Below are 143,137 nucleotides of genomic sequence, written 5' to 3'. Positions count from 1 at the left end.
TAATTAGTAATGATTCGCATCTTGAACTGTCATAACTTCTTGTGTTGCAGCTGTCTTTGCCTTTACTTGCCAGTAATGCTCGCAGTAACTCCCATGATCAAAAAGTATTTGAAAACACATTTCATTGCTTTTAAATAAACAACAACGGTTTTGGTGACTTGCTTCCTGAAATACGTCGACTTCTTGAGCTCTGGGCAGCACAGTTTGAATCTTGCCAGAGTGTCTCCTTACAAATATTATACAGAGGCAAAGAAATATGTGGAAAATCATAGCAGAACATGAACATAGAAAGCTAATGGAAACTATTACAAAAGGAAGGACAGCTACCAGCAAAAAGTGTGGCATTTTAAATCAGAATGTCAGGGTGGCTGGTTGGGCTTGTTGGTGATAAATGATTTTAGGTTTACTTTGCAGAAGTTCAGCATCAGTTGGTAGCTTCGTCATTGGTAGTCTGCGCTTGTACCTGCCTTTTGTCCTCGTCCACATGCAACTCTTGCGCTGTGAAACGAACATCACAAAATCACCTGTTGTCAACACATCTGAGCACAGTTAATTCCAGTGAGACACTGTTTTGAGAAAATCACTATTCTGGAAGTGTCGAGTGAAAATTGGCTCTAATGAGCTTTTGTGTCTTTTCTGGCTACCAAGGGAGGTTAAAGATTTGAAGCATAAACTGAAACTTAGCATATAATATACTCCGTAAATGGTTTTATTTGGGTTGTTCTGTATTTGGGCAACGCAAAAAAAACTTTAGTTAACTGGAAGCAAACCTTTTGCAACTTTCTCTAAACAGAACTTCAGAAGCAAGCTCTAAGGGATTTTTTCCAAAAGGGGGACTACCTGAAGTGTACATGCTCTTGCGACACCTATCATTTTATCCAGAGAGCCACATTTAATAAACAATGGCAACATGCGTAACTTTGCATTATTCAGCCACCAATTGGAGCACTAAGACCTACTAGGTTTATTCTCTAATACATTACTAACACCTCTTTGAAATTACTAACCTCCTTGAAAGTGGAACTGGCAAAGCCTACTTCCTACATAAGCATCTAGAACAAATATTGTCCTAGAGTGTTTGACATGTTGTCTAATCATGGTGCTTTGACGTTTAGAGGGTATTGAGTTGGCCTCGAGGTTGACTTCCTTTTTTTAGGCCGCAGTCGCATGCAAGATCGTACAGATATAAACACCTAGCAGGTTGCAGTCATGAGTTGTTAGTCTTTTTTTTTTTATTTGATTGGGTATAGTGTCCGAGTGCCCCACAAAGACAACCCTAACTCCTTGCAGCTCAGACCGAAGGGGATGCCTCAGAAAAAGTTTTTGAAACGACCAGAGAAGCGGAGGCATTGCCGTTTGATGAACCTCAAAGGACAGCAACCTCCACAAGCCTGGCCACCTTGCCAAACCTGCTCTCGCCAAGCTTCGAACACACTGGCGAAATTGTGGGACTTGGAGAGGTGACCGATCCCTTCCACAGGTGAACCTTCTCGGCACATTTCATGGAATGTGCTTTTCCTTTGCTTCCTCTTCAACGATGTTGCGTAGTTTGTGCACAGTGGAGGTCAATGTAATTTAATAACGTAGCACATACACAAATAAAAAAAATTGCAAGAATGACCTCTCTCGCAGAAGGGCAATTAGGAGAATAGCTTGGGAAAAAGTTCTTTTCTTATTGCTTGATTATGAAACTTGTTGAGTTTATGTGTACAGTTGAACCCTTTTATAAGAGACACGCACCGGGGAGCAGCTGTTGTCCCTTTATGGGAGAAGTCTCTCATAAGCATTTTCTGACCAAGCTCTATTTCTACGTAGGCACACAGGCGTCTCTTATACCCAACTCTCTCTTATATCAGTGCCTCTTATAAAGGGGTTCAACTGTATTTGTGGCCTGATTTCAAATATGCAATAATTTTTATAATATATTATGTATGTGGTTTTAAAATATAATGTATCTCATACACCTTTTGCGGAGCAAGATTTTTCATAAACTGCGAGATTTACAAGTAAATCGCGATATCACAATAATCTGTAATCATAACTGCATGTTGTAAAACAAAGATGGATATTCTAAACCCATTTGAGCAAAAGTTATGGTCTGTTGAACATTTGTGAGCGAAATCCCAGCTTGACGTTGACTCACTCATGATATACACAAATGTAGGTGTATCAACTCGCGAAGTTTCATCAAAATGATAAGTAATTTTTTTAAAATTAATAGTGGTGTCCCCTCAACTGTGCAAGCCTAAAGCATTTGACTACCTCTAAAAATCTATTAATAATGAGGGTCACTGAAGAGGAACCCTGAGTCAGACTTTGAGATTCGTTGTAGTTGGTTCAGTTAAGCGTTTAATTCATTTGATCGCTCCAAACTCTGTGTATATCTTAGGAAAATGGGCATCCCCAAACACCTCACAGTTCTACTAGAAAATCTTTACACGGGACAAGAAGTGCTTATTAAAACAATTGTTGGAAGCACAGATTGGTTTAAGGTCTAAAAAGATGTCACTCAAGGTTGTATTCTTTTTCCATTTTAATTTAAGTTATCCAAAGATTACGTACTAAGAAACTGTGATCCTGAAAAAAAGGGATATATATGGGTGAAGATTTGAGGAACAAGATTAACAACTTACATTATGCAGGCAACACTATAGTAGCAGGGAGGATAAATGACTTAAAAAACCCTAATTCTGAAGGTAAGAAGGCTGGTCTTTTTCTAAACATAAAAAAGAGTAAGGTTATGACAACTGGCATAGAATGGTTTATTCACATAAACAAGAAAGCAATAGGTACTGTGGAACATTTTGTTTTTCTGGGTTCTATAATTGACAGAAGTGGCACTGAACATGAGAATTTCCTGGTCAGAACAGTTAAACATTCTTGGAGAAAAAGCTTAGATGACCACCCCCCTTTTTTTCAGTCCACGTGTAACAATTAACATTGACAGCAATGACATTTTCGTGGCACTTGAATATTGTATAAGTGATTTCGATTGTAAATGCTGTTTCACAAAAGCATTGTCAAAATAGCCAAGTCACGTTGGGTTCTTCTCTGTAACAGGCTTCTCATGGTTGGCGGAGTGAAGGGCATGATGGACCACTTTCGGGACATGTCGGTGCGCCCAGACTCCAAGACCATCACAATGCTCCTGGACTGCATTCCCAATAACTTTGATGCTGAGGCAGAACTGATTGCTGAAGCTGACAAGATCGGTGCCAAGCTGGATGTCGATTTCTTCAACATGCTCATCAAGCGCCGGGCTTTCCGCCGGGAAAAGGAAACTGCCAAGGTCAGTCTCTGCTCTCACCATCACCACGTTCATTATGCATAACAAATTCACTTGCACGTTCACCGTGTAAATGTACGGAACTTCATTTCTGTTGTGACCTAAAACAATTCCGATGACGGTGCACAAACCGATCGAAGCCGATAGCCCAAGCTCGTCCAATAACGGACCAATATACAAGCGCCCCGTGTAATGTGTGTACTAATTTAATTCAAGGTTTTAAATGTGTACATCACTACAGATAGCAGTGGCACTGCCACATTGAGTTTTCGGCCAATACTGCATTTGGGACGCAGCATGGCTTTTCGACATTGCTTGTGAGAACAATCTGATGGGCTTCTTAACATTTTGTCCGAGGAGAAAATGTGAGGGGCCATGTTTGTGGCAGCAGCTGGTGGCACAGAGACCAACCGGAGGAACGTAGAGTGCGGTCCGTGCCCCAACGACTTGGCCAAGAGGTTGAAGAGGAGCAGCTTGGGTGGAGGTTGACCACTAATCATCTGTCACTTTCTCGATACAAGGTGCTTCGCTTAAATTATGGTGTGAATGAGTCGCTTTATTCTTTCAGAGCTGTAAAATATTTTTCGCTCTGTCTGTCATTGCCATTACTTGTTTGTCCTCAGATTCAGCATAGGGAAACAAGGCTTTGCTTGACACTCCCCCTGGGGCCACTCGTGCCCCTGTGGCTCAGATTGATGGATGCTTTAAGGGTGAATGCAGCAACGTCATCGGGCCCCGTTCACGTGGTCTGTGGCAGAAAGCGCACGAGCACGCTCACTTACTGCGTCCCCCTCGATTCAGCTTGAACCACCAAGATGTATGCTCATTGCTCGTGACCCTTATTTTTACATATGCACAGTTTTTTTGTGCCATTGATGCTACAGACAATCTTATATTCGTTTCATGGGTGCCACCATCTTTGTATGTTGTGACATCAAGTTAGCAAGGTCATAACACCCCAAATACATCCGAATAGATGTTTTCATTCATACGAGTCCATATATACTGTAGCATCGTTCATCTGATTGTTACAGATACGATACATCTGATTGTTACAGCACAGAAATTTTTAACAGCCCAAGATGGTGGAACTTGCACGCTTCCTTAAAGTAGTTTATATTAAGTGCATGATGACGAATGGCTGCTTGTTCTGGCCTCCAAAATATACATTGTCTGTAGGGTTTATGTTTGAGGCTCTAATCAGCATTATTGGCACATGTGCCTCCTTTTTGCAACCACTGCTGTCTTCACCTTTGTTCTTACGACCATCTCGGTGAGGAATTGCACGCATACACATCACCTTCTAGTCAAGAACATCATGCTATGCACAAAATGTAATTCTGATCCCTTAGTATCAGTTGTTCTGGCCTTCAAAATGCATGCTGGGATGCCTCTTCTCTCAGAGCCTGTGTGAAGCACAAAGATTTGCTCCAAGAGCAAAGCACAGCTATTGCGCGATAGCTCAGTGTTTAGCGTGCTCGTCTCCCAAACACATAATTATGTACTTCACTGGGGACAAGTGCAAGACCCAGCTTGCTGCTGTAGGGGAGATTTCTTTAAAACGAAAGTGTTTTATGCCGGGGTCCACCAAGACTCTCATGGCGTATTTCCGTCACGGAAGTACGTCAGCAAAATGAATGCCATCAGACGGCAAAGAAAAAAAAACTATAAGAAAAGTTCCATTGACGGGAGTCAAACCCATGACCTCTCGGTCTGCGGCGATGGCTGGCGGACGATTAGCCCACTGAGCTACTGCCAAAAACGTTACGGAGGCTACATGAATGCGCATTTTATCTTTCACACTTTCCTTTTACAGTGCTCTTGGATTGATGGATGGATGCTATGAGCGTCCCCTTTATAACGGGGCGGTGACATGTGTGCCACCAGGCTTGGAAAAAAAAAAAACGGGTCTTTGCTACGACCGTCCTATTCGGCGCGTTTCTGATACAAGTTTAATTTCGTCAACGCTTTAACACACCGTGAGGTGGCAGCTTTAGCCAGAGCAGCACTCGTAGCATCCATCCATATCGAAAAATAGCTCTTTGACGCTCGCCTGGTTGTCGCACCGCGTTCCCCGCTTGCCCTGTGAGAAGTAACGGCCAGGCTAGAGGGATACACGGTGCGCCTAGCGTTTCGCTTCGCATTTCACGACGCTTTGAAGGAGTGCATATCGAGTATCAGTGTTTACCGTAAAAACCCGCGTATAGCCCGGGGTTTTTTTCTAGATTTTAGGGTGCGAAATTTCGGCCCCGTACTATATGCGGGTCCCAAGAATTTTCGGCCCAAATTCAGTTTCGGTTTCGGCATAGCGCGGTGCTATCATCATCATCAGCTGTCTGCGCGCTTCTGCGCTAGGTAGTGTTAGCGGCGTTAGTCTTAACTGGTCAGTTGGTCAGTGGCCTTTGCTTCAACTTGGTGCCCATAACGACGGCCTCGATTTTGCTCCTGTGATTTTACGCCATGTCAGGACCGCGCAGGCAGTACTCTGCTGCTTTTAAAAGAAAAGTTATCGCTGCTGCCGAAACCATCGGCAACTGTGCCGCGGAGCGGCAGTTCGGAGTCAACGAGCGGAGCATTCGCGGTTGGCGGAAGCAGAAGGAAGCCCTCTTTGCATGCAGCGGCCAGCGAAAAAGTTTCCGCGGACCAAAAAATGGAGCATTTCCTGACGTGGAACGAGAACTCACAGACTTTGTGCGGGAGCAGCGAGCTGCACATCTCGCTGTCAACATCGAGCTGCTACAAGCGAAGGCAAGGGAGATCGCTCGAGACAAAGGCATTCAGCCGGAGGATTTCAAAGCGAGCAAGCATTGGGTGTCTCGCTTCATGCGCCGCGCTGGGTTCTCCCTACGTCGGCGTACGTCGATCTCCCAGAAGCTACCAGAGAGCTACGAAGAGCACCTCGTGGCTTTTCAAAGGTACATAATTGCGTTGCGAAAGGCAGTCCCCTTTCAGCTGGGCCAGATCGGCAACGCGGATCAGACGCCGGTCTACCTGGATATGCCCTCGGCGCTGACGGTGCATCAAAAAGGCTCCAGGCAAGTTATCGTGCGGTCGACTGGAAACGAAAAAACGCGGGTGACTGTAATGTTATCCTGCACGGCTGACGGTCGCAAGCTGCCACCCTACGTGGTGTTCAAACGAAAGACGCTGCCGAAGGGGGAGAAGTTCCCGAAAAATGTCGTCGTCCGCTGCCAGGACAAGGGGTGGATGGACGAATCGTTAGTCCTTGACTGGATAAAGTCCGTGTGGTGTCGACGGCCCGGAGCACTGCTGGGGCTCCCTTCGATGCTTGTGCTCGACGCGTTTCGGTGTCACCTGGCCGACTCCGTAAAGCGACTGCTGCGCGACTCCCGCACCGAGCTCGTCGTCATCCCGGGAGGGATGACATCACAGCTGCAGCCGCTTGATGTGTGCCTTAATAAGCCATTTAAGGACCATGTCAAGCGCCTGTACGTGGAGTGGATGAGGTCCGGAGAACCAGAAGTGACCCCTGCCGGACGGCTGAAACGGGCCTCGCCAGCGATGCTCTGCTCGTGGATAGTCGAGGCTTGGGCCTGCATTCCAGAGGCGCTCGTTTGCCGCGCCTTCAAAAAGTGCTCCATCTCCAACGCGCTTGATGGCACTGAGGATGATGTGCTGTGGGAGAACATTTCCGACAAGGGAGCTTCGGAAGAGAGTGCGTCCGACGACGACGATGAATGAAATGTCAATAAATGCATTTTTTTCCATTTTCCTCGGACTATATTCGGGTGAAAACTTTTTTTCTCACGTTTGCTATCCCCGAATTACACCCCGGACTATATGCGGGTCCGAGCTATATGCGGGTTTTTACGGTATTATGTGCTTGTTGATGCCATCTTTGCGCGGGATTCACCATATGCAGTGTCCACGTATATGTTAAGAACTTCCCCTACCGTAAGGGTTAAATCATGATCATGGGCGCTAGTCGTCGGTACGGATATGTGCCACTAGGCGTTAACGTGAGTGAGATGCGTCCACATCAAGCGGTGCTATATCTGCCAAACAACAGTAGACATTGTACAAGCTCTCATATACCAATGCACTATAAACAATCCACTGCTTCTGTGACGACACGTTTCACTTTCGTGTTATACCATTTCCTATGACGGAGGGATCAGCCATCTTTTCTTTTCCTCATGCTATGGCAACAGCGAAGTTTGACATAACGGTACCCCCATGATGACAGAAATTATTGTTTTGTGTTGTCAGTGATGACTATGGTTGTCATCATCATGACAGACTGAACAGACAAGGTGAACCCAATTTTGAGCTCATAATAGCTGTCGCAGTAAAAAAAAAAAAAAAAAAAAAAAAAAAACAGACAATCAAACATGTTATTTCACCATGGTGGAGAGGTACGTCCCTAGTCAAGAAACACGTGCTTGCTACTTAAAAGTTGAGACCATAAAAAGAAATGAGAACAAAAGATTGAAATGCTGAAAGCAATGCAATCTCATGGGATTGAAGCACAATTTGGGAACATTAACCCATCTGCAAATATCATAGGCCTGTACATTTTCTCTTTTCAACTTGCTATGAGCAAACAGTGAATGTGGCCAACTATCTTTGGCACAAGATTTGGTGGAGTGTGCAGAAAGGTGCAGCATCCTTTCATGGCCCTCCTTTTTTTTTCTTTTGTAGGACACCCTGTCAATGATGACGGCACGTGGTCTGCACCCTGACGTGGTCACTTTTGGGGTCCTTGCACTGACTGTGCACACCAAGAAGGAGGGAAGCGAGTTCCTCAAGACAATGCAGGCAAGTCCCGACTGCGTAAAGGTGTTCTATTATGAATGCCTTTGTTCAGTCACCCTTGCCGATTTGAGAACTCACCTCTATGGTGCTGTCCAAAACCTGGTCATCCTTTGTGACATCCAACACTGTTTCAGAGCACGATAGCCTTGATGCAGAGTTCTTGAATCAAACTAGGTCCATTCATGCAAGTGCACATTTCCAATTGTTTGACTTAAAAAATCCCCACAAGAGTGTTCTACACACTGCAAGTAATACAGCCTAGGAAAAAGGAATAGTAAAACATGTTGTTGGACTAGTTGGTTCACGTTGATCAAAAGGTAAGGACGCAACCCAAGGTAAAGAAAAAACAGAAGGACAGGAAAGACGCTGTTTCCTGTTTTTTTCTTCACCTTGGGTTGCGTCCTTACCTTTTGAAAAAGGAGAGACATTAAATAATAAATTCCGAGGTCGAATTGCATTGGGTTTTAAGGGGTTGCAGATGCAGTCTGTTATACCAGTAATTTGGTGTATAGAGAGTGCAGCTTTGGAAAAGGCATAACAGAGTGAAAAGCGTGCCAACTTCCAAGTATAGGTGCTCCTTTCACTCTCCCGTCTTACAATATGTAGACTCTGGACACTCCATGCCACCATCATGTACTGCAACCAATTCACACTGGAGGAAGCTTCCACACATACAATATGTTAATGCATCTGTATACTGTTACACTTGTTTCTGATGACGGTGTGTGCTGCAAAGTTCTGGACAGTGTTCCTCACTACAGAATAATGGGTGATGCTGTTTATGTTGTTATTCAAGCTACTGTACAGGCAACCGTGAAATAGGGTGCTAAATAAACATTCAAAGGAAGGATAGAAAGGACATAATGTGCACTTTGCCAGTACGGAGGCTTGGGCTAGTTGGTTAAGAAAATGACGTTGACAACAGAAAGAGAGTGCTATGATTCAAAGTTGCTTCCACTTCACTACGAACCAAAGAAGCAACATTTGCACATGCCTTGTTCCAATCTTTAAAAATTTGTGCAGGTTAGTTGGGTCATGACAAACATGCTCATTTTTCTTTATAATATGTGATACATACTGTTCGATTAGAAAGTATTTGACCAAATCACCATTCGCTTCGAATTTGCTTTGAACCTAAAATTTACTGTTCACACATGCCTAGTATATATGCTTTCATTTACTAATATTTGTATTTCATTATAGTGTGTTTTGTTGATTGCATTGTTTTGTTTGCTAATGCTGCTTGCTGTCAATGTAATTTTTTATGCTGTGTACGATGTGTACAGAGTTGTCCCAATTCAGTTTTTACTGCAAAGAGCATTTTGCGCTTTTACTATGGGACAGTTTATTGTATACCTCAAACTTTTAAGATTTATTTGCAATGATTCATTGACTGGTTGGGATGGACACAGGAAGCTGGCCTGACGGTGAATGAAGAGACCTGGGGCACGCTGGTGTGCAATGCCTGCTTCAAGGGTAATTTCTGGTTCCTGTTGGACCTGATGGGCTACGCCAAGCGAGAGAACATCCTGGTCAGTGCTGCTGCCCTCCGGGCCATCGACAAGGCCATCGACAGAACCAGGAGGGCACTGCTCAGAAAGGTTTGTCCATAGTATATTTATTTACTACATACTTTTAATGAGATACTGATACGAAAATGTCCGTTTCTTTTTTTTTTCCTCAAATGAAAGGCCAAACCCTAAGGAGCATAGAAAATGTACTGATGAACGTGAGTGCCCCCTGAAAAATAATTACAATAAGTTTTTAAAAGCTAGTTTTGGTTCCTACTGTACCCTGACATCTCGTATGAGCTTCTCGTCAAGTGCTCGCACAAGGTAGTATGTGGCTTAATAGCGTTTGCTGTCGGGCTAGTTGGTGCATAGCTGAACTTCAATTGATGGCGCAAATGTTAAGACAGGAACGTAGAAGACACGTAAGACACGGACAAGCGCACTTGTCCGTGTCTTACGTGTCTTCTACGTTCCTGTCTTAACATTTGTGCCATCAATTGAAGTTCAGCTAGTATGTGGCTCCATTGGTGACGTACAAGCAGTCGTTTTGAATGTTTTGGCGTCACCACAACTAGCCATACTGGTGCATGAAGTCACGAGAGTATACTGTAGCCTGACATCATGGTAGTGTCGATGTCACTAGGTGCGCCATGCAAAAATCAACTTTAAATGTCAAAGCAAAATATCTTATGAGCAATTACTGAGCTTCAGATTTGCTCAGAGCCGTATCTCTACTCACACATCTGTATGGCGGAGTAAGGTCAGCTTCGAGAATTGGTGTGTGACTGCCTTCAAGAATTCCAATCTGACATATGGTAAACAGTTGCTGGAGCAATGAATACACAAAACATTTAAAATCCAGTAAAAAGCAGCACAGATGAGTGTATCAGGTCTTCCATGAAAACTGGCTACTACTAGTACCTCATTAGTAAAACAGGTCACCAATTAACGTCCGAAACTAAAAATTGGCATTTTTTAGACCTTTCATGAAGGTCAAAGAAGAAATTGATGGAAACATTCGGAAATGTTAACTTTCGCTGTTGTTTTATCTCACATTCGTTGGTGATGCATTCTTTTGCCTAACCAGATGGCATTCCATGTAACTCTTTATTACTGCCATGATGGTGTTACCCTCTAATAGCCTGGATAGTTTTTCTAAAAAAAAAACATCTGAATCGCAGTTAGAAATATTTGTGTGGGAGCTAAGAGCATCCAGAATTGCTCTCCCACCATTTCATTGCTGCAGGTGAGATTTGTAGACTAAGTTAAAAAAAAATAATAACTCAAATGGATTCATTCTAAAAAGACAGGGCGTGCAAACATGGACACAAGAAAGAAGTCAGGACACCACAAACGCCATAATTACCAACTAGCTCAGCTCTCTGTTATTCTAAACTCAAACGGAGCTTCTAGCAAAAAAAAAACTCATACTACTTGGCTGGCCATCTGGCCTGTCATTATGGTACTCTCGAAACATTCAATATTGCAGAGGTGATGATTTCAGTGTTCACCCTAATGGATCCAGTCACACAAGTTGTTTTAAGCATTTACTCTTCTTTGAGGCACCATGGGCAATACGTACACTTTCCTTTAAGTCAGAAGTGGCAACACACTGATGACCTATTGCCAGACAGCCAAACGTGACATCCAAATTAAAATCTCTCTCCTAAGCATCACGTTTAGATTCACGAGTTCAGACTCGGTATGTCGCGAAATCTTTACAACGGGCTAGAAGAAGTTGCAGTAATCGTTCTGCCCCTCATTTTCCTTCAGGAGAGGGGAAAGGAGGTAAACTTCTTGAGTTCGGCCATGGAGAGTGGCTTCCGGCAGTTCTGTCTCGTCTACGAAGACTGGCTCAAGGAGGTGCGAGTGGACACGCCTCGACATCCGTGGGAACAGTACGAGCCAGAAAACCTGAAGAAATCGGCCGCCGAGCTGAAAGCTGCAGCAGTCGCCCTCACAACAGAGCAGACATGACGTTTCTGGTGCAACATTTAGGCTCCCAGCACACCGTGGGTACGATATTGTAAAACTATTCCGTTCTGTTTTTATTCCATATCCACCAATAGAACTACGTGATTGGTGTATTTTCTGGGCCACACCCATTACTCTTGTTTGTCACGGGATGTAATTAAACATTGTAAAAATGCCGCATTAGATTAAAGCGGCCCTACGGTGTTTTTTCGACTGCCTTCTGTAGCGCTGGAATGTGTGCCTGTCGCGGTGGTCTTGTGGTTATGATGCTCGACTGCTGACCCGAAGGTCGTGGGATCGAATCCCGGCCGCATTTTCGATTGCGGCGATAATGTTAGAGGCCCACGTGCTTAGATTTAGGTGCACATTAAAGAACCCCAGGTGGTTGAAATTTCTGAAGCCCTGCACTACGGCATCTCTCATAGTCATATCATATAATTTTAAAGGTGTAAAACCCCAACAATTATTATTATTAACACTGGAGTGTGTGTAGCATTGAATACTAAGATGAATGCAAGAAGAATTATAAAAATTGGTGCACGAAAACTAAGGTTATCAATCTTCAAAGTTCTAAACTGGAGCAGATGATGCGAAGTAACACTCCCTCTTGCATTTCACTCTGTCAGCAGCATCACTGGCTACTTCCAGTGACCGCGTGCCTCTTATAGAGATATACGAAATGTTTCACCTCAAAGTAGCCGTTGCCTAGTGCACCTATACTCCATCTCAGCACCACCGTTCAGCACTAGCAAGGCTACAGGGTGTAAGCAAGCCACACGCTTGCACGGCAATACATCGTTCCAGATACAATTACCTTACAATTGGCAGGGTTGAGACATTTGCACTTGTTTGGCACGTGTTACGTCACATTGATGCGTGACATGTTTATTCTTCTTCGCATTTATGTCGTGTGCCTTTAATTGCTGTATCGGTAACTGCTGGTAACTGTGGTTACAAATCAAGATGGCAGCGCCCATGCAGGCGTGACCGTCCACTTCGATCCGAACTTGCACTTGCTATTCGCCCACTTCACTGGCAGCAACAAATAAATGGTGAAATGAGCCATCGATTTGTGCCATCTGACTCTGAAAACCAAACATCAGGTACATTTTGTCGTTATTTGTGAAATCAGCTGTTTCTTTAGCCACGCTTGCTAAGCCTAACGTGCCGAGAATTTGATAATGGTTCTTTGAATTAGTGCAATATAGTCATGGTTACATTGCTGTTGAAGCGTCAGCACATTAATCAAAAGCAAATGCATGCGTCAGTTTGTAACTTATGGGTCACACAGCACACGATGACGAGTTGACAAACTCGAAGCGAAGGGCACCAGCTGTGATGGGTGCAGCCAGTTCTTTATTTTCAGCGATACAGTTTGTTCGCTTTACTCGCCCTACGCGTGCAGGCAGATGCCAGGGAGACACTGAGCAGATGACGCGACGTGGATGAATACATGTGGAGGGGCCAATCACCCTTTCTATTGGCTGAGGGGCGCTGTAGCCTTCACAGTGCTGAAGGGAACTTCTGAGGTGGAGTATAGTGTGTGTTGCAATTGCTTTCAAAATATCAACTTTCAAAACGGACATCCTTTTGTATTTGGCAAAGTATAAAAAACATTTTGGATTTCTTAGCACACAGTAGTGTGGCCAAGCTGGGACCACACAATTGTTACGTGCAACTTGGCTTGTACAGCCGATTGGAACGCACAGTTACTGAATGCACTGTCACATTACCAAATGTCACTTGCAATGTAAAAATTGCCATTGCGTGTCACTGTAGTTCGAGCAGGAGATAGTTTCTCCGTTAAATCAAAATTATGACTGCTTTCTTTTCAGTGTTCCTGCTTGCACAATGATATTGCCACATTCCACAACACCAGAAGAAGCTATGAAAATGACATGTTTAATTTGTGTCGCAGGGCCCCTTTAGCATGCTGAACAAAACTGTTTCAGAATAACTGGAGAGTGCCCTGTTTTGAATGGAATATTCCTGCCTGTTCATTGATCTGGTTCTTGGTACTCGTAGTTGGTGGCAAGAGTGAACTTATATGCACATAATTATATTTTGGATGGTTGTATAATGGTTGTGGAGCTGTTTTTTTTTTTCTTCCAGTATGCGATTTGCCACAATTTTTTATTCTGTTTTGGAACAGGGGCACTCGCAGGCTATTCTGCACATTTTTCGAGTTTGTTGAGCATGATCTAGCACAACCTGTGCATGCTCATAATTTCGACACCCAAGGTTTTTGCAGTTTCTGGTTGTCACTTGATTAACTGGCAAAAAGGACCAGTTTTTTACGAATTCGACCAATTGGGGAGTGCTAATGGCGTATTTGGAATAAAAACAAAGCGGACTAGAGTTACAATACTCACGGATTGAAACGTGAAAATTTAGAGCCAAGTAATGCTCGTAGTTTCGTTTCTAGCATCTACAGTTCGTGTCATATCGGTGTAATTTTGACTCTGAACACCTACATCAGAGCCAGTGTTAAAGGGGTACTGACACAAAAATTTTGGCCTCGCATTTTTTTGCTGCGGTGTGTTGCTGGGGGCCTGTTAGTCTTAACATGGCACATCGTTTGCTGCAGTGCGTGACAGATAATTAATTACAGGCTCCTCATTACCGACCAGTGTCAGTTTCGGTTCCGAAAATGATAAGCCTCCGGGTGCAATTACAGTCAAACCCCGCTACAACGAAATTGACGGTGCTCGGAAAAATGTTCGTTGAAGCGAACATTTCGTTGTAGTGAAATCGAAAAAAATATGGCTGACCTGAGCTAGTAGAACAGAGAAACCTTTATTTCCAAAATTCAAAAAGTGTCTGCTGCTTCCTTTGCGTCCCCAGCAGCGTCACGACGCGATTCTCGTATATGCATAGCGACGCCACGTTGAAAAGCACGCAGAAACAACGTTCGCGGCTTCCGCGAACGAACCAAACAGGCACGGGCGCGCAACAGAAACTGCACAGTTGCACTAATACGCTAACACAAGCTATTCGCCGACAACGGCGAGATGCAGGCGTGCTATCGCGGAGCGATGACGTACGCCTTATTCTATGCTATTCTTATCCACCACTCGTGGCTGGCTGACCCGTTGATAACGTGGACGAATTGTTGCTCCGACCACCGGTCGCACTGGCCAAGCGCGAAAAGCACGAAAAACATAGGCATTGGAAAAGGCATCGTTCCGCGACTGCACCCCAGGGCTGCTCGCATTGATAACGCGTACGTACCGTCGCTTTGACCACTAGCGAAGCGCGAAAAGCATGAAAAGCATTGGAAAAGCATCGGGAAAAGCATCGGGATAGGAATCGTTCCGATTGCACTGAGCTTTGGCTTCGGATTGTCTGCGACTAAGAAGCAACTCAAACCAGTTGCGAAAGCAGGGCAGTCCGATCGCCGTCGCCATCAAGGAATGGCGGCCCCCATACTCAATCAACAGCGGCGGTTTCTGGAGGTGCCAACACGCGATTTAGACTTTGAATTCGTATTTTTATGTTCTAAAATGCATCAAAATGTCCGAGATTGTGTTTTTTGCACAGTAAATTAAATTTTTGAGCCCAGAATGGCATGGTAAATTTCGTTGAAGCGGAACGGCAGCAGAAAAAATGTTCGTTGTGGCGAGCATATTTATGCATTGACTCCTATGGACTGTTGACGGGGAACCGAGAATTTTTCGTTGTACCGGAAATTTCGTTGAAGCGGAGTTCGTTGTAGCGGAGTTCGACTGTATCACCACCTAGCGGGTGCAGAGCTCGATCACATCGGCACACAGAACTGTGACGCACTTCCGCACGGCTCGCGAGCAGCCACCGACAAATAGACAGGGTGCCTAGAATAATAGGCTGCTGGAGCAAACGCGGCAAAAAACATGGCGGCTATGACGTCATCATAACTTGTTGCAGCGTGGTCAAGTGACGGATGCAGGGGGTCCCCAGGTAGGGTGGCTAGAATGGGGAGGTGTGCTGAGCGCAGCGTGTTTCCCTTGCCAGAGAGGGTCCCTCTGCGCGCCGATGCCGCCAGGGGCGCTGCTGCAAGGGGCGCTGCATGGTACGGCCGGTACGGCCGCCGCCGTTGCAGATTACCGGAGGAAAGCCTAGCACTCGGCAACGCGGCGTCGTATTTTTCATCGTTCGAGTGGTGCTTATTGCTCAAGGGTCATGGATTTTTGAGGTGTGAGGATATAAACTGAAGAATAAAACTGCACGTTGTTGCTTCGTTCCTGGCTGCAACTCTGGGTACTGTCGTCGACAGAAAAGGCATGTTTGTTCCGAGTACTGGCGTGGAAAGAGTTATTTTAGAAGTAAGGTCGTGCGATACCGAGAGCTGAGAGGCAGCTGACAAGGAACGCAGCACAATGCGAGAAGCATTTCTACGCAAGGCACGTAGAGGGGAACGACGTTGGGCTAGTTGGTATTGCGTAGTCTGAAGTGAACGACAGCGTGTACAACGTGATATGTTGTACACTTTTATTCCTTAACTCTGGTGCATTTATTTTTAAAGGGGGTTAACCATAAGGAGGAAGAAGAAAAAGCCAAGTGGGCTAAGACCTGTGTTCTGTAGATAGCTCTTTATTGCAGAGTTCAAATAAACTTGCTTCGTGTACGAATGTGTTTCCTTTGAAGTAATAAATCTTTCAACCTGCCGACAAAACGAACACATGACGTTTTGACCAGCAGCTAGTGCATAGTAATGGGTACAAGCGCGAGAGCAGGCAATTTTTTAGGTATGTTTATGGCTAGGCAATATGGCTAGGCAATACAAAAGCGCAACATTAGTACACAAAATAATGAATAAAAATGTGCCCCTTCACTCATCAGTCTTAATAAAACCTAGAGGTCACACTCGACAGGCGGAACAACTAAATCTTAACCTGCCGATAGTCCACAATGTTTACGGCCGTCGAACAGTATCCTTTATTGGTGCAAAAATCTGGAACAGTATCCCTACCCTAATTAAATGCCTGCCAAATATGACGCAATCACTCAGAAAACTCTTCCTATCGGGGAGTTACCAGTCACCATATTGATACCGAACTAATAACTCTGTGTACATACACATTGACTCTGTTCTTTTTTTATTTTTTTTCTGCATGATCGTATTGTAAAATGTGATTGTGATTGAATCTTATATATCAACATTGTACTCGCTAAATAAACCACAATATGCAATGTCTTTAACGGATCCTTAACTAGCCATATCGGCTACGGATCCGGATGTTCTCGCAGCAATTTTTGTAAATCATTTCAATGAAAATAAAAACATTCTTCTTCTTCACCTTTTTAGAAATCTTAGGTTTTGACCCAAAATTAATTGTTTTGTGTTTGCCTTTGGGCGAACAGTTTAAAAGGGCTCTGCAAGTGCGTTCAGTAAAATAACGGAAGGTAATTATAATGTAATTACCAATATTACGCATAACACGGCCATCACGGCAATTCATAACTATACCAATCCAACCATACAAAAAAAATGGCTTCACAGCATTATAGCTGTGTACCAGGGGCGTAGCCAAGGGGGCGGGGGTTGGGGGGTTCAACCACCCTCCCCCCCCCCCCAAATTGTTCAATTTTGCATATGTATATATACACGCACACATACAAACGCACGCACGAACATGGTTGAACACCCCCCCCCCCCATAAAAAAAATTCTTGCTACGCCCCTGCTGTGTATGTACGCTGTGCGATGAGCTAGAATCCTTGCGCTATCATTATTATTAGGTATATTACAGCCTAAAACCACCATAAGTCGTGTTGTTTCAGAAGGTTGCATTTCAATTGAAGTATTATAACATTAAAAGTCATTCATCGTTTCAATGATTCTAGTTCATTGCACAGGCGCAAGTAAATGTCTGAGCAAGAAGCATGGAAAGTTTCATGGGAAAATATTGATCTGTTTAATAGCTATGAGCTTTTTTCGCAACAAAAACCTACTGAAAATCAAGTTTCGAGAAAAACAATAATTAAATTTTCCGAACATGTCATTTTCAATTTGAGTGTACTCACAAAAAAAGGACCATAACTTTCGAACAGAACCAAATAGAAGCGTAATTTTTTGTGAACCGCAATTCTGTATGTTCGTACATTTTCAGAACATCAAAAGTAAAGAAAATCCCTTTTTAAAAAAAAAAAAAAAAGACGTACCTTAACCATGTGAATAAGCACTGAAAATGACTTGAATAAGTTGCAGTGATACATAATAGCAAGTGGTAAAACGGCAGGGCACAAGCGCAAAAAGAACAAAAAAAAAACTTGCTGCTCAAAAGTGGCGTGCGCGAAATGCCGCTAGCAATATTACTCTGGCACGCGCAGTGCTACTGGGCGTGCAATACGAACCCTGCTTTTCAAATGGGGGGAGGAAGTCTACGCTTTATTAGCGCAATCGCTGAGGTAAAAAGAAAACGATTAACGCTGCAAAGTGTAGCACGCAAAAAATAGCGCGAGCCATAATCGTCCGACGCTAGCAAGGCTGCGCTGTACGTCGTCTGCTCAACGCCACGCGCCCCTGCGTACAGCGCCCCTTGCGGCATCGGCGCACATTGGGGACCGGTTTCCGCGGCCGCTTTTCACACCTCCCCATTCTAGCCACCCTACCCCAGGGTCCCCTTTGAGAGTGTCAATAGAGAGAGGATGTTGATCGCTCGCGCAAACTTCAAAATTCATTTGAAATACCTTCCAAGCTATATTCGCTGTTGATATTTTGCAGATGATATACGCATGTTCACAGGAATCGATCCCGCAGGCTATCTCGGCCGCGAAATTTTGTGTCAATGCCCCTTTAACTTTAGCGGCCAGATTTGCAGCGACATGACTTGCTACAGTTGAAGACTGGGCGTGTTGGTATAGCATAACTGTATTGTGTATAACGCAACGAATCGACGAGACACACAAAGAATTCACACACCACAGAGCACTAACGAAGCCAATCTGTGTCGGCGCTGCTGCGATAGGACCGCATTCTTTGGAATACGATTCTATCCAGAGTGCTCTTTGATCTGCGGTTTTATTGTGTTATTTTTCGAGGTGCCTTCTTGATGTGTCACAGCAAATGAACAATAGTGTGTATATAATTCAGTAGGCGTTTTTTACAATAAACAGTTGTCAGTAACGCCTGTCTTTGTGTGCCTCGCCTTTGTGTCCACCTTTATTAGCGCTAATTTCACTTTGCTAAAATGCAGGACAAACTAGCCCAACAGTCTGTCCTATTGAGGCACAACTAGTATTGTCAGATGTCATGGACGGTGCATTGATCTAGGAGGCCATGTGCTGCATTCTATAGGTATCACGGCCACCACATGTCAGCACTGTGTGTGTGTCTGAAGCAGAAGCAGTGGTCAAGACGGTCCAAGAAAAAAAAATAGAGAAACAATCTTCAAGGCTGTGACACACCAGCATAATATTTCCGTGATGCTGAATTCACCACCTTGGGATTGGGCGCGAGAACATACCGTGGCACCACCATGCGGAGGCACCCCTGTGACCTCCTGCAAGGTTGGATTGCTCCGCCAAGCCTCTCCCGTACCGCTGTCAGCCGTCCCTTATTATTGTTCTCGTTGCACTTCCCTTGGATGGAATCAGTAAAATACTGCGGCAGCTTCGTCACTGACCATATGAAGTGCTACATACCTTCTCTGAAAAAATGTTACGCTCCTCATAATTCCTTAGACAACACCTTGCTGACATCGTCTGCTATGGCCGCCTACATGGAAGTCACAGGGGCTGAGCACGCTGCTTTTATAGAAGGTTACGAACCATCTTGTGTCGAATTGAAGCATCAGATGGGCTTTAGCGCGTGCTTGCGTCTAATACACATATTTTTGCTCCAAGAAATGCGTGCAACCGTGCAACTTCATTCGTTGTATGTTAGCATCTGAAAATGGGCCACGGCTGACACGACAAGCATGCGCACATTTACATTACTGTTTAGCACACATACCTCTATGAAGCACGACGCAAGCGGATTCTCCATTTTGTGGAAAGCAACCAAGCATGCTTAGAGCTGCATGCAGCCGCAACCTTTCTGATATGATTGGAGGCAAACGCAAGAGAGCCATACGCACGCGCGTGCCCCATTTGGAGTTGTAGCTAGATAGCATTTCACATGAGCACAAGTTTCTCTGCGGCGAGATCTTAATACTTACCTGCTGCTCCTTATTGTGCAAATTTTCTGTGTCACGGTGCACTTTCGATCGCCATCGAGCCACATAGGCATGCAAATTTTCAATGATTGACTCAGTTCTCCAGCTTCTACAAAGGGGCCCAATTGCAATCGAAAAATATGGTCCCGATAGGGCTCGACTGCGATAGAAAATGCACCATGTGCCAGCTGGCCGTATTACTTTGCGCACTTGGAATGAGCACGCTGCAAGGTGTGGCGCACCGTGGTCTAAATGGCAGTGTTATGTTTCAGTAAAAATACCAGCGTCTAGCGCCTCTACAGCTTCACTGATAAGCAGTATGATACTGCGCTGCTGCTGTTAGAAGGTCAATCAATGTCACATGAGGACAATTAAAATGGACACCCAAGGGGGGGGGGATGCAGACTGGGGTGGAAGTTTCGTCGGCAAGACAGGTAATTTTCAGCGAAGATTCAAGCAGCACATGTATGATGTAAGAAAGACGGTTTCATCGAACAGCAATGGTAGAGCACGCAGAAGCAACTAGCCACAAAATAAACTGAATAGGGCAAGAATAACGGAGAGAGAAAATAACTGGACTTCTCGGCATCTCTGACAATCCTTACAATGGAGCACGGGCTAAACGTAATGACGGCAACTTCCCACACGTGTACGCATGTTGCTACGTCATATTTTAAAACACATAACCGGACTGTTTGCACATTCATTTATCGTTGTGAACAAGGCTCCCGTGCGTGAGCAGAAACGCCTTGCTTTTATGTGAACGTTCGTTATCGCTGTCCGTTTTAACCCCTTTTACCTCGTAGGCAACACAGAACAGAGCAGGAATAGATAATAATATACATACTCAAACTTTGAGGACCAATTATGGCACGCACGACAGCATCAGACTGTGTACAGCAAAGTGACCGACTTCACAACCCTGCTTCAAGGCTCTTCCGTGAGGCTGCACGACATACCAGTTTTTGTTACTATTAAGCAGGAATTAAAAATATAAATCCTTCTCACAATGTGAAAAGGATGCTGGAATCTGTCACTATATTTCATGGTCTTTTCATTTCTACCAGGATCTAACCACACGTTCTGTCCAGTTGTCGATCCCTTTAAGCGTCCCCCAATTTTTCTGCACTTTTCCAGATTGCGTAGCCTCTAGGTTTCTGTAGACATAAAGTGAGAGCAAAACAATGCTGTTCAAAAGGAAAAAAGCCGCGAAATCGCGGTTAAAAGCAATGCATTCAACCGTCCGCTTCTCTTCGCCAGAGCAAGGTGAGATCATGTCATCCAACCCTGCACGTCACAGCGATTGCAGCACCTGCGTCTCCAGTGGTGGGCCTCGCGCCCAATACCCTTACACCTCCTAGCATGCTTGTCAAAATGGAGATAGTGCACACTTCATGCAATAACTCTGCTTCTACTCGGATTAGAAAAACTTTTTCTCGCAAACCAAGAGAGTTCAACAGAAAGGTCGTTATTTGACCACTTAGAAATGTGTGGCAGGTATTCTTTAAAAATAGACTGACAGAAAAATATGTTCATCCCGAGTTTGCATGATACAGCTCTTTAAGAATTTTTGGCAAGTGTTCTGCTAGAAGGTAATGTATTTAATTCCCGTCTATTGCAGTTAGGCTTCTCTGGAACAGATGCAAGGGCATTTGCGTGCCAACATTTTACTGCATCTCGATGAGCCACAGGTGGAAAAAATTGTGGAACTCAGTAACTTGTTTGTTGCATAGTGACGTTATGCTTCATTAGTTTTATGTCATTGGTTCACATTATTAACAGGCAGTAGCCATTTCGTCGACACGCAAGAACAGCACAAGAAGCCATTAGAAAAGACCTACAGTTTATTACTAGACCTCCTCCTTTTCCTTTTGGGTGTTGTCTTAGACTGTGGTTTGTCAACAGCCTGCTCCTTCGGAGAGGACTCAACGGTGGGAGACACCTGTTTGGCAGCCTTCTTTTTCCGTTTTCGTGACCGCCGATTAGACTTCTCAGCCTCATTCAAGCTACCGTCGTCATCTTTCTCAGCTCCACCTCCAGCTGCGTCGACTTCGTATTGGCTGATTTCTATCTCTTCAGAAAAAGAAACATGTTTAGCCTCTGCAGCATCACTGCTTGCATCCAAGCGCTGCTCAACGTCTTCGCTGTTTTCGACCAGCTCGTCATTGCAACTTTCAGCTCTATTTCCCTCGACATTCTTTCTTTTCTTCTTTCGTTTCGCCTTTCGCGGCCCACCGTCCTCCTCGTGGACGGAATGTACTGCCATGCACGTGATCCTGCACCCGCACCGCGCCTCGCATAACAGGCTCGGACTGGCGTCCAAGTTCTCCGAGTCGACGTTCCACACCCTGATCGATCCGTCGCTGCCGGCTGTCACCAAGAACGTTCCGTCGTCGGCCGATGGCACTTTGACGACTTGCATAGCCTTGACTCGGCTAGTGTGCGCCGCGAACATCTGGTAGACGCACTTGCGCCTGACGTTGTGCACCTCCACGTTGCCGCCTTCGCCCGCGAGCATGACGACGTCGTCCGAGAGGAATGCGGCGGCGCCCACGCGCTTGCCGAAGTCGATCGAGTGCACCTTGCCGGCTTTCTCCGTGCTGTAAACGTCGAGCCTGTTTCCGACACCGATGACGAAATAGACGCCGTCCGGCGACCACTGGACGAATTCGGCTACAGCTTTGATGTTCGTGATGTACGCGTTACGTCCCTTTACTAGGTTCCACGTCCGCAGTGTCTTGTCCTTGGAGACGGAGAGCAGCAGCTTGCCACTCGGGTGTACGGCGAGCGACAGCACCTCGGCCTTGTGACCGCGTAAGGTCTTCAAGCACTGCCAACTGCCCGTGCTCCAGACGCACACGGTGCTGTCATCGCTGGCACTGAACAAGTGGCTCGACTTGTACATCTGCAGGCTGTTTATGGTACCTTCGTGCTGCATGAGCGAGCCCATTTCGCTGCGACTTCGCATGTTGAACAATCGGATCGTCTCGTCGACGCTGCCCGACGCGACGAACTTGCCGCCGGCAGCCACACAACGCACGGATCCGAGGTGCGAGTGGTTTGTGAAGAACTGCTGTAGTCTGAGCTGTCCATCTTTGCCTTTCTGAAGAGCGTATCCGAGGAGAAACTCTTCGTACGTCCCGAGAATCACGTCAAACACGTTTTCGGCTTCTTCGGGCGCCGCCATTGATGTAAATGAGAGCACAACAAACTACGGATTGGCTTGACTGAGTGCAAATAAAAAAAATATATATGCGGTGACGGTAAATTTACGATGACTTTCGTTAATACATGTATAAGCGCTTTAAAAGCAACATAAAAGCAATACATTTGTATTCGCAAAAAGTACTACTTTATTTTTGTTGCTTAATAACTACGATACCTGTCACTAGCGCACTCTATGGCCTTGTCACTACGGTCGTAAAAGCGGGCGCCGGACGAGTTCTTTTTCTAGCCGCCATTCGCTACCACACGTGGCTGTGGCACATCGGTAAGCGTTTTGTACCAATTTTAGCTCTTTTTAGGCCTTTCGAAAAGCCTGTACTCGTTCTTTAACGATTCATAAGCATGAAAGTAAAGTTTCCGTTGCTTTTCTGGTGCTTAAAACTTTTCTCCGCATTCTTGTAGCGTTCACGCTACTTTGGTTGCCTAAGCCTCACTTCTCGCTTGATCCCGGCTTCTTTGACATGCTCTGTTAAAAAAGTAGCTACTACTACTACGCTGCGTACACTTGATATAACTTGCCGCCCGCTACAGTCTGTTTCCTAAATCATGTAATCACATAGGCACGAGTGATGTTATGAAATAGTTGCTCTATTTATGGATGAAAACCACGACTTTGTAAAGCGCCGCAGCCAGAGTGTGCGGACACGTTTACCCTGCGATACCGCATTCGATGTTGCACGCACATTTATTGAGCGATCATTAGTAAACGTAGCTTGGCATTGTGCAGACAAGTGTGCTAGTACACTTTATTTTACTTATTCGTCAGTGGCACTGTTAAAGAAGGTTAGCGTGTAACATCGGGTTCCCAGTCCAGCGCCTAATCAAGTGAAAGGCTCCCCAAAGTTCAGCGTATGTGTTTAGTGAACAGCTTGTGTAGCCGCTCAGTTGCTAGCTGTCCGGGCATGTCCCTGTCGGGACATTTTCTACGTGTTTACGGGCCCTCAAGCCCTGCATGTTTTGTACTTGACTCGCTGGCAGATTTTCTGGTCGGGGGGAGGGGGGCCCTAAGGTAAGGCCGTCTTCCATGCGCGACAGCTTCTCGCGCGTAGGCATTAGCGAACGTGAAGTGGTTGCGGGTAATCGAGATATAGCGTGCCCTGTCACGCGGTTTTCATTGTGCACATGTGATCCTACCTTTCACGCAGGCTAAGCCATGGGTCGCATCCCAACGGTGCACAGTAAAACGTACGTGACGCCCCGGCGTCCGTTTGAGAAGGAGCGTCTGGACCAGGAGCTGAAGCTCATCGGCGAGTACGGTCTGCGGAACAAGCGCGAGGTGTGGCGAGTCAAGTACACGCTTGCCAAAATCCGTAAGGCGGCCCGAGAGCTGCTCACGCTCGACGACAAAGACCCCAAGCGGCTCTTCGAAGGTGCGTGTCGTCTGCGAAACGACTTTCTCGTAACTCCGATGGCAGAATGCAGCAGCATTTTGGGGCTGAATAGGCGTTTTGTGAAGTATTGAGTCACAACATTGGCAATGACTAATTTATGCAAGCTCGCAAGTGATCCGGCGATGGTGCCGTTAGCGTCCCATATACGCCATTGTTCTGGTTTTTGGGTGTGTGTGACGCCGGGAATATAGTGAGAGCACTTGAAAGCATCAAATCCACGTTACTGGTCCCCCAGTGACACGAGCTGAAACACTTGCATCAAAAACTGCCAAGCCAAGATGCTGATTAGTTCTATCTGTAGTGAACCATCATGCTAACAGCACTGCCACTGATCTGCAGTATTCAGGCTTCTAGTCTATTGTTTGGATCTTCATTCCTTGCAACTGGCTGTGTTGCACTTATTTGTGCATTTTTTGCATTGTCGCATGTAGCCGAGTAAGTGGTGTTGAGTGATGTCTACTTGCCCAAAATACAAGTATAACATTGCCTTCACGTGCAGTGTCTGTCGCAACGAATAGCTGTATTGTGGAACTGACATCGAGACCAGTCAGTGTCCTGTGCCGGATGTTGTAGTTTGCAGCTGCACGAGGACATTGCACCAGTTGGCTACTGTTGTCAGAGCTTTTACGCATAACGCAGGCAATGCACTACTCCGCCGGCTGGTGCGTGTGGGTGTGCTGGAGGAGAGCAAGATGAAGCTCGATTACGTGCTGGGTCTGCGTATTGAGGACTTTCTGGAGCGTCGCCTGCAGACGCAGGTCTTCAAGCACGGCCTTGCCAAGAGCATCCACCATGCCCGTGTGCTCATCCGACAGAGGCACATACGGTGGGTGATCCTTCACTCTGAATAAGCCTTCATAAACTGCTCCGGAAGGGTGTCTTGCTGGGCGAGTTGGTGCGATAACATCATTAAATGCAGCGCAAAAAACACGTGGACACTGGAGTTTGATCTGCATTGCTGATCTGATCTTGCAAGTACAGTAAAACCAGACTATTTTAAACTCAGATAAATTGAATTATCTTTCTTATCAAACTATTTTGATGATGTTAACATCAATACATAGGAAAATTTGTGACTACATTGAACAGAATTTTGAGAAAACCTTTCAATTGTGTGGGCACGGCTGTAAGTCCCCGAAAGACAGCCCCCAACACCACTGCAAAAAAAAAGAATGAAGGACAGTGGTCCTAACATTTTTTGTGTGCGCTTCTGAAGTCACTTTCGCTGCAGTACTCTAGTGTCCTGCGGAAAAGTGTGCTAAGATTAGCAAGGGGCTACTAGCTGTCGTGGGTCACAGCACGTTGGGTCCCTTAAATTGCACACACACGTGCACCATATATTTACGAGTGCCAGTATGATGGCTGATGTCTGAAAACTTCCGTGTCTATGATGTTCCTGCGGCTCTGTGAAACAGAAAATGAAAACATGCACTTGCACTCTTTTCTCTTACTATTTTTTCATGTGTGCTGGTGATAACGAATATTTTTTGTGACCGAGGTTATACTGCAGTGCTGTATTTGATGCGAGTGTGCGGTATATGCTGCAGGGTCCGCAAGCAAGTGGTGAATGTGCCCTCGTTCGTGGTGCGGCTCGACTCCGAGAAGCACATCGACTTCTCGCTCAAGTCTCCCTTCGGTGGTGGCCGCCCCGGACGTGTCAAGAGGAAGAACATGCGCAAGGCCCAAGGAGGCACTGCACAGGAGGAAGAGGACGATGACTAGGCTGTGTCGCTCCACTAAAATAAACAAGAGCCCTTTCTTGATTGTGTCCTCCTTTTTGGTACACTACTATTGCATAATGCTGGCACTCAGCAGCTACAACAAACAAACGCATTGCAGCTCATGAGTGATAGTGCACAGTGGTAGTCCAGCTGCGCCATTTTTCTAGAATTCTACTTGTATGATTCCAATCAGGCGGAGCTTGCGCTGTGCCAAATTTAACTATTTCATCTGCCTGCACAACTGTGGAGTGGTTTTGGCCCAAAATTTTTTTGGTCTGGCACCGAACACACCAACAGCTTTTCCACGGTTAGTGCAGAAGCCCTCCTCTCTCCCTGTTTGCACCAATGCGCGTAACCAAAGCCTCAGTGCCGTCAAGTGTGCGTGTGACCTCAGTTATAAAAGTTATGACATGTTAGTCTATAAACTCGCTCTTGAGGAGAAACTTTTTTATCTTTAAAGCCACTATGTGCACTGTAATGTAGCGCTCGCTGGCTGTACAGCTGCCACTTCAAGCAATGTGCGGCGCAGATTGCATCTTCATGCAGACGAATTTAAATGTTCAACACTTCATTTGATAACCCACATGCTTCATGTCACTCCCACTGCATAATGTTATTTGATCTGCGGTAGTTGCACAAAATGAAAAGATATGCCTGCAATCTTTTGTCCCTTACCATTTTTAGATTTCTGGTGATGTGAATATTTTTCGTGGCCCCGCAAAATTCGTACCACCAGTGTGCTGTATTTGCTGCAGGGTCCACTAGGCTACTTGGGCATAAATGCCCGTGTTACCTGCATCCAGCATAAAGTCGTGCTGGTGCCACTCGTGCACACTGAAGCTGTGATCATTCCTTTTGCAGCATGCATCAAAACTTGCCATTAGCAGAAAACGAGATATGTAGACATAGACACGCCGTGAGCCACAAATAACGCATGACTTTGGCACGTGTTATCTAAACACCATCTAAACTGCCGCTATCATCGTCAGTGAGCAAAAAAAATCACAGCATATCCACGGAGTGAATGATGATGAGTGGGCGAAGCTGCGGAGGTTCATCGGTAAACCGTGAATCTTCCGTGAATTCTGCCCAGTACATCATCACCGACGTGAGATCGGGCGCGTTTATACTAAAGGTTCGATGAGTTATGACGACTTGCAGCTCACTTTAATTTTACATGTACACTGTGAATTTTCATTGTTTAGAAAACCATTGCTTTAGAAAACATCTGGCGTCTTTCGTTAAGCAGCTGGCGTCTTTTCGTTTTGCTTTAGAAACATCTGGCGTTCTTTCGTTTTGCTTTTACAAAACATCTGGCGTCTTTCGTTGGTTTATTTCATCAATCAACGGTGTTTTGAACAAAATTTTTATTGTTTAATCACGCACAGGAGAAATCTCGCCAGGCACTACCTTGGAGGTAAACAATGGCTGCTAATGGGAATGAGAGAAGAAGTCTGCTTTTAGCTAACACTTACACTTCTACTAACGTTTCCTACTGGAACATGCCAATGGCTGCTAATGGGGAATGAGAGACAGAAGAATTCGGCTTTTAGTTAACGCGCACGCTGCGAATTTTTTATTGTTCAACAACGCACAGGAAAAATCTCCCACCGGCACCACCTTGGAGGTCAAAGCGTAAGACTGGTTACGCACTACGACTACGAGGGACGAACGGGTGCCACCTTAAGGAGCTTCGCCCCAAAAAGGACACCATAGAAGTCATTCTCAACATGCTGCAGTGTACTTTGCAGACGGTGGCAGCTCTCGAGTGTGCTGCCATTGATACATGGCCGCCATCAAAGCATAATTTTGGTCTGTCTGAAATATGCTTTACAGTAATAAATTCTAATAGCTGCTGTGATGTTACAATACATGGTCTTCTGTCAGTGTTCTCCTCATACACTTGATGCATGTGCACGCCTGAATGTTCACAATTATTGAGCATAATGGGGCATCGGCCATATTGTGCGGATGATGGACTGTGTTCTGCAAACTGAATCTCAAATAGAGAGTTCTCATTCGCAACAACCTTTTTGTCCTTCCTTTCGATGGGTATGTTGCTGGTTTTATGGTTAGGTTGATTTTCCTGTTTCGAATTATGTTTCAACACCTGTCGCTTGCAGACGCCGTATGTGCCATGCTCGTCTTGTCGATATTGCTGCACCACAATGCACATTGCAGTGAAGCCAGCATGTGACATTCTTCCTTTTGAAGAGCCCAGTTGATCCCTGCTATGTGATTACTGGTCTTGCGTCCTTGTTTACACTATAGCAGCTTTTTCTGTTTCCACACTAATATGTACCAAAACACTTCAGGCATAATGTTGTACCGCTCCAAGTATTCCCAAACTATTTTGTATGCTCCAAAGGATTAATTTTCCTGCTCCAAAAATTGCTCAGAATCCTAAATTGGCTGGACCACTGCTGAGTGCAGTAAAAGCTCATTAATTCAACTACTTCATGCACATTCTCTGGTCCTCACAAGCGTCCGCATAATTTAATGGCATCACTAACATGCTCCGAACTGAAAAAATAGTGACTCACAGAACATCTGTGGCTTAGTCCTCACGCATCAAACTGATTACCGTATTTACTCGAATCTAAGCCGACGTTTTTTTTGGAAAAAAAACGATGTGCAAAAGTGGAAAGGGGGTCGGCTTAGATTTGAGTACCATGATTAAGTTGTTTTTTTCTGGCCTTGCGAATTTCAGGGGTCGGCTTAGAATTGGGGCCGGCCTAGATTCGAGTAAATACGGTAATAGCCAGGGAATTACTTGATGCCACTTGTCTTACTTTCTTGAATTAGGTCGTATTCCTTGTCGGATCGAACTGCTTATGAAATGCCCCGCTGTGATCACACGAACTGGTAAGACTCCTGGCAGGTTTGCTCGTAGCTTGCATTTACCACAAGCGTTGGTAGGTGCCATGAGTGGCCGCCCAGCTAGTTGTCTTTTTTGTAAGCTTGGAGCATTTGCGGCTAATACATCCTCAAACAGACCCGATGCAACTTAGCTCGAGGAGCTGCCGAACAGTAACAGTCAAGTGTGAAATGCAGGACATTGTGAAGATTTCCGTATCTCTTGCGGGACCATCCATCCATTCACTTTAGTTCACTTTAGGACGAAGGCCTATCCTGTGCGAGCAGATCTCATTTTATCCCTGTAAACTTCTTAATTCCGTCACTCCATCTAACTCTCCACCTTCCTCGACTGCGTTTCTCATCCCTTGGTAGCCATAGTACTGTCCGCCGGTTGTCTGTTCTAGGCATCACGTGGCCAGCCCAGGTCCATTTCTTCCGATCTCTGTTACTCCTATCATTTTTATTTCCATTGCCCGCTGCGTGGTCCTCGACTTTTTCTCTAGTTGCTTTATCCTCGATGTTTCGGCCCCATGTGTTAGTGATTGTATACCTTTCACTTTAATGACGGGCGCAGATTCCCTGGCAATACTTGGTTGTGCCTCAGCCCATTTATTCCTCGGTGAATCTCTTTGTCGCACTCAGGCTCTCCTATTAGTAGTAGCCCTAGGCATACATATTCTTGTATACACCGCAATGTATGGTTTTTAGAGGTATGCGAATATTCGAGTTTATTCGATTTGACTTTCAAATAGCTAGTATTAGAAGTTTCAAATAATTCGACAGGACAAATATTTAAAATGCGACAAAGGCCAATGGTGCAACTTGGTTAAGGTGGGGTGGATAAAACTAACACTAACGTTGTTACAGTAGGCATTTTGTTAAAACTTTCAACGACATCCTTTCACGCTAGGCTTGTGCGAATAGCAAATTTTAGGTTCGAAGCGAATAGTGATTTTGGTAGAATAATTTCGAATCGAATTCAAATAGTATACGTCGCATATTATAAAGAAAAATGGCCGTATTTGTCATGACCCAACCAACCGGCACAATGTTTTAAAATTGTAACAAGGCATGTTCAAATGTCATTTTTTTTTTCTCAAAGGAAGTGGAAGCAACCTTGAATAGTAGCAGGATTTGGCTTTCGGTAGAATGCAGGTGATAACCTGTAAAATATGTGACGTTTTAAAATTTACTATACTTGGAGCATATAAGCTGGTACAACAAGCCTTTAAACTTAAAAAATGATGAATCGATGTGAGGGTAATCTGTTCATTTAACCTTGAAAGAGGGCTTCGCGGCAGTGCGGATTCTTTCTGGAAAGGTGCATTCACGGCATAGCACTCCTCCACTGCAGTGAAACCACCTTTACAGGGGGGTTACATGCGGATTAATATACACCTATTCGTTCATTTCGAATACTTCGAAATTTCCAATAATTTAAATTCGAATCGAAGCGAATTCGAATACTGTAATATTCGTTCGAATATTCGAAGAGCTCGAATATTCGCACAAGCCTATTTCACGCACATCATGGCTCCAGCAAAAAAGGCCAGGGAACAGTCTAGGAAACTATTGAACTGCTAGTGCCAAAAAATTACTGGCACGCTGAGCTCAGGCCTCAGACAATCAAGAGGTTAAAAAATACTTCATTGAGCCACTGATCCCAAGAAAGGATGATCTTTTGAAATACTGGAAAGAGTATGGAGCTGCACTTTATCCAGGTACCGCCAAAATGGCTTTACAGTACCTTCCCATCCCTGCTACAGAGGTGCCCAGTGAGTGCATGTTTTGAACTGCAGGAAACACCATTGCATCACGGCAAAAGAGCCTCAAGCCAGGTCTCGTGGAACAGCTCGTGTTGCTGCATGACAATCTGTAGCCTTTCGGTAGCAGTAACTCGCCACGTTACGGGCTTGAGGACATGAGCAGATTTCATTACTTTGTTCTTTCTGTCAATTTTCAGCAAGATCTTTTGTATTCTATATTATCACGAAAGTGTTTTATGCCGGGGCCCACCACGGCTACACTGACGCATTTCCGTCACGGATATGACGTTCTAAAATATAAAGACTAACATATGGCAAAGAAAAAAACTAGGAAGAAAAAGTTCCGTCACCAAACTTACGACCCCTCGATCCCCAGCGCGCAGCGCGAAACGACTCCGCCACAGACGGCACGTTCTTCGACATACTAACGGCGTGCTATTTATATACACCATTTGCCGGTGGCTGTACTCAGAGATCGCGATACATCAGCGTGTTTTCGTTATCACTAGCGAGATGGCGCGAAGGGCTCGAACGGCGTGAACGGCGCGCATCGCCAGCATCGCCTCACACGTTGAGATGAGCGGGCGCCTCTACAGGGCGTGGTTGCTCCTGCGCGTGCGCTTATCTTGTACGTCTAGCGTTGTCACCGCAAGTTTGCGCTAAAGTTACAGAGCACGAAGGTCGCTTCGCTCACTGCAGCGGCCGCTTTTGCGAAAGGAGCGCGCTGCTCACTAACAAACACGGTGTGCTAACAAATAAGTTACAACCGTGACAGTTCGCGCTCATCCTGTGTATACTTGGGCGTTCGTTTCGTGCGTCCTCCTTTGTATTTGACCAGCGCGCTTTAACTGTCGAGCTGTGGCAGTTGTTAGTTCGCGCTCATCCTGTGTATGTTCGTTCCGCGCGTCCTTTCTGCTTGAGCAGCGCGTTGCAAGTTTCGAGCTGCTTGCCGTTCTTCACGTGACATTACAACTTGTTGCTATAGCATTCATTCCTTCGCCTTCGGGGCGAAACAATCCACAACAAACGCTCAACTACGTCTGTGAAGACACGTTTTACTTTCGTGTTATACCGATTCCTATGACAGAGGGATCAACCATGTTTCTTTTTGGCCACTATTTGGCACTATTCGATATGAGATAGAATTTCAATATTCGCACACCCCTAATGGTTTCCAGTCGTGAACTCTTTTTCTTTCGCCAGGCTATTCAGCATTATGTCTTCATCATATTCATTTCTAGGCCTACGAATAGTCCTTAAATGCAGAACTGTCCCACGAGTCCCAGGACAAGTGGTTGCCCTATGCTCTCTATACTGTGCTGCCACATCAGTCCTTATAAACTCGCCTCTGCATGATTGGTGATCGATACCTTATTTATACATTTCATTTGGACTATTTCCCCTACGCTTTCTCTAGCTTGTCATTCAAAAGCATGTTGAGGAAATGTTCATGACTGACGAGTGGTGTTGCATACCGTACAAGAGTGACTGGCTGTGACGTTTTCTATGTGCTCCCTTTTTACACCCTTTCAAACCCTTTGCCATCCCTTTGTCCAGTGTAGGGTAGCACATGAGTTATTGTGAACAGCTTAACGTCCCGGCCATTTCCTTCATTGCAAGTAAATCACACCAAACACCTCAGACTAGATCTTTCCTTTATTTTTGCAGTTCTTTCATAAAACATGTTTGCAGTCAAACAAAACATCACCATATGAGCTTGAAAAAGGGAGCCAGCGGTGGTAGTCTTGCCTAAGGACGACACGAACACCATTTCTCCCAGTGAATAGTTCTGCAGGCATACTTTGCATGTGGTTGTGAGAGCTACATGCTAATAAGAAGTGGTGCACAGGATAAAGTGTCCCAGATGAGTCTGCCTAGAGTGGATGTTACATCCATAGCTTAGGCTGTGACTGTGAGTAAGCAAGCACAGCTTGTAGGCAAGGATTGGTCACAGTGCAACATGGCAAGGCTCTTCTTGAGTAACATACAGTCCATTATGCAGTCCCTTAACACCACAAGCACTGTGAATGGTGGAAGAGGCGTCTATTATGCCAAATATTCTGGAAGGTTGCCACCCTAATGGCTCTGAAAGAGCACAGCTAGCCTGCTGCAGGTATTGCTGGTACAGCTTTCTGATTAGCAAGCATTATCCTGCCATCAGCGTTGATATACATTCTATTGAAACACCTTTGGATGCAGCAAACAGGACTGTTCTTCTTTTTTTTAGATCATGGTGACTTTCCCGGTGACTTTCGTATTGCTGCATACCCCTCCTGAATTCGTGAACATTGCTAAATATATGCTGTTTAGCTTCAACAAGGAGACTTCAAAAACATGGTCAGTTAATGAGACTGATTACTTTGCTTGCTCACCAAAATTTTAGAATAGCTGCAATGTGGACACAAACCATATGACCATCTTTACATTGTTCAAATTGTTCACATGTTTCAACAATATTAGATGGAGATGAAGTCATTCTCCACAGGAAATTGTAGATTTAAAATTATTTTTCATTTAAGGTTCTTGGCCAATGAGAATGCAGGTTTGTTTTCCTCTCGTCAAGAACGAGAATAGAAGTGAATGCACCTTGAAACAGCAAACGTTGGGGTGTGCCTGTGAACATTAAGCAATGATTACACTGTTTCTCCAAATACGTCCAAAGTGCTAAGACTGTCTGAAAATCTAAGGGCATGTGTTCTAACCCTAATCCATAAAATCAAGACGGACTGAAACAGGAGGATGAAGGGTCATTAGCTCTGTAAAATCTCACAGGATGTGAAAAGCCTGGAAAGCTATTAAGAGTGTGTCTATGTACAATATGTACATAATGGCCGCACTTTGTATTTTGTAGACCGGGTGGCAAAATTCCAGCAGCTTGCTTGGAATCGGAGGCGGGACAGCAACCCATTCACTGGCTTAGTTGAACTATAGAATACTGTACTTAAAAAAGAGAAGGTCTGAGCAAAGCCACTTATCACTGCCTCACAATGTCAGCAACAGATTGAACATTCAGTATCCATCCAACAAATCACGCCAAAAATCAGCAAAACTGGTCAGTGCCCCCTATTAAGTGAAGTGGCACACAGTTAACTTGTGTAAATGAATTACAGAAAAAAAAAATCATCCAAAGATGTGCATAAGTGGGCATCACCCACACTGCACTTACCACAACAGTAATAGCTGTGCTATTCACTCACTCACTTACAAAGGGTTTAAAAAATAAGACAGTCCTTAATAAGAAAAACAGAAATATAGAAATGAAAGACTTGTGTTTGAACCCTCATCAAGAACTTATAAGCACCGAGACAAGAGAACGGCCTCATCTGGTATGCAGCAACACGCTGGAGCATATTCAATGCACCCACATCAGCACTTGGTGTGGACCTCCAAGCAGCTGCATACAAATGCTCTCAGCTGCTGTCTCAGTAGCTGAAACTAGTGTCAAGGAACTTTACTGAGAGGAGTGCGGCACCGAAGTTTAGAGTTCTCGCAAAACCTCGTCGCTCCAGGTCTTGCCAGTCATGAAGCTTGGCTATCCCTCTCGTGTAGCAACAGACTGTTCCGTTAAACCAATCACTGGTTGGCATATTTACAAAGCTGTGTTCTAGTACCTTGCAAGCGTCATTAAAACACTGAAACGCTCTTTCATTCTCCGTTACACCATGCTTATTTAGTCTTGCATGAACAAGACAGAGTGATTCATATTTTTATTCTGACAGCCATTAAACTAGATTTAATGCTCACTGGTGGTTTATTCTCACCCACATTTTGCAGCAAAAACTAATGAAGTAGTTCAGTAAAGCACTCGGCATATTTGTTTGCCTGGTTTGTCAAGCCACGGTGGAACTACAGTGAACACTAAAAGAGTATTGTGCTAAAAAAAAGACTACGAACACAGAAAAGGGAAACAGACAACGGACAGGCACTTCTCTTTTCTGTGTTTGTCTTTTTTTGTGTTATACCCTTTAAGTGCTTGCTCATGGATAGCGAACTGGCTCAGCAGTCTGTGCTGCTGGACTAGAGTGGACACGTCACAAGCCCACGAATACCAATAATGCATCAAATATTAGCCAATAAAAGTACAGCGGACGAGTCAGGTGCAAGGTTTGCACAGTGCTCTTATACTATGTGCTTAAATGTTGCTGCCAAACTTTCGTTAGTCAAAGATTCCTAACAAACCACTATTGCTATTCAGACCCACGAGCCCAAGAATATAATGAGAAGCGGGGGGGCATCCAGCAGCACCCCTTATTCCTTTCAGATGTCAACGATAAAGGTAAAGCTAACCAGTACACACAAACATCACTCATTTAACCGTGTGCGGTGAAATCGCCCAGTCTAGTCGTTTCAAACGAAATAGCTGGGCTGACAGTGCCACGACCTGTCTACAATGGCCGGTCAGAACTAACCCTGAAATTCAGGCCGTTTAATTGCACGTATCACGTCTTCCCTCTCGTCCAGCCACGGCTAGGCAAAAAGATTAGCCACAATCGTGTGCCACAGACTTTCTGCCCGAGAGCCACAAAACATCCCGGCAAGCCAACTAGACAATGGCACGGGCTAAATGTTCTTTTAAGGTTATTCAGATAACACCACTGTAGCTTTTGTTATGCACTTCTATCCAGATGTGCAACAGAAGTGGCGACCTAAAGAACGCAGTTCCAAAAGACACGACAGGAAGGCAATGAAAGAGTGTAATAACATTTCAGAGAGCATAATAAACATTTTGGAGAAGGAATTCGGTTCTGCGGCGTAGTCGGAGAGCACCTAGCAACGAGTACTGAAAAGACAGCTGTTCTGTAGGCAGTTTTCACGGCAACCAAGCACATTTATAGCCCACGGCAACAGATGCCAACTCCAAAAATGTACAGGACAATTCACGAACACTCCAGATAACTTTCAATATGCTGCATGCTAGTGCTATTTCACGGTTAAGATGTGTCCCAGACTGCAGTTGCATTCCAGATACAGCACATCCACTAGCCATAGTCTCTTGCTTTGTTTTGACAACAGCTTTCAAGCAACTGAAAGTCAGTGCTCTTACCATACACATGTACATCCACCACACCACTCAGCTTAGCAGAGCTCCACATTAGCCGAGAGAGAAGTTCCATGACTGGCAACACTGGAGCCATACCTACGTGGGTATCATCATCACAACAGGCTATTATACTGAACAAGAGAAAGAGCCGGCCCTTTGGCAACCCTGGTTGTTGGTTGGTGACATTCAGCATCGGCTGCACGCGCGCGGGGAAAAAACCGCGTCAGCAGTTTGTGAAGAGTGTTTGGGAAGCCCTCGGGGATCTGGCATCAGGGAGACATGCCATTCATTTTGCCGAAGATGCTGCTGATGTAGAACGCAACATCCACTGTGTCCCTCTCGGCACGCCTGATGAAATCGTGATCCTGAAACGGGGTTTCACAGCGTTGTTGAGGCAGTGGAGATCCTGCACCACAGATACTTTTCATAACTGCAAAATTATCTTTCCTGCACGACATTTTGCCAAGGTAAGAGGCAAATTTAATACAGTAAAACCTGGTTGCAAGAGACACTCAAGGGACCCAGGAAACATGTCTCTGTAACCAAGGTGTCTTGCAACCAAAAATTCTAAGAACAGCGAAGAGTCGGACCAGATCACCTTGTTATAAATCAGCATCAAAGTCCCGACGTGGCAAGGATTCACGGCAAGGTAACCACAACACGTGCACGCGTGTAATTAAGGGATGAAATGTGTTGTCTCCCGAGACAGCCAGTAGCCCCTTCCCAATCTTAGGATGCTTTTCTGCATGACAGCTGCCTACCGAGGCGAAAGTCACTAAGCATTCGACACACGACTGACGGAGGCCAGACCACCTCGAAGTCTTTTCTCTTTTCCTTTTTCTCGTCCTAAGCAAGTATGTGATTGCTGGAGCGCGCTGTTTGGCTAGTTTGGCGGTTTTGTAGGCAGACAATAAGCTTTATTTGCGACTGTTAGTTACACAAAACACGAATGTTCAGTTAGAGAGAGAGAGATGAAAACATTTATTGCAAAAAAAAAAAGAGAGAGAGTTTGGGGGCTAAAGCATGACCCCGTTACATGGCCGGCGTCCCTAGTCCGGGACACCGCATGACGAGGCCGCGTCCACCTCACCAGAGTTCGCTGAGACTACAGTGAGGAACAGTTGAGGAGGGCAGTCTCCCTTGCCTCTCAAGAAGGGGTAGCAGAGGGGGGCAGACTGCCCACCCGAGTTTGGATTGAAATGTTTTATCATTGCAGGACAGAGTAGGGTGCCTGTCTGCAGGCGCCTTACTCAGCCGCTTTGCAGAGCCGGGAAAAGGCAGCAAGCGTCGCGATAATAGGAAAGAATTTCTCTGAACCGCAGCAGCGGTTTATTGGCCTCCGAGTCATGAGAGTTGGGGTGAGGAGCCCGGTGGGTAAGCGCTTGGGTGGCCGAGTCAGCGGCCTCGTTACCTCGTAAGCCCTTTAAAATACATTGAAAACATAGCAGGCCAACCAATACTTTAAGATTTTTTGAATTACTGAGTCTACTGTACACAGGACGCTACTCGAATAAAGTGCTTAAAAGGAACGTATGTCATCAAGAGCATAATTAATTAAACACGCTTTGCTATACCTTCCTTGTTATCGTTTCTGTTTTGCAGCATGTGTATGTGGTGCTCAAATGCTGTACACATAAACTTTTGCAATCATGGTTAGATGACTTTGGCTGTGACTTTGTTTTAGCATTCCACGAATACACAACCAACCAACCATGAGCATGGTGTTTCAGCAATTCACCTAATTGACATTCGACTGTACATAAGAACGGAGCAATTGTTCGCCTAAACTACTGCACCAAATTTTTCATTATGTTTCTGCATTAAAAGAAAAGGTTAAAAAGAGGGACTACAGAGAAAGTCAATTTTGCAAAGCTTCAAGCCTTTAGACAGAATTCTACTTCATAATTTTTTACGAGGAGACACTGCTCTTTAAAATTTTTAAATTCTTGATCAATCTTGATGAAACTTGCCGAGTGCGTATATTTGTGTGCTTATTTCAACTCTGCAATTATTTTTCTAGCACATTATGTAGTTTTTAGAATATCAAACATTTTATGTGCTTTCGGGAGTAAGGTTTTCTTATGAACTGAGAAAGTTACAAAGTAAATTAGCACATCAGAATAATCTGGAATGAGAACTGTGTGCAAGAAAATAAGAATGGATGTTGTAAATGCATTTGAACAAACGTTGTGATAACTCTAACATTAACGAGTGAGTGATATCGAGCTGGGACTTCACTCATGAAGGTTGAACATATTACTTTTGTTTGAATGGGTTTAGGACGTCCATTCTTATCTTCTGGCATATAGTAGTTCTCATTCCAGATTATTCCAGATTCATTCCGACATGCTAATTTACTTTGTAACTTTCTCAGTTCATAAGAAAATCTTACTCCCAAAAAGCCCATAAAATGCTTGATATTCTAAAAACTACACATTGCACTAGAAAAGTAATTGTGTATGAAAATTATTACACAAATAAACGTGCCAGCAAGTTTAATCAAAATTAATCAAGAATTTTAAAAAAGCTTTAATGTGCAGTGTTCCCTGTACTGAAATTGGCCCAGCATATTTATCAGGAAACGCCTTTCACATTTTGAAAGTATAGGCTGCATCGTAGTTGGCCCCTAGGCACCTGATCAGTAAGCCTCCCTTGGAACCTCGTGGGTTAAGCGAAGGTGTCGGTGGGAGCGAACACTCACCAGAAGCTGCTTGTACTTGGGACGTGTGTGAGCAGTCTTGGTGAGACTGAAATGAGAACAAAGGAAATCACACTCTTGACAACCAAGCAAGCAACAATCGTCTCAGATTTGCAGACATTGTTTTTAGGAGCTGGCTCGCTAAGTTCTTAAGCTGGGACGAAGTACGCGTAACCTTAGTTCCAGAGGCGACCGCTACAGCTGCAGCTTGTGCAAAAGAGAAGCCTTCTTCCTCTTGTTCTTCGAGCGCCTTGATGATGATATTAACGCAGGCAAAATTACATATAGCATAGCCAACTGTAGCATGCGGCGCTCGCTCCACGCCGGCGCGTGCTCTAGTTTGACAGGACACCGCTAGAGGGCCACAACTGCGCGCTTCCCTCTCTTTCGACAGTTGTCAGTCAGTGCGCTTCGATACTAATAACATGAACGAAGACAAGGCGGCAGAGCGGAGGGCTCGCAAGGCGGAATTAATAATGTTATTGCAACAGATGCATCCCATGAATGATAAAAAGAGCAGGTGTGGGTATCTTCTCCCTATCATTATCCTGGTCATATTTTTTACGCCTTCCAGATTATACTCCTATATTTGAAACGGAGTTAACGGCAGTTATTTTAGCCCTTCAAAAACTTCCAGCAAATCATTCGACAGCTGTTATAGTGACTGATTCATTATCTGTGTGTTCATCCCTCACTTCAACTTCGGAGTCAGTTATTCTAAACACATTCAGATCATTAATCCCCATAAACATTCGCCTAGTGAGGTTGATATGGGTTTCAGGTCATCGTGGTATATTTGTAAACGAGATGGCTGACTCACTCGCGAGAGTATCCCTTGAAGGCCCAGTTTTGTCAGTTATGCCTTTTACAGCTTATATTACAGCGGCGAGGTTCAGAAAATTTTCTCTTTTTGAAGATTCAGAAAAGAATAAAATACCGAACTCAGAATATTCGCACTTGCATTTTGCATGGGATAATAAATGGTGTCCCACGCGTAAATTGGAAGTATCCATCACTAAATTAAGATGTCGTATTCCACCGCTTAATTTCTACTTAAACAGGTCTGGTCTGGTCCCATCCCCTTTGTGTCCCAACTGTAACGAACCCGAAAATATCGACCATTATTTACTAAGATGCCACCGTTTTAAATATCAAAGGAAAAAATGTTTTGAAATTTTATTCAATAAATTAGGAATACCACTAAGTACTCTAAATATCCTCTCCTTTGGGGCTGCTTCATTGGAATTCAGTAAAAGGAACGTCTGCGGGGCCCTCTGCGAATTCCTGGTTGACACAATGAGATAACCTTGCTAATCCATTGTTTATCAATTTCTTGTTTCTCATCCCCCCCTCCCCCGAGAAAAAAATCTCATTTATTTCTTTATTTCCTTTTCTCGTATCACGAGAATCGCCTTATTCTACTTGAAAAAAGCCACTTTTCCCTATCCCTATCCCTGTTTTTTTTAAATTATTTTTTGTTTAACCCAAAGTTCCAAGTGACTGTAACCGCCGGCTTCTTGGCCAATTCCCCGTTGTGGGTGTGAGCCAAATGCAAGGAGCAAGCAAGCAAGCAGCAGTGCGGGCTCGCCGCGAACACCCTGCGGCGAAATCTCGCGAGGCCGCAGAGAGACGTCGGCGTCGTGCGGACGCCAAGACACAAGCCCGCAAAGCCGAAGCAGCGCGGAAGCGGCGGCAAGAGAACCTCGAAGAGGTACGGGCGCGGGACGCTGCGGCCAAGCGCCGAAAGCGGTCGCTACCCGAAGTCGGTGGCGCCAACGGGCGCTTCAAGCGCGATTTCCTCGACCACACGTTCGGCCACAGCTGCAAGGTCTGCGACCGCTTGTTGTTCGACAACAACAGGACCACAATTGCTACCGTAACAACGTGTCACGTCTTTATACGACAGTAGCGGAATTGTGCGCAGCATTTGCTGTTTACACGATTATCTCCGAGCCAGCTCCTCAATCATCATTCACTTCGTGGATGTGGCGTGATTTTTTCTGAAATCATTTGCACACAACAAACCAGTTCATCATCGGTCCAATCAAAGCAGAGTGGCACTCAAGCGGAGGCATTAATGCTGACCCTGAGCTAGTTTCTTTTTAAATGAAATAATTTCTTACTACATTACCGTGACTTTCACTCGATTAATAAGACGTTGCAGCACTCAAGTTCCACAAACTCCTACGAGGGTATGTGAGAGGAAAAGGCCCCTTTACCAGGTGTTGACGAAGTCGACGAACTCGGCGGTGAAGCAGTTTCCGTTCTCGTTAGGGCTAAGCTGCGGCGGGTCCCCCTGCACAACTTGGGTCAGCTGCTCGAAGACGCTGTTCCACTTTGGGTACGGGAACCGCCCCGTGGCCACCTCAATCTGCAAGCAGGTTGCAAATGGGACAGGCATGACAGTGCTTATAGCCCCGAGAAACAACAGCCTGGCAAAAAATATCGGGCAACAAAGTGCAAATAGCTGTTGCTCACAAGGTTTTACTGGCCTCCGCTTTAAATTGAGTGATGCTAGGTGGTGACAGCACACAGGCATTTGAATAAATCTCGTTGGCACATTTGCCCTCATTATATGGCCACTTTTGTTTCGGTAGCTCCGCGGCTCATAGCTGTCGGGCGTAACACACCGGGCACGTTCTTCTGCCAAAGTTTCCGTCTGCTACAGATCGCCTACAATAAAATGACACACCCAGCACTCACTTGAAGCTGATATCTGTTGATGTTTTCCATTTTGATGTGACACTGGGTTCTCCCAATTTTCATTTATTCCTGGTTAATATACCGATATTCTCTACGTAATGGGCATTGATGTGATTGTATTCGGCGTACGCAAGACAGTAACCTGAATCTCGCACTATGTGCTCGACTCTTGCATTTAGTATGTGCTATTGCTGCATGTTAGTTGCCAATGCTGTTTTTTTTGTATAATGTTGTAAGATGACAGTGTTTCATTTCCTTTTATCCTGCACATAATCTGTTTGCTGCTGCATAATCTATGAACACAGCAGGAACTGCTGTAAGGCCCTTGGTGCCTTTTGCTCTCGCCACAATTTCTGTAATGTTACAGAAGAAATAAAGATCTTTCTTCTTTGCAATCAACAGTGTGCCCCTTCAAGAAAAGAGGAAATTCCTCACTTCGCTACTTAAAACGCCACTGGCGCAAGCAGCCACAACCACCCAGACAGCAGCCCAACGACGGAGCGAAGGACAATAAACCCGTCATGCACCAGTCTAGATGGTGGTGTGCGCACTTGTAAACATGTGCCTGTGACAACGACAGTAGTCACAGAACGGGCGAAACGTTACAGGGAGCCACTGCAGCCAATCCATACAGGCACTTGTGGTTTAATATCACATTAAAAAATGTTTGAGGCTACAGTTGCCACTATCATGTGGTCGAGTTACTTATGCATGCAGGTGAATGCAACAACACTACCATTTCAAATTTGAAATTTTGGTGTCGGTGATCCTTTAAGAAACAACTACAATGAAAAGACATGAGTGCCTTGTCTGTGCAGCTTCCCCACTCCAAGTATGAAATTGGGTACAGGCCGCTTTGCTGGGAGCCAGCTATAAAGGTTGCGGCTTGCCACCAAGTTGATGTGGCAGCAACACTGTTCAGCAACAAGTCAACAGAGGAGCATGGCTTTTCTGGTGCAGTTGAATACCACCACCACGGCCCATGTGAGCGAGTAGTAGCTACTGAGATCAGCTTGGTCACAATGCTGTTCTTTCAATTTTAATCTTTCTTTTTTTTTTGTCCATCACAAGTGCGAAAGGAAGAAGGCCAAACACACTCCTGAACTGATGTAAATGAATCACATAGCATAACACTAGGAATAATCGTAATACTGTATCTGAACTCTGTCATAATAAATGACACACGAAATGGAGACTCACCAAGGTTATTCCTAGGCTCCATACATCAGACCGGACGTCGTATCCAATGGCACTGGAAGGATCTATGCGCTCAGGCTGCAAATGGGAGTTAATTGTACCAGAAATTAATTTATAGCATTCTTGTTTTTGAGATATGTGCACTCACACTAACACCGACTAGGAAAGAAAAAGTAACACAAAGTGCAAAATGGCTGGTTATCAGACGAAACAACATATTTACTGAGCACAACGATGCTCCGCAACTTTTGGACAATCAAATCAGCAGATCCTCTTAGACAGCATCCTCCCATTTTTGTTTGTTGTATTTTTATTAGTTCCGTCTGCATATATATAGATCACACGCGTATGTAGCGCGTCTCCTCATGGTTCTTTAGTGCCCGTGTATGCATGCCTTACTTTCTTTCACAATCAACTAGCCCAAGTTTCTGTCATTCTAATATATTTGCTCTAACAGCTCTGTCAGTCCTCATTCTTGTGCTTGTAGTAAAAGCTGAATATAGCAATAGAATTATCATGCCATTCAAACACTGTTATAAGTGAAAGTGACTATAGCACAATGAACCAACTGCTGCTATTCAATGCACGGTTAAAGAGAAGTGCTCATATCACACTTTCAAAGCTCATCGCGTCAAGCACGCAGTGACACAGGGGCTGAAAATAGTCCTGTGCTTAAATATTGCTGCAAAATTTCTAAACATCAAAATATGGACAATTTATGGAAATATGATATGAAAGGCCATGATAGTGCATCCTCCAAACATGATTAAACTTCAAGCTCATTCAATATGAAACTTGCCATCAGTTCACTGAAGCAACAAAGACAGGAATTATTAGAGCATGGAGCCATTCTTGGCAAAGAGGGGCCCCAACAACCTTCAAAACTTCAATCACAACCCCAACCACCCCTGCCCCGACTCACCCCTCTTTTATTAAAGAGGTACCGACACAAAATTTTGCGGCTGAGATAGCCTGCAGGACTGATTCTCGTGAACATTTGTACTATATCATCTACCAAATCTGAACAGTGAATGTGGCTTCGAAGGTAATTTATGTGAATTTTGAAGTTCGCGCGTGCCCAATCCAGTGCTATACATCGCACCTCGCGACAGTGACATAATACAAAGCGACCTGAAGGGGACCCCAAACCATGCCCCAAACTTCCACGACATCACCACTGCGGCCGAGCTCCAAGATGCCCAGCTAAATCGTGACATCATAGTCGCCATTACGCTTTTGCCGCGCTTGCACCAGCAGGCTACCAGTATTCGACGGCTGCTCACAAGTCCGTGCCCACGGCGAACGCGTGGGAGCCGAAAGTCTTTGCCATCACGTGACGATGATAACGATGATGGCAACGAAATCGCGCTGCACATGCCACATGCAAAAGACCATGCAGGTGGTAGCGTGGAAGTGCGTCACAGTTCTGTGTGCCGTTTCACACGTTAGATGGCATTAGTTGCACATGGCAGCTTGTCGTTCTAAGAGCTCTACCATACTGAAACTGAATGACTTATAAGCCGCCCACAACATATTGCAGCAAAAAGAAAAAAAAAAAGCCACACTAAAATTTTATGTCAGTACCCCTTAAGGTACAAAACATTTGCCGTTTGCAGTTCTATTTTTCTTTATCCTTTTAAAGAAATTTTTCGTGGATGGGCAATGCCCAGTCCCTCAGCAATGCTGCTGCAGATATCATCCAAGTCCCCGTGGAGCCATTACTGGCGAAGAAGTGGCTCAACAACCTTCAAAACTTCCAACACTGGGCATGTTGTAACACAGGCAGACAACGTTCGCTGTCCGCCGGAGGTTCAGCGATGTAGACTGAACACATCCAATCAGATTAGTCGCCGGTGCTATCTATAATGAAACTATTCTACGTAGAATGGAAGCTGGAAATTCAAGACTCGTTCAGCTGAGCCGCTGTGATTTATAGCGAGTCGCATCTTTAAAGTCTTCCAACAAATTATACACTTGACACAGAGAGCTAAATTGTTCTGCAAATGATCCTCAGGACTTGCTTTACCGGCTCAATGCGTTTGTACAAAATCGTCAAAACCGTTTTAGGGTGCCGTTAAGTAAGCTACAAAACATTTGCCATTTGCAGTGCTATCTTCCTTTACATTCTTTTATTAAAGAAATTTTCCCAGAATGTGCCACGCCCAATCCTTCGGCAATGTTGCTGCAGATACGTATGCCACCACCCACCGCCATGTACGGCCGACAGCCAGCATCTCGTGTTTTGGCAATGGAGTCCACCAGCTGGCCGCTGATGCCAAAGTCACAGAGCTTGATGTTGCCTCGCCGGTCCAGCAAAATGTTACTTGGCTTTACATCTGTGTAAACATGTAGACAGCAGATTAGCTTGGACAAAAAAAGAAACAAAAAAAAGGCACGACAAAACACGTGCACAACATATGAAGGGCCTCTAAACAACTTAAAAAAACTTGCAATACAGCCGCACCTGGTTACAGCAGTTGAATAAACAGCAAAATAACTTTCTGGCATTCATTACAAGCATACGTGCAGAGACTGGTAAGGAAAGAAAAAAAAAACGCCCGGCCTGCGTGGAACACACAGCACAGTCACAGTGGAAGCTCGAGCCCATTGCAAACTCTCTCGAAGTAAGCAGAGAATTTTTCTCGCCTATGTAGCAAATATGTGCTTATAGCAAATGTTGAACGTAACGAAAGCATTTTTGCGTCACAATAATTCGACTGCAGGTTCGACTGTTAGATGGTAAAAACTGTCACTTACCTCTGTGGATGATGTTCAGCTTATCCTTGAGGTAATTCAGGGCTTTCACAGTCTGCATTATATAAAAGTGATTATTTAGTTGGAGAGGCTGTCAGCTTAAACACACGGCACATAACCAAACAGAAACATGCCACCAGTGGGCAGCAGGAGTTCCAGAAACAAAATTGGCCACGTTTTTTTAGCTTCCTATTAGCAGAATAAAAACCAGCGAAAGAAGTTGTGCCAAGCACGGGTCACGACACCTACAGCAACTGTGATCTTTCCCAGAATGGCTTCGGGTATGCGCTGGTGCTGTTTTTCGTAGACAAACTTGTAGAACTTATCCAGTGACGTGTCCATTATCTCCATGCAGATCCAGCAATCACCCTGCAATGGATCAAGACTTTCATGGTAGATCTGACAAAAAAAAAGAAGGTGGAAGCGGCTAGCACGATACGATGTGAACTACAAAGAAGAGTTTAGCAGACTTTTGCTTAACTTCCAACGCACTCAGATCTTAGGTAGAGAATGGCATTTGAGAAAGTTATTGCTGCCACGATCAGTTCTCCTTTCCAGTCTCTCCTTGCTAGTGCAGGACCCACATGTGCTGACCGTATGTATATACAGGCTGTTTCACGCTTAGGGGAAAACTCGGAGTGCATTGCGATATGCTTAGAGTTTTCCCCAAGTGTGAAACAGCCTGTACATACATACGTAAGTACATACAGGCAGTGGCGTAAATCCAGAAAAATCACAAGGGGGGACACACCTCGTCATGGTGGCCATCTTTTTTTAATCAAGATAGGTGTTATTTTTACTTATATAAAAATTAGATAATTTTTTGAAATGAAATGAAATAGCGAGCATGGGTGCCCAGCTCATGTAATTGCATTGTTTAATTGACTCTTCTCTGAAACTGGTCTCACACAGCCGAGGGGTATTGAACACAGGACCTGCACACTACAAAATAAACAGGCATTACAGAAAGTTAAATGCACTATACTTAACTGCCAAGCAATTCAAACATATGATGTTCTAAAAATAAATCTCAATTGGGGGGACATTTGCAAACGGTGTCCCTCCCAGGCTGAACACAGGGGGAGCTCAGGACCCCCCTGACCCCCCGGGATTTATGCCAGTGCATACAGGGTGTTTCAGCTAACTTGCACCAAGTGTATTCTTTGAATTACGTGAACCCTAAAGGAAGGCTGAAAAAAAAAATTAAGCAGAGCAGTTGTCTCAGCATATATGCAATAATCCGAAGTTGCTGAATAAGCGTTAGGACATTCCTGTTGAATATTTTTCATTACGGTTGCTATTTTAACCCCTTGAGGGTTTTCGCCGTACATGTACGGCAGAAGCTCCCTGGTACCAAAGGGTTTTTGTCGTACATGTACAGCATAGCTTTTATTTTTAAAACGCGCGCCTTTTTCGATCATTTCTTTTGCTTGGCCTGTGCTGTGACACTTCGGGAATACGTAGAATTTTTTTCATACGCCGATGTCTCTCCGTTGTACTTTTTTTTTTCTTCGCAAAATAGCGTGCAGGCTATCGCTTGCACAACCGAGCACGCCCGCGGAGTGGTTGGTTTCAAACGCGCGCCTTCTTCAATCATTTTTCTTCCTTGGAATGTGCTGCCACGCTTCGGGAATACGTGGAATTTTTTTTAATGCGCCGATGCACCTCCGTGCGCCGATGTCTCTCAGTCTTTTATTTTTTTTTTAATGCGAATGCATTTCTTAGTCGGGGGTTGTCCTGCGTCCCTGGCCGGCGCGTGCACAGGTGTTACCTCTCCGCGCGTGCTCCTCCTCGCCCCTAGCAACAGCTTCGCCGCGCCTAGCAACCGGAGCAGGTGGTGAGCGGCGGAGGGTAAGGGAGAGGAGGAGTGTACCCGGTGAGGGCGCTCGCATCGCGGAGCTCGCTCGGAGAGAGAGCTCGGGCGCTCCTCCTCTCCGCGCTTGGACCTATATATATCATGCAGGGAGCGCGCGCTTTGGTGTCTTGATAGCGATGGAAGTCGGTGAAGTCGAGTCTCTCGCGGCAACGATACCACTAGGACGAAGTGTAACACAATGCAACTCGAGCATTACGCCTCTACGTGCACACTCTAGTCTCTCTTCATTAATTAATCGCACACTCATCGGGTGCACCCAAACGCATTCGCATTTCCTCACGATCCCCTTCGGGGAGGTGCGGCTTTTTTTTGCTTTCCAAAGCGGCGCGGCGGCTTTCAATTGCGCATCAGAATGCACGCACGCGGTCCGGCAGGTTTCGATTTCATCCATCGGGTGGCTTTTGCTTCTTGCGCCCGCAAAGCTGATGGCTGTTTGGTTTCTAATCTCTCAAAGGGTGACCGCTTGTTACTCTCTCGTTTATTGCTCACTGGGGTGCGATTACAACAGTTTCCGTGCGGCGCTAAATTACACAAACGACGCCGCCGTGATTGCGTTTCCTGTTCTGGAGTCTCGGAAAAACTAACTACCGTATTTTCCGGTGTATAAATCGCACCTTTGTATAAGACGCACCTTCTACTTTTTACGACTTTCGAAAGATAAAATGATATATAAGACGCATCTATTTTTAACTCAGTCGACATGATAAAACATGACCCACGCAGAGTAATAATAATATCTGGGGTTTAACGTCCCAAAACCACGATATGATTATGAGAGACGCCGTAGTGGAGGGCTCCGGAAATTTCGACCACCTGGGGTTCTTTAACGTGCACCTAAATCTAAGCACACGAGCCTCAAACATTTTCGCCTCCATCGAAAATGCAGCCGCCGCGGCCGGGATTCGATCCCGCGACCTTCGGGTCAGCAGTCGAGCGCCATAACCACTAGACCACCGTGGCGGGGCAACCCACGCAGAGTACATTGATTGCGAAATGCGTAGTCACGCACGGCACTGAATATCTGTAAGCAGCAGTTTTATTAAGGCGCAGAAAACCACTATTTATTCTACTGGATTTGAAGCCACATCCTCCGGCCGCACTGTCAAAAGTTCCGCCTCGGTTGGCAGCATCGCTGGGTTGCCGTCGTCAGCCTCTGAGTAACTTTTACGCAGCATTGTAAGCACCTTGAAGCACATCGTTGGAACTGCCTGTACTATGGTGGCTACCATACCTTTAGGGCATTACCAGACTTGGCGAGAACACATAAACAACGAACGCGCCGCACGGTTATCACACGATCGTCGGATACCACCCACACAACGCATACAAAACGTAAATGGCGACCGGAAGCCGGAAGCTGCGACTACTGCTGGACTGCAGCGGCGTCTCACACGGAAACTGATGATGATGATAATGAAGTGGTACTTTCGCTTTTGTAATATTGTGATATTGTGGGCGCTACAACGTTACAATGGACCGTTGTGGTGCTCTTTTTTATTTATTGCCTCAGTTCTGTGGGCTTAATTCTTCGTTTAAGAACAAACAATTCAAACAGTACAATGGGGCACGCGACAGTGGTGGCTTTTATTGCGGCCGCAATCTCCGTGGGCGCCGCGCTGCTTGAACAGCAAGTAGCTGACATCTAAGATCGCAGCCGCTTCATTGTTACAACAAAATTAGATATATTTTTACGAATGCTCTCGAGCTCAGTTTATCGTACTCATAAATTAAATATAAACAAATTGGTCTCGCAGAATGACTTTTTGCGTATATAAGACGCACCGTTGTATAAGACGCACCAGCGAAAATCTAGGAAAAAAGGTGCGTCTTATACACCGGAAAATACGGTACGTCTTGTTGGCGATAAGACGAAGGATTACTGTAGCTTTTTTACTCGCTCTGCTTTCGGGATGGGCGTACAACCATAGAGTTTTCTTCCCTGCGCTCACTGACGCAGTTCGCTTACGCTATGGAAGTGCGCGCCGGTTACTCTGCTGCCGGTGAGTCGAGCAGCGATTCTTCCAATGCGGACTATTCCCCAAGTGCCGAATCAGAATCTGATTCATTGGATTTCAGTTTGTCAGACGACGTTTTTTTGACGAGTTTAGACTCCGATGAGGATCAAGGAGCGACATCTGAAAAGCGTGCGCGGCGAGCCATGCTTCAAAGACTATCACACGGTGAAAAGCTTTTAGTGTTAGAGCACGACCATTTTTAACCTGAAAAGTACTCTGGTGCGCTTATTTTTGTATGTCTGGGAGCCAGGCCCATAGCCAGGAATTTTTTTCGTGGGGTGGCCCACTTGCTGAAACCCTCGACTATTTGAGAAAAACGCCTATTTTCACTACCTTTTTTCGGTTAAACACCATGTATCATAAAAATTGCCAGAGAGGGGGGGAGGGCGGGCCCCCCTTCCCTGGCTACGGGCCTGCTGGGAGATGTGTTTAATACAATGCATAATTTTTATTTATAAAAAACTGTTAAAGTTGTTTTTTTAGGATTTTTGCTTGGTTTTACTACGAATAAACCATGTGTATGTAACAACAAAAATGATTTTTTTGTCACTTTACGGTCACGAAAAAAAAAATTTAGACAAAATTTTTCTTAAATAAAATCGCCTGAAGAATTTATTTCAGCAATAAAAAAATTACACATTTTTGGACTGGATTTCATGAAAAAATTCGACCCTCAAAGGGTTAAAGGTTAATTAAGCAATCTTTGTTAATTACCCAGCTTGGCAGATTTGCAGTAATCATAGAATAGATAAAATATTCCGATGTTTTATCAACAAGTGCTACAACATTTGCATTGAAAATTTCTTGCAAGAGTTACTAATTTAGAAGCTACTTAAGCAAATGTTGGTAATTAGCCAGCTTAGTGCATTGGACGTGCTGCATATGGCTCAGAACAATACCGGGCTAATTCGATACATGTAATGCATATGTTTTCTTTTTAATACTAAGCGCAAGTTAGCTGAAACAGCTTATATGTATGTGATGAAAGATCCTTGGGACATGGGGTGATGCTGGAGCCAACGTTTCGACAAGCGGACTTGTCTTCTTCGAGGCTGCAACACTTGTACCCTTGAAGAAAAGTTCACTTGTCGAAACGTTTTCTCCAGCGACACACCCCGTGTCCCAAGGATACATTTTCCCCCAAACCTGTATGTAAGTATGAGAGAGAGAGAGGGGTGGGTATGTGTACGGAATGTATACCTGAATAAAAAAGACGAAGACGCCGACCACAAGAGAATAAAAATGTAATGACGGTATGTATACCTCTATGCATGGCTCAAATTGTGGCTGAGGGGACAAGCACCCCCAAGCCCCCTCTTGACTTTCATTGCAGTTTCATTGCAGCTGATGACATTATAGCATTATTGCAAAGAAGGCAGTGGTGCCAATCTCGTGGCAGCAAACAATGCCACTGTGATGGCAGTATGGCCTCTGAGAGTGATGTGACATACTAACCTTCCCAGGCACACAATCACATAAAAGACTCCCCACTCAAGCAAATTGCATCCTTTCAGGTGCATTTTAAATATGCCAGGGGTGTACTTGATTCCATCAGACCCTAATAGGGCACATTAAAATGAACAACGAGCGACAGTAAACCAGGCTGCCTTACCTCCTTGAAGATGGCCCCATAGAACTGGACAATGTAGGGGCAGTCATTGCTTTTCATCACAACCTCGAGATCCATCAGCAGCTGCTTCTGCTCCTTCTCATCAACCGTGGAACGAATGCGCTGAAACAAACACGTCCACCGACTCAGCCTCCAATGAACCGCAATTACACGAGAACAGAAATGCACCTTGGCCTGCAACGTAATGCGTAGGACACACGAGCCGTGGTCAGTTAGAGCAACGGAATGGTTAACACAAGATGGGAAATGCAGCTGAGGATGGCAGCAAGTTAGATGTGACAAAATTAGGAAGTCTGCAGGGACAAGATGAAACCAGGTCGCACAAGGTAGGGTAAAAATAATGGAGATCACTGGGAGAGGCCTTTGTCTTGCAGTGGACAGAAATTAGGCAGATAATGACGACTGCTAGAGGTAGACAGCATTTTCCAAGTCTAAGCTAAATAACATGCAGCAGATCTCAAGCACTGCAGGAATTACTGTTATCTGAAGAATTTTGCTGGTGGGTATCCAGCCTCTTTTGGGGCTTTGCCAGATACAGTACCAGTGCAGCAAACAGCATGTAAAATAAGTTTGCTTATTCCTCATGAGATGTGGTATCATGCATGGGGAGAATGTACGCACAATGCAGTGAGCAAACGCACGTATGTCAAACATGAAAATGCTTCTCGGGCAGTGCCTGACAGTGAGGGCTAAGGTCATGTTGTGTTGTCAGGATAACAGACCAGAAAGGGTTAAGAGAATGAAAACTGACTTTACATCTTCAACAAAGACGCAAATTGGCAGGCTTTGTGCCCATGAAAAGACTACATAATCTGAAACAAATTGAAGGAGTTAGGAAAGCACGGAGAGGAATTAGGACAGAAGGCTAACATAGAATCACTGCAGCTAAACAGCATCGATGCGCTACAAATGCCTTTAACGAAATTGTTGGGACGGGATATACCATCAAATATGGATGGAATTAAGCCATGAAAAAGTTCACTTCAAGGAGGTGCACCAAGCTGACCTTGACGGCCATTTCCAGCTTGCTTTTCTGGTGGACCATCTTGTTGACGGTGCCGAATGCACCTCGGCCAATCTCACCGAGGTCCATCAGATCATCGGCCGTGAAATCGTACTCCTGCAACGAGGAGGGCAGTGCATGGGCAAAATCAAGACACCATCGGCATGACATTTGTTTAAAAGGACACTAAAGGCAAATATTAAATCAATAAATTAGAGCTGTGCGAATAGCAAAATTTTGGGTGCAAAGCGAATTCGAATATTGAAGTGTGAGTGCAAATCAAATCGAATATTTTTCGAATATTTATAGAATATTTTCCCAATACTTCGAAGCGAAATTGCAGAAAAAAAGTTGGAGAGGATTTCTAAGAATATTCTTATGAGATAGCAACATGAAAGAGGCCGAATTGTATTTATGTACATGATTTGGTGCAACCAAAGTGTTGCCGACAACACTTTACACGTGGTAGGCAAAGATGCCATTTCCTCAGCCTCTCCTCTTCTTTCAACTTCTGTGGAAGCCCAACTGGTGTGGTGGACAAGAATCTGCTCCCTTCAAGTCTGGTGTTCTAAATCTGCCTCAAAGACATCGATATATAATAACTTTAGGTGCGAGGAAACCAGCAAAACTCAAAACACAAGGACGAAGAAGAAGGCACATTCAAGCACATACCATCGCCGGAAAAGAAGGCACTTGTGTTTGAGTTTCGCTGGTTTCCTCGCACCTAAACATGAACCAACCGGCCCAGCTTTTCACGCTTCTGAAATATATAATAACATCTGAAATTTTGAATGCTAAAAAGCTTCGGCGTCCGATTTTTCGGACTTCCTGTCCAAATTTCAGGTCCAAAACATCATTAATTGAGCCCCCACCTCTGCCACATCTTTCATCTCCATGTTGCAACCGGCGTTTTCTTTAGTTAATGCACTTGCGACTGTAGCGGAGCTTGAAAGGCAGCTTTGCCGCAATGCGGGGGCGTGATGAGGTGAAGCATATTGAAAATCTAGGGACCACTTCTAGTAGGATTGATAGGCGCCCGTCCGCTTCTCTTGTGTGCCTTGTCAATTTCGTGCGCTGCGCAAAAATGGATAAGTTCCAACTCGCCCGCCTATCAATCCTACTACAGTTTATTGCTAGTTCTTCGGGCTCTCCTATGTGTAAAAATGTCGATTTCACAGACGCATCTGCCATTCCTCCTGTCATCGCCGTTTGCATCTGCCGTGCATGGACTGCTTCGTGGTATGCCAGGCTTCAGCGCTTGTCCTGTCCTCTTCTCTTGTGTGCCTTGTCAATTTCGTGCGCTGCACAAAGATGGACCACTTCTAATCGGATGTTGACTATCTCTTGGCTACGTTCAACCGTAACGGAGCTTGAAAGGCAGCTTTGCCGCAATACGAGAATGTAATGAGGTGAAGCATACTGAAAATCTGAAGGGGTCACTTTCAATTGGACGTTGACTGTATTTGTCTTTAGGAAGTTCGAATAGTGAAATTCCAGTGCGAATCGAATCGAATAGCAAACACTATTCGAAAAGTATTCGAAATTTCGAATATTCGCACACCCCTACAATAAATACAATTATGAAAATCTCACAGGACTTGCCTTGTGCAAAGAAAATGCTTCATTTAAGAGAAAATCATGTTTGAAGGGTACACATTCCTGTAGTGCAATCCAAATCCCCTTCCAAAAAAAAAAAAAAAAAAAAGAGAGAGAGAGGTGGTGTGACCTGGGCAAGCCACATACAAGAGAGTCTGTTTGCACCTCAACAGCTTGGGTTCATGCGACCTGAGCACATATGACGTCGTTAGTAGAGTGGCGTGTCACTGTCAGCCCTGACTCTGGCAGTAGTAATGCTGGCAAAATAGTGAGAACCACGGAGTGGCATGGCATAGGCTACTGGACCCCCACGATACTTATGCAACACCAGGCAAAACCTTGCCTTTCATTCAAATTGCTTGGCAGTAGTATGACAACATACGTGACACTTCTGCTCAGGTCCATCACCTTAAGCTGTTCAGGTGGAAATATACTATCCCGTCGCATACGCCACCATTGCCTCTTACTGCCCGACGGATGGCGTCATTGTTTCTCACCTAAAATGCAAAAACGCAGCCAGAGTGATGTCACATGGACGCAGCATTTTCTTTTACATGCAGTTAGAGTGAGGTCCGCCATTGAGTAACGCCATCGAAGCACTAGACGTTGACAAAAGCAGGGAAATGAGTGTGTGTGCAGCAAAACTTTTCAACCACACACGTTTCCAGGGAATACACGGTGCTGCGAGCAAGCCCCGACTGGTAGATGCAGTACATTTACAGCACTGTTTGTATGTTTATATGAAAACGTGCCAATTTTTCTAATGCGCCACAGAGTTTCTTTTCTAATATTTGTTTAGGCCAGCACATCGGCTACTGCTTGGATTTATGCACACGTGCGGTGGTAAGTCTTCCTTTCGCTTTGCGGCCAGTTTCAGTTTCTGTGCCCCCCCCCCACTGTGGTTTATAATCTCTCAAATTGTGATCTCTTGATATTAGCTCATTCATTACCCACAGTGGTGCAATTATAGCTGTCTGCAGGTGACTTCTGGTAAATAAAACTGATGCTGCCTTATACAAACAATGTTGCCATGCCCACGTGTTTCCTTTCTTGAGAATCGCAAAGCCTCTCGGTGGTGACAAGATGAAGGGTTGGCGGAAGTTTCTCACTCGTTTAGTTTCTTTCTGGTGGGTACACAACTACACTATTCTCGTGTGCACTCACGTAATGCAGTGACTGCGCTATGGGTGAGCACACTAGTTTCTCTGCAGCAAATGAGTCAAACGGCAATTCCTTTGATTCAGACTACTACCCAAATGTAAAATCAGAATCAGGTTCATCGGATGTCAGCCACTGAGACGTGGAATCACCAACCATGAACTCGGAATCCAACCGAGGACAAACTTCTCAGAACCGTGCACAGCAAGATTCTGACAGGGACAAAGGTGACAGTAATTTGGTATGCAAATTTTCCTAAGCCTGCGAAACATATTTTCAAAGCATATACTGTTTTTATTTCTGATATAAACTTTTTTCTCATTTCTATTATTCACAAATAACCACTGCATCTACACAGACATATGGAAAATATACTTTTTGTCACCTTATGGTCATACCAAAGAGTCACGAGTCATGTCCTAGATTAGTTTTAATCTTGTGATTACTAAAGCACTGTCATTGATAATATTGATGTTTTAGACATTCTTAAGTATGTCATCACTCATCTTCCAGTGGAGCCTAAATTTTTATTTGCCTTCAGTGTCCATTTAATGAAGCAACAATCATAAGCCTAGAAATCCTGACAGACATGTAAACCTTATAATTGAGAAAAATACTAGTTGAAGCAAAAAGTACAAATAACAGTAGGAGGTATTTCATACAAGACGAATGACAAGCTCTCAAGGTTTAGCCCTTTGCAATAAAATCCCAAAAACTGGAAGGTATGTATACACAGTCCGCACCTCTTCAGGAGAGATCTTGAGCTTTCCGGATGAGTGAATTTTCGGTGGTAGCCATACTCGCTCACTACGTGAGAAAATAAATAAAGGTCAGTGTTGCAAGCCCCTCCCCCCAGTTCCAGCAACATGCAATACACATGGAAGCAAGCTTTAAGGGCCCTCAAACCACCGACACGTAAGCATCTGTTTCTGTGAGGCACAATGTTGTTGTAAAGGCTTCATTACCAAGGCAAGCAAAATGCACTTCAATGCAGCTGGAGACGCAAGATCTTCACAAGGCACTGAATTGTAAGCACTGCAAAAAAGCTGTTCACATGCCGACATTTGTCAACCAGTGAACTTGGTAAAGGTGCTGGGCAATGGACATAAGAATAACAGGCAATTTTTAGAATCCCTGGTGTGTAATCCCCCTCACTGCTATTTTCAGCCTGCCAATGTGCACAGCTAGGCACAATAGCGAAATTCAGAATCGTAACCACTTTGACGTGACAAGCGCCATGTCAGATTCTAGGCTTCGGATTCAACATGCAATGGCCATAACTGCTGTGGTCGGATGCACTGTTATAAAAGACAGGAACTCAAGCTAATGGCACCGTAATATGCTTACTTCTACATTTCACTATTCGTGAATGCAGAGTAGAGTTGTTAAATTGCATGTTTATATTTTATTATTACCCTAAAGTTGCTCATTTCAAAAGTCACTGTTACTGACATCATTAGGTCAAATTCCATTAAATTTAGACGGGGCAGCTCGGCCGAAAAAAATGTCATTCGGGAACTTAATGCCTTAACTACTGAATGTCATTCCTTATGCGTGTGTGGCATGTGTACAAAATGCTTTCATAGGAGAACCAAACATTGATAATTAAAAAAAAAAGAAAGGTTATAGCACCAAGCTTACAACCTTCTAACTGTGCACTAGGAACACAGCACTCTGGATTCTTTAAAGCATCTAAAGAAGGCATACAAATGCATTATATTTTAGTATACTTCAAAACATTACTTCCTTCACATATGTTTTGCAAAAAAGGTCTTCATCGTATATACAGGTAGGATTAGAAAAAGATATGTTACACATAAATTTTGCTTTCATTAGATGGCATAGTGAATACAGTTCACAGAGTTGTGTGATTTAAGAATTTGGAAGACTGCGACACTGAAGCTTCCATTATTTGAAGTTATTAATTTTTGTTTAAATTTTGTACAAATTACATATTAGAAGTTAACAAAATAAAATTTTATATGAGCATGCACATTTCAACAAAAATTTAAACTGATACATAGTGAACTAATAGATGTGTGGCATACTTTTCTTCTTCTTCTGGCACGACGCACTTGGGACATAAACTAGTAGTGGGTAGTCGGCTGAGGAAAAAGAAGAAGTAGTTGGAACAATGGCGGAGATACATTAATAAACCGCGCTGTGTTTTCGGAACCGCGTTTCAGAGTGCTATATTTATTGGTGACCCGGACTACGAACGCGACCTTCCATGGAGCAGCGTGAGCATCTCGACGGCCTCAGCCCTAGTACCGCTGCCACTGCACCTGGCCATGTACCCTCTTCCGGTGTTGTTGGAGGTACTACTACTATAATGCTACCACAGCTGTGGCTTGCCGATCCCTCCTTATGGTTCATTCAAGTCGAGAACAAGTTCCGAATTCATCGCATCACGTCAGAAGTTCGCAAGCATGAGATGCTCGTTGAAGCGTTGCCGCCACAGGCAATGGCCGAAATACGCGACATCCTCGTGGGCCCGCCTGGTGACACTCCATATACGACAGTCAAACAGGCTCTTCTTCACCGACTCGTTCCGCCTAAGCATCGGCGCATTCAGCAACTTCTGTGCAACGAAGAGCTCGGGGACCGCCGTCCTACACAGTTTCTACGTCACCTGCAGCATCTACTTGGGGACCAGCCGGACGGCTTGGAAACATCCATACTACGTGAGTTGTTTCTACAGCGTCTTCCACCTACCGTGCGAATGGCTCTTGTCCCAGCTCAGGATAAGACGCTGTCGGAGCTGGCAGAAATGGCCGATGACATGATGGACGTGGCTCCGGCAGTCATAAACGCTGCCCACACCTCTCCGATTTCCGAAGCAGATTCCCTTCGAGAAACGGTAAAAGATCTCGCAGCTGAAGTCGCCAACTTGCGTCTGCAATTGCTGAGCATTCGCAACTTAAATGACCAGCCTCGTCCACACCGATCATCTCTCACGTCGCCTGCTCCGCAACGGCCCCGCCACCAGCCCGAGCACCGCTTTTCACCGCGGAACACATGCTACTATCACCGGCGTTTTCGTGCCGCGGCTCGCAGATGTGTGCCACCCTGCTCATGGCGCATGGGAAACGCTCCGGCCGATCGTCAATAACAGCGGCGGGCGATCAAGGCCAAGCATCAAGCTGCCTCTTCCACATCACCGACAGAACCACAGGTCTTCGCTTGCTGGTGGACACTGGAGCAGAAGTCAGCATAATTCCAGCGTCCAAAACTGACCGGCGTCTCCGCGAGAAGTCAACTCCTTTACAAGCGATCAATTCTTCGGTCATCGCAACTTACGGACAGAAGTCTCTGACCCTTGATCTCGGTCTCAAGAGGAAACTGCAGTGGTTATTTTGGATAGCAGACGTACGCTACGCAATCTTAGGCGCCGATTTCTTAAGGCATTTTCATCTGCTCGTGGATATGAACCGCTGTCGCCTGGTGGATAGCTATACCGGCTTATCGGTCAATGGTTTTCTGTCACGCGCTACGGCCCTAAACCCCACTTTCGTGAAACCGCCTACGTCACCATATACAGCTCTGCTCAACGAGTTTCCGGAGATTACAACGCAGTCTCCAATGGATAAGACCCCCAAGCACACTGTGACCCACTGCATCGTAACCACAGGCCCACCGGTTCACTGCCGCCCTCGCCGACTTGGCCCTGATAAACTTCGCATTGCTCGCAACGAGTTTGAGCATATGTTACAGCTGCAGATCATTCGTCCGTCATCAAGCTCGTGGTCGTCGGCGCTACACATGGTTCCCAAGAAGAACAATGACTGGCGGCCCTGTGGTGATTATCGGGCTCTCAATGCAGTCACCGTTCCAGATCGATACCCGTTACCCAATATTCAGGACTGTACTGCCTTTTTAACCAGCACAACAGTATACTCGAAGATTGATCTCGTGAAAGCTTATCACCAGATCCCCGTTGAGCCTTCTGACATTCCCAAAACTGCAATAATTACCCCATTTGGACTCTATGAGTATTTACGAATGCCCTTCGGTTTGAGAAACGCAGCTCAGACATTTCAGCGTTTTATAGACGAAGTCACAAGAGGCTTGCCGTTTTGTTTCGCCTATATCGACGATCTTCTCGTTGCCAGCAAGGACGCTGAAACGCACAAGGCACATCTACGTGAGCTTTTCACTCGACTGCGTGATTACGACCTTGTCATCAATGTAGAAAAGTGTCAGTTTGGAGTCTCGGAGATAGCATTCCTCGGACATCAGATCACTAAAGATGGCATCACTCCTCTACCTAACAAGGTTCAAGCTATCCTCGAGTACCCGCCTCCCACGTCTATACGTAGTCTGCGACGTTTTCTCGGACTCGTCAATTTTTATCGCCGCTTCATCCCTACATGCTCTACACTGCTGCAGCCTCTGGAAGCACTACTCTCGACTTCGCAAGCCGAGTCAGCCGCACTTCCCTGGGACACGGTCGCGGATCAAGCTTTTTCCGCCGTTAAGACCAAACTCGCCCAGGCCACCCTCCTGCATCACCCTTCACCAACTGCTCCCACTAGCCTCATGGTGGACGCTTCTTCAGAAGCAGTTGGAGCCGCTCTTCATCAATGGATCAATGGTGCATGGGCTCCAATTTCCTTCTTCTCCCGCAAGTTACGCGACACTGAGCGCTGATACAGTACTTTCGGACGGGAGCTCCTCGCGGCCTACCTTGCGGTGAAGCATTTCAGGTACTTCCTCGAAGGGCGACAATTTGCCATTCTCACCGACCACAAGCCACTTGTTTCGGCTTTACGTTCCTGCAGTGCCACGCACACTCCTAGAGAACTTCGGCACCTTGCTTTCATTGCCGAATTCACCACAGACATACGTTATGTAAAAGGCAGCTTTAACAGTGCAGCGGACGCTCTCAGTCGTATTACCATCAATGCCACGACAGGCACCACCGACCTTTCATTGTCTTCGCTCGCGGAGGCACAGGCATTAGACGATGAGCTTCCACGACTCCGATACTCTACTTCCCTCCGACTGGAACAAGTCAACTTTCCCGACGACGACGTTACGCTCTGGTGCGATGTTTCACACAACTGCACTCGTATCTATGTTCCTTCACAGCTGCGTCGTGCTGTTTTTGACACCCTCCACTCCATCTGCCATCCAGGCGTAAGAGCTACGCAACACCTGGTCACTGAACGCTATGTCTGGCCGCGCATACGCGCTAACATTCGTGACTGGGTTCGCACTTGCACAGCGTGTCAGCGTATCAAGGTACAACGGCACACCAAGCCTCCATGGGGAAAATTCCCTCTCCCTGATGCACGTTTCGACACCATTCATTTGGACATTGTCGGGCCTTTACCTCCATGTCGGGGAAATACGTATTTGCTTACGTGTATTGACAGGTACACTAGGTGGCCTGAAGCAGCTCCAATGCCTGACATCACGGCAGAAACAGTTGCTCGTACCTTTCTTGCTACCTGGATTAGCCGTTTCGGTGTACCATCAACGGTGACTACCGATCGAGGCAGACAGTTTGACTCAGCGCTTTTCACCTCTGTCACATCTCTACTGGGTTGTGCGCGTATTCGCACAACTGCGTATCATCCAGCATCAAATGGCTTAGTGGAGAGACTCCACCGTCATCTAAAAGCAGCACTCGCCTCGCAGCCTCACGCCGAAGATTGGGTATCACACCTCCCCATCGTGCTTCTCGGCCTGCGTTCAACACTTCGGCCAGAGCTTGCCTGCTCTGTAGCCGAGATGGTTTATGGCTGCACACTCCGTTTGCCTGGTGACCTCGTCAGCCCCGTTACTATGCAGAGTGTTTCGGATCCATCTTCTTTCGTCCAGCGTCTGCGGGTCTTCATGCAAAACTTGCGCCCATCACCAACTTCAGCTCACACTAAGAACGACGTTTTTCTGCCGGCAAACCTACAGACATCTTCACACGTTTTTGTTCATGTCGATGCGTCTCGCCGTGCTCTTCAGCCTCGCTATGACGGTCCTTTCCCAGTCATCAAGCGTTCTGAACATCATTTTACAATCCTGCGTAATGGGCATGAAGACACAGTCAGCATTGAAAGGATCAAGCCGGCACCCATTCTGACAAGTTCCGTCTGATCATTTTTTTTTCTTCAAGTGCCCACGGCCACTTGTCTGCAGGGGGGGCCTATCTGTGGCATACTTTTCTTCTTCTTCTGGCACGACGCACTTGGGACATAAACTAGTAGTGGGTAGTCGGCTGAGGAAAAAGAAGAAGTAGTTGGAACAATGGCGGAGATACATTAATAAACCGCGCTGTGTTTTCGGAACCGCGTTTCAGAGTGCTATAGATGCTTTGTAAAAAAGGGTCAGTTCCCCAGAATGAATATCCAGTATATCAGAATTGTAAACACACAGGTTGTATAAACACAATAGCAAATCAACAAACATAATGAAACAATAGTATGTTTTGACGAGATGCAGTGCAAAGGTCCTCTTTTTGGCCTTCCTTGCTCATTTCACTTTTTTGTGGCAATCAAGAATATCTGAATTAGGTAAATTGCAGCTCATTTGGTTTTTTTTCTTCCCATAATGGGTCAGTCAATGAGCGTTGGTGTATGTAGCGTGTTCAACATTCCTAAGCTGTGTGAGATGACAAAGTGAAGATACCGTAACTGAAAACCTCTGTGGACTTGTGTGACATCAATATGCATAAAAACGTTGATAGGCGAAGGTTTGCTTGAATTAACTGGCACATCGATTACAACGAGTAGACAGAGGTATTGTTCCTGTTCACGCATGTTTACTAGATTAAAAAGGCTGGAGTGTTCATCGGAACATGCTTATCGAGTTGTCACGATCACACGACGCCTCATTAAGATTAGCGGTAACCTTTGCACTTAGAGGAGTGCACGACTAGATTGGTACGTATAATGACATTACACAACAAGTACGGGGCGCCAAAGGCCTCCCATCAACTTTCGCCCGAAGACTCACGTTCGCACGGGGTAGTTAAATCCCGGTATACTGGACGGCAGCTTGCTGGCATTGCCCAGGTGTTTCTTGGAACCGTTCCCGAAAGTGAGCCTCAGCTGCTCTCTCTGAGAAGAACGACCATGGATATCGCGGGCTGCAACATGACCAGAACACACATCTTTCACTCCTTCGCATTTAACACATTTCGCAAAACCCAACATCGACCCCCGAGGGCGCACGTTGAAAAGTTTAATCTGCTCCCTTCACGATGACCGCTTTGTTTTCCTCAAAGGAAGGTTTGAATTGGAACTGACCATACGAGTGCAAGCCGCGATACTCGACGCGCGAAAAGACGTTACGGCTCTCGACAAAAAATAAAAGTAATACAATGCCAAAAATGTTGGCTCGCTCCATTACAGGGCCGATCACTCGTTTAAAATGTATTTAAGCAATAGCATGCGCCCGTGAAACTCCCGATTCGGTGCAGCTAGCCGTACTCACGGGGATTTATCCGTGGAATCCCGCGTTGCTGATCCGCCATTTTACAACTGACTGCCGCTCTACGCTCCGGATCACGGATGCATCGAGGCTTTTCAGAGCTTCCGACTGCTTGAAGAGACGACGAGGTTCTTCCGCGTTACAGATTAGCTGGCATGATCCCCAGGAGTTAGAGTAGACGTCGGAAGCCCTCACGCGAAGCCATAACGCAGATCACAGTAGGCGAGTACAAACGCACGCACAGACGCACTCTCGCGCACCACCTACGCACGCTGTCCCTAACAAAATGGCCGGAAAGCTCACCGCTTATTTTGTTTTCGTGTTATTGCCCCGTGAAGGTCGGCTCAAAACTCATCAGAGGTGTCCCTCCGTTGACCCGCGCAGCTTTGTGAAAATGTATTTAATGTCGTGATACTTATTAGCTGAAATCGCTCGCACTCGACTGCGTTCCTTCATAAAATGGGGGCAGCGTGTCTGCATTGCTAATAAGCTGCTTGCTTTTGTTTTCATGCCGCACAATACTTTCGACGCGCTACTGTTGTTTTTATACACGACGCTATGTAATTAGAAAAGCATCGGTGTTAATTGTAAATTACGCTATGCATAAAATCGCTGTGGATACGTATCTTTTGCACAAGACCGATCAAAGCGCGAATTCGAGCCGAATTTTCCGCCGCTGTTTGTACGTTTTTGGTGAGCACTCGGGGCTTGAACCTCCGCAAACTGCTCGAACCTCAAAGAGCGCAATAACGAGCAGCTGTACTTGTACCATCTTGATCGGACAGTTAAATTGGAATTTGCGGACGCGCACTAAAGCCCTCCGACAGCATTCGCCTCCCAGAAGAAAAAAAAATATCTAGGGCCGTCAGCATGTGACGCAAATCTTACTCCAGCTGCGACGTAGCACATTCCCGTTTTTATTCTAGTGTTTGTTTGGAGTTGTTAGATTCTGGACGCTTATCTGTGAAGGGTCTTGACACCCTCCCCCCGAGTTCAGTGTGCGCGTGTGCATGTTCTGTGCACACTGCACCAGACTCGTCAGCAGGTGTGGTGGTTTCCGCCGCTTGTTTCCGGGACTCTCAGCAGCTGCGGTAATGCCGAGCACCGTGGAGAAGTCGTTTCAACCTTACCACATCACCGAGGAGCCAGCGACGATGTCGACCGAATTCAGGATCCGTGCTCGCAACAAATCGTACGAGGGTCTCACGAAAGGTGAGATCTCGTGCGTGTTGCCGGCGGCTGCTACATGTCGCCGGGGTTCATGCGGCACGCTACCGGCTGTGTGCCTACTGATTTAATGTAGCTGAAAGTTCGGGCCAACAAATCGAGTGCCTGCCGCATCAGCCTACGATTTCGACAGCGTTCGTTTTGGTGTTGTGAAACGAGTGTCACACGATCCACTTTCGATCTTGATCGGTCCGGATTGGGATCGAGTTTCTTGATCGTGATTGGCTTACTTACCCAAACTGCTGAAAGGAGCCAATCGCGGTCGAGAAATTCGATCCCGATCGGGCTCTTTCACGATTGAAAGTGCACATATTGTGACACCGGCATCATGAACTGGACTGGAGTTGTTCCGGATGCTTGCAGGCGAAAAGGGCTCTCTATAGTTTCTTCAGTCGCGGCGCCGTTTTATTTTCGTCTTGCGATGCTTATGACCGTCTAAAGTTTGTGAAAGTGTTTTGTGCAGTCTGTGGTGCTTACCATTTGACAGAGTATTTGAAGCATCAGGTGAAAACGGGCAGCTCTTGTCGGAAAGGCGTTTGTTTTGTGCTCCGTCCGCGGCATTGCGGACTTCTAATTCAGCCGTTAGCGAATAAACTCATGTATAGGGGACGACGATCTTACGCCGAGTGGATAAAAAATAAATTAAGGAAAATGGAAGGCGTGCCAGAAGGAAATTTCTGATATAAAAATAGAATCTGTGGGTCAGAGGGACTTGACCGATGAGGCTGTAATCGAAACTAGTTCTACGAAGTTCCACAAGGTAATATGTTGGGCGAGTTGGTTTCTAACTTCCATATTTTCAACTGATATTTTATTGAAACCAGCGAGTCCTTTATACCGCTGGTGGCGAGGAGAAACGGGCAAGAAATATGCGCAGAAGGGACATTTAGTGCCGGCAGAAAACAGACATGCGTCAAATTTCACAGTCAAGATATTTGATTTCTTTTTGGGACAATGCTACAGAGGGTGCGCTTATACACATATCTTGCCACTTCCCTATCACATGTGCTGCCTTTATTTCTCTTGTTAGAGCATCATGATGCTTGCCTATTACTTTGCAATCTCTGTACATTGGTTCACAAGGTTCGCTGTCATTTTCATCAGATCGACAATCTCTGCAGTGTTTGGCCATGTGACCACAAGTGGCTACGCGTGCGACATTGTCATGGTGCTCTTTTAGTCTTTGGTTTATGCATCGTCCGGTTTGTTCCACGTACTCTTTCCCACACGATAATGGCAGGGAATAAATTCCACCTTTCTTGCACTCAACAAACTGCTTGACATGCCTGACTGTACATCCACGGGATTCTCCATTCCTACGGTTAACCTTTTTGCACATGCCGCTCCGTGTGTCTTGTGTTCCTTACTGTGGTGTCGTCTTGCGCTGTAAAATATGGTAGTTCTACGAAGCCGAGGTAAAGCTTCAAACGAATAAATAAATAAATAAAAACTACTACACTCCTTCAGCTTCGGTAAGCAAGAAATCTTATACCAGAAAATCTCTGAATGTTTGCTGCTCGAAGTGACTTGCTTCTGTTGCCTCTGCAAAGAACACCTACATATACAGCAGTAACTCATTGTTGTGTAACGTAGGATCTCTCTTGTTAAAATCAGAGAAAAAAAAAGCTTTCTGAATTAAGCTGTAGTTGCAATTCTTTACCAAATTTAATTCCTTCAACAGTGTAAAAATAAGATTTGTGTTTTAAACTTATCAGTGATTGTAATTGTGTTTCTCTTGCTTGCTTGCCTACTTAGATGATCTCTGGTGTGTTGGAAAATTCATGAATGAAAGCACATTTAGGCAAGGCCTTCGTATGTGTCTAGTGCTCATGCACCATATGTGAAAAAGACATGAGTCTTTACACATTTGACTGAAGCATACTGTACAGGACCTGAGAATGTCACCTTCATTTTTAAAACATTTTTATGCTAATTTAGAGCTGTCCAAATATTTTATTACAGGTAACTCATACTGACATCATCTTAGCTGCCATGTTGGAGGACCAGCATTGTTGGAAAGTTGTACCTATTATGGTCAGGTTTTGCTGTAAGTTCTCGTGCAGATGTCTTGCATCGTGTGCAAGGCATCTATAAGTTACTTCAGCTAGTGCATTATAAAAAGTTAGACTGTAATAGCAGCACCTTTAGGGGGCAAAAACTGCACGTGCCAATAACACGGGACTAGTTAGAATGAGAAAGACAGAGCAGCAGTGCAAGTGGTGGCAGGTCGAGCATAGCCAGCCAACCTTGATTTCGTTGCCCTAGCATGGGGCACGAGACCAGCAAGAGGCGTAAGCTAGGCGTGCCTAGGATATCCCCAAAGAACATGCCAGGCCGAAGAACCCCAACACTTACGCACAATAAAATAATTTCTGAAACATTGTATGCCCAGTGCACAAAAATTGAATAGCATCCAAATGCTTGTGTGTAACCTGCATTCACGAAGTGAAACGTCACTGTAATTTTTTTTCATCCTTTTTCTTCAAAAGGTTCATCAAAGTGCAGTGAAATCTTTGCAAGTAAATTATTGTTTGCCTATATGACTGCTTTGCCTGTCTCCATTGTGTGACTACAAAAATATTTTCTTCTCACACCATTTTTCTCCTTTTTATGTGCCTTCAACCAGTGAGTGGGCCTTCATCTTTTACTTGCACTGTTAATTTCTTACTATGTGGCATCGTTGCTGCATGATATCTGCCCTCCCTCCTTGTAAAACAGGAATGCTTCCAAGAAGCAAATGCATATCTTGTTGTTTTGCGAGCAAACAAAATGTGAGGAGGAATAAAATTTCAAGGCTAGCTTGAAAGGCCACCAAGAGATCTCTTTGATGAGCATCACGTGAAGTGGCTGTAGTAATTCAAGGGAAGTGCAAGATTTGTTGGGAGGGGGGGGGTTCTGAGAGTGTCACTGTGCTCATGGTTAACTGTGAGCCATCTACTTCTTTTTCTTCTCAGTCACTGTATTGATCCTTGCCCTCCACCCCCGAAAGCATTCTACATCTCACCTGGTTTTGCACTGCCTCCAGGATCGGCACACCATTGACCATGTGATGATTTCGTGCGATGGCATCATCATGTCACATCATTTAAGATGTGGTGATGTCACACCATGCAGCAGGACAGACAACTGGTGGTCAGTTAGAGCGATGGACTGGATACCAAGGGAAGGGAAAAGAAGCCGAGGATGGAAATGAATTGCATGCAGTAACAAAATTAAGGAGTTCACAGAGACAAGATGAAATCGGCTCACACTAGGTAGGGTAAATAAATTGGAGATAACTGGGAGAGAACTTTGTGTTGCAGCGGGCATGATAAGCCGATGATGATGGTGATAAGGATAGCATTTGTTGTTGTGGTGGTGGTGATTGAGAATGGAGTGTTATGATGGATTTCGTGCAGTAGTTAGGGAAAAAATTAGACCAAGGATTTCAACTTTGTATAAGGGCCACACCCCATCAAAGGAAAAAAAGCTTGGCCCTGACAAATGTCTGTATGGTACTGTAGTAACTATAAATGACGTTATGATTGGTCTGTCCGTCCTTTTTTGCTTCTACAGACACCGAGGGTCAGTGGAAAGGGCCGTTCTTCTTCATTCAAGCAGCGGACACACAGTTTGGCATGATAGAGTCGTATTTGGAGAAGAAGCCCTGCCCCCGGTGGGACAAGGAGATAGCACTTACCGAGAAAGCCGTCGAGGCTGTCAATCGGATGGAGCCAAAGCCACGGTTCTTCGTTGTCTGCGGAGACCTTGTGGACGCCATGCCTGGTGAGAGCAGATAGCAAGATTCATTGGGAAATTTGGGCATGTAATGCAGCAAGCACACTAATGACAGGCTCGATTGAACAGTTTAACTGCACAAAGGGAACAGGACATGGTTTGACATTACGCGCAACACTTTGGTCCCATACGCTTAGTGCTGCAAATTTATACAGTAGAACCCCGCTGTTACGTTCCTCACTGCTGCGTTTTCCCGGCTGTTACGTCGTTTTCCGCCGGTCCCGGCATAGCTCCCATAGGATACAATGTATTGGGAACCCCGCTGTTACGTCGTAACTATCGGACCGTTCCCGTATGATACGTCGCGAAGTGCGCCCGGAGCCGACCGAGTGACAACCAAAGAGAGCGGCCATGGTGCATTTTCACGCAGCTTGGCCTCGTTTGACCGTAATATTAGCCGCATGAGAGGCGCAAGCAACAGAATCTTTCAATTGATGCAAACAAAAGCATGGCCTTCGAGATTCAAATTGCAAAGATAGCGTCTATGACGTAACTGCTCGCGAAAGCAAGGCCTTCGAGATTGGCATTTACTATTGACAAAAGCATAGCCTCTGAGATTTGCATTGCACAAACATGGCGTGTATGACGTAATTGCTTGCAAAAGCAAGGCCTTCGAGATTGGCATTCACTTCTGCCATCGCGTTGGCGTAGACTCATCATCATCGTTATTTGTCGGAGAACGGGAGGAGTTCGAGCTGGTTGGAGCTCGCATGGTCGTGCGTGCGGTTCGCGGTCGGACTCGCCGCGCCGGTCGTGATTGCGTGTGCTTAGTTCTTTCATGCCTACAGCTGTTGGTGTTAAAAAAATCACATACGTTCATTACATTTCTGTGGATAAGGCCGTCACAATGTCTGATAAAGAATTCGACTTCTTGAAAGGCACGTGCAACAATCCGTCTACAAATGTGTGAAAAAAAAAAAAAAAAAAAAAAAAAAGGTTTTTGCTTCTTATCATGACGTAGCGCTGAATAGGTTTTCTTTAGTTTTTTTCCGTGTGTTCCTGGGTCCACCGGTGGAGGGCGTTTGTTATACGTGAAGATAAAAGTACAGTTCGTTGTTCAAAATAAATCAGTTGTGAGTTTGCGCCTGTGTTGTCTGCCTCTTTTTTCCTTGTGTCCGTGTACGTTTTGCGCAAAAGAAGTCATGAACGAATACCAACTCGCCCAACTTTCAGTACTGCCGTCCTAAGCTCCGCGTTTCTATCCATCGACTAGATCGCGGCTGAGCGCGCCAATTTTCGTGCTGCTCGTAAGAATTGAAATAAAATTCTGTACCACTAAATATTTTGCCGTTTTTCCTGTTTTTCGGCTCTTACGTTTCCCGTCTCTTACGTTTATTTCCTACGGTCCCTTCAAAAACGTATCAGCGGGGTTCTACTGGTTCTATCAATGGTTAGGAATATCTCTGGTTCTATCAATGGTTAGGAATGGAAGTCTATCAATGGTTAGGAATAACTATGGAACTAAAAACTGATCTAGTTGGCACTCTCTCATCTTTTGGTTGGTGCAGCGCTTACACAGACAAGGATAAGGTTTACAAAATGCAGTGCATGTCCTACGCATTTATTTAAATTTTGTCCACATCATTGTGAGTGCTGCACCAACCAAAAGATGAATAACCTTAGATCCCATTCATGAGGTCATGCACTCAGTATGAACACATGGAATTCGCATCATGTCTAGCCATTGGTTGCCTTAAGATTCACTGTGCCACCTTCACGGCAGCTCATGTCATGGTTACGTTGGGTGCATTCTCAGAGAATTGAATGCAAAAATGTTCCTTACTTAGATGCAAGTGTCGTTAAAGAATTCTCAGTGGTTGAAATGATTCTCATAATTCGTTGAGCAGTTTGAGGATTTTTAACCACCTTTGGACGCTACATGCACAATTGTGCTTGCAAATGTAGTGTATAAAAAATAAAAACAGTTCCAATGAATGATGACATTTAAAGCATATCGGATACATCGCAAAACCCTTCCAATTTATCCATGCTGCAAGTTTTATTAGCGAAACAACTTCGAAGGTAGGCTGGAAAGGTGCGATTGCTTGCTCTGGGCATCAGCAAGTCACCATGTGATTTTTTCACATCATTAATTATTTTAAGAGTGTTTTACATAAATCAGGTTGCTAGACACAAAATGGTTGTCATATACAGTTGAACCTCAATATGAGGAAATGCAATAAAAGTTCTGTAAACTGATAAAATGCCTCAGGCTGGCTGACATTTCCATAGGTGGATGTATCTTTGTCAAACGTCATCCTCGGTGGATTAGTTGGTTGACGTCACGTGGTGTCACTGCAGGTACTTGTCATCTGCAAACAAAGAAACTTCTTTTTTTTTTGCAACTTTCTTCTTTTTCAAAAGGTGGTGAAAACTGTCCAGAACTGAAATATATGGACAATCAAATCAGATGAAAATGAAATTTTATTGACCACCATGAAGATGTCAAGGGGCACAGACAAAAAGTCTATGCAAAGGCACGCAAGATTGCATTATAATATAGGCACAACAGTTGTCATAAACCAACGGAATCTATACTCAAACTAATCAGCACTTATACGTGCACAGTCAAACTTCACTTGAACGAACTTGAAGGGACCTCAGGAAAAATTTTGTTAAAGTGAAAGTTTGCTAAACTGAAACAGCTATGTTATAGCATGGTATCATAAGGTTAGGAAACATCAGGTGTTTCCTTCAACCCATAATCTTCAACCCATTTATTTGTCATGCTGCTCATTTGCATGCGAATTTATGCCTATTGAGGATCTCGTGAAGAATGCAGTAATCTTCTGCTGCACTTGTGCGCTTAAGACTGCAGTGGTCACGAGTTAAATTGTCCAAGCTCTTATGAACCTTCTCCGGCACAACACTCTGCTGTGCAGAAAAGGACTTCAGTATCTCCAAGTGCATCAGTGCTTCTACGCAAAATATTCAGTCTTTCATTCAGAGACATGCGCTTCCCTTTGGCACTCATAATTACCATCACGCAGTTTTAGGTCTGAGGCTACAGCTGTCGCGGCCACTATCGTGGCCTCCACCATTACCTCCGGTGGCACACCGTTGGCAGAGCTGATCGTGAAGGCCATGGTAAAACTATGCTACAAAAAAAGCAGTTGTACTTATGAAGGGATCAACATGACCTTGGAGACATTGGATGGTGTCACGGAATATATTCGTAGAACTGAAACATTGTGCATGCACAGAGTTTTGTTAAACTGAAGTGAGTTAGCATAGGGCTTAATGGCGCTTCCGTGGGGGATTTAAAAAAGTTCTCACAACTGAATAGTTTGTTTAAAGGGACCCTGAAACGGTTTTTTGAAGTTTTGTCAGCGTTTAGGCAAGAGCATCCCCAAATCATTCGCACCAGAAATTAAGTGATGCACCGTGTACCACGGCCGCTATGCACAATTATGTCTATACCCTCCTCCTCACCACTGCCTTGCACCCTCAACTTACAGACATGCTGGCATCGCTGGCGATCGCAGCGCTCTCATGAGTGCACTCGACGGTTTGAGCTTCGCCCAGTCATGGCCTCCAATACTGTGCGCCGACAGGTTGTGCGCAATCTCGGAGGCCCAGTGTGCCTGGCAGCACGCCATCCGGCACCAAAGACGAAGCTCGCGAAGTGGTTGATATCTGCTCCGACAGGTGCTGCCACACTACCAGCCGACCTTATTTTATTCTCCTGTACGGCGACAACCTGCAAGGGCATGCGGACAAACAAAAAGAATTCGAGAACGATCACCGATAAGTGTAAACTCGGGCAGTGTGGTTGTGTCTTCCGGGGTGAAGTTACAGCCGCAGACACGTGGATCGTGGCATTGAACGGATAGCGAGAGCGCGACGCTCATTGCAGCGACGAGCTGAAGGGATCCCGCTCGCCAGATGCCTCACGAGCATTGCACGATGTCGCAGCTTTACAAGTCACCAATTGTTAGATATGTGGTACACAACATGGCTAGGGCAATTCATTGTGTCCAAGAAAAGAAACCCCGAGATAAACACTATCGCTCAGCTCACGTGAACGCGGAGCACATTGTAACACAGGCAGACGACGCTCGCTGCCCACAGGAGGTTCAGTGACGAGGACTGGACATATCCAATCAGTCAGCCGCCTGCGTGACGTTGCGCTTCCAAGATGACGCGCACTGGAAGTGGGCGGTTTGAGAGCGCGTTTGGCTGAGCCGCTGTGATCGGTGGCGATTCGCAGCTTTAAAGCCTTGCAATAAATTACACAGTTTACACACAGTGCTTAAATCAGTCTGTAAATGATCCTTAGGACTTGCTCTACCGGCCCAATGTGTTCATACAAAATCGTCAAAACCGTTTCAGGGTCCCTTTAACTGACATTCGTTCAAGTGATATTTTACTGTATATGTATACAGATATATACATCATAAAATGACAGAGAGCTGAGCTAGTTGGTAAGTACATATTCATTCTAAAAGACTGTTTGTGCAAACACGGACACAAGAAGGAAGACGCAAGGAAGTCAAGAAGAAAGTCAAGGTCTCTTGACTTCCTTCTTGTGTTCATGTATGCACACCCTGTCTTTTAGAATGTATACATCAGAGATGCACACTCTGTACATGGAAGACGTTTACATTTGAAAACAAGGGGGAGGGGCATGCAAATAACCAGTCATAATCATGATTTTTTTAACACTTAGTACACCGAAAGATAACTACACTGCAAATCAATGTGTGAGAAAAATGCAGGGGCACCTGTGGATATTCCTCTGCTGGCATTGTTCCAGGGGACGAACTGAAGCCAGAACAGGAGGCGGACTTCAAGCGTGTCTTCTCCAAAATGAGCAGTGAGGTGCCACTGGTGTGCGTCTGCGGCAACCACGACATTGGCAACCAGCCCACACCTGCCAGTGTTTGCGCCTACAGGAACAGCTTTGGCGACGACTACTTTACCTTCTGGTGTGGGGGCGTTATGTGCATTGTCATCAACTCGCAGTTCTACGAGGATGCATCACTGGTGAGTACTTTCCATAAAATTTATTCACCTCTAAATAGGATTAGCAGATTGCAAATGAGTTCTGCAGAATCCCGTAAGGTGGCGCAAGGTTAATTAAAAAGATTATTGACAACCACCCGTTTGTGGCTCTGAAAGGAAAGCTATTAGTTGAAGAAAAAATCGTCCTGCTTTGGGGATTTCACCTGTGACCAACTCCTTTCCGGGGCAGTTGCTTTACCAGTCCAGCTAAGCAGGATGCTGAAATTGGTAGTGCGAGGGCGAATCAGTCGACAACTTGAAGCACATGGACACACAATATTGCAAATGAGGATTTCCTTGTGGCTTCGTGCCACAAACGGGCGGTTTTCAATTATCCCTTTTGTAGCATTAGTAGATGTTTCCATTCACAATATAGGTCAATGGCATATCTCGTTGCATTTCTGCATATCACACACATGTGCCCATCAATAACGTGCAAGGAAATGAACAACGCTCACATTACTCAGCATTTCGAACTGTACCTTTGTCCTTGAGAGGATGTTCGCCTATGTGGCAGTCGTACGTCTGCAGATTGGGCTTGTTGGTCTACCATTAACGTCATTGCAATATAATAGTGCACAAAGCATTGCATTCTGTGGACCCAGAAATGTTGACAATGCATGTGATAATGCATGCCATCAAGCGTGCAGGCATGATTATGAAGGACACCGTAGTGGAGGGCTTTGGAAATTTCAGCCACCCGGGGTTCTTTAACATGCACCTAGATCTAAATACACTGGCCTCTGGCATTTCACCTCCATCGACGTGGGCCTGCCGCAGACAGGATCAAACCTGCACCTTTCGGGTCCACAGCTGAGCACCGTAACCACTGTACAACTGCAGCAGCCACACATGATGTCCAATTTAAAATTTCTCAATCTTGAACCTCCTGCTTAGATTGATAAGCTGATACAGTGCAGACCACTTATAACGTAGCCGCTTTTAGCGCGGGACTGGTTATAACGTGGGTTTTTTTTTACCACCAATATGTCGCCCATAGAACTCATTGTATAGGCCAACCGTTTATTGTGTAGGTGCGCGAAGGAGAACACCGGTTATAGCGTGGACTTTTTAGGCGGACAATCATAAAATCGGCGAACGGAGCACGGCTTTCCAGCGCGCTGGCACGTTGGGAGTGGAAGCGGGAGTGCACACATGGAGCGGGGAGCTATTTTGTAAGCGTTCTGTCAAAGAACGGAGGTGGTCCGTTCTGTCAAGCCGCACGCGATTGGTGGAGGCTCGTTTGATGGTCAAGACGTGAAAATAGCCACAGAATGGCCATAGAACAAACGGAGGCCCTGCTCTGTCGATAGAACGGATACAAAACGGTCTCCGGACGACTTAGATTGGATCGAAACTTAAGTGCTGGGGCCGGAGAATCAAATTTCGATCCAATCCAAGTCGTTCGGAGACCGTTTTGTATCCGTTCTATCGACAGAGCAGGGCCTCCATTCGTTCTATGGCCGTTCTGTGGCTATTCTCACATCTTGACCGTCAAACGAGCCTCCACTGTTTGTACTGAAGGAAAGAAGATTACTTTTAAGGGCTCGTTTTCTTTGTTAGGCGCAATATTAATGAGAACTAACAGACAATAATGCCAAGGAAAGTATAGGGGGTGTTATTTGTAATAATTGGGATATAAATGTGAAGAAAGTAAAGTGGACGAAAAGATAACCTGCCACCGGCAGGGACTGAACCTGCGACCTTCGAATAACGCGTCCGATGCTCTACCATTGAGCTACGGTGGTGGTCATCCCCCCGTCCACTTTATAGGGTATATATATGCATTTAAACCGAGGAGTGTTAGTCGGCGCTGACTAACACTCCTCAGTTTAAATGCACATATATACCCATAAAGTGGACGGGGGGATGACCGCCGCCGTAGCTCAGTGGTAGAGCATCGGATGCGTTATTCGAAGGTCGCAGGTTTGGTCCCTGCCGGTGGCAGGTTATCTTTTCGTCCACTTTACTTTCTTCACATTTATATCCCAATTATTACAAATAACACCCCCTATACTTTCCTTGGCATTATTGTCTGTTAGTTCTCATTAATATTGCACCGTTTGTACTGTGGCTTTTCTCACGTCTTGACTGTCAAACGAGCTGATGATGCCGGACTTGAGAACTTTGTTTCCGTGCTGTGTTGTGATTGTGTTGAATGTGTCTGTGAATGAAAAGTGTAATAAATTTCCTTTGAAAGGTGGGTTGCCCTTTTGGCATAGGCAAAGGCTGAAAAAAGGATGCTTTGGCTATAATGTGGTACCACTTATAGCGTGGGTTTTCACAACTCCCGTGACTTACGTTATAAGCGGTCTACACTGTATTCTGTATGGCACAAAATCACCTTGACAGGCTAGGCCCCTAAACCACCTGCGATACTTTATTTAACATTTCAAGTGAATGCGTGCATTGAGTTTAAAATGCCGCAACAATCAACAGTGTCAAACACGGCAGCGCTATGCATCGTGGGTGTGCCACATACTAATAAAAAATGCAATCCTGTGCCCCTTTCAGTATCCCCAGCGTTGGTTGCGTGGTCACCAGTAGAATGTGGCCATGTCAGCAGCAGAAAGAACCTGTTTGTCTGCCGGCAGGTACGCGTGCTCCCTGCTTATCCTTCTTGCACGGCGAGGACAAACACTCAGCCAGGAGGACAGATGAGCCAACGAACAGAGCATAGCGAAGGAAAGAGCGAAACGAGTGAGGGCCTCGTTTCAATCACCAAACCCGCGCGTAACTCTGCTGTTATGGCACCATTTCGAAAAATTGTCGCGGGCACGTGTTCGTTGTAGACTCGTGCACAACTGCAACACCACAACTAAATTTCGACCTGTGTGTGGTTTAGGGACCCTTTAACCAATAAAGAACCCGCCACGGTGGTCTATTGGATATGGTGCTCAACTTCTGGCGTGAAGGTCGTGGGATCAAATCCCGGCCGCGGTGGCCGCATTTTTGATGGAGGCTAAAGTGCAAGAGGCCCATGTACTTAAATTTAGGTGTATCTTAAAGAGCCCCATATGGTCATATTTGCACTGTGCAAATATGTCGATTGAAAATCACCAACTAGCCCAAGCTACCATTCTATCAAGACCCATATGTTCAAAATTTCCGGAGCCCTCCACTATGGCGTCCCTCATAATCATATTGTGGTTTTGGGACATAAAACCCCAACAATTATATTGAGCAATAAAGATAATATTATGGTGCAAGCAGAAAATCGACTTCTGGTAAGTTCAACTCTAGAACTCAACATACCTTGTCATCATGTTCGATGTATGCCAATGGATTCATATTAAGAAGACTGGGCGTGCAAACACGGACACAAGAGAGCAATCAAGACACCACAAGCGCATCTAACAACTGGTGTTTTGACTTCTCTCTTGTGTCCCTGTTTGCATGCCCAGTCTTTTTAAAGTGAATGGCCTAGCAACTAGCTCTGCTCTCTGTTATTCTAATGCCAGTGGATGTTGTAAATATGCGGTGCAGGTGCAGGAGCTGGCGCAGGAGCAGGACGTGTGGCTGGACGAGCAGCTGGTGGAAGCGCAGCGGACGGGTGCCAAGCATGTGGTGGTCTTCCAGCACATCCCCTGGTTCCTGCGCAACCCTCAGGAGGACAAGGTGTACTTCAACTTTGACCCTGAACTGAGGCTAAGGATGCTCGACAAGTTCCACAAGGCTGGTAGGAAGCCATCACTCATTCAAGGGCTCTTGTTGTTGTGGTATTGCGTGTGTGGGAGAAGGAGGGAGGTCACCACACAGAGGAAGTGTTAGTATTTACAGCAGAAGGGCTTGTTGTTGGGCCAGTTGATGTTTGCTGATCATCGTAGACAGAATTCAAGACTCGGAGAGGCAAATAGCGTCTCTGTGTCTTTGTGTCACTGTATTTATGTCTTCACGCTACATATGATGTTGCACCCAGTGACAACTTTCTAGTATGACAGCACAGCCAAAGCTACGTGCTCAGAGCTTCAGCACGTGTGACTACATCGAGTAGCCCATTTAACTCTTTCGTTACCACGCCTATTCAAATCGATCACCGGTGATCGATGCCTTGAGCCATCGATTTTGGCATGTTGAATTTGTTTCTCATGCACCTAGCACCTCCTACTAGTTAGTCCAGCCACTGAACTTTCAGAGTGAGTTTGAATTTGCCCATCTTGGCAACATCGTGATTTTTGACAGACCTTTGCGCGAACCAATGTGCGTGCGTTGTTGGGAAAATGTGCTTGGCTGACAAACTTCAGAGAAATGCTTCAGTGACATGAAAGTTCTGTAATCAAAAGAACTTTTGCAAGTCAAATATCAAATTATGGTGTCAGCATCGCAATCTCACAGCGTTGAGCGATAATAACTGCCCGAAATTTATGCCAGCTATTCACTAGAGAGCTGTTCTTTGGAGTCGAGGAAGATTTGTTCTATCAAAAATTGTTTCTTAAGGTCCGCCACATGTATAATGTGTGGACGTGGCCTTTTCAGCCAGTTTTCAGCAGCTTCGGTTTCGCTTCTATTGTTATATCAGACACAGGGCTGCATCCCATGTCGCTAGTCGCTCCAATGGCGGCAGCGTCACGCGCGCTGTGGGGTCTGAGCGACAAAACCGCCGCCGCTTTCGGAACACACGAACACAGTTCACGCGGTCGTGCAACAAAACGTGGAGGTTTATTAAACATTTCTTTACATATGGCGAGCTCGCCGGCCGAATTATTAACACGTAACACGCTAAACTTATACGCTGACAATGAATACTGGGGAAAACAACACGCACACTCAAGACAATATAAGACATACAATACACCATAACATAAGACAACATAAAACATAATACAATACAAATGCAGCACCGCAGATGCACGACTCACCGCGAGGGCCCGAGGGAAGCGAGCCGCGGTACCGTCCCCTGGACCCACCGCGAGGAGACGTCCATCCGCGCGCGCTCCCACACCCTAAAAAAGAGACTACCTGCCGTTTCTATGCGCCGGCCTAAATTCTCCATGGCGGCGATGCTGGTGCCACCGCACTAAACTCGGGTTACGGCCAGCGCATCCCTGACCTTGCACGAACGTCTCCACTTACTCCAAAGCACGTGCGTTCCAAACACAGTGGCCGCGCCCAAGTTACGGCAGTCGCCTTTACAGGGGTGATATAGCACCCCCACAGCGCATGGGTGCGCGCCTGCACCACGAGAAACGCGCACCACTCAAAACTATCTTGTAACAGCACCTCAGCTTCAAGCTCTGATGGCGACGATGTTTTGTGTCAGCCTGGGACATCCGCAGCTGTTCAGGGGTTGGTTTCGTTTACAGCCTCAAGTGGTCTCCTCCGCTGCGCGTGCGTAGCCGCTGACCTTTGTGCACAATCTTAGGGCTACTCTGGTTACATGCGAGGTCCACACGTCGCTGGAGCGTGATGTGCTGGCGCCGGCCGCCAGCACAAGGCCACCAGATCAGATCTCGGCCCCGCATTATAGAGCTGCGCGAGATGTTTTAAGACTGCGCATTATTTAGTTCTTTTTCTTTCAATACTATCTGCAGAAATACGAATAACTATGCTTCGGATGCATATTTTGAAACGCCAACATATACAGAGGGAGGTGGCTCATGGAAAGAGGTGACGCCAGACGAACTGGTGAAGTTCATTGCACATCTGATTTATATAGATGCTGTTCACATCGTGGGCATCCATCTATTTGGAACACCAGGAGACTATTCCCATGAAAAAACTGAAATTTTATGCAAAAAGTGCACGGGTGCACCTTCTCTCACGAAAACCAGGAAATGCTTCACCGCATTGCACGAGCAGTGAAGCAGTACCTCGGGTCAGATTTTTTTGTATATTTTAATAGAAAAATTGTCTAGAACATTTTTTTTTTTATACTAGTCCTGGGTCATTTATCTTTAAAATTAGAGCTGTGCAAATAGCAAAATTTTGGGTGCGAAGCGAATTCGAATATTGAAGTGTGGGTGCGAATCGAATAGAATATTTCTCGAATATTTCTCGAATATTTCTCGAATATTTTTCAAATACTTCGAAGTGAAATTGCAGAAAAAAAAGTTAGAGAGGATTCCTAAGCATATTCTTATGAGATAGCAACATGAAAGTGTTTCTTTTCGCTAGGTTGATGAAGCACTGGCGGGGTGGTGTTTTATAGTTGTCTTATCAAGAATGAGGCAATGTAGAGGCCGAATTCTATTTATGTACATGATTTGGCGCAACCAAACTGTTACCGACAACACTTTACATGTGATAGGCAAAGATGTCATTTCCTCAGCCTCTCCTCCTCTTTCAACTTCTGTGGAAGCCCAACTGATGTGGCAGACAAGGGTGTGCTCCCTTCAAGTCCGGAGTTCCAGATCTGCCTCGTAGACGTTGATATATAAGAACATCTGAAATTTTGGATGGTAAAATCTTCGGCGTCCGATTTTTCGGACTTCCTGCCCAAATTTCAGGCCCAAAACAGCATTAATTGAGCCCCCAACTCTGCCAGATCTTTCATCTCCATGTTGGAACCAGCGTTTTCTTGAGGCAATACATTTGCGGCCGTAGCGGAGTTTGAAAGGCAGCTTTGCCCCAATACGGGGGTGTGATGAGGTGAAGCATATTGAAAATGTAGGGACCAGTTCCAATCGGACGTCGTTGACCGCGTCTTGGCGAAGTTCGACCGTAACGGAGCTTGAAAGGCAGCTTTGCCGCAATACGAGAGTGTATTGAGGTGAAGCATATTGAAAATTTGAAGGGGTCACTTTTAATCGGATGTTGACTGTCTCTTGGCAAAGTTCGGCCGTAACGGAGCTTGAAAGGCAGCTTTGCCGCAATACTGGGGTGTGATGAGGTGAAGCACATTGAAAATCTAGGGACCGCTTTCAATCGGACGTTGACTGTCTCTTAGCAATGTTCGACCGTAACGGAGCTTGAAAGGCAGCTTTGCCGCAATACGAGAGTGTAATGAGGTGAAGCATATTGAAAATTTGAAGGGGTCACTTTTAATCGGACGTTGACTGTATTTGTTTTTGGGAAGTTCGAATAGTTCGAATAGTAAAATTCCAGTGCGAATCGAATCGAATAGCAAACACTATTCGAAAAATATTCGAAATTTCGAATATTTGCACACCCCTGTTTAAAATGTATGTGCTGAATTTTCTTTGTTCTAAGTGTTTTTGCATATAAAGTGTTTTTTATTGCTCTGTTTATCAGCTAGTAACAAAATGTTGCACACTTTCTAATTTTTATACGTTCCACAATATTTTTGTTGCTTTACAACTTATATTTTTTTGGAAAGACCGTTTCATTATGCATAATTTGGTATGCTGCAATGTATGCTGGAGTACATTTCAAAGCGGCAAAACAACCTTTTTCCAAGACATATGAGAAATAACCATTTTCTCGCGGTAACGAAAGAGTTAAGGCAGTTTTGGTCTTGCTTTCACAAGTGCCTTTGTTTATTTATTTTTTTATGATTTTGGCTGTCAGCTGCTTCATAAACACATTCATTCTCATTAATTCCAACATGCTCATTGCATGTTCGTAATTTTGATGCAGCTACAAGGTCATTCACATAAACAAACCTCTTTTTTTATTGCCTGGCTCATTACATTTAGCGGGGAGTAGTGTTTGTGAGAGCACCCTTTGCCCACCTTTGATCATTCGTGCATTTCTGTTGTTTGAAGTTCTTGTGTCACTTCCAACTCAAAATCCTACAAAGCAGTGTACATGCAAATGTTTAAACTGACTCTTCAGGGAGCATTTGAGGTTTTCATGGAATAGCGTTATAGGTGAACTGCATTCGCCCGACCACTCTTGCTCTTGAATGGGAAACTTGTTTTCTTGCCCACTGCATAAAGGTGTGCGGGCCATCTTCTGCGGCCACTACCATCGCAATGCTGGCGGCTTCTACAAGGACATGGAGTTGGTTGTGACCTCTGCAGTTGGAGCGCAGCTTGGCTGTGACACTCACGGACTTCGTGTCGTGAAAGTCGGCGAAGACAAGATCGAGCACCAATACTACGCGTTGGACGAGATCCCAAAGACAGTTTGCCTCCACTGACCCCGAGCCTTGGCAGTAGGTTGGAGACTTCCAGCGGTAGGATTTTTGGAAAGTCAGAAGTGGATTCGTGAGAACTTTTGTGTGCATGGCAACTGTAGGTCTGCTCGAACAAATGTGGTGGGCTGTCGAGAAGTAGGTCTTTCCAATTTGTGCGTACGTGACCATCTAGGTTCGATGAGGAGTTGTGTGTGAAGAAGTAGTTTTATTATGTTTTGCGCCGCCTGTTTACTCGTCAGTCTACAGGCTTAGTGGACATTTTTTTTACATCTTAGTGGTGCCACTGAAAGAAGACTCCTAGAATAGGGGTAATGTTTCACATGACAGGATTAGTCGGGTGAACCAGTCAAATTTTGACGTTAATTTAATGTTGTATGGTGGATGGCCACTTAGCGGTCTTTGTGCGACAAAACGGAAGTATGGCGCTAAATCAAAGATATAGTGCTTATAAACCAGAGCAAAAATCCTAGAAACATGCCTTAAAGGGGTCCTCAAACGCTTTTCCAAGTAGTCGTCAAATGACCTCAGTATCGGTGTTTATTGCCTCACGAATCGACAGCTGCGAAATGTTTTTTAGTCTGGCAAGTACGAGCGGTTACAGGGATTTGTTGCGCACGTTTAACACTTTTTCTTTTATCTCCTGCTGACAAGTGCACTGGAAGCTACACATGGGGGGTGACAAAGAGGCAAGGAGCTATGTCAGCGCACGCCATGAACTTGCATCATGAAGCGCATTCACTCACTCCCAGTACGGTTCTGGTGCGTGCTAGTATTTCCACTGTGTAACTTTAGCACGCTATCGAACGCAGCGCCGTAGCAAGAAGCACGTCTGATCCAAACGCCGCTCATTTGTGTTGGCTATTGGCCAATAGCAGCACCCTGCTAAATGACAGAATAGAGCCAACGCCGACAGCTTAGAAGAGAGCGAGAATGGGCCTCTGCATGAGGAGAGGGCGCTTCAGAGAGTGGCAACTGTGCGCTCTCTTTGTAAACTCTACATGTTGCGCACGACTACAAAATTTGGCCAAGGTGTTGATAGAATGTGTTTTTTCGCTAAGGCCGAGGGATGGTTCAGGATCCCTTTGTTGTCAAGATCAACTAGGAGTGCAGTTTTAGCCAAACACTGTGAAGAGTCCAGACTGGTTTGATGTGGCTCACAAACCAATTGGCAGTGGTAATGTTCTCTTTCCGGTGACTGTAGAGAAAATAGTGAAGTTTGTTATATACAAGGTTGAGCCCTGTCTGGAATGTTGAAGAACTTCTTCAAGGAGTAATCAATGTGTGGCATACGCCACAATTGTTCAAACACCGAAGAAGCTCTGCCTATAAATTGAAATCTACTTACAGTTCCAGTGCTCAAGGGATTTCTACTGCAGTCGCTGCAATTTGGCATAGCAAACTACTTTTATTAGCTTGTTGTCCGCAGGCATTGGTTTGAAGTTGATGTGCCTCCGGATTTGCTCAACTTGGGGTATAGCGTCAACGGGCACGTAGAATGACAGAACGGAAGAGACAAACTTGTAGCTGGGACGTTTGGTGATTCATCTCGGTAAGTTTCCTTCAGAGAGCAAAATACCACACTCAAGCATATGCACACACACACACACTCACACGCACACGCACACACACACACACACACACACTGAAAACAAACGCCTCTTCTGACTTTTTCACCCGAGCGCTCATGTGAAAATGTGAGTGGGGCATATTCTCTCGGGATGTTTACTTGTGTCTGTGTGTGAGTGCATGCATATATTTGAGTGCCATAGGCAGATTGAAAACTCAACACCTGCGAGATGAAAACAGTTTTATGCCAGGAAGAGAAAGCATGGAGACAGTGCTAACAGCTCATGTTTTATTGTACGTGAAATATTCAGTAGTACTAACTAGCCCCAGTTTGCATTTTTTGCTCAATTTGTGCTCATTTTTCTTGCTTCTTCAACGTGTTATTTTGGATATGATGAAGGCAGCTTTAATTTTGTTTCTGGCTCATGTAAATAGCCTCTCTGAAAGCAGTCTCGTCACACAATTGTTTCATCCTTTTGCTTGTCCGACTACACTCGACCCTCGCTACAACAAAGTCACGTGTGACACGAATAGCTTCCTTATATTAGAAAATTCATTATGGATGTTTGGTTGTACCAATGTGTCAGTGGCAAGACCGTTATTCATTTACTTTGCTATAGCTGATACTAATGTGTTGTATCAAGCTTTGACTGTACATTTGTGAACCCCTGTTATTTTCGTATTCACTTCCTTGAGCAGTGAAATAGTAACTTACTTGGCTAAGGGAATTTGATTCCGCTGCCTTTGTCTAGGGTATTACTGTTTTGCCGGAGGTCCTGCTGTGAAAAAGTGTGTAGGGCAATGCGTGTGTCTGCTTTTTCACGTTTCGCTCCGAGCTCTTTCTTCAAGCGAAGCTTGTATTGCTCACCTGTTAAGCTGGTGGTGGTGTTCCAAAAACCCTCCTCACTCGCAGATGGGGCACGCCAATGAAATAATGAATAACACTAAATAAATTTTCCTTCCGGGGCTGGGGTTTGAACCTGGGTGCCCCGCGGTCTGAAAGCGAGTGCCTTGACTGCTAGTCCTCACACCCATGTTTGCCCAGTGTGAACTGAATTGAAGCATGCCGAAGCAGTACACTGAAGCAGTACACTTGCTATGAGACTTGCTATGGGTGCTTCATTGAAATATTTCGTGTTGGAGGACTAAAAGCGATCTGCTGGACGACGCGTAGGGTCGGTATCGGAAATTGCACATTTCAGGAAAATTCCAACTACGAGAAAATTGATTTCCTGACCCGCGTTTCCATGATCACATGATGCTCCTTTCGTTGGGCCATTTTGGAGGCTAATGAACGCTGGAAAGAACATGAAAGACTCTATGCCAATTCAGCCTGAAAACGGCATTCCGGGGATGGCCGCTACCCGTAATAAAACTGATTGCTTACGTTAGGAGGGAGCATTGCGCAATGCTTAAGAAAGAAAAGCAGCAGGTCAGGCACGCCAAGCTTCGCTGGCCCCCATTTTCCCGATAGGGGAAGGGGGCAACTTTAAATATAAATTATAAATAACTTTAAACATATTTTAATTTTTAAATAATTTAAAGATACGTTTTCGAGAATTTTAAAGATAAAATACCTTTCAAAATGTCTCTTGTGAACTTCGAGCTGTTCCATGGTTCGGTGAAGTTGATGCTGCATTAATGTATTGAATATTATGGCTGCACCATAGCTAAATGGTTTGAATATAAACATTTCGTTCCATTTATAATTGTACAGAATTGATAGTAAATATTATTTATGTGACTTGTTAACATTAAGTGGTACTAATGCAGTTTCATTTTTATTTTTAATTAATTGTAATGAAATTTCATATTAAAGCTTTTCCCTGATAGGCAGTAATTCGGTTTGGTGGATGTCACTGATTTGATGAAATAATTAATATTTCACCTCCAATATTTAATGCCAGGCTGAAAAGAGAAGGCAAAAAAATAATAATTGTGAAGCATAGTTAAATATTCCATAGAGTAAGAATGTTGAATGGATGGTGAAAGCAATTTTTTTTATTTGGCCACAAAAATCAAAATAAGTCTGAAGAATGTGTCGTGGTGTGCCTGCATTGCTTTCTTTTTGCTTTTTTTGCCTGTTTTTCTGATTATTCCCCTATTTTAATGCCAAGTTCGTACTGTGGGTGCAGAACTAAATAAAGATAATAATAATATTTATCTCTGTTGTTCCCTTAAACAAAACGTAATGGTATTTAATTAGAAACTAATTGGCATACACTAAGAGTAATTAATATAAATGACGTCACTGGAAATGGTTTAACAGAAATGAAACATTTTATTGATGTTGATAAATCAAACAAGTGGTTTCCATATCAGTGTTCAGTCAGGGAAGCTAACACAATATTTTATTCTTTCCATTTTTTTTGTGTGTGTGTGTGTGTTATATAAATGTGTGAATCCTGTAAACCTTAGAAAAATACTGGCGATTTTTGTCACTGCACTATGCATAAGTTATTGTATAGGACTAGTTTCTGTGAGCCAGTTTCGGTTACCCGAAGTTGCATACTGGCTTGCCATGCTCCTCAACTGCTTCCACATGAAACACTCGTCGAACGTTTGTTTTTGTGAGCCGTCTAGCCTTACTGCTATGTGACATCTAGATAATTATGTCTGAATAATGTTGATAATGACTCCAGTTTTGGTGTTTTGATGCTAATGTTTGTCAGAGGTCAGCAAACTCACTCAGAGTCTAATCACTCGAACTGGCTGGCGAGTCTGAGTTCAGCTGAGCAAAACTTTGGTGACTCGTAGTCCAAGTGAGTGATAAGCGAAATAAGTATTTGTTGAGTGAGTATGCGTGAGTTCTGTTTATTTTGCTGGCCTGTGGGGCTAGTATGCAATGCTTTTTAACCCTCGTACTTGCTATGTATGTGTGCAAAGCATGTGGTGAGATCTTTAGAACTTTGATAACTCTAACAAGGTGCCTGCGTGCCACTTTCAGTCTGTGGAGAGCAGGTTGTGTTTGGCATGTGTGTGTGAGATGGCATCAGCCACAATGTTTTCATTTTTGTGTTGTGCTTGTTGATTACATTTAATGAAGCGACAATTGAACTGCGACTCTTGTAGCTGAGTGTGCAGCAAATGGCATTCTTTTTTTTTTTAAACCTAGAAGAAAGTGCGGTGCTAGTGTCTATGCAGATTTCTAGAGTCATTCTTCAGCCCTTAAAAGGACTCTGAAACTGTTTTTTGAAATTTTGTCAGCATTTAGGCTAGAGTACCATCAAATCATTTGCACCCCAAATTAAGTGACGCAGCGTGTACCAAGAACGCTACGGACAGTTATATCTATACCCTCCTTCTCACCACTGCCTTGCTTCCTGAACTCATGAGACACGCTGGCATCACTGGTGATCGCAGCGCTCTCATGAGCACACTCGACAGTTTGAGCTTTGCCCAGTCATGGCCTCCGATACTGTGTGCCAACAGGTTGTGCGCAGTCTCGGAGGCCGAGTGTGCCTGGCAGCACGCCATCCGGCACCAAAGACGAAGCTCGCGGAGTGGTTGATATCTGCTCCGACAGGTGCCGCCACACTACCAGCCGATCTTATTTTATTCTCCTGTACGACGACAACTTGCAAAGGCATGCGCACAAACAAAAAGAATTCGAGAACGATCACCGACAAGCGTAAACTCGGGCAGTGTGGTTGTGTCTTCAGAGGTGAAGTTACAGCCGCAGACAGGAGGATTGTGGCGTTGACCGGATAGCAAGAGCGCGACGCTCATTGCAGTGATGAGCTGAAGCAATTCCACTCGCCAGATGCCTCACAAACATTGCACGATGTCGTAGCTACAAGTCACCAATTGCTAGATAAGTGGTACACAACACGGCTAGGGCAATTCATTTTGTCCAAGAAAAGAAACCTCGAGATGAGCACTGTCGCTCAGCTCACGTCAACACGGAGCCCGTTGTAGCACAGGCAGATGACGCTCACAGCCCACAGGAGGTTCAGGGACGTGGAATGGGCACATCCAATCAGATCGGTCACTGGGTTCTATGTATATTGGAACAATTCTATGTGTGAAAGGCATGAGAAGTTGAAAACTCGTTCGGCTGAGCCGCTGCGATCTATAGCGATACACTTGTTTAAAGACTTGTAATAAATTACACAGTTGACGCAGAGAGCTTAAATCGGTGTTCAAATGATTCTTCGGACTTACTTCACCGGCTCAATGCGTTTATACAAAATCGTCAGAACCATTTCAGGGTCCCTTTAAGGGCATGCTGGGAGATGTAAAATTGTCCATGTTCAGTTGCTCAGGTGTTCAGTTGCTCAGATGCTCGGTTGTTCAGATGAAGCAATACGTTAGCTAAGTACATTGTGTGTCATATGTACTGTAGCAAAGAGGAATGCCCAGTGCTGTGGCCACATGCCAGCCCGAGTGAGGCACGAGCTAGAGCTGCCAGGCCTGTGCTTGCTGCTGCTGTTGAGACGATACAACCACTGTTAGCCCATTGCATTGCATTGTTAGCCCATTTCTGAGCAAAACAAATGTATCCGTTGCAAGTCAATGCCATGTTGCGAGGTTCTCCCCGGACCTGCCATGGGGGCTCAGTGGCTGAGCTGCTTGACTTGTCACAGGCACGATTCCTGGCTACAGCAGTCATATTCCAGGGGATGCAGAGTACACAGACATACTTGCATACAACGCTTTTGGTGGGATTCTAGGTTACAAAAATCACTCTGTGGAGCCCCAGAGGCCACTGTGGGACCGCACATTCTCAATTTTCGACATTGACCGCCTGCCCAATAAATAGCCATCACCACACAGTTGTGAAGATTATGAAATTGCGGAGAAGTACGTGCAGTGCATACCGTATGTATATTTAGGTGTGTGTGAATAGTGAATTTCAGAGCCAAGTCAAATACTATTTGAATAATTGCTAAGAGTGAGGCAATCATTTTCAAAATATCCGTGGAATTCCACATTTCATTTGAAAGAAATATTCAGAAACTTTAACAAAGGCTCATTACGATTACATTTAACCAACAAAAAATACCACAGTTATGTAAACTGAGACAAGGTCGTATGCAGTAATGACTTGGGCCTTTGAGATACTTTGTAACTGTAAGTTGAAATACAGCAGTGACCACAGTAGCCAAATTGTAGTACTTTGTCACCGGCTTTTAAAGAAAACTTATACATAAAAATTCACCAGCTTTTAAAGGAAACTAATACATGAAAATTGCGCAATGCTCAACCAAACACTACAGATACAGCTAAATATGGAAAGAAACACGTAGACCAGTTATCACTGCATGAGCCTTAGCACCAAAAGCAGGTGAACATCAGTGTTGGATACTGTGTGTGCAAGGAGAATCTACATAAACATGACACACCATAAATGACCCCTCACTGTTACAACGGTTCATTCTTTTGGGGTTTTCCCGTTGGTGCTGGTTATCAGAGAAATATTTGGTATTTTGGATATGCACTATTCGATTGGAGTAGCAAATTGAATAACGCTAACACGATTAATAATAATTAATCTGTAACGAGCAGATTAACAACAGAATCCATCACATGGCATGTGATGCTGAAGCATGTACACTTCCTTTCATTCCCACTCTGTCTTCACCTGCTGAGCTCGCAAGGAGTGTTCTCTAGTTTGTTTGCCCCGAGGGTATTTTGGGGATGTGAGCAATGCATGGGTGGTGTGTGAGCAATTTCATCATGTTGAGAAGCGTACGCGGACGTTTTCTTGCAGCCGGTACTCTATATTTATTCTCTTACTTGCATCTTTCTTTTTTATTTATTCTTACGTTGTTTGAGGAGTCATTACGATGGTGCATTGGAGATGAGTGTGATTGCGAAGACTAATTCCAATGTGTCATTTTCAGCCAATCAGAGAGCTGCCTTCTCAGTCAATCAGAGCTGATGAGGCGGTAAGTTTGACACGTTTGGGACTTCATGGCGCCTTGAATGGCACCACAGTTGGCTAGGTTGCACCAAAATGGTCTAACATGGTCACTATCGCTGTGTTCTAAGCTGCTCTAGTAGAAACAGCACTTTGCAGATGATGCAATGTTCTTAGTTGGATTCTTTATGAGTTTATTGAATAAATAAATAGCAGGACCCTTTCACTGTTGCTTCTTGGGCACATGAACAGTGCCACAGGTGCAAATGTGCACTGTCGGAATTGTCATGTTCTTTGAGCTTCAGCTACAGTGTTTTCTAATAAAGTTTGTTGCTAACGGAGCAGTTTATGTGTGGAAAGTTGCAGTGTTTTGGAATGATCGACTCTTCAGTGTTTTTTGTTTTTCGTGCCTTTGAATAATAAAATGACAGCTTTTAATTATGTAGTTTTATGAAAGGGTCTGTACTAGGGCCCATCTTTTTTTCACCGCTGAGGTGATGCAAGTTTGCGCAAATAGTTACTTTTCATCTGTAGTGGTGTCGTCACATAACTCGATTTTAGGTACAGTCGAGTCCAGTTAAATGGAATTATTCTTTTTAACAGTTTGAAATACCAAGCAAAAGTATCCAAAAAAACGGCAGGAAGGGGAAGATGGAAGCCTGCGATGAACAAAATCGCAAGCTTCCAGGGGTGGGCTCGAGCCGACGTGTCGACCAGTGAACTTGTCTTCTTCAAGGCCGGAACTGATTCCAGCCTTGAGGAAGACAAGTCTACTTGTCGAAACGTCGGCTCGAGCACCCACCCCCTGTTTACGGATTTTTTCATCGCAAGCAAAGGTATACCACTTTGCTGTGCATTTAACTGACTACCCTTCACTAGACGTGAAGTTTCCAGAAATTTTGAAAGCCGTGAAAAAAGAAGCACAAAAAAAAAGTTTGTTCTTTTTCCATGGAAATTGCAAAGACAGGAAAAATGTCCGAAGTTTTCCTACTATATCTAAGTAAAAGTAGCAGTGTGTACAGGAGGATTGCATGCAGTTTTTTTAGAGTTCTGAGCAAACTTTGATATCTGGAAGCAAATAACATCCTTTTTCGTTTTGAAATATACTGAGTATGTGCAGCGCAATGGTACGAAGACAAGAGAAGACACACAAACGACATAGACTGGCGCTGACTTCCAACTGATTTATTGAAAAGCACGAAGCCCGCTTTTGTGCATGCGCACCTGTTAGCAACAACTCAAACGCATCATCAGGGACCATACAAAACCTGCATCTCTTTGTCACTTAGATAAACACTTGGCGTACTTACACACCTGATACCAGATTTCTTAATGTGAGCTGCCTCGATTATTTCTCTTTCTGTTTTCGTTTTTGCATGCTTTAAAAACAAAGAAGAGCCTTCTGCCTTATGACAGCGCGCACACTAAACTTGTCAAAAGGGGGATTGCGATGTCCTGTGTGAAATCAGCACTAGCTAAAAGCTGCCGACACACCACTTCAGACAGTCTGAACAATCAGTTGAGACGTTTAGACGCTGCGGGCTTTCCGTCCTCCCTTGTCAATGCTGTCTGCGAATCAGTTTTGCAGAGCATAAAGAAAAAGGAACCTGACCAGCAAAAAGAAAAAGATCAACGAAGACCGCAGGTGATACCATACATCCATAGATTCTCGCACAATCTCAAAAAGATTGCCGAAAGGTATGACGTCAAAGTGGTGTTTTCTGCGCCATGTAAGTTAGGCCAGATTTGCCCTATGCTCACCAAAGAAAAGAAAAAATCCTGCACGAAGAAGCATGTTCACCGTTACACCGATTGTGTGACTCACGTGGTATATAAAATACCACTCAGCTGTGGCAAAGAGTACATTGGGCAGACGGGCCGATGTTTCAACATCAGAGCACGTGAGCATTTTTTGAATGTAAAAAACGAATCAGGCGGACAACTGGCAGATCACTGCAACAAGTGTAAATGCACCCCGCACTTTGATCGCGCGACGTTTTTAAAGCATGCAAAAACGAAAACAGAAAGAGAAATAATCGAGGCAGCTCACATTAAGAAATCTGGTATCAGGTGTGTAAGTACGCCAAGTGTTTATCTAAGTGACAAAGAGATGCAGGTTTTGTATGGTCCCTGATGATGCGTTTGAGTTGTTGCTAACAGGTGCGCATGCACAAAAGCGGGCTTCGTGCTTTTCAATAAATCAGTTGGAAGTCAGCGCCAGTCTATGTCGTTTGTGTGTCTTCTCTTGTCTTCGTACCATTGCGCTGCACATACTCAGTATATTTCAAGACATGTACCAACTCGCCCATCAACGGATCCTTCTTGATCCTTTTTCGATTGCTCGGACATCCTGTAGCCGAGATTTCTTGTCTACCAATTATTAAAACTGCGCTAGCTTGAACTCAATAGGTCAAGAAAAGATTGTGACGTCTGGAGACATTCTGGGTTCGAAATGACAAGAAAAGCATAGTTAAAGTGTGTGGGCATATGGGACTGTGGGAGAGGGGTAGGTTGTTTTCTGGTATGCGCTTTTAATAAGAATAAAACATTACACGAATAATATTTTCTTTGTAACTAATACTCGGTATAAAATACTGGGAATGCAGTTCGCACTTTTTTAATAAACCGAGGCAAGGCACGTAAGAGGGTCATGTAGAAAACGGAGTGCATGCTCTTATTTTTTTTCCCAACAACCATCGCAGAACGGACAAGGGACAAGAAAGGGAACCGAGACAAGCGCTGTCTTCCAACTGAGGCTTTCGCTAAAACGTCCTTGCAGGTGCCGGCGGGCCACGTGATCTTGCTTTGACCAATAAGGTGTAACCGCGCGCATATCAAATGTGGCGGCGGATCTACGACACCGTGTGATCTCGCTAGAATTCACGTGAGAGAGAGAGCACTTTGTTGTGGTTCTTTACCGACCACAATCAAGCTGTTCTCTTACGCGAGCCGTTCGCTGAAAAGCCATTGCCTGAGCCGGCAGGTCACGTGCTCGTTGACCTGTCGGGTGTAAGCGCGCGCATTTCAAATCCAGCGGTGGGTGTTCGACACCACGTGACCTCGCTAGCCAATCGCATACACTCGCGCACTTGCAGCTTCGACGGTTTTCGCGGTGTTGAAATTGTTTTAGTTATCAAATGATGAATGTGAGCATTACTGGGAATTTCCTACTTGTAATTCATTATTGTTATTTAACGAATGAGTGGGCGTGTGCTCTTTGCAAAAAATTCACCGACGGTACGATACTGCCTAATGCAAATTCTGAGCGTAGCTTCGTGTTGGGGCAAGGCCAACTGTGTTTGAAGCTTTGGCTTTCGGCGAGGTATCGACTACGCCATAAATCATAATTTTTGAGAAGTAGGACAGCACCCGCTACGCTATTATTCGTCTTTCTGCGGATAAGCGAGGTACCCGCTACACATCTGTAAGGTATTATGTGCACTTTGTTGATGCTGCATATGGCTGATAACGATGAAGAATTATGGCCGAGCACTTTGCAGTGGGTGGGAAGCATTAAACCACCCACTCGTTGCGCAATTAGCAATTTAGCATTGTGTTATAACACTGGTTGTTATTTTACTCTTCTGCCGCTATATGACGCCTGTATAGGGTCTGCCACGCAGAGGGCCCGCGTTCAAATCCAATTCCATCCTGGGTATTTTTATTTTTTCATGTCTATCGGTTACTTTTTCATGCCTATCGATTACGCCGCCGACGGCGACGCCGCTAAATGAAGTAACGGCGCCTAAGAGCTTCGCTCTAAAAATAATGGATAGCAGCAATAGCAGCACAACACCGGCATCAAACTAGTTGCAGGAACTGGACAAAAACAATACGTCACCTCTCTTCCAAATAAAGCAGCCGTTCAGGGGAAGATGGAAGCGACTGGCGTAGGGGGAGGCGCTCAACACCCTCGCCCCCCCCCCCCCCCGAAATTTTTAAATGTTTATATGCACACACCAGGGGCGTAGCCAAAGGGGGGGTTCGGGGGTTTCAACCCCCCCCCCCGAAATTTTTCAATTTTGCTTGCTTATATACGCACGCACGAACATACATGAAGTATGATTGACCCCCCCCCCCAAAAAAAAAAAAAAATATTCTGGCTATGCCCCTGCCACGCACACAAACGCACAACAAAACACGTTGTGGGGCTTGTTGGTGATGCACGTGATCCCTTCCCGTTATGTCTATGTGTTGAAAAGTTTAGCGCTGGATATCTTTCATAAAGAAAAACATACAAACACGCGCGAGAATAAGTGGACCTTGAAAGGAGTTATAGCGCCGCAGGAGGCGTTAAAACGCTTGTCGCGAGAAAATGCGTTTGGCGGCGCCGCGTTGAAGTTACCGCAGCAATCGTCGTAAATTTTGACGGCGTCCACTAGTGCCTAATCGGTAAATATGAAGTACAAAGCCCCCTGAGGGGGCCCGGGACTTAGCATACCAAGTTTTAGGTAAGTTATATGGTTGAGCTAGTGTGGCCGAAATGAGAATAAAACATTTCGAAATCCGTGACGTCACGCGCTGACATTTCGGCGCGAAGTTTAACGATGAAACTTTGACCTTGCATTACTGCTCTAATAATGAGCCTCTAATGCATGGGGAAACTGATTCATTGTGTCACTTCATTGTCCCTTTAATAGGACAGCTATGTCTTGTTTCGACCACGAAGACACGACGAGCAAGCGTGCGGTTGCTAAATACACAGATACGACGAGAGGCAAGTGTTCGCGTAGACACGTTTTATTGCGCATTTTGAACGCTGGCATGCAATGGCGGGTTATGGAGCGTGGCGGTGCGCATGAGGCGGTGAACGGGGATTAAAAGTACCGCCACGGGTTTAAAAACGAGCAGACAGGCCGTCTAGAGGACCTGCATGACCTGCGTTGGGTCGTAGAAATAGCGGTACTTGGGCTCGTCGGCTCCACCGTCACCGCCGGAGGTCTTGGGCGCCGCCGTTGGAGGCCAGGGCGCGAAGGTGACTCGACGCAGGTCGCCGATTGTCGGGTCGGTCACAGCCTCGTCGATCAGACGAGATACCAGAGAACCCAGCTGGCCTGGTGCGCTAGTCTGGGTTGCCGTGGGGTCCTCAGTGGTTGCACCGTCAAGTGCAGCGGGGACATTGCTAGTAACCGTGGTACCCGTGACGGGAGTCGAGAAGGAACGCGTGCTTGGAGCCTCGGTGTCGGTGGTAACTTGGCTGGTAACCGTAGTGACGGAAGTTGTAGGCTCGCTGGTAACAGGTGTGGTCGAGAAAAGAGACGTTTGTGCCTTCGCGGCGTCGCTCGAAACTGCGACACTTGCGATGGTGTGGGCCAGGCTTGTTCCGGGATCAACGGTGGTGGAGACGTAGGAATTCGGAGGCGTTGGAGTCTGTGTTGCGGTCGCGTCGAAAGCAGCTGCGCGGGTGGATGGTTCGCCATTGGTGGGCAGAGTTTGGGTGGAGGTGGCGTTGCTTAGAGGATCTTGGGTAGTGAACGAGCCCGAAAGCGCGGTGACCCTAAATTCAGCTGGGTAAGTGGAGAGGTCCGGGACCTTTGTTGGGGTCGGCAAGGTGGTGGGAAGTGTAGTGGCGGGATTGGAATTCGGGACATGCGTGGGAATTGCCGGAGTGACGACTGCTGTGACCTCTGTGCTGCTGGTTGTCGAAGCGTCGCCAAAGCGGCCAAAGATGAACGGCCGGAGGTACTGCAGCAGGATCAGGTACGGAGAAGTGGTGTTGGGGGCGGCCGGAACCGTGGTGCCTGCGACATGTGAGAAGACGCAGGGCGTAGTAAGAATTCGTGTCGAGTGGAAGACAGCGGCGAGTAGCATAGGAAAGAGGCAAGCAGTGCAGACTAGACCAGCCCGAGAACAAGGAGCGTCATACAGAACGTACTGGCAAAGGTTACGGACTCGCCAACTTTGCAATAGGATTTCGAATGGCTCACCAGATAATGTCGTATGAGGCGGCGGCGTAGTAGTGGCTTCCGTAGCAAGTGTAGTGGTACCCGGCGCAGCAGTGGCCTCCGTAGTGGTTACACTTGACTCGTCGCGTCCGCTGATGACCACGAAAGAGTGCGATCCGTCCCGGTTTTCCACCATATGCAGCACCGGATCGGGCACGTTGCCGATCTGCAGCGCCAGGTCATCCAGCGACACGGGTGTGGCGCCCGGCACCGAGACCTCGGTAGTTGCCGTGGTGCTTGCGTCGGTTTCCGTTGTCAAGGTGGTCTGTTCAGTGGTCAACGTGGTAGCAGCAGTGGCGACGGTGGTGGTGCTGGCAGGAGCCGTGGTGACCACATCGACGGTGGGAATTGCGGTACTCCTTCCACCCAACGCCTCCTCGGTGCTGATAACGTCCAGGGGCGTTGTCCGAGGAACGACGGTTGCAGTTGTCACGCCGGTCGTTGTCGCGTTCCAGAATTCGGTGAAGAGAGTGCTCTCGCCACGCAGCCACCGGAGGCCGATGTCGAACGTTGCATCTACGGGGGATTGCTGGAGGATCACTTGTGACGACAGCAACACGAGCAACCACCACGAAGCCATGGCGAAGTCTGGCCGGAGGAAGGCACGTGAGGACCTGCGTACGCCAAATGGAAACCACGCATCATGCACAACGAGCGACGCGAAATAACTGCATCCGGCAGTCGAGAGCAGTAGGAGAGGGAACGCTTTTAAAGGTCACAGTGGCTAAACGCAGGCGCAAAAGTGTTCGTAACAGTAAATGCTCAAGCGGAAAGTTATCTCGCATTGCACTAAGTCACATTCATATGGGTACATTACAAGTAAGCGTTGGTAAGACACGAATTTGATGTTCGCTGTCGCAATGCTTACGACTGTAGATAGCACGAATGCTGTAATACATGCCTGAAAAGATGTGTACAGCGATTTCGAAAGTAGTGACCAGTCATTTACTCAGCTGCATGATCTAGTAAGCATCGGGCCAGCCTGGCGCGCGCAGTACCTGTCCTCCCGCGGTGGATACATAGACGCCCTAGACTATATGGAAAGTGGATCGCGCACAAGTAAATCGAGCAAGACTGGCACGTGTCCTGGCCAATCGCCGATGGCGCCCTGAGCGGACTTCCAGTGACTAGTGAACGTGCCCACGAGAATACTTGCTTTCCGCGGCCTCCGTAAATGCGACCGCCGCGTGCGGGAACGTTAAGGCGCACAGTTAAGTCACACCAGCTGGTTCGGCAGCGGCTTTTCGTTAAGAACACGAAACTGTTCTGCACGGACGACCACAAGCTCGAACACGAAGAAATGCATCGCGCAAAAATCGACAGCATCGCAGAGCACACGCACGTACCTTGCCCGAGACCTGGTCTGCTACGAGGGTGTGTCCCAAGACACGGTGCCTTTTTGTAGTTAAAATAACGTGGTGGTGGCGCTCTGGCTTGTGTTCCTTATCCTGCCTACTATTCTTTTTCTGCACTTGAACTCCGCATGAATTCATGCGTCATGATGCGCGCGCACGACCACGTGTTGTATGAAGATTACAATAGGTGAAAACACCGCTGTGTACGTTTCATATGCCGTTTATAGTAACCACGAAGAAGGGATCGCGAGTATATTGTCATGCGCAGGGAGGGAAGACAGAGATATTGACGTGACCTAAATGTATACGCGCAATTCTGATATTGCGCGGGCAAGGTCTTAACGCCATTCCCATGAAGAGATATTGCATCGAGAAATTCAATTTAAGGCATGAGGCATGAGGCGTACGACTTCCGTTATTCGAATCTACATGTAGATATACATATATGCTCATACTGTCGATGGAAAGTCGGAAATAGCGTACGTCGCACTACCCCGCCGGCCCCTTCAGCTGACGCCTGCGGATAAGTTATGCTTGTAACAGAATTATTTTTTCTGTATTGTACCAATTAGTTATACTTGCACTTTTGCAAACAGTTGATAATTTGCAGTGTGTTTATAAGTGAGCAGCATAGGCGTGCGCAGGGTTCCCCATCAGGGGGGGGGGGGGCAAAGGTTCAGCGCAGCGCCCCCCCCACCCTACTAAGTCAATGTATGGGGCAGATTTTGCGCCCCCCCCCCCTCTTAGGTGACTAGAAGGGTCAATGTACGGGGCAGATTTTGCGCGCCCCCTCTAAGGTGATTAGGGGGGGCGCCCCCCCCCCCCCCCCTGTGCGCACGCCTATGGTGAGCAGTTCGATGTTGTCGATTGTATTTCTTAGGGGCCGTATTCTTTTGCCTTGTCATGTATATTCTTTTACCGAAACGTATTCTTTCGCCTTGCCGTGCGGGCGAACCTTCTGTATATGTTTTGCCCAAATAAGTCTTGAACCTGAAAAAAAAAAAAAAGTACGGTTTATTCACACGGGTACTGACAAGAGCAGAGCACACAGCGTGACCGACAAACCTTCCGTATAAGGTTCAACGGTCACGTGAGGATCGCTCGCATTCGACGAGTGAAGATCGGATGCTAAAATGACCGAGTCGCGTCTGCTGCCACCCAACCGCGCCGGTGGGAAATGTCAACCCGTCGGCTGCTCGCGGTCGCGCGGTTCAAGGACATCGCGGCGGCGTATGGGAGGGGGGATCGAACCCTCCTCCTCCTTCATCTCGCACCGTCTCACAATGACCATTATCGTTCGGCAGGCGCCTTTCCCAGCCCCGATGAAGGGCTCGTCCTTCGCCCCTTTCGTTTTTCGAGCATTCTGCGAATCGCACTCGGGAATTGGATACTCCTATCTGTCTTTACCCCTACATATTTTTTTCTTTTCTTTTGCGTTCTACCAGGTTACCATTTTTTTTATGCTTTTGCTCTAACTGCATGCAATAATGTAAAGTAGCGCTGACGAGTAGATGTATGTAGATCATAAAATTTTGGCTCACACCCTCCCCGGGGGATTGGCCAAGAATCGGGTAGCTTTGAAAATAATATTTAAAATATAGAGAACAGAATAATTTTTCGTTTTCTTTATTTTTTATCAGAGGTGCTCTGCAGGGTGTACCTCCTCCTCGTTACAGTCTGCACAACGTATAGTTGGTTGGTTGGTCCATGGATTAGAGCGACTCGTGCTGTGAGAGTCGCCGTATTGGAGGGCTCCGTATAATTTTGACCACCTGAGGTTCTTTAACCTGCTCTGGCATCGCACAATCCATAGGCCTGTAGCATTCCGCCTCCATTGAAGTGCGGCCGGATTTGAACCCCGCGTCTTTCGGGTAAATGACTGACCACCATAACCACCGAGCCAACGCGGCGGCGAGACCTGTGAGGTTAAGCAGAACCCAAAGCGTTCTCTCTGAAGCTTACGTGTACGTCGTTGTGGGCATTGACAAAATGTCCCCACGAGAGCCAAGAGAACTGCTTTTCGGGGGGGACGCATGGATTCTCGCGATAGAGGGCTTTGCCCGAACCGAGTACCGCGACTTTCATTACGGCTTTCTATAAATAGACACGCATCTCGAAGAGTTCCGTCCTGAGCGTTATTTCGAGACAAAGTATCTTCTGTGTTCCTCACTTCTGCTTCTGCCCCGCCACGGTGGTCTAGTGGTTATGGCCTCCATCGAAAATGTAGCCGCCACGGCCGAGATTCGCGGGATCGAATCTCGGCCGTGGCGGCAACATTTTCGATGGAGGCGAAAATGTTTGAGGCCCGTGTACTTAGATTTAGGTGCACTTTAAAGAACCCCAAGTGGTCGAAATTTCCGGAGCCCTCCACCACGGCGTCTCTCATAATCATATCGTGGTTTTGGGACGATAAACCCCAGATATTATTATCATTTCTGCTTCTGATTCACTTTTGAGTAAAATATGCTGAGCCATACGAGGAATCACCCTCCCCTCTATCATAAAGTGTGTTTTTCATTTAGGACAGCTAACGTTTGAATCGGGAGTAGCTGTCAACCGAAGTCATTCTGCGCTGACTTGTTCAAGAAGCGGAGTGGCGTGCGCACGAGGGGGGCGGTCGTCCCCTCCGCCCTAGTCACATATAGGGGGGGGGGGGGTGAGAATACTGCCCTTTCACTCAGTCGGACCTCTGACGTCATTTTTCAATGCGCAGAGTTATGGCTACGCATGTTTTTTGACAATCGCGACCAAGGACACCTGATGTTGCATTCAAGAAACTGTTTATTTCCCATCTTTATTCCCGAAAAATCAGGGACCAATGGCAGCTGTGAAAAGCACATCGTCGCTTCATTTTCATTTTCGCATCCATATCGGGGCTTGCTTTCTTTCGGACTCGACCAACAGTTGAGGCGGCGCGGGGGTGGGGGGGGGGGGTGGGGGGTATGCGGTGAATTAAGCTTGGTCCCACTTAATGGAGAGAGAGACAGCGGTAATAATCTTTAATGGAAATTCCGGAGAGGTTAGCCTGGCTTGGTACTCCGGGTGTCGGTTGATGACTATGGTATATACACTGAATCACATACACACAAACGGTACGTACAGTCACATATACGCACATATATACACAAAAGAGTCATTCACAAACTCTGGTCAAGTCGACTGTTCCTCAAGAACAACAAAAGCGCTTTTGTGTTGCGCATCGCACAACCGCTGTCTTGCCATGGGCAAATAACCAGTACGGACCACTTAATGGAGAACCCTACACACGCCTATGGGAGTACCCCCCCCCCCCCCCCCCCACACACACACGTGCGCTTTGCGCACGCTTATGCAAAACGAAGCATAAAAAAGGAAATTGATTTCTGCATGAGTAAGCTGTGGTGAGGACGCGCTGATGCATTGGTCTTTTGCTGCTGTGATGAATAGGGCTTCTCCCTGACATCCTTGTTACCACCGCGTGCAAGCAAGTCGGTGTCACGAAAGATTGGTATGCATGAGCATCGTTTGCAATGTTGTGCCAGATGTCGTTTGCAGCGTTGCCTCTCCTCCCATCTGACCTATGCTATTACACGTCACAAGACGCGAATAAAGCAGTAGTGACCTTGCGCAATGTATCCCTGTTTTTCGTTCTCGCTTCGTAGTACCCAGCTCAAGAAGTAACCACGAGCAGACACCAACCAGCCCAATGCATCGCTCTCGCGAACACCTTTGTCAGCAAGTGGTATTTAATGTTCGCCAGTGCAAGCACAGCCACTTGCGACGACGCCATTACGCGCAAGAAACTGCGGACTACGAGACACCGATCAAGTCAAAATGATTCCCTGATCAAACAGCGCTGAGTATACACTATATGCGCCAGCATTATATATACGCCTCTTTCCCCACGGAAGTCGTATTTTTCCTCGCAACACCAAGAAGCGCAGTGTCTCCCTTTTCTCGCGAAAAAACACGCACAGTTACGTGGGGTCAACGACCTCACATTCGGCAAGTTCAAGGGCACGCTTGTAACACCGCAGCAAACAGCGTCGACGAGCCAGCGCCTCCGATGCCTTGCGCCCCGTTTGTCCTCAACTAGGGAAACGGTGGAATTGACGATTCAAATTTAACCAATGAGATAACACGCCTTATGATTTGCCCACGGCACTGAAAGGGGAAAAAAATCAGGCCGATGATTTGGCGGGCTCCCAGTGCTTGGAGTAGAAGGAAGAGTTGTGGGCGGCCCCGTAAGGAGACCGTGGTCTGTACGCAGGAAACATAACGGATCTCCTTGTCGACTGTAGGATCACCTTCCGCGCTCGTGGGACGAGTGGAGATTTCGACGATACAAGCTGCGCTTTGTGTTCGTGAATCTGAATTTCCAAAACACTAAGGTGCTCGGTCTTGCGGGCAGTGGAGACGGCTTGCCCTGTTGAACGAAGACACACCGTGCGCCCCTTCAGGTGCTTCGAAGTGTGAGTCGTTATCAAGCTAATACTTGTATTACTAATATATTGTTGCCTCTGCCGCAGCCGCGTACTGGGAAGCATGGAACAGTTGGACAAATGTTTTGCTTATCTCCGCGAAGGGAGCTTTGTGGCGGTTTTCGCGTTTGTGGCACGACGTAGTGAACGTGTTGAAACGCTATATAGAAGATTTTCTGATTCGATTAATTCGCGCAGGTCGCTCGCTTGACCGATAGCGCCCGCGTGTTCGAGCGTGAAACGGCAAAGATCCAGGGGCATCGTCTGCCTAACCGCCATTTTTGCCGGCCAAGCTGGGTAGGGAGGGCGCCGTATTGTGTTCCTATGCAAACGGACATTTCGTAACTGATGAAGGACATGCGTTTAGTGGAACAATGAACGGGGCTAGTTGGTGGCTCTTCGTAATTGTGTCGCACGCCTATGGGCGTAAGCTGCTGGTATTGGTCAATAACTGTATTACTTTTATGCATATTTATTTGAGATACCCGACTGCAGACAGGCAACAGGAAAAGGGGGAGGTTGTTTGGGTTTTACGTGAAGCTGGGCTCAAGAAGACCCGTGGAAAGCCGAGCATCATTCAATGTGTAGGTAAGCATTAAACTGGCCAGTGCTTGACATATGCAAAATTCGTTTAGAATGTTGCGAAAAATCAAGCAGGAATGCGCCGATTATAAAAACAGAAGCTTGTATGAAGAGAGCAAAACGAGAGATTACCAGAATGCTAACCTATACCTGATTGTAATGAACAGGCTATCTGACTACCAGACGCCATTCAAGGGGGATATATATCTATTAGCAAAGATCCTTCTGTTGATAATAGTTTTTTAATCTATTTGAGAGCGTTAGTTTTATTTAGTATGCCCTTTTGTCTTGGCTCCCTTCCCTCAGCGGTCGCGCGCTTTAGAAAAATTTTCGTCGACTATTTTTCTTTGTGGGTTTTATGTATATATACATGCATATACAAATACGGAACCTCACGGCGGCGCCGACGGCAGAAATGCGTCTGGGCGCTGCTATGGAAATGGGGACGACCTCAGCTGGCACTATCCCCTGTGGTGACCGTGAGAGAGACGCTCGATGTCGTGAAAAATGGTCACTACAGCTGGTTCCTTCTTTTTCGGCGCTACTCCGCAGTCTGTTTTACAAAAAAGAAAGTGAAAATGATTGCACGTTTTTACCAGATAGATAATATCCTGATCAAAAACGAACCTACATATAAATACCTAGGTGTTACAAAAATACAAAACCGAGCTGCTAGATTCGTCCTGGGGGCTGGGGCGTATGGGCGCAGTGAAAGTTGTTTCGAAATGTAGCATGAATTGGGAACTGTTTTCCTCTCGACGGGAAAAGTTGAGACTGAAGTTCTTTTTTCTCATACATAATAAGTTTAGAGACCGGATTTTACGCAAATGCCTATTTTGTTCCTTGCGCTGCTATCGCGCCACTTTGATATAGTGTTTTTATAGTGCGTATAAACGCCTATTTTTGGCGTTCGTGCCTAAATACTTACAAATGCCTTTAAATGCTTATTTTCCAAATTGGTGCTTATATGAACGCTCCCGGGTGCTGTTTGAGACCGTTATTAATGTTACCACGTAACACTGACTGTTGGAAACTATTGGATCCAAACATAGGCGTGCGCAAGGGGGGGGGGGGGGCTAATCATCTAAGAGGGGGGCGCGAAATCCGCCCCCCCCCCCCGTACATCGACGCTTTTAATCACCTAAGAAGGGGGGGGCGCAAAATCTGCCCCATACATTGACTTAGTAGGGTGGGGGGGGGGGGTGCTGCGATGAACCTTTGCCCCTCCTAATGGGGAACCTTGCGCACGCCTATGGATTCAACCTAGTCCTCTAGTTCAACCAACTCCCGGAAACAAACGCTAGCAGCAGTGAAGTGGCGCGAGTGGATGGCGAATGTTAGAGTTACCGTATACAGTAACTCTAGCGAATGAGAAACCGCGGAGAGCCGGGAAAGGAGAGTGAACAGCAAAAAAAGGAAAAAAAAGTAATGTGCACGCAGCTTTTGTTTTGTTTGTAATTACTGCTGTTTCAGGTGTGCACTGCAGTAGCGTCGCCAGAAACTTACGGTGGGTGGGGGGGGGGGTCACTCATGCATTATGTGTACACGCAAAACTGAAAAGCTGGGGGGGGGGGGGGTTGAACGGTTGAACCCCTTGAACACACCCCACCGCGCCTGGCTACGCCAGTGGTTCACCGCCAGGGGAGAAATTGGCTCTAATCCCTCCCTTCTGGTCTTTTAGCGATCTGGCTGTCTGCTCCTGCTCTGCCCTTCTCAGCCATGCCGAAAAGACGCCCTGGAGTGTGTTGTTTCGACGGTGGGCACTTGACTCAACCTGCAGAAAACGGGAGAGACTGTGTTCTGCGAACCGTGAGGGACAAAGCACAATTGCACGGCTATGTTCAACTGTTGGCGCCTTTGTGCCATCCTAAGCAATAACATTTTTGTTTTCTGCCTATTTTTGGCGCCTAAAATGAGCTTTTTTAACGCCACGCTGTGACGCTTTCTAACACGTACGTGTGGCTTTAAAGGGGTCATGAACCACTTTTCCAAGTAATGATCTAATGACATCAGTATCGGAGTTTACTGCCTCCCGAATCGATTGCCGCAAAAATTTCTCGAATCCGTCAAGAATGAGCGGAGTTACGGGGTTTGGGCGCATGCGCTCTCGGCGCTTTCTCTCTTTTCTCGTGCCGACGAGCGCACTGGAAGCTAGACAGGGAGGGATGGCACGGGGGGAAAGAAGTTACGTCAGCGCGCGTCATGAAACGCGATCGCTCTCCCGCTGTGATTCGCGTGCGCGAGCGCGGCTACCGTGTACTGAGGAGCGCGGCGCCGGCAAGTGGCGGCACCCCGTGGCAAGAAGCGCATTTGATCCGAACGCCGCTCTCGATTTACGTCGCCTATCGGCCAATGAGTATGCTATGTCTTTTGCGACGCGGCGATGCAGATCGCGACGTCAATCGGCAGACACCCCGCCCACCGACGAGAGTGAGAACCGGCCTCTGTTTGAAAAGAGGGCGCCTGAGAAAACAGCAACTTCGCGTTCCGCTTGTAGCCTTTACGCGGCGCGCACGACTGCAATATTTGGCTGAGCAGTTCATAGCCGTGTCAGCTTTCCGCAGGATGCGTTTTTTCAACAAGCCCAAGGGGTGCTTCATGACCCCTTTAACGCCTTCGGGCAATGCGGGGCAATCCTTGCATAAAGAATAAAGAAAGAGGTGTTGCTGCGTAGAAAAGCGAGCGCGCGTGGTCTGCGCTCTTACGTCACAGTCGACGCGACGGCGAGGAGGCGAATCCACAGAAATCGCAAGGAGGACGTACATCAAAATGGGCTTGTTGGTACGTACACGTAGTTTTTCAAAAAGCGCAAAAGCAGGACGCCGCGTTGTGTTGTGTGATCTATTCTCGGTGTCCTGTTTTTGCGCTGTTTGAAAAACTATGAGGAGATACATCTTGCCATGGCGGCCACTTCGTTTTTGTCAATAAAGGCGGGAAGCCGCAAGCACGGGCTCGTCGCCGCTCATACTCCCCGTCGACAGACACGTCTTGATACGAGATGCGCGGTTTCCTCCCCGGGAGTACGCACTTTCTTAGGACGCCCCATGGCTGTCTCGGCGCGATCGGGCGCAGCCAGGCTATGCACTGCAGAGCGTAGGTTGCGCGCAATGTGACGACGTCGGTGGCTGTTGCTTAGCTACCGCGCAGGGGCGTAGCCAGGGGGGGGGGGGTGGTTCAACCCCCCCCCCCCCCCCGAAAATTTTCAGTTTTGCTTGCGTATATATACACGCGCACATACAAACGCACGCATGAACATACATAAAGTATGGTATAACAACCCCCCCCCCCCCGAGAAAAATTTCTGGCTACGCCCCTGCTACCGCGCTTGCGCGCTTGGTCAGGTGGTGCGGTCAACGATAACGTTGGGTGGAGTATCTGGTCGCGATGCTCGATTCCTCTTCCTTTCTATCTCATTTTCTCTCTCGTTGATCTTCTGTATTTCTCTCTTTCTGCATTTCTTTCTCATTCTGTGCTACGCTTTACCCTCCCCCTCCTCCTCACGCTCACTTCCCTTTCCCGCCCGCTTGCTGCTAGCGTGCCTGGATAGCCGAGTAGTTAGGACGCTCGCCTTCGGATCGAGCGTAAGCGGGTTTGAATCCCGCCTCGTGAAAAATTCTTTTTCGGCAAGAAATTCTCCCTCTCTGTGCTCGTTCTCCCAGCCGTCAGGGCTATTACAGGCGACGCCGGAGCGGTGAGTAGTGGGATTTGCCCAAATTCTGTGGCACATACCTGTTTTTGATGATGGTAGTTTTCTGCAACACCACTGCCGCTTTATGGCCTGACTAACAGCTTCGCTGTTAATGTAGGCCTTCATGTAGGTTTAATGTAGGCTCTTCATAAACATTGAAGTCATCCTTCTGAAAAAAAAAGAAAAAAAAAGAGAAGCGTGCATGGGCGACGGCGCCGGGTTAGAGAAAACAGCACTGAGCGGCCAATACTATAAGCGTACCTTGCATGGTGAAGATAGTTTGTAAGTGACACTCATGAGTAGGCTGTAGCATATTGCTAGCTATATAGCATTGGTGTTAAAGCATCAAATGAAATGCTAGCGGTATTGTGTGATAACGCATGGAGGTACAGCTTTTCTTTAAGTTCAGCTCTATTCCCCATCGTCTATAACTGTTAGAAAAATTAGACTGTCATGTTTTGCCCTTGGAAAGTTTTTTGTAAAGCATTTTCATGTTCACCGGTGATTCTTTTTTTTTTTTTAAAATAACATAATCTTAGTCGAGCAGTCGCATTCATGCTTCATTATCTATGGCTTCCAACAAATCATCGGCGGTAGATGATCGGGAATTCTTTATCTAATTTGCATTTCCAAGCCCAGCATAATCAACATATGCGGCGCGAAAGAAGCAGTGGCGTAGGCAGAAATTTTTTTCGGGGTGGGGCACCTCCTTGATCTGACATTGGGTCTGGGCAGAGAAGTTGGGTCGAGTGTCAATTCGTGCTCTGTACCCCATGGGGAAAAAAAATTCGAGGGGGGGGGGGCACGGGCCCGGTGTACCCCCCCCCCCCCCCGCCGGCAACGCCACTGGCCAGAAGTAACCCGTAGCATTTCAGAACGCTCGTGCTCTACAGTGCCTTTTGAAACGGAGAGAAGCCTTCACTTTGTTTCTGCTCATTGGAAGGGCTTCAGATTTCAGAGTTGGTTTTACGGAGAGTGCTCTATATGTCGCTCTATCAAGTAATTCAAATGTGATGTTCGAACGCTAGATTTCAAGGCGTGTTCCGCCCAGCTTATTGAACCAAGGGGGTTCAGGACCCACCCTGCCCCCCTCGTGAATTGTGCCCCTGCAGCACAGTACCTGCATGCATGTACTTCGTGGGCCCGGAGCTTCGTTCCACATCGCTACGGGTCCAAGTATACGCCTTCTCATATTCCGAGAGAGCCCTAAGCAACCCCAGTAATTTGTGTCTCTTAATTTCAGCAAAGCTGTCAGGCGTGGGCACAGGGGGCGGTGGGGGGCACGCAGCTGTGGCTACCCCTGTTTGTTCTCCGATATCCACTCTGCTCTCCATTCCTATCTCTTGATGCTACTCCTATATATCATTTAATTGTCGTGTCATTGTGCGCTGGCTGGTCCTTCGCGAGTTTATTTGTTATCCCGCGAGTGTCTGCCCCGTACGTTAGAACTGGTAGAATGCAATGGTAGAACACTTTCCGTTTCAGGGACAGCGGTAAACAATTGACTGTCATGATTTGAAAGGTCTGCCGTGTGCGCTCCAGAGTTTATTCTTCGGTGAATTTCCTTTTCATGAGTACGCTCCCCTGTTAGAAAACTGACCTAGATACTTAAGGTTGGGCGTGAATCGTGAACAACTTTTCTTTTATTGATAAATTCTGCATATTAATTTACTGCCCTACTTTCTCGATGCTTTTTTTTTTTTTTTTTTTGCGAATCGTCGCTTGTTTCTGAAGAGCACAGTGTCGTTTGCAAGCTGTAGGTTGCTGAGATAATCTCGTTATTAATTATTCCCATTTCTTTCCAATCCAGTCGTTTGAATATTCGCAATGCCCACGAACTATAGGTGGCGCGCCGTGCTTTTCAAGATGGCGCCAGGAGGAGGGTCAACCCGTTTGTTAGCATAGGAACAGATAGTACGTGCGGACGTACGGCCCGTGCCACTTTCACCGGATGAAGTCATGAGCTGTGCTGAATTGGATATGAGACTAAACTACTTTCCCAAACCATGGAAAGTGCTAAGTACTCGCCACCTAATTATTTGCTGTGGTGTGAAAGGTTATATTTCAGCTCCGTTACCGTGCATAACGATGCTTTGCGAAATCCTGTGCGTGCTACATAAAACTGCATGAACTAAAATTGACGTATGAGCAGAACGGCACTCCGAGGTAGTACGTACCGAGCCAACGTTTATAGATACGTTGTACCGAGCCTGCCTTACGGATTTGCCGCAGTAGTAGGCCGCCAGCGAGTAGCGCCATCGCTGCTGCACGGGACCGCACGTTTAACGTGGTGATGGTTTGCAAACATAATACGCCGTCGTCATTACTTGTGCAGTCGGGAACGCGGAGTTACGTCTTCAACGGAACACAAGCATTTAACATCCCATTCAGTAGCGCTTGTGTCACAGCCATGCTGAGACTCTAGCCGTGTGCAATTCACTTCAATCGCATGTTGCAGGCTCGATCAGCACGATCGAAACACGAATATCGAAAAGAATGCACACGTATCCTTTTCGCAACGTCGAAGAAGTTAGCCGAGAGGCGTGGATTTTGGCCTTGACTGCACGTTCCATCGCTCTAACCATTTCGCTTCGCCGTTCGGGCTCGAGCGTGTTGGCGGCATGCGGCGCTCCATAATATCCACAATAATTGATACATGCAATGCACAAGAGGAACTATGCTTTTATTTTGATCTCGCTCAAGGATATTATACATTAAATACAATCAAATCACACCATATCCCGCTAAAGGGGGCCTGAGGCGATGCGAAGCAGCGTTTCGGCATGTAGAGCCCGCGTTTCAGAGGGGGAGTGGAAAGGGGAGGGGAGAGAGGCAAAGGGGAGAGGGGAAGTGGAGAAGGGGAAGGGAGAGAGGGAAAGTGGAGAGGGGGAGGGGAAATGGGAGATGGTAAGTGGAGATGGGGAAGGGGGAAAGGGAAAGTGGAGAGGGCTTACGCATGCGCAGTAACGGTGGTCACGCCGCACACCACCACCACCGGATTGAAATCCGCTATAAGATGCTTCACATCTAAAAGTGACCTACGAGCGTGAAAGAACATTAACGCACGAGGGGACGTGAAGTGCAACTCGCTCCTCGTTAGTTAGCAGCTGATCGTTCACCGTCGCTGTCACTCTCGGCGCCTTCACAGTCTTCTACGTCCAGTGAAACATCCTCGTCGTCAAGATGGTTTCTTTCAACATCACTGCTGAAAGCAATCTGAAGAATTTCCTCCACCGAACAACTTCGACCACTCCGCGTCACCACGTTTACAATTACAGAGACGTCTGGGCACGGAGAACATTTCGCCAATTTCGCTCTCACATCGGTCAACGAGCAAATCGCTTGCAGTGTGCTGCCACCTATCAACAAACGTACAAAAACAAGCGGCGCAGCGCTGGCTATGAAACCCAACACACTGGCGAAGGACGGCGTGGAAAACACTGTAGTGGAAAGCGTTCGCGCCACGAAAGGCGTCGAGCAGACGCGTCCTCGAATGATTGAAACGTCGCTCGCACGATTAGTAACAGCGCTTTGCTGACAAAGGATAGAGGCATATTTTAATGTACCGACAACTTGAGATCGCTCAGTTTTACAAGAGCACATCGCGAGCCGGCGCGACCTCCCGCGTACAGTGTTATGGGATTCATGCACTACAAGAAGCACTGACCAATGCTATATACAAGCAAAACAGGGTGAGCTTCAACTGAATATGTCAGACGATAACATTTAACTAACCTACGTGGCTACAGAAAGCCTCGCGAAGCTGATAGTATGCGTACGCTGTGGGCTAGCATTGAAAGTGCGAGTCGCCACGTATTTTCACGAAAACTTCGCGCCTCGCAAGAACGAATCAGATTTCTCGTGTCAAGGAGGGCCCGGTTTGTTCACTGATGCAGGGAACATGCCAACTCGTAGTGTTCCTTCCTTGCCAACGCGTTAGCACTGAGGTTAGCACAGCCGAACAAGGGAGCGACTGCATAGTGCTGCCATTTTGTCGTCTACTAACCCTCCTCGAGTGGACGCTCCTGAATTCCGCTTGGCGGCGCGACAGTCTATGGGCATTGCGAATAGGGAGTGTCTAGCGTTACGTCTAGACGTAATGGTACGAGCCGTTGCAGTTACGTCTGGACGTAAGAATAACGAGTCTTAAAAGTTACGTCCAGCGTGGCAATACAAATACAGCCCGTTAGAATGCCGTTAGACCTACCGAACCGATTGGCAGCGGCTAGCGTGTCGTGCTCGGAACTGCGAGGACGTTGGTTCGAACCTCGCTGCTGCTGCTGCAATTTTTTTTTTTTTTTTGTCTCAGGTGTTGCTGAAGTCTGTTGCCAGAGAAGCGCGACGAGGCTCTTGGGTTACGTACGCCTCCGCCTGCCCCGAAGGGGCAGGCTGCGCGGGCTAAACAGCGCGTGGCCGCGACAGCGGCCAGTAGCGCGTGACCGTGACCCTGCCAACCGGCCATTGAGCGTTAGCGAAATGGCCGCACTCGCGAAGCGAGGGCGAAGCCACGATTAGGCTGCCGCGCCCGAAGGGCGCAGAGGGCCTTCACTGAGCAACAGGAAAATAATGTACTCACGTTTGTGGAAAGCCACATGACTAGAGTCCCTAGATTTTCCCTGCTCTTCAACAGGGAAAAATCTAGGGATTTTAGTCTGGACGTAACGATAGCGGTGACTACAGTTACGTCTGGACGTAACCCTAGCAACAGCCTTGCGAATATTCTGGGCATGCAGTGAATAACACTGGAGATATCGTGTCTTCTTGCGTGACACTTATGGAGAAGCGGAGTAGCTGTGGAAACTTTGTCACTTAAATGTAAACATTTCGACAGAAGTCTGTCTGGCTGGGTGGAAGAATTAAGAAGTTGAAATACCTCCAGCCACAAATTCTTGGAGGAAACCCGACGTTTCGAGACCGGCTTGGTCTCTTCTTCAGGGGTGACTGTGCTGATCAGGGAGGCTTCGTCGCAGCTTGTGGGTGACTGTGCTGATCAGGGAGGCTTCGTCGCAGCTTGTTGCGACAAGCTGCGACGAAGCCTCCCTGATCAGCACAGTCACCCCTGAAGAAGAGACCAAGCCGGTCTCGAAACGTCGGGTTTCCTCCAAGAATTTGTGGCTGGAGGTATTTCAACTTCTTAAAACTTTGTCACATACGTCTCGTGCTAAAAAACAAAAACAAAAAAAATGTTTCGACAAAAAAAAAAAAAAAAAGTGCCGTGACCAGGATTCGAACCTGGGTTATTGCGGCCACAACGCAAGGTACTAACCACTATACGATCACGGCTACCCGACCGGGCGGGGTGTTTGTTCCAATAACTAGGATATAAACGTACACATTTCTTACCTAGTCTTATTTTCAAAATAATTTCACGTTTTGCACGCTCACCAACCACCACCGACGGCTGCACTCACTCACATTACCAACTTCACGCCGATTGCACTGACGCCGCGAGCATGTGCCGGCGGTTTCCCGCGTAAGTCCTGCGTGGTTGATTGGATTTCGATGTTGGTGCTGAGAGACGCGACAAGTAAACGAAATGAGAGATCGTAACGTTACGCCAGCCTTCGTAAAGTTTTCGTGAGGCATTACTCTTCGCCCGCGTGATTGTGGTTGGTTATCGGCAGGATTTGATTTGTTTTGCACGAGTGTCACATGAGAGCTTTCGTACGCGATCGAGCCCCGATCACGATATCGAGGTAAAGATGTTCGATCCTGATCGAAGGTGCCGATGGGTGCCAACCATTATTAATCGACGCGCACTAACTTTTCAGCTGCTTTGCCAACACCTGTGAGCATTTTCTGCCGATATCTTTGCATGTATGTACAGTCACGCTCAATATGAGTTGCAACACGGTGGCCGGGGTTCGTGGCACGCCAAGCCTGAACGGTGACACCGGCAAACGCTAATCTAATTGCGAGAACACCACTAACTGAAACGGTGTTTATTTCAATAACTTTTCCTATGTCGGCACCGCTTTGCACTGCTGGCGCGAATTCCCACGAAACCTCTATAAATGTTTTATAGAGGTTTTACACCTTCATTTAACAGCTGCATGTAGCTGCACGTCGCTGTCGCGCCCTCCACACTTTTCTCTCTCTCTCTCTACCTCTTTTCTAGAGTGTAGTCAACGCCTGTGTAGTCTATTTGCACATCAGCAGGTAGGGGTGACGTAACCTGAGCAGAAACGTCGTGTGTGACGTCACACCACCGAAAGGCAGTTGCCTGGAATTTCATAAGTATCACTTCTATCCAGTGTCAGCCCGTGCCGCTGGGGAGGGGGAGTAAACAACGCCGCGGTTCTCACTATTTTGCCAGCATCACACGCCCCCGAGCCAGGGTCGATAGCGATATGTGGCGCTTTATCAATGACGTCATCTGAGACGCGTCCGCTCAGGTCACGTGTCCTCGAGCTGGTGATGTGCGAATAGGTTTCGACTTTTTCTGGCTTTTATATTGTTACGTAATATCTCCTGGTTACTGAACATTCCTGGGCCCCTACCATCCGCACTTTGCAAAGGGGCCAAAGAAAAACTATCGTACTAATTACTACCAGCACTACCTCCAATCAATCTCAACGCAACGGTCAGCTTGTCTGCCAATGTTTTGTTTCCACTAACCAGTCTTACATCGCAGTACGAAAGAAACGTGGACAAGTGTAAAATCTGTTTTATGGATAGGTGTATTCATTGTTCCTTTTACATTACTGCGCAAACAAATGTAAAATTTGCGAGTTTACTGACTTGTCAGGCCATTTCTACTTATCCTTTGCTGAGCTCTAAAATCTGTCCTGTGAAATTTAAACTAAACATGTTCAAGTGATGATTGATGCTTGAAGCGGTGATAAATCATTGAACATGGAATGTCGCCGCCATTGGTTGGCAGACTCACTCATGAGCCAACTCACTCATATCAAGCAGCAAGGCTGCACGAGCCCAGCTGAGTAATGTTTTGGTGAGCTAGAGTTTGAGTGAGTCCGGTTGAGAAGAATTTTAGTGAGACTGAGTCAGGGAAATTTTGGTGACTCTGAGTAAGCCCTAAGCGCAAGATACATTTCTTGAGTGATCTTCGCATCTTTTTGCCAAGGCTGTGGTCCTGTCTACTCATCAACAGCATTACTATCAGCCTTATGTCTGCTCGTGTTTATACTAGTGTCTCATCACACATATTTCAACGCACTAGTGTCCATGCGCCAGCTCAATATTTGGTGATCAAAGGTGTGAGTTAGGGAGACGGGGTGTCTCTTGTCTTCCTTCCGCAAACTAACTTTCACGGGATTTTCTTGAAGTATATCTCGTGCGAGTCGTGTCTTTAATAAAAAAATATTCTTAATGGATTGCAACTGCTGATAGTATTTGAAGGTACAAGACCAGAAGGTGCATCGAGAGCGCCGATTATGCGACATATTGGGGTTTAATAGCACTGACACCATGATCAAAAAGTTATATGCTAATGCACTCACGAGTTTACTCACTTGGACTCGGATCAAGCCGCAAGTCTGAGTGAGCCCAGCTGAGCAATATTTTAGCGAGTGCGAGCCTGAGTGAGCCCGGTTGAGAAAAGTTTTAGTGAGTCTTTGTCTGAGCGAGTATGGCTGAGGGAAATTTTGGAGAGTTTGAGTGAGCCCTGAGTGCAAGACATATTTTATGAGTGAGTCCGAGTGAGCTCCACTTTTTTTGCCGACCTATGGTTGCCAGAGCCAAAGTTTGCACAAGAGTATTGAACTTCACCAAGGCTACCGAGCAACTCAGCTGCTGCATTGACGAATACAAGTCCACTTGTCAAAACATTGGCTCCCGTGACATTGCCTGTTTGATTTCTCATCAGTCCCGTGAAACGTGCCATTCTGTGCCATCTAGGTAGGATTGTTTGTTTGTCACCTGAAGGAGCCTGGCTCATACCCACGAGGGGGATTGGCCACACTGACAATTATAAAGGGAAATGTAAACCTTGTGAAACGTCCAAAAGAAAGAAGAATGAAACGCGATGTAAATAAAAAGTGAAACAGTTAAGAAATTCAAAAAGCCATAGGATAAAGAATGAAAAAAGAAAAAACAAAAGGAAAAAAGTTGGTTTCAGTGGTCAGTAGCATTAGTGGCGTACTCTTCCGGTTGCTTGAATGAATTTGTGTAGCGCAGTCACAATAGCAATGTGGCTTGCCCCCAAAGTGATTGGCTCCAAACGATAACAGGCGGCTAGAAGTAGTAAATGGTAAAGCCAGCCTAGCAGTCGGCATTTCAAGCAACATTCTACGGAGTGAGGTGAAACGCGGCAAAAAAGTGATCTATCGTTTCTGGTTCATTGGAAACTGCACAGATGTTAGTTAATGAGATGCCAGATTTATGAACCGCGGAACTCTACAGCGAAAGCTTGTGGGGGTCACCTCGCATTGACGTAAAAGGCATTTGGTGGTGTTCCATGAGAACTGTAAGTGCCAGTACTCCTTCGATTGTATGAGAGCTGTTTCTCTGTTTTTTTAAATGTAACAGGCATTTGAATCTCTTTCCGGTAATTAAAGAAAAAAGGGTTACAACATGTAACACCGGACCATCTAAAGACGCCGTAGCGAGTGAGTCAGCTGCTTCATTTAGAAAGATTCTAACATGCCCGGGGACCCATACCAACCGAACTTCTGATATGCTACATGGTAAAAGGCTCGAAAATATTCTAAGTAGATGCGATTGTTTTGTGGACGTTAAATGCGTACAAACCAACAAGGCATCTGTAATAATGATAACTTGTGATTTTTGAGAATTTAGTTTTCTAATAGCCAATGTGATCGCCACAAATTCTGCAAGAAATATTGGGGTGAAGTCGGGTAGTCGGAGAGCAAAAGACCAATTGAGCTGCAGGGAGAAAATGCCCACTCCGGCCTTTTGAAGATTTTGCGTTGTGTTTGTTGAAATTGCGAGGTGAGCAGGAAATTGACCGAGGTGATCTTGAAGGAGACCTTCGAGAATATGCTTTGCAAGCAATTTAGCATTTTTTGGGAAAATGTAATCGAAAACTAAATTAATCTTCAGCGAACTCGGTCTTGGGGAAGCTAAGCACGGCAGTGAAACTTGTAGGTCCGATAACAGCAACTCGACGAAAATGACTTGAGGCCTTCGATAACGTTGCCATGGATGCTTGAAGAATGAATCGGGAGATGTGATAAAAACTGTCTGGGGACGGGAGAGAGGTGCATCGTAGAGCTTTAATAACATCTGCACGGTGAGCTGCTTAAACCTTGCATCAAGTGGAATGACGCGAGCTTCTAAATACAGCATGCTAATAGCAACACGTCTCGGTAGTCCAACACACAGACATAGCGTTTGCCTTTCTAACAATAATAGATGTCTTAATTTGTAAGCAGTAGATCCGGAAAAAAAGGATGCAACCGAATTCCAAAATGGGGCGCACATAAAGTTTATATATCACGAGTAAAGTTTCTCTACGCATTCCTGAATTTTTATTACAAAAGCGCCGCAACAACCCCATGGCGCGTTCTGCCTTACGAGTGTTTAATTAAATTTGCTGTTGCCAATTTAAATCGTAAACATAAACAATCCCTAAATATGTTAATGATATTACTTGCATGATCTGTTTGTTTCGATAATGAAGTGAAACAAAAATGGGATCTGCCAAAGGGAATACGAGTACAGCGCATTTACTAACGTTGAGCGAGAAAGAAAGTCCGTCAAGCCATACCTCAAGCTCAGTCAAATGAGACTGCAAAATTTGGTATAAAGTATTGATATTGTAGGATGACGAGAAAAATGCGACATCGTTGGCATAGACATAAAGGTGAACACCTCGATTAACTGGGATAGATTATAATAAAGTATTAAATAAATGTGGGGAAAGAACCAAGTCTTGCAGAACACCTCGTGTTGGCTTATATGAGCCAGACGTAACCCCCTCGTGGCAACAAAAGAATGGTCTCTCGGAGAGGAACTCCTGCACCCAGGATACGACGTAATTTGGCATGTCACAACTCACTAATCTAGAAATCAATATACCGTGTTCAACACTCTCATAGGCTTTTGCAATATCTAATGTAACTATTGCAGAAATCTGATCAGATACTCCTGCAAGTCGAATTCGGCTTTCAAAAAGTGAACATAAGCAGACGATATCGAACAACCCTGTCTAAAACCTATTTGTCTCGAAGAAAGGATACCCTGACGAGAAATGAATTCGCTAAGCCGAATATGAATAATTTTTTCAATTATTTTAACTAAATTTGAAGTTAGGGAGATAGACCGAATGTTATCCAGGACATATCCGAGGCTCTGATTTTTTCATAGCAGCACAATTTTAGCAATTTTCCATGAACTCGGAATCCATGTGTACTGTAAAGAGCAGTTAACTATGTTCAAAAGTTCATCGGGATAGGAATTAAACATTAATTTAATCACAGAGTTTGTAATGCGGTCCAGTCCAGGAGCCGCTTGATTTACAGTTAATATGACATCCGCCAATTCTGCCATAGTGACTTTCTGAAAGTCCGATGTCGAACTTGCGAATATCATAGGTCTGAAACACGTAGATGCAAAATGCGCTTCGAGTCCTTTCGCGATGTCTTCTAACATGTCAGATGCCGCTTTAGGGGATAGCGCTACGGAGTGAGAATATGACGATATCTGTGACGATTTCTTGTTGCGTAAGAACCTGTACAGTGCAGATCTTTTATCCGGTTTTGATAAATAAGAATGCAAATCAGCTTTGTGGTTATCTTTAGCTACTGCTACTGTTCGTTTAAATATTGCAGCGTAGAATTTATAGTCAATCCAATTTTTCGGTATGTGGTTATGATGTAGACGCTTCCATGCAGCTTTCTGGCGCCTATAATCAATCCTGCATGCATCATTGCACCAAGCAGAGTTTGACGGTCTATTCGCAGCCCTAACAGAAAACTCTGCCGGTTGAACAGCAGCGCTTGTAAATGCTACCACTGAGTCAGTTCTTTGTTGCTCATTACATGCTGTTAATGACAGGATCGCAGAATTTAAAGTGGCTTTATTGATTTTATAGTTGATGAACCGTTGCTGCCGCATAACAAGAGCCTGACGCGATAGCATGATGTCGAAGGTAATCAGAAGGTGGTCGCTATTTGTCCCATTGTCAAATGTTTCCCCAAGATGAAATGACCAGCTGGCTAGACGAAGAAGTCAGGTCTAATGTCGAGGAGCATCGTTCATGTAAGAAGGTAGTGTGACCTGAATTATGGCAACGAAAATCATTATCCTGCAGCCAATTCCACAATCGTTTCCCACACCCATCCATTTTTATCCCCCAAGAAATGTGGTGAGAGTTGAAATCTCCTGCCAATAGAATCAAATTTGAACTGGAATTCCTGGTGACAAAATCTAGGTGGTCTGTACTTCTTACTCCATTCGGAAAGTGCGCATTTACCACTGTAAACATAGATGACCCAGGCAACAAACAATCTACTGCTAACAGTTCACAGTCAGGACAAATATGTTCGAAAGATACGGCGACGTTATGATACATTTTTGCGGAGACTAGGGCCAACAACCCACCTCCTCTACCTAGTTGATAAGTGTACGAAAATTATTGATGGTAAATTTTTTTGTTTACTGAAAGCCAAGGTTCTTGAAGTAAAATAATATCAGGAATTTTTTGTATTAGACTAGCAAGATCAGTGTAACCGGAAGATACAGAATGGCAGTTCCACTGAAGAACTTGTACACACGCTATGGTGGACTAAATATAGTCGACTCCACTGCAGAACGCAATGCGTCCTGCTCGTTGTTGTCAGTGTTAGTACCTTTTTTGGTTTCGACCGGGAAGAATGGGTCGGAGACAATGGGGCATTCCGTCACTTAGTGACATTTCCGAGCCTTATCTCACCAAAAGACCCACTGGGTCCCACAGGGGTAGGGAACCGAGAGCTGGCTGGCAAGCTTCTCTGGAATAGCATCTGTTTGACTCTGAAGGTTTAATTCATTGCCGTGGTGTTCAGACTCGCTATTAAAAGTGAGCAGCTTGTTTATTACGAGTGTTCTGGCGAGTTTAATTTTTGGCTCATCATTAAGGCGATACCCACTTCCTCAAAGAGAACAGTTTAAAGTTAGTCAGTCCAGTGTTCTTGCTTTTAAACCAGCACATGCATGCAACAGTCACCGTACCAGTCATTCTCAAACTTGCTACTGGCTATCAGTCCACCTACCAGTAGCATGACTGGTGAAGAAAGGGAGCCGGTGCAACGCAAGCAGGTCTATGTACACTTTTATTCACAGAAATTCCATTTTTTTTTGTACCATGGCATGTCCTTTGAAACGAACATAAAGCAGGAAAAAAAAAAGCACACAGTGATTCTGTACAGAAGGCCATGTTGGCCGTGCTCACAAAACAAAAAGGTTGACGATACAGACAGAAATTGTGCATAGCTGCAGACATGAAGCACTACCTGTCACACTGACAGCACCGTTTGCACCATTCGTTTCGACCAACAGGCAATGATGACCCAATCTGCTGAAACGTCAACATTTTAGTCTATTTTTGAATCTCTTACTGTCAAACTTTCACAACTGCATCATTGTGACAGGACAGGGACTGTCATTTTCGGACAATACAGATACAAGACCTGTCATGGCACGACTAACTTGGCCAAGCTGCGGAGTGCACTCGCCGTTTGACGTAGAAGCAACCCAAGGCACTCAATATAGCTCTCGGCAATCCTTTGTTGCATATATGTGCTCTTGAACCTCTGCGATGCCACGCTAGACTTCAGGGAACAGGTACTCTTCATGGTCTTTCGAAGACAACACCGAAACAAAAACCAACAGAATATATTAGGCTAGCCCACTAATCTATTAACAGCTCTCCGGTAGTATTTACTAAACTCTACACTGACTACTGCAACCAAACAGAAAGCACCACAAATGGGGGAAGGGAAATGGCCAAAAAACAGTATACATTCCCTCTACCACACCTTTCCCAAGCAGTTGATCGAAGTGTAGTTTAACAGATACGTATACTTACATTATATACAGAGAACAATATGCCCTCTCTTTGGACAGGTGGCTGAAGACCATATTCACGTGTGTGCAATGCCCACCAGCAATGGTAATGATATCAAAGGAAAAAAAGCTAGCATCAAAAGAGCAGCACATCCAGTTCTATTTCATTCAAAGCACGGCCTACTTTATCCTCTGCTCCAGTTTGAAAGAAATTGGGCCCTTTCATACTGAACCACAAAGCAGGTAACTTGGCTATCCATTCTACAGACAGCGGGCCCTTGTTACAACTAATCACACGAGAGATGAACTGCAATAAAGGAGCAGACTACTGCTGAGAAAGAACAATTTGTGTGCCTTGAACGAAAATGAACAGAGGGCCACTTGCAAACTTTAGATGAACAGAAAGCAGTTTGTTTACACGTCCGTATGGTGTATAAACCTCCGGGTGCACAAATGAGATTGAAGTGCACTCCACACCCTAAAAAAAGTGTCGCCATGTAGGGAGAAAAAAATCCAGCCTACATACTGTTGGCCCATGCACCTGCAGTTCACTAATCCTTGTAGAAAATGTTGCATTTCCCCATACGCGATTCCATATGCCCTCTAAGGTAAAATACACCACCTGTAAACATTTCTCCATGAACTGACAATTGAAGTTATTAAAAGCACTGCTCTCTGAGCAGCCTTTTTTGCAGAACTCTGTGGAATTAATTTAGGTGATCTACAGCCACTTGCGAACCTAAAGGATTACATTTTGTCTGGATTTCTCGTCCTTCCACTGTACAAACTGCTCCGCCTGCCTCAAGATGCCACCCTCACAGAGTGGCAACGAAAGAACCACTCGCGTCATTTTGCGCTCACTTTGCGTCTTTGATCACCCTTCTCACATATTCACCCTCTAATGTACAAGTGCTTGTGGACGCCCATGTTCAATAGAGCGACGACAAAAAGCACACGTGTCTCACTTAATGTCCTTCGGCGCCTGCTCATTGCTCCTATCGCGGAAGAATCCTGCCTGTGTCCGACACTCGCGCACAGTCACCGTGACCAGGTTGGCAGTCACATCCGTAATCAGGACTTGATCCACAACTGGACTCTGCTTCTGCCAGAAGTCGGGGATGATGGCAAGCTGGCTGTACTCGGGCTCGGCTACAGCCGGCTCTGCGCTGGCTTCCTTGGGTGGCAGCAGCATCGGAGGAGACGCAGCCTGGCCATTGTGACTGTGCATCGGCTTTCCTTGGGAGACGGCTGAAACTGCTGGTTTGCAGACATTCTCGCGGTCGCTGCCCGGCTGAGGTGGCGCGCCGTCGCGCCCATTGAGAACGGGAGTCGCCGACGGCACCGGCTGCTGGGGTGCAACAACACCCGTGGCAGGAACGGGGGAGCTGATGGGTACAGCGGTGGGGTGGGGTACGGGACCGACAGAGTTGGCAGAATTCGATGCAGCCTGATGCAGAGATGGCGAACTGGTTGGCAGAGCCAGATGGGGTGGCCGCGAGATTCGTGCCACCGCTGCCGGTCCGAGCTGCCCGGTACCCAGTCGGGCGGCTACGGGGGGCACCGCAAGGTGCGAGGCAGGGGGATGGGTGTGGTGAACGTGCGTCATGCCGAGGCGTGGAGTGATGGGCTTGAAGGCTACCGGTGGCCGCACGGGCACCCTCACCGGCGACGAGCCGTTCACGAGCGATGCCGCCGCCGTAGAGACTGGAGGAGGCTTGGCTGCCGCGTTGATTGTGGGCACGTCCATGGGCCTAGACAACCTGGGCATCTTGCTGGGGGGTTGCTGGGATACAGATGCGACCTGAATCTGTGGACTAGATGACGTTGGCTTCACATCCAACTTGCGTTTAGTTGCCGTGTCGGGCTTCTTCGAAGCTTCCAACACCGGCGGGGAAGACAAACATGCCTCTGCTGGGCTTGGCTTAGAGACGGACGTTGTCGGTTCGCAGCTTTTCTCCGACGGTGGCTGACTGGGGGCTGCAGTCACTAGTTTTGCCTTTTCTTCCTCTTCTTTCGGGCTCTTGGCACTCTGAAGTGTCTTTGGTGGGCTGGCTACAGCAATGGCAGGCTTGGCCTTGCCCGACAGCTCCTTAGCTTCAGCTGGCTGCGGCTTTGGTGTCACGGCAGCCGGATGGGGAGTCTGTGGCTGCTGCTGCTGTGGCGGTGTCGCAGACTGCAACGTGGACGCCGAAAGGCGCGACGCAGCCGTCGCTGTGGAGCTGTCTTTCTCTTCTGTAGCACTGGGCGACAACACTGGTGGTGGACTGTGTGGTGGAGATACTGCAGGGTTTGTCTCCGTGCTCGAGCTGTTGCCATGAGGTGTAGCAGGTGCATCGTTGGAGGTGTCGTCCTCACTCTTGGCCTTGTTGGAGTCGTGCCGGAAATCCTGCTGTGGCTCGCTTGAGCTCTGAGGAAAAGCATAAAAAATGTAAAATTTAGGAGAGCTTCAAAGTAATCTAGTGCAAATCTCTATACACTTAAAAAAGGCCGATCACACTGATAAATTTATTGCTAGTTTGAGCGAGTGCCCTCACTGTCTTAGAATGCCACTTTGGCAATGCACTGCTATATGAGAAAGGGAAGTGCACTTTGAAATTATGGTAATGGCAATGAGTAATTTAGTAGCACAACAACAGGCAATGTTTCATGACTAATACCCATCACACAGCAAATCTAACGTCATTTACAACGAACGACATTAGGTGAACTTAATGTCATTTTACCTGCCTGCTGTCACACGACAAAAACAAATATTTTAAAATGGTGACCATGACTTTAGCCCTCCTGAGCCGTGACTTTGGGAGAAATAAAAATCTATTAAAACTTGCATCGAACACGCGTGTATCCTTGAAAATAATTTTCCATCATCAAAAAAAGGTGCTCCTAGAATATAAACGCAGCCGTTTTACACAACTTGCCGCAGCTGCACGACACAAATTACAAGTCAAGCCAAGAAACAAGCGAAAACCAACATGGCAGACGATATGACCGGGCGTGGTGGGAGTACGACTGACACTCTGGCTGCAGAAATGAGACGGCGGCAGCTAATTCATGCAGTCACCACCTCGATCACCAAAACATGTGCAATCAGACGATCAACACCCGTGATCCAGGCAACAAGAGAGCACAAATGAAACATGGCCTGTGTCCAGCTGCTGTAGCTGAGAGTAGCTTTCTTTTTCGAAACTTTCGCGTGTGCTTTTACATCACCAAACCAGTAAGAAGTTAATCAAGTAAAGAATAAGATATTTATGAATTACAAAAGTTACGTATACATAAGTCAACAGTCATCTCCCTATAATGTCCCTGGCGTCGAGACTATGCATTCGGTCCGAAATTGAATGCGAATGTGTTTCGGGAACTAATTCGTCAGAAAATGACGTTTTCATCGGATGGCATTAGTTTCACCGTGTGACAGCAAACAAATGGCATTACAAACGAATGACATTAGCTGTAAATGTCATTACATTTGCTGCGTGACAGGGGTATTACGTGTTACAGCTGGAAGTAGTCAAGCCCTTCTAGGAATTTCTAACCTACCATTGTTAAGTGGTGCCTCCTCTGACAACCACAATTCAACAAAAGGCGGAGCTGCTGAAAGTGCTGTCAGTCGCTGCTGCTAAATGAACTCTCTGAGCAGAGACTCCGTGCCGCCGACACCAGAGTCCTGCTGCACTAATTTTGCATTAGGGAGTAGCCTGTGCTAAAATTTCTAACCTCTTTTGTCTGGTGCTAGTCTTATTTGAAATACTAAGTGACCTCTGATATGACAGGCACTGGAACAGTATAATACAAACATTTTCGCATAAGAGGGGCAGTCAGAAAGTTTGTTTCCGGAATTACTTCGCCAACGACGATTTGGTACACCTTGAATTTGTACTGCCTGGGCAGTCTGCTACAGGCCATTTCTACATGCAATTTTGCAGAGGGTGCGCGATGTGGTTCAAAGGACGCAACCTGACCAATATGCCGAAATGAGACTTGTCTGCTGCTATGGTGAAGTACATGTGTTGGCCATTCAAAGCCTGTGCTGCTTAAAGGGACCGACAACCAATTTTTATGGTACCTGTTTTCTTTAGCGCAACGAAAAGCTTACCAGTCAGATTAACTTGGAATGGTAACCCGGTAAACACTGTGACATGTTCATAATTAAATTTTTTCTATCTTCGGCTACTATGAAGTTGTATATACACACCACATGCTGCAAAAAGTGCATGCGTGCACTCTGTGCACATGCACCGCTGCTCGACATGTTCCTCGAGTAGCCGTGAAGGCAGCAAGTTTCTTTACCTCATAAGCAACACAGAATAAAGCGGGGATAGATAATAATACACATACTCTAATTCTGAGCACTAATTATGGTGCACATGAAAGCACCAGACTACAGGCAGCAAAGTGAACAACTAATCAAGCCTCGAGGCTCTTCCACTAGCTGCGTGACATACTGATTTTTTGTGACTTTTAAACATGAATTACCAATACAAATTCTAATCAGATTGTGAAAAGGATGCTTGAATATGCCACTATGTCGTTTCATTAACACCAGGATCTAATCACACGTTATGCCCAGTTGCCAGTCCCTTTAAGTGGAAAAAAAAAAGGGTTGTGAAGAACTTCAACAATTAAAGGCTCTTCACTTTATTCCTCGAGATTCCTACTTGAGTGCTGCCACCAAGATCTTCACCAGTGGTGGCTTTAGGCAGGCTCACACCAGACACCTATAACTCTCACCCTCCTACCCATCACATCTTAGCACCCCCCACATTTAGATTCTCTGCCAATGACTCTGAAATGCACAGGTTAGGGCACTTGACACCAACTCACTTCACTGCTTGAATAATTACAAGAAATGTGCAGTATTTCTTGTATGCACAAACCCCCTCGTGCATAATTTTCCTGCCTATTGACCCTGTGGACCTTCAGTGCACTTTGGCATATTTCACAATGGTTCGCCAATGTACACTGAAGCTTGACAACACATTTGTCATGCAAGTGCATGGTGGGACAGTGTTTGATGCACAAAGCCTTCTGCATATAAGAGGCCAATAATTGCATCGGCACAATTCCTCTTGGAAATCCCTCCCATGCCAAACAGAGAGGATGAGCATGGTTGATGGCCTATTATGTCAAGCATCTTAAGTACGCAGTTATCTCTGTCATGTTTGACAATTACAGTAACCGGCGCATATATCTTTCAGAGCTGCTAACTGGGGAGAACGCAGCACTACAAAGCAGGGCCAAAGAAAACAGTACACCGGACAGGTGCTGCGTCCTCGTCAGTCCATGCACCAACATGCCTTAATCTAGTCCTGCACAGGATTAATCATACCAAGCTCATTCAACTCGAGCCATGCGCATGTGCAAGTAAATTGTTAATTATAGAGCGCAAACGCTTACAGCACAGGTCACCCAACTCGCAATTCGAGGTACTCACATGACTTCGTTCTTTTTTGGATTTCTGGCCTCGCTTGCCCGGTCCAGAATCTCTCTGACTGAAAGAACAAACGAACAACAGAAGTGCTGGTCAGCACAGGCGCATCGTAACAAAAAGCGGCGTCGTTCTGCGGGGCAGTGACTCACACGAGCAAACGGCGGGATCGAAGTCGCATGCTGCTGACTGACGCCACCCGCGACACAACAGGGAATACCCGAATCAATGATCTGACAAGACGTTTTGTCGCCCAAAACGATTCTGCGGTCGCAAGCGCGGGTCGGTTCCAGAAAAGCTGAATCAACGTTTCGATTCTCCCACGACACGATGACAGCAGCGCACGAAGAACAAGTGCTGCAGTTAACACCGGAAGATGGCCGGGTTTTTGTGGTGTCAACTGCGTGTCACGTGCGTCCATCGGGATGACACTTCCCTAAACACGCCGAGTGGCGCTGCGAGCGCCGACAAATCGCGGGAGGTCGAGGAATGGCTACTCAACAGGAGCGCTTTCGCAAGACAGACAACGGCTTCTTCAGGGCATACCAATGGGCGGAAAGTGATACAGAGAATGACAACATGCGGCAACGTAAACTGGGTAGTTGTGAGGGCCGCCATACTGAAAGACACAGTAAAGGCGCGCGCGCGACGAACTTGTAAACAAGCAAAAAAGATGAAAAAAAAAGCCCTCGTGGAAAGAACCACTAAGAGAGGAGGGATGCGCGAGAAAGGGAACCGGTCCTGCGGGCGCGGAGGAGAGTCGACACCACGCTGCGGAAGAACGAGCCCGCCATCCTCCTCGCCACATTCGCCCAATGAAATAGCCTCTCACCTGCTCTCGAAGGCTTCCAGCAAACGGCCGTCCAGTATGTTTTCCTCGGGTTCCCAGGTGTTGTACCTGCGACAAAAATGGCAGATCGACGGTGAAATAAAAGCTTAGCAACCGAAACACCAGCGCCAGCTTTTGCAGGCAACGCCCGAAGGAAAGCAGGAAGGGGGGACGAGGGGAGGGGACTGCAGCCGTCACAACGGCGCGAGAAAAACATGGTGGCGCGCCGCGGCGAGGTAACTTCGGCTGCGACAACACGCACAGCAACAAAATCCTAACATCGCACCGACAGCGAACAGTCGCAACGTGCACGGGAACGCGAGGTGACGGTGCCTTCACACTCACTTGTGACTCCAGCCACGCCACTTGACGTAGTACTCGACACGGCCCTGCAAGAAAACGGAGCAAGACGCAGGATCAGTGCACACGGACGCGGCGGCGGCCACTCATCACACAGCCCGCCCGGGCGAGTCGCGACGCGATGCGCATGTCGTCGCCTCGTCAGCATCAGCAACGCACCTTTCGAATTCGCTTCTTCTGTATGCACTCGGCGGCGAAGACGCGCTCGCCGACCGACGAGAGCTCCATGACTTCGCTGAGGCGCTCGGAAAGCGGTGTGCGACGTTGCCCGCTCCGTCGCTCCCGGCTCGCTTTGTGGATGGCTTCGCGCATCCCAGCAGGCACCGCGCTCGCCTTGGCGACGTCACTCGTGACGCTGGGATGAAACGCAAAACACGAAAAAAAGATGCGAGACGCGTCTCGCCATCTAGCGGCGCTATGAGAAACCATCGCTGACAACAAACGAAACTGTTTTTCGCGTCGGCTGTTTTGTCCCTGTTACAAAGCTCTCTGTACTGGATGAAGAAGAATGGAATGGTGTTGTCATTTTACTTTGTTAAGCTGTTCGATGCTAAGACGTTGGATCAAAGCGGAGACAACGAAAGGTCACTCGCTCGATATCGAATGTGCTGGAAATGTCTCGAGTGATCCGGAAGACGAGCGGGATTGCGCAACGTTGCGCGTTGTCGGAGAAACAGCCGCGTCGCATTTCGCGCGATCTTCGCAAGAGGGCTACTTGGTTTGACGGGGCTACTTTCTCGACTTTTTTTTTTAATTTTGCGGGCATAGAGCATACAGATTTACCAAAAACTGGTAGCAACCAGTATGGTCTAATATATATATATATACATATATATAAATATATATATATATATATATATATATATATATATATATATATATATATATATATAGAGAGAGAGAGAGAGAGAGAGAGAGAGAGAGAGATACGTAGCGTGCGTACACATTTTCATTATACTGTAGAATTTGTTCGTGAATACAAGATAATGCAGCACGGCGAAAAACATACTGAGTATTATTCTTTTTAATGCAAACATATGAGAAGCACTAGTTAAGAAAAGCAATGTTAGCAAGTTACAAATAGACGCAGTAATCGTGATATAAAAAACACAGCTAACGTTTCTGAACAGTCCCGACTGTCTGGTGAAGCCGCAGAACTCATAAATGTGAGCAAAATTTTCTAGCGAGGGGGGTCTCTTGTCAATAAAGGAGGGGGGCTCCCAGACTGTAAGCACTGCAGGGACAGCAAGCATACAATTTCCTCGAACATTCTTCCCTGAAATATGCGTCAGTTATTTCGAATCCTCACCAATCTCCTTGAAGCCGTTCAGAATAACGAAGCAGCGCGATTCGTCTTGTAATTTTACTCGCGATTTCGAAGCGTTTCGTCTTTGAAGGAAACGCATAACATGCCGGCACGCCCGACGCGGAAGAAATGCGATATATCATGCAAACACTGTTCCTGTACCTTCAATATTTCAAGTTCTGGTACTCATTATTTGTTATTACATTAATTTTGGTCTGTAATCTGTAAAGCTGTTTTACCTCTTCAGTGTGTTCTTTTAACCTGTTATATTATGCAACTGCGTTCTTCCATCGATATTCATTGTTTTGTACTGACCCACCCCTGCTATGTCTCGAATAGAGACAGCAGTCTGTGAATAATAATAATAATAATAATAATAATAATAATAATAATAATAATAATAATAATAATAATAATAATAATAATAATAATAATAATAATAATGATGATGATGATGATGATGATAATTTTCTACGTTATCTTCTTCCCACCTGCTGCATCGCAGCAACACACCATTTGCCTGGTCGCATATTTTACCGCCACCTCATACTTCACACTGCATCGATCATACCTATGCAATGTCAACGCCATCTTCACCTGGACGGAAAAGTACAGGAATTCGTCTTTGACCTTATCAACAAAAGAATGGAATGACCCTCCACAACTGCCACAATAACACAGTATTATTTGCTTCATTAGCATTGCTAGTTTATCTAGTGTCCTAGAAATTTCAGTGACAAGCATGCTCCGCTATTTTTTTCTTTCCGCTTTGTCCATCCGTGGTTTTGTTCCTTATTGGTTGTGCACTCTTGAAAGAATATTTACTTTGTCATTATGTTTCACGACTTTCTGTACATTGACCACCTGCAATGATCTCTTGCCTGCCAAAATTGTGTTGCCCTTTATGCCCCGCCTACCCTCCCAAAGACATAGCACTGGCGTAGCCACGGGGTTCAAACCTCCCCCGAAATTGTTCAATCTTGCATGTATATATGTACACGCACAAACGCACGCACGAGCACTCAGAAAGTGTGGTTGAACACCTCTCCTCCTCCTGCCCGAAAAAAATTTCAGGCTACGCCACTGACCCTAAACACACCCTATGCTTAGGGTCACCCTATTTATAAATACGGTTACCTTATGCTTAAGGGTGACCCTATTTTATTTATTTATTCAAGTACCCTAAGAACCCACCAGGGGCGCTTGTGTATTTGAATAAATAAAATAAATTTGCGGATCGTCGGCAAAAACTCTGTCGTGTTCATGAGCACCGAAACATTAGAGGGGGGGGGGGGGGGGGGAGTTCCAAAGCAGTTGTTTCCAGACCTGGCATGGCTCTGTGGTAGAATAGCCACTGCCACGCAGAATACTTGGGTTCGATTCCTGCTGAGATCCTGATTTTTATTCTTTCCATTCGTTGGGTCAACGCTGCAGGTGTCGGTTTTTGCCAATGTCTGTTGTCGCCGTTCTTTGGTAGATATAAGCTATCAATCACCTGTGGCGCATACCCGTATACCACGACCCGTGGTAAACGGGTGTGTGCCACACGGGTCGCGCCAGGCTTTTCTCGTTATTCATGTCATGGCCCGACAGTCATATTCGTCAAGTCATCTTACCCTCCTACGCAAATTTTGGTCTACACCATGTTGAGGAGGCGATCACGAGAACCCCCAGACGTAGGCGGCTAGTTAGATAGATAGATAGATAGATAGATAGATAGATAGATAGATAGATAGATAGATAGATAGATAGATAGATAGATAGATAGATAGATAGATAGATAGATAGATAGATAGATAGAAAGAAAGAAAGAAAGAAAGAAAGAAAGAAAGAAAGAAAGAAAGAAAGAAAGAAAGAAAGAAAGAAAGAAAGAAGAAAGAAAGAAAGAAACGAAGGTTCGCTATTTAATAGTCGAGCACGAGTTCAGGTAGATAAAATAAGTTGAATTGTACACGTCCAAAGTCAGATATTCTGTGTGGGTTGACATACATAGGAAAACATACAAAGTCAAATAATTACACGTAACATGAAACACACAATCACAACATTATCCAATTTTATACCAAGATTAATGTTACGCATTTGCTTCGAGTATGTAGTGTACCTAAACCATAAAAATATTTGTTTCTTCTAGAAACTTCGTGAAGGCGACAAGCTTTACGAGAGAAGGACTTTACGAATAAATCAAGCTGTGAGTTTCAAAAATAATCCAATGCTGATGAAGCATACATATATATTGCCGCGAAAGAATCGATCGCTGAACAGCTCCGAGTATTTCTAGGTGATATCTCGAAATAAATCAGCGGACGTTGACTCTTGCACGCTCCAAGTTCAGATCGGGCGTTGGTATTTTGTGCTCTTTCGCCGTGGTCTTCCAAACTTGTGAAATGAAATCATAACCTGTGCCGTTATTTAAAGCAAGGAAATACTCGCCCTTAAAAAAACAACAACGTGAAAACCTGGACAGCTCTCGCGTTTTAAGCAAGCGCTCATGAAGCTATGTTGTAACGGTTTCACAGATAATAAAAAATAACAAGGAGTGAACGAAATAAGAGAATAGAAGGGCTCGTTTTTCTTTGATAGGCACGACATTAACGAAAACCAACGGACAATGAAGCCAAGGAAGGTGTAGGCCTGGCGTAGTCTTTTAACTTCACTGTAGTGTAGTTATCGTATAAATGTGAAGAGATTAAAGTGAACGGAAAGACACCTTGCCGCCGGCATGGACCGAATCGCCGTCATGCATGGCTACGATCCGATGTAAAAGGCGCGAAGACGACGGCGGGCAACATTGTTGGAAGTGTCTGTCTTTCTCTTGTCCGTCGTCGTCTTCGCGCCTTTTACAAAGGATCGTGCAATACCAACAGGCCCACTTGCCCACCCTGCCATGGCTGCGAGCGGCGTTGACTCCCGGGTTTGCATGCACTGAGGTACACGATAAAGTGTACGATAGGACGACCGTCGCCGTAATTGGTGGAGCCTCGGGCGCGTTATCCGAAGGCCCTGCCGGCGGCAAGTTGTCGTTTCATCCATTTTACGTTCTTCACATTTATATCGTAACTGTATACTACAATACAGTTAAAAGACTACAAATAACGTTTCCTAAGCCTTCCTCGGCTTCATTGTCCGTTCGTTTTTATTTAGACGAGGCGTGTTACAAGAGGCGATACAAACTACAAACTTGAAAACGTTTCGGCTCCCGCGCGGGAGCCGAAGCGCCATTTAAGGTTTTGCTTTTACCTGACGGCGTCTCTCATAATCATATCGTGATTTTGGGGTGTTAAACCCCAGATATTTTTATTATTGGTCGACGTTTTCTTTGTTTGTCCCCGACCAGACGGGATTCCCTCAGACTGTAGATACTGCTCCTAGTCAATCAGTCCTTTCACCGATGCCCTTCATGACGTCGTTTTGCGGCGTTAAATGAAACAGCTTTTTAATGTCACTTATTGAAGACAGCATGCTTACCACGCATTAGAATATTAAGTAGCATGCTCAAACGGACAAAAAATGGTCCTCGCATGGCGGTGGCTTCAAGTCCACGTCTATGCACACACCTGGCGACACAAATATTGTGGAAGACAAGGAATCTGAGGTCAACATTCGCTTCCTTGATGGCCCGGTTTTTCCTGTGATGGGTGCGACCCTGCGAAAATATGAAAGAAAATAGCTAAATTCTTTCGAGGTCCCTGGATAGCAGTATATCGGTATAAAAGAGGTTGATCCTGGATGTTCATTCGAAACAAAGCCCGTGAAACTGAAACTTTCTTGTTCTGGTGACGTCATGGGCTGAGGGTTCAGCGAAGCGAAGCTTAATGCCAGAAAAAGTGGACGGAAGAGAAAACGCCCCTGCACGAGATGGCACGCATACTCGGGCCAGCACGTTTACATTAGCTTAAAGAGCTTGCACTAAACAGATCTTAATGGCGTTCATACACTCATGGTGTCGCCGGATGTGACTAGACGACACCTAACAACAGCAGCCAGTCGGATATCGTGCATGCATAATTGAATGGCGTCGGTAGTTGGTTCCGCGAGCCATCGCCGGTGTTTTGTGGGAATGCAGCCACCAGAAGGATGAAACGCGGTCTTCAAGCGTTTAATAATAAGAGTTGGGGTTTAACGTCCCAAAACCACGATGTGAATATGAGGGACGCCGTAGTGGAGGGCTCCGGAAATTTCGACCATCTGGTGTTCTTTAACGTGCATCTAAATCTATGAACACGGGTCTCTGTAGTACTTGCCTCCATCGAAATGCGACCGCCGCGGCCGGGATTCGATCCCGCGACCTTTGGCTCAGCAGTCGAACACCATAACCAGACCACCTTGGCGGGTATCTATGACTTGAGATATCTGAAGCCCTGTATTGACAGCGCGTCGCTTCGCGTACAATATACAATTCACACACACACACACACACACACACACACACACACACACACACACACACACACACACACACACACACACACACACACACACACACACACACACACACACACACACACACACGTGTGTGTATATATATATATATATATATATATATATATATATATATATATATATATATATATATATATATATATATATATATATATATATATATATATATATATATATATATACACACGCACATACACTGTATCCTGTAAGGTTTGCGCCAAAATCTCGAAGCGCTCTTTTGGCGCTTCAAGATGCCTGCGAGGACGTTGGCATTACTTTCAACTTGAACCGGCGAACGAACAGATGGCGAAAGGCTGTTGCATTTTTTAGTCGCTTTCAAGGAACACAGTATCTCGCCGACTCGAACAGCGAAAGAGCTTTCTCCTCCGAGGGATGAACGAATTTCGCAACGAAGCTCACCTCTCACCTTTTCTGAGCTGCGTGTTCCCGCAGTCAGTTATGTCGTAGTTGCGTTGCACTGACTGCGCCGCATGGCCTTTTGCTTCAGCGGGAATTCGATTATTACACTAGCAAAATAACTATCTATAACAGAGAGAGAGGTCCTGAAGTCCAATACTGCAAAGTGGCCTCCTTTGCAAGTTAATTAAAACAGAGCAAACAAGGCGGGAGTTTTGCAAATGGGTTTTGCGGTATCCCGCAAGGTGGCGTAAAAGTTAAGAAAGGGCAATTGCTAACCACCCGTTTGTAGCACGAAGCCACAAGGAAATCCTATGGAGTTCCTTGTGGCTTATAGTGCTACAAACGGTATGGTTGGAGTTGCAACAGCTTGCGAAACATTAGCCACAGTTAGTGAAACAAGTGCATATGGAGAATTGTTAAACACTTACACAACTCATAAATAACACGTATTAATTGGAGCAATCAAGTACGTACGCGTGACTAGAATGACAACTATATGAAATGTAATGAAAGCAAAGTGAAAGCAGTGTCTCATGAGATAACTTTTATAAGTTACACGCAGTAAACTAAGCATAGCAGAAGATGAAATCTAACAGGAATGTATGGCCTGATTGGAAACGTTTAATTGAGAAATTCTGACCATTGCAAGGATGTCAAAGAGGACTTTAATTACATAACGACATTTATTAACATGTAGCGCAGGTAGGCACAAAACAAGGCAAGCGAATGATTACGTTTACGTTTACAACGTTACTGATTCACGGTTTTTTTTTTTTTTGCTTGCCTCGTACAGCTCGAAGCGGGTTTAGGTCTCCACTGAAATGGAGCAACTTCCGTCAGTGTAATGCTAAGCGCAGCACAATCATGAGCGTCACCAATGAACCCCGTTCATTGCTCCACCTTAAGGCACTGGCTAAGACCCAGTCGGATGCTGCTGAACGAATGTAATATTAAATTACAATATGTTAAAAAAAGTATTTATTTATTTTTATTTATTCATTTCTTTTTTAATTTAGCACATACTGCAGACTACATTGTGGTTCTTGCAGGACGGGCATGCATAATTGTTAACGAAGCTGAACTTATGCCTACAAAAACGCATGTTCATACATACGTATACAGTGATATTCGCAGCACCGTAACAGAGTTACAAACAAAAAATACATTAAACAAAAGTACAAAAGGATATAAAAATGCACATATTCAAACAGGCCCTCACTTGTTTTAATGTTTAATGCAGTACATGTGGGAAAATGAGTGAATTAATTTAAATGCGCAAAGAATGACCGCTATAAAGGCAGCAAGTGAAAATTATTTTGAAGCTCCTTGACCGCGGCTTAAACATCTGTTTAATTATACCCGTGGGATGAAGCTCCACACAGAAATAGGCAAATCCGGACCGATTCTGCGAAATATGGGTTCTTTATCTTTTGGTTCTGGAATATTAAGGGCCAATACCACGATATGATTGTGAGGGATTGCGGATTAGCTTTCACCACATGGAGTTCTTTTAGGTGCATCTAAATCTAAGTGTACGGGTGTTTTCCCATTTCGCTTCCGTTGAAATCGCAGGTAATCGAACCTGCGTCCTCGAGCTCGAGCAGGTGACATTGCTTTTCAAATGCGTTATTTTTGCGGTGCTGTTTTTTTTTTACTTATTTCGTTCCGCCGGAATCCTTATCTTGCTCCTTTAAAATGTGTATCGCGTTAACCTTTACTAAAGATTTATAGGTATGTCTGCTCAACTTCATAAATCTACTGCACCAACGCTGCTTTTTTTTTCTTTGTGCTTTTACATCTTTTTCTCTTAATCCACCTAATGTTTAAATTTTTTCGTTTGGCTTGTGAACGCGTAATTTGACTACTGGTCTTGCACTATCGCGAGAAACGCAGTGCAGACCTCTGCTTGTAGTCCTGGGCACGTTCTACAAGTGTACTTCAAAACGCCGAAACAAAATCGTTCTGATTATGATCGGGGCTGCAATTTTAAATTCGCTTCATCACAGTCGGCCGGTAAGGGTGAGAAACTATAGCGAAAGTTAATTCTTGCAATATATTTACGCTTTTTTCTTTCTGCATATACCCGGCCAGTCTCGCTGCCTGTGTACAGTTTTTTTTCCTCGTTGATCTACATTAAATAAACTACGAATACGCGTCAGCAGCGAATCATTGTCGTCATTGTCATAATTAAATACACTGAAAGGCCCACCGACGATCTATATTCAGTGCATACGTCAACAAAGCCCGCTCCACACAGCTGGAGATTTGACTGTTTTTTTCTCTTGGTTGCCGATCAAGAGCATCATAAGACGAGGCGCATACGGTTTCGTCTTTTGAAAGCTCTGAAGTTGCACAGTGACAAAACGGACCCGCAACGGTGGTCTAGTGGACGCCGTCAAAATCTACGACGTCGCGGCGTTTGGTGCGGGAATTCCAAGGCGTCGCCACCCGTATTTCCTTTTTTTTGCGCGCTTTCTCGCCTACCATGCGTCTTCTCTATGCAAACGTGGTGATTTTGGAATCGTTAAAAAAAGTAATTTACTAATACGAGACAAATCGTTTTTTGTGTTTAGCGTCTCCTATGAAGTTAGGAGAAAAACACACACCCTATAATACAGAGTAGAAAGAATGGACGCAAATGCTCGGAAAGCTGGCCATAATATAGCATTCAAATGACTATCCTACACTGGCGGCACAAAAGTCAAATAACGGTAAACGTGACAAGCAGGATATTTATTGACCGCGGTCATTGACTTCAAGTGTAGTGCTCGAAAGGGCCTCAGCCAAAGCATAAGCGTTATTCGTCTCGAATGTCAGCTTCGATGCAGCCTGTCCTATTCCGACAGAGAAGATATGAGACAGTTTCGCCTGCCACGAGGCCGAGGCACTGCATCCTCCAAGCTCGAGGACGCGGCTTCGATTCCCGGTGCGATGGGAGCAAGCGTGTACTTAGACGTTAAAGAATGGAATCCTCGATGGTCAAAGTTAATTACTGCGTATGCCTCATAATCTCATCAAATGGGTTTTGGCACGTTAAACCAGAGTTTACTTTTTTTTTTAAACCACGATCTCAATCATCATCACTTCCAGCAGCGTTCACTTAAAGGGGTCAGGAACAACTTTTCCAAGTAATCGTCGAATGACCTCAGTATCGAAGTTTATTGCTTCACGAATCGATCGCCGCAAAAATTTCTCGAATCCGTCAAGAACGAGCGGAGTTGCAGGGGTTTTGTCGCGCGCTTTGTCTCTTCTCTCGTCCCGACGAGCGCGCTGGAAGCTACACCGGGATGGTTGGCACGGGCGAAAGAAGTTACATCAGCGCGCGTGATGAAACGCAATCGCTCTCTTCCGTTGTGATTCCTGTGCGCGAATGTGGCTCACTGTGTAACGTTGGCAGACGATGGAGCGCTATGTCGGCACGTGGAGGTACCCTGTGGAAAGAAACGCATCTGATCCAAACGCCTCTCTTGATTTATGTCGGCTTTTGGCCAATAGCATGCTATCTGCTGTTGGACGTCAAACAGCAGACGCCGACAGCTCCGAAGAGAACGAGCACACGCCTCTGTATGAATAGAGGGCGCGTGAGAAAATGGCAACTTCGCGCTCCGCTTGTAAACTTTCTGCCATGCACAACTACAAGATTTGCCTGAGATATTCATAGCAGTGTCTGCTGTCCGTAGGATGTTTTTTTTTCACCGAGCCCGAGGGGTGGTTCATGACCGCTTTAAAGAGAAATTTGCGCGCTTGATCTAGTTGTATAACATTGAACCCACCGCTTTGCAAAAATTTTAAGATGTAGGAATACGTATAAAATTTCCCCCTTAGTTCCAAACGTCTTTGAGCTAGGAATGTTGGGGATTGGATCAAAGAATGCGCGGAACAAAAGCTTGCCGCGGTTCTTCGGTACTGAACCCTGTTATTGTTACGAGCTCGCTTCTGTTATTGTGAGTCGCACCTGGCTTAGCATGTGTCTCTCCATTCGCAGGTGTGGTGTTCAAGCGTAACGACTACTTGAGGAGGTCGTAAGGAGAAACGCTATGCGAAGCACACTTCACTCTCGACCTTCCCGACGTGCCTTGTGCAGCAATCGTTTTGCGCTTCATAAGTTCTGAATATAAACTTAATTGTTCTGTTGCTTCGCTTGAGGAGGACTTTCAACGTCATTTCGCATTTTCACTTTTCTTTTACAGACAAAAAAAAAGGAAACCCAAAGAAAATGCAAGCATGAGGAACAAAAGAAAAGAAAAAAAAAAAAGCGTCGCAAGAGCATCTTGACGGGGTTCTTGGCCAGAAGAAGTGAAATAGTAGCTCGCAGATTTCGGTCGCAGGACACTAAACGTATAGTTCTCGACCACGCCACCCTAACGGTGGTATACAGTGGTTATGGTGTTCGGATGCTGACCCGAAGGGTGCGGGTTCGAACCCAAACGCGGTGGTTGCACTTCGATGGAGGCGAAATGCTGGAGTCCCGTGTGCTTAGATTTAGGCGCAGTTAGAGTACCCCAGGTGGTCTAAGTTTCTGGAGCGCTCAACTATATGCGTGTTTCATAACCATATCGTGATTTAGGCACGTAAAACACCAGGTATTACTATTCTCGACCATGCCTTTGGTGCACTTTTCTTAACATTGAATCATGAACCTGATAAAGTCCTTCTATGCTCTTTTTTATCTGATAAATAAGGTATATCAAGGGACTTTACAAAGAACCAAGTAGCCCAACTATGCGTACGAGTCATGCGTCGCACTGGCTAAAGAGCGATGCACATGAATTGAGGAACGAGAGAGAGAGAGAGAGAGAGAGAGAGAGAGAGAGAGAGAGAGAGAGAGAGAGAGAGAGAGAGAGAGAGAGAGAGAGAGAGAGAGAGAGAGAGAGGTTTATTTATAGAAAGGCAGAGAGGTCGGCCTGAGCGATATAGTATGCTCTAGCCTGCTACTCTACACCGGGGGTGGGGAAAGGGGAGAAAAAAGAATGGTGGATGACGATGGTAAGTAAGGGAGGTGAGTATGTACAGTCCCGTCTAGGTGCATCCAGTCCAGTGGCTTGTAGGAAAGCTGCAACCGATCTTATGACCACAGTTGTGCTGTTGGCGTCAGGCTAAGGGCCCAGCACAACCTCATCAGTTAATGGCCTATTATGCACTCCTTCAGTAGAGGAAATCAGTTTCTGTCGTTCGCGTGCGTATGCTCGCTCTCGAGCGTCGCTCCGAGTCATCGATTCGTGTGACATAGCCAAACTTGTCAGCGACCACTGGAGACGAAAAAAAAAAAAAACGCTGTCGTTCCGCTATTCGGCATCGTCTGTTCCCACTTTGTGCCGGGATATTGATGCACGGAAGGCGGGGCTTCCCGACCGTGTAGTGTCCGGTTTAAGCTAAACAGCTCGGGGTCACGTGACCCGATCAGAAACGTCACGTATGGCGTAATACCTATGACGTCACGTATGACGTCATAGGTGGATAGCAAAAACGTGGCTCTCGCAAAAGATTGTGGGCTACGGCGTCCGTCTGCATCGACTTCCGTTTCGAGACGCCGTGCCGCCGAACGGGCTCTGTTGCTAGTGCCGTCGCTTTCTGTGTGTTCCATCTGACAGTCTCGGTTCCCTTTTCTCGCATATTACTGCATAACACTTGGCAGTGAGTGTGCAGCTCAGTTGAATAACAAGTGCAATCACTACGGAATACTTATAAAGGTGCGAACGGTCATGTCTTCATTCAAGTGGCGTGCACCTCCGGACACATGCATGTTGTTTCGCCGCAAAGGGCGTTTTCGCTCATGTTTCGTGGCATATGAAGATTTGTCGCACATTATAGTGTGATGAAATATCCTCCCAATCTGTTTTCCTGTTGCTAACTCGTAAAATTATTTGTTTGCTTTTGTGTTGCAAAGATACCATCTCGGGTTCGATATAGTGAATGGCAAGAGTAAAACGTTTCTTTCTCGTAAACAACTCTCGCACTTTTGTCGCTTTTCTTTTACGCCTCTGGATCTTCCTTTACGTGAGATGTCTTTCCCTCGCGCACTCGAACATTGCGTTTCGATCAATGCATGCGCAATTCTTCACACTTGCCTTTCAAGTTCCATTAAAAGATATGGACACTTCACGCTTGCAAGTTTCTGAAATACTAGAGACGCCATACCATGCAACTCGTTCCTTCAAAACCTACTTCGATCGTTTTACGTACTACGATACCAGTAACTGAGCGGCCTTTTTGTTCCGTACGTTGTCCTTTTGCGCGCTCAGCAGTTTTCATAAATTTCACAGAAAGTAGGCAATGCAGTATATTCAACGCAAGTGCACTGTATCGGCGTACTTGATCGGGCAGGCAGAGTAGGCGTACTCTTGTTGGAAGTTCAAGTGATTTGGGAGTGTCCAGATGTTGACATTTGGCACCATGTGCTCACATGCGTGAGTGATTCTGAGGTAGCCACTGTTTGAGCTCGAATACGCTAAACGAAGCCGATTCTGCAAAATATTACTGCGTTTTTTAAAGCATAACCGTACATCTATACTCGCATGCTGCGCTCGAGACCCACCGCTCACCGTAACCTACACCGCTGTACTACTACGCGGTTTCGCTATTTTGCCAGCATCGAGCAGGGTCGAGAGCGACGTGACGTGCCGCTCTACCAAGGACGTCGTACACGTGACATTTCTGCTGACGTCACGCAGCGATGCACGCGGAAGTTGTCGGTGCGCTGTTTAGGTCGGTCAAGATAGCCTCGTTCAGCTTATCTAGTTTGTCCGCATATGAAGACAACTGTGGTGCGATCTTGTACGCGTTACAAAATAAACACGGAGGCGTGGCAGTACATCCAGCCGCATGTGACCGCACGCGAATGGCCCATTTGAACCGCGACAGACGTCACGGCTCTGCATTGACCAATCGCGTGCGGTCACGTGCGGCTGGTTGTCATGCTACGCCTCCGTGTTTATTTTGTAACGCGTACAAGATCGCACCACTGATAGGAAATACAATGTCACATCCTCGGCTGTAACCTAATCTCGCGGCGTAATCTGTCGGATGGTTTGAAGATGCTCGAACGACGACCACGACTCCGTGCTCGCAGCTCCGGCAATTTCCTATTGATGACGGTAGCCCGATATCGCACTGATTTATAGATCGAGCCATATTTGACATTATTGTGAGACCGTGATAGGAGACAACGTCGCCATCTTCGAAGGCCGCCACTTGGAAGTTGTAAACGACATTCAAGACCAAATTAATGCCTAGTGTTGGCGGTAACAAATGGCGTTGCTGCCAACGCGTGAGTTTTTCGGTAACTTAGTATCGTGCTCTTTACCATTTTTGACATGCAACGGTCCTGAGGAAGCCATGGCCCCCTACGGGGTCAACATTTTTCCGTAACGTGAAATATCGCGTTACATAGATACACCTTATTCAAATACCTCCCCCCCCCTTTTTTTTTCTCTCTCTTGTAAACAAAGCGCAGAGCACCTCAAATGCCAATGCAAACTACCGAAATGTCTGGACGCCCTTCGCTGCGCGGCTCGCATGCGTGCACCAGCTTTTCCTGAAAATATTAGCATTGGCTTCGTCCGTCTATTTAGCGTAGCTGCATGGGGGCCTATGTTTACTTAGAAGCGTGCAAAGCTGTCCAATCACTTGAAAAGCATCTGTCGCTCAAATGCAAGCGCAAGCTGCAGTTATCAGGCAATCGTCCCCTTTAATAGAGCTGCTATCAACATTGTCTTCAAGATAAATCTTATTGATTCTGTCTGTCTGCAACTGCGGCTTCGTTTCCAGTTTCGCAGCTTTCTTCACAGTGTAAGGAAACTGGAGTCCGCTCAAGAAACAGCCTTGTGAAGACATGACGCAGCTCCCTTTCTGTTCGCTTTGTTCTTTCGCTGCGCCTGTGTCTGAGTTCCGTCACACAAGAGCACCCACGCTAGAGCTAGTCTTGATGCGCAGATAATGCACACAATACTCTCGCGCAAGGCCCAGCGGGAGGTCTTCATCGCCCGCTAGTTCGGATATGTGTGAGACGCCATCACGTGTCTTATAATATTAATAATTGTTGAGGTTTTACGTCCCAAAACCACGACATGATTATGAGGGGCGCGGCTCCGGAAATTTCGACCACCTGGGGTTCTTTACATACACCTAAATCTTAAGTGCACGGGCCTCGACCATGTAGCGTCCACAGAAATGCGGCCACTGAGGCCAGGATCCCGCGACCGTCGGGTCAGCAGTCAAGCACCGTGACCACTGTGGCCGGTCTAACGTGCATCTTCCCGAGCGGCGTAGCATGCTGTAACGTGCAAGCTCTCATTTTTTACGCCAGTGGAAATTAAATTCGTCGTGCTGCTGCTACAATTTTTCATTATTTGGGCACAGTCGACATTTTGAAATTTTCGTCGGCTATTCGAAAAAAAATTCTTATTTACTAATAGCGGCTATTCTACTATACGAAAACCAAATCGAATGGGTCTTTATTCGATTCGATATTTGAAATTGTCGAATATTCTCACGATCATTCTAAAAAGACAGGGCGTGCAAACACGGACACGAGAAAGAAGGCACAAGAAAGTGTCCGTGTTTGCACGCCCTGTCGTTTTAGAATGAATACTTACCAACCAGCTCAGCTCTCTGTTAATCTAAAATTCGCACGATCCCTGCGGTTTGCTCCGCGAAGTCCAGGTAAACGAACAACTCGTGAACTCGTCGGCATAGTTCCAGTGCTAGGCCATTTACAGAGAACACGGCTGTTTTGGCGGCGGTTTAAATTACCGTCCGCTCCACGTGACCACGCGCTTCCTTGGCCGTCTGGAAAACCCCGCTAATCCTTGCACCTCCATGGCGTTTCTTCCGGCGGTGCAATTTCGTGTGCTCCGCAAGCACTGCGCATCCTTTGGGACGAAAAATGCTGGTCTTTTTTCCAGAACGACCGCGCATTAAATAAATCGTTCATTGGTGACGGCCAGCAACAAGTACAGAAGCAACTTCCCCGAACGCGGTAATCGCGAGGTGCTTTAAAGGGACACTAAAGTGGAACAGTGAATCGGTTTAGATTATGACACATTTTACTCTGAAAACTCTAATGTCGTTAATTTCACCATCATAGTTTTAATAATACAAGAGAAAATAAAGGTCAGAGTCTCATATTTAAACTCTCCGCGCGTGACGTCTCTGATTTCAAAGTGCATTTTTATAGTTTGGCGTCATTGTCTGAACTAAATTTCCTGAAACTTGGTATGTTAAGTTTCTGGACCCGTCAGAGGAGAATGTACTTCATTTTCACCAATTAGGAACGACGTAAGTCCTAGTACACGCCCTGAAAATTTATGACGTCATTGCGCTTGGTGCGGAAACTTCAATGTGGCATTGCCACCCGCATTTTCTTTTTGCTGGTTTTCTCACTTACCAAGCGTCTTCCCGTGGTAAGCGTGGTGAGTTTGGTCTTTTGAAAGAGTAATTTACTAATACGAGAAAAATCGGTTTTCTCTTTAGTGTCCCTTTAAAAGGGTTTCAAGTTCAGCTGGCTGGTATGGCTTCATTGCAACAAGCGGGGCCAAGAACGGCAGACTGTACCGGCGCTGAGCGGGTAAGCGCCGCTGACAAGCGCAGAAGCGTTCACATGGTAGTAAATGATCAAGCGGAAAGGCATATCTGGCAATTCTATATGTCACATTTATATCGGTACATTAGAAGCAGTCGTTGATAAAACACAAATGTGGTGTTCCCTCTCATGTTGCTCACGAGTGTCACCTTAATGCCATAATTAATCATTTTGTGGTTGGCGACAGGCGTGGTTAACCAAAGCATAAAAGCAAGAAAGGCATTCGGAGAGCCGGAAACAGTATTCCCACGGCCTACCGTTTATTCGAATTTACTTGTATGTTTACAGCTGCATATAAATATAGGTATGCGTGTAAGAAAGTCCGAGAGCAGCATGGCTTCATAGGTGATCAAGTTGGTAGAACAGTGATGACTTGGTTCCACCCAAGCAAAAAAAAAAAAGCGCTGAAGAAGGTAAGGTATAAAAGCACTATATACATTTGAAAAAGAAGAAACTGCAGGTGAAGGCGAGTCTTAAAAATTTAAATAAATAAGAAAACAATCTTGTTATGCATTAAGCGATGAAATACATTTTAAGGAATAGGAGAGTGCTGCCAATAGACAAAGCGAAGATTATGCGGTGCGTCTAGCATAATTAATCTGCACTACGAACAGTAAAAAAAAAAATCCTGTCTGGCGGAAATCTGTAGCAAGGTTAGTGTTAACGACGAGAGCGCGAAATACACGTGATGGTGAAAGGTGATCAGGACCATGGCGAGTTCATATTGAAGCCGATAAGCCGCGTGTTTCAACGGGTTAGTCTATTCGCACGTCAACAGCCCGTGTTCACGTGACGCTACGTAAATTTACTTAGCGGCCTTGGCATAACTCGGTGCAGCCATAGGCGTGCGCAGGGATCCACATTGGAGAGGGGGGGGGGGGGCAGAGCTTCATTGCAGCGCCCCCCCTCCCCACTTTCGCGTTGGTCGTGTTCAGAAGATAGCACGCTTCACAATGGATGAAAAAAAAAAAAACGAAGCTTACTCTAAGCAGCGCAAGGCTTGGCACAGCGAAACCGGACAATTCTGAAGACTAATCTGGTTGTTTCTAGGTTGTTTCTAGGCCTTAGCTATAGGTGATGCAGGTTGATTCTAGGTTGCTTCTGTCGTTGCTAGGCTTTAGCAGGTGATACTAGGTTGTTTCTACGTTGATTCTCAGCGCAGAGAGGTTCGAGTTAAACCACAGACAGTCACAGACGCGACAGGGATGTCCAAGTTTCAGAGACGGAAACTCGCGCTGAAACCAAACATTCGCATCTCTTATAGATCTACGGACAGGTCGTCGTTGGCGCAAGCCTTCCATTGCTTCGTGGTCTTCTCGCAGCCGCCGTTGCCTTTCCCGTTCCCTAGTGTTGGGCTAATTGTTGTCTTCTTCATTTTTAGTGGACCAGTGGCGAGTAGTGGGATTTAACCAATTTCTGTGGAGCATACCTGATAGGCCGCACAAATTACAAAAAAAAAGAAAAAAAAGAAAGATGAAGCGATGACGTGCTTTTGACAATGACATGCCTTTGCGCTTTCCAGGAGTAAAGGCGGGAAGTAAGCATTTCTTGGAATGCAACATCGGGGGCCTCCATTGTCGTCGAAAGACCTGCGTGGCCGTAGGCCTGCTGTTTAAGCAATGACGGGACAGGATGCAGACATTGCGCCCTCTTCAGGGTAAATCAGCTATGTCACAAAAGAGGGGACGTGCGCAGGCCTATGGGCATCAGCTGTTTTTCAGTGCACGTCGTATAAGGACTGAATTCGCATTGGTTGCTAAACACAGGCGGCACAAAAGGTAGACAATGGCCCCTAGTGCCCTTTGTGAGGCCAGTGACTGCTTTGCACCGCGGATCGTATCATTCTTCTGCGCTTTCAGCGCCAGCTGCGCGGCTGTCTCCAACAATACTGCAGTGATCGATCGATTATTCGCTTCTTGAGAGCCACACGCAGTGAAGCAAAAACAGAATAGCTTAGTAAAACCGAGCAAGAAACAAGTGTGTTTACGATGGGGATGATCTCTCTACTGGCGCACAGCATGGGCGTCAATCTCCGCGTCAAATGCGTCACCCATCCAGAGACCCGCGGCAGAGCGGGAGGAATACGCGGTTATTTGACGGCACTAACCGCCGTCCTTCTACGAAGACTCTGCGCACTCGTCTCCATCTATTTACATAAATCTGTGTGAGGAGATGTCGAGTTTTAGAGGCGCCGGCTTCTGCCGTGCTGCTACGTGCACACTTTTGCGTACACTTTGGGGATTACGAGAACATTACAAAGCGTCTCAATAGTTCCCAGCGAGTAGTCCACAGTTTGCCACACTGTAGTTACCAATGCAAAATCTAGCTTCGCAAGCTAGAACACCCATGTTCACGAATAGGCAACTCATCATCATCATCAGTTATTGTACACTTAAGGGCCTTACAAGCCTTTACATAAGGAGGGGGGAGGGTAAGAAAAAAATTACACCATCTCCCGCTAAAGGGGACCATGAGGCGATGCGAAGCCGGAGCACTTGCACGATCGCGTTTCGTTGGCGTTCGTTGGGCATGCTACCGACCTCGCGTCGTGGAACGCGAAGAGGGACGCTACGCGCGTCGTATCTTCCATCTAGCCCGGCCGTTAATTCTCACAGGGCGAGCGGGGAACGCGGTCGACAGGCGGGCGAGAGGGGGGCAGCGTAGGACAGGAGGGAGAAGGGGAGGGGACACGCATGCGCTCGAGGTCATCGCGGCGTTGCGCAGGAGAGAATTTCGGCATGTCTAGCCCGCGTTTCAGTGGAAGAGTGGAAAGGGGGAGGGGAGAGGGGTATGGGAGAGGGAGAGGGGAGAGGCAAAGTGGAGAGAGGAAGGGGAGAGGGAACGTGGAGAGGGGAGGGAGGGGAGAGGGGAGGGGAGAGGGAAGTGGAGAGGGGAATGGGAGAGGGAAAGGGGAAAGGGAAAGATGAGAGGGTGAGTGGAGAGGAGGTGTGTGGAGAGGGTATGCGCATGCGCAGTAAGGGTGGTCACGCCGCACACCACCACCACCACCAACACCACCACCACCACCACCACCACCACCACCACCACCACCACCACCGGATTGAGCTCCGCCTTAAGATACTTCGCATCTAAAACATAAAGGACCATAACACGAATGCCATATTTGGTAGAACAGCTTAACAAGTAAGTTATATTAGCGGTAGTAGTAACATTCACAGGAGATATTAGGGAATCAGAAACAGAAAAAAATAAAATAACTTACAATACTGAACTTATGGACTCCATTACATGCAATGAGGTACAAATCGCGTATCATCATCTCGATGTCAGTGAGATGTTCAATATACGCTCTCCTTGGTACGGTGCCCCAGCGTAGGGTGCCCCCCGCCCAACCCCCCCCCCCCTCCCCACCGCGGTGCAACACGGGCTTGCACCCCCAAGACAAAATCCTGCCGACGCGCATGATGCGATGCACTTATACAGTAAACATGCAATAACAAAAACCTTCCACTTTGAGGACGGAAAAGCTTGCAAGTCCAGATTAATTACTTATGTGCACTCAGCGCAACACGGAGTAGCAGCACTTTGAAGCTACATGCAAGAGTGTAAGCCGGTCCATTTTGTGTACCGGCGTATTAACACTTGAAAGATTGTATTGACGTTTATACCGAATTACCATCGTAGTAGTTTGGGCCTGTTGCCATTGAAAGGTTTTGAATAGCGCAAGTATAAATGAGAAGAAAAAGAGCTAGAAGAGAGGAAGCAAACGGCAACTTTCCTTTTGCTCGTTAATTCGTGTCGAGCTGCACGTAACAATTTCAAGTCATCGTTTCGGATCGAGGTGCGTGCCGGAACTCGCGATATCACTCTATTTTCAGCAACGCTCGAAGCGCTAAGTTTATGATGATCCGTTCCTCATGAAAACTTCTGTGCTTCATGCCATGATGACGCACTTTCTGTACATGTCGAATACTAGCAGTATTCATAAACTTTATTTTTACCCGAGATGCAATGCCAAGGACCTTTATTTTTTTTTGTTCTGCTCAATCGTTTGCTCCCTGCTGAACGTTTTGTAGAGTGTGAAAGCTTTAGATCTGAGGAGAACTGTAGCATTGATGTCAATAGTTTAATTAATTAACTATTTAATTAATTCGAGGTTCTCACAGGCTGCGAAGTGGAGTATTGCGTGAAGGTGATTACAAAATGTTCCACATGGAAAGGGACAAGAATCTCGTTATACACGAATTCACCAGCGTGGCAATGGATCTTATACAATAGTTAGTGGTAAAGGTCGTATATACTTTATACAGTTCAGGCATGGATAGATCTGTAAGTGTGCAGGTAAACCATATTTACCTGCACATTTACAAACCATTTACACTTGCACAGATACCATCTCGCTCGATGTAAAAAGTTGCGCCACAGTCACTTTCCCGCCGCATGCTTCGCATAACATCGATTCCCACGGTGCGTGGGATCTGCCAAATCTTTGGTATGGGGCTCCACAGCTTATGCGAACTTGCAAAAGTTATACCTAATGCAATAGAAGTACATCAGAATTATTTTTAACTAACCGTGCGATGCTCACATGGGT

At 45.9% G+C, this 143,137-nt stretch overlaps 7 protein-coding genes and 1 non-coding gene across 10 annotated transcripts in view; 3 read left to right on the top strand and 5 right to left on the bottom strand.

Annotated features, from left to right (window-relative positions):
- LOC119400454 (pentatricopeptide repeat-containing protein 1, mitochondrial) overlaps positions 1-14,465 on the top strand; it is a 22,143-nt gene extending 7,678 nt beyond the window's left edge. The window contains exons 6-11 of one of the 3 annotated variants that reach the window (XM_049418078.1): positions 1,291-1,480; positions 3,061-3,289; positions 7,949-8,069; positions 9,479-9,663; positions 11,347-11,589; positions 13,383-14,456. In XM_049418078.1, coding sequence (XP_049274035.1) covers positions 1,291-1,480; positions 3,061-3,289; positions 7,949-8,069; positions 9,479-9,663; positions 11,347-11,550 — 929 coding nt within the window. In that variant the 3' untranslated portion in view covers positions 11,551-11,589; positions 13,383-14,456. Of the gene's footprint in view, positions 1-1,290; positions 1,481-3,060; positions 3,290-7,948; positions 8,070-9,474; positions 9,664-11,346 lie in introns of all 3 variants that reach the window. The other 2 variants (XM_037667496.2, XM_049418077.1) reach the window with 2 other exon arrangements.
- Positions 14,466-21,507: 7,042 nt separating this feature from the next.
- LOC119400453 (p21-activated protein kinase-interacting protein 1-like) lies at positions 21,508-22,888 on the bottom strand. The gene has a single exon (XM_037667495.2). It carries the CDS (start codon positions 22,866-22,868, stop codon positions 21,519-21,521), a length of 1,350 nt encoding a protein of 449 aa, XP_037523423.1. The 5' UTR covers positions 22,869-22,888; the 3' UTR covers positions 21,508-21,518.
- Positions 22,889-23,045: 157 nt separating this feature from the next.
- On the top strand, positions 23,046-26,046 carry LOC119400452 (40S ribosomal protein S9). The gene is made up of 4 exons (XM_037667494.2): positions 23,046-23,171; positions 24,052-24,276; positions 24,937-25,123; positions 25,845-26,046. The coding sequence occupies exons 2-4, from the start codon at positions 24,060-24,062 to the stop codon at positions 26,017-26,019; spliced, it is 579 nt and encodes a 192-aa protein (XP_037523422.1). The 5' UTR covers positions 23,046-23,171; positions 24,052-24,059; the 3' UTR covers positions 26,020-26,046.
- Positions 26,047-32,285: 6,239 nt separating this feature from the next.
- Positions 32,286-62,015, bottom strand: LOC119400451 (dual specificity mitogen-activated protein kinase kinase 4). Its single transcript, XM_037667493.2, has 12 exons — positions 61,749-62,015; positions 61,269-61,401; positions 55,058-55,121; positions 51,564-51,677; positions 50,540-50,659; positions 45,286-45,405; positions 45,040-45,091; positions 44,491-44,618; positions 42,286-42,360; positions 40,602-40,753; positions 38,386-38,431; positions 32,286-36,049 (listed from the first exon to the last, which is right to left on the bottom strand). The coding sequence occupies exons 1-12, from the start codon at positions 61,786-61,788 to the stop codon at positions 35,954-35,956; spliced, it is 1,140 nt and encodes a 379-aa protein (XP_037523421.1). The 5' UTR covers positions 61,789-62,015; the 3' UTR covers positions 32,286-35,953.
- Positions 62,016-62,418: 403 nt separating this feature from the next.
- On the top strand, positions 62,419-87,658 carry LOC119400450 (serine/threonine-protein phosphatase CPPED1). Its single transcript, XM_037667491.2, has 5 exons — positions 62,419-62,957; positions 66,528-66,737; positions 71,506-71,735; positions 75,240-75,432; positions 79,592-87,658. Exons 1-5 carry the CDS (start codon positions 62,756-62,758, stop codon positions 79,792-79,794), a joined length of 1,038 nt encoding a protein of 345 aa, XP_037523419.1. The 5' UTR covers positions 62,419-62,755; the 3' UTR covers positions 79,795-87,658.
- A 4,284-nt stretch (positions 87,659-91,942) lies between these two features.
- LOC119399235 (mucin-2-like) lies at positions 91,943-93,759 on the bottom strand. Its single transcript, XM_037666052.2, has 2 exons — positions 93,148-93,759; positions 91,943-92,961 (listed from the first exon to the last, which is right to left on the bottom strand). Exons 1-2 carry the CDS (start codon positions 93,743-93,745, stop codon positions 92,081-92,083), a joined length of 1,479 nt encoding a protein of 492 aa, XP_037521980.2. The 5' UTR covers positions 93,746-93,759; the 3' UTR covers positions 91,943-92,080.
- A 14,702-nt stretch (positions 93,760-108,461) lies between these two features.
- Trnah-gug (transfer RNA histidin (anticodon GUG)) lies at positions 108,462-108,533 on the bottom strand. The gene has a single exon. It is a non-coding gene; the product is annotated as a tRNA-His (tRNA).
- A 6,936-nt stretch (positions 108,534-115,469) lies between these two features.
- Positions 115,470-123,202, bottom strand: LOC119400449 (polycomb group protein Pc). Its single transcript, XM_037667490.2, has 5 exons — positions 122,993-123,202; positions 122,819-122,862; positions 122,477-122,542; positions 121,651-121,708; positions 115,470-118,623 (listed from the first exon to the last, which is right to left on the bottom strand). Exons 1-5 carry the CDS (start codon positions 123,143-123,145, stop codon positions 117,178-117,180), a joined length of 1,767 nt encoding a protein of 588 aa, XP_037523418.1. The 5' UTR covers positions 123,146-123,202; the 3' UTR covers positions 115,470-117,177.
- Between the last annotated feature and the right edge of the window lie 19,935 nt (positions 123,203-143,137).

This window comes from Rhipicephalus sanguineus, chromosome 7, assembly GCF_013339695.2.
Source record: "Rhipicephalus sanguineus isolate Rsan-2018 chromosome 7, BIME_Rsan_1.4, whole genome shotgun sequence".
NCBI lineage: Eukaryota > Metazoa > Arthropoda > Arachnida > Ixodida > Ixodidae > Rhipicephalus > Rhipicephalus sanguineus.
This window is presented reverse-complemented; position numbering and strand designations above follow the sequence as displayed.

What these genes read in the sequence shown, in the direction of transcription:
- LOC119400453 (XM_037667495.2), bottom strand. Translation starts at nt 22,868, where the DNA reads ATGGCGGCGCCCGAAGAAGCCGAAAACGTGTTTGACGTGATTCTCGGG.
- LOC119400452 (XM_037667494.2), top strand. Translation starts at nt 24,060, where the DNA reads ATGGGTCGCATCCCAACGGTGCACAGTAAAACGTACGTGACGCCCCGG. An exon ending in CCCCAAGCGGCTCTTCGAAG is followed by an intron (nt 24,277 to 24,936) that starts GTGCGTGTCGTC and finishes CGCATAACGCAG; the next exon opens with GCAATGCACTACTCCGCCGG. An exon ending in ATCCGACAGAGGCACATACG is followed by an intron (nt 25,124 to 25,844) that starts GTGGGTGATCCT and finishes TATATGCTGCAG; the next exon opens with GGTCCGCAAGCAAGTGGTGA.
- LOC119400451 (XM_037667493.2), bottom strand. Translation starts at nt 61,788, where the DNA reads ATGGCGGATCAGCAACGCGGGATTCCACGGATAAATCCCC. An exon ending in AGCTGGAAATGGCCGTCAAG is followed by an intron (nt 50,660 to 51,563) that starts GTCAGCTTGGTG and finishes TGTTTGTTTCAG; the next exon opens with CGCATTCGTTCCACGGTTGA. An exon ending in ATGGGGCCATCTTCAAGGAG is followed by an intron (nt 45,406 to 50,539) that starts GTAAGGCAGCCT and finishes GATCCATTGCAG; the next exon opens with GGTGATTGCTGGATCTGCAT.
- LOC119400450 (XM_037667491.2), top strand. Translation starts at nt 62,756, where the DNA reads ATGTTCTGTGCACACTGCACCAGACTCGTCAGCAGGTGTGGTGGTTTC. An exon ending in CCTTGTGGACGCCATGCCTG is followed by an intron (nt 66,738 to 71,505) that starts GTGAGAGCAGAT and finishes GCATTGTTCCAG; the next exon opens with GGGACGAACTGAAGCCAGAA. An exon ending in TCTACGAGGATGCATCACTG is followed by an intron (nt 71,736 to 75,239) that starts GTGAGTACTTTC and finishes TATGCGGTGCAG; the next exon opens with GTGCAGGAGCTGGCGCAGGA.
- LOC119399235 (XM_037666052.2), bottom strand. Translation starts at nt 93,745, where the DNA reads ATGGCTTCGTGGTGGTTGCTCGTGTTGCTGTCGTCACAAGTGATCCTC. An exon ending in GCCTCATACGACATTATCTG is followed by an intron (nt 92,962 to 93,147) that starts GTGAGCCATTCG and finishes CACATGTCGCAG; the next exon opens with GCACCACGGTTCCGGCCGCC.
- LOC119400449 (XM_037667490.2), bottom strand. Translation starts at nt 123,145, where the DNA reads ATGCGCGAAGCCATCCACAAAGCGAGCCGGGAGCGACGGAGCGGGCAA. An exon ending in CTGGAAGCCTTCGAGAGCAG is followed by an intron (nt 121,709 to 122,476) that starts GTGAGAGGCTAT and finishes TTGTTCTTTCAG; the next exon opens with TCAGAGAGATTCTGGACCGG. An exon ending in CCAAAAAAGAACGAAGTCAT is followed by an intron (nt 118,624 to 121,650) that starts GTGAGTACCTCG and finishes GCTTTTCCTCAG; the next exon opens with AGCTCAAGCGAGCCACAGCA.